Source organism: Astyanax mexicanus, chromosome 4 (genome assembly GCF_023375975.1).
Source record: "Astyanax mexicanus isolate ESR-SI-001 chromosome 4, AstMex3_surface, whole genome shotgun sequence".
In the NCBI taxonomy this organism is placed as follows: domain Eukaryota; kingdom Metazoa; phylum Chordata; class Actinopteri; order Characiformes; family Acestrorhamphidae; genus Astyanax; species Astyanax mexicanus.
Window position 1 is genome coordinate 30240020 of NC_064411.1, and position 144179 is coordinate 30384198.

General features: G+C 39.4%; 4 protein-coding genes across 7 annotated transcripts in view; 1 reads left to right on the forward strand and 3 right to left on the reverse strand.

The window, feature by feature from the left end:
• Window positions 1–2621: 2621 nt before the first annotated feature.
• On the forward strand, window positions 2622–77540 carry yeats2 (YEATS domain containing 2). 2 transcript variants are annotated; one of them, XM_022673143.2, is made up of 30 exons: window positions 2622–2902; window positions 3816–3934; window positions 5268–5365; window positions 7415–7507; window positions 8535–8774; window positions 9098–9210; window positions 11500–11661; window positions 13391–13502; window positions 13919–13963; window positions 19445–19649; window positions 23755–23976; window positions 27749–27843; window positions 34427–34600; window positions 36065–36314; window positions 43747–43908; window positions 45794–45903; window positions 47208–47351; window positions 50407–50616; window positions 50735–51056; window positions 52168–52302; window positions 55907–55984; window positions 56144–56306; window positions 57182–57258; window positions 57414–57511; window positions 61827–62028; window positions 63601–63839; window positions 64870–64944; window positions 65082–65155; window positions 69363–69440; window positions 71052–77540. In XM_022673143.2, the coding sequence occupies exons 2-30, from the start codon at window positions 3835–3837 to the stop codon at window positions 71092–71094; spliced, it is 4119 nt and encodes a 1372-aa protein (XP_022528864.2). In that variant the 5' UTR covers window positions 2622–2902; window positions 3816–3834; the 3' UTR covers window positions 71095–77540. The 2 variants fall into 2 exon arrangements, with proteins under 2 accessions (XP_022528864.2, XP_022528865.2); XM_022673144.2 differs by having other exon boundaries at window positions 2623–2902; window positions 57432–57511.
• Window positions 77541–80465: 2925 nt separating this feature from the next.
• On the reverse strand, window positions 80466–97981 carry map6d1 (MAP6 domain containing 1). Its single transcript, XM_022673145.2, has 3 exons — window positions 97172–97981; window positions 92854–93088; window positions 80466–81378 (listed from the first exon to the last, which is right to left on the reverse strand). The coding sequence occupies exons 1-3, from the start codon at window positions 97681–97683 to the stop codon at window positions 81301–81303; spliced, it is 825 nt and encodes a 274-aa protein (XP_022528866.1). The 5' UTR covers window positions 97684–97981; the 3' UTR covers window positions 80466–81300.
• Window positions 97982–103381: 5400 nt separating this feature from the next.
• acsm3 (acyl-CoA synthetase medium chain family member 3) lies at window positions 103382–132808 on the reverse strand. Of its 3 annotated transcripts, none has more exons than XM_022673146.2 (13): window positions 132419–132808; window positions 130234–130444; window positions 128476–128683; window positions 118152–118295; window positions 116007–116163; window positions 112768–112847; window positions 112460–112583; window positions 110577–110657; window positions 110375–110476; window positions 108151–108278; window positions 106930–107029; window positions 105757–105876; window positions 103382–104850 (listed from the first exon to the last, which is right to left on the reverse strand). In XM_022673146.2, exons 1-13 carry the CDS (start codon window positions 132635–132637, stop codon window positions 104764–104766), a joined length of 1761 nt encoding a protein of 586 aa, XP_022528867.2. In that variant the 5' UTR covers window positions 132638–132808; the 3' UTR covers window positions 103382–104763. The 3 variants fall into 3 exon arrangements, with proteins under 3 accessions (XP_022528867.2, XP_049334484.1, XP_049334485.1); XM_049478527.1 differs by having other exon boundaries at window positions 110375–110497; XM_049478528.1 differs by lacking the exons at window positions 103382–104850; window positions 105757–105876; window positions 106930–107029; window positions 108151–108278 and adding an exon at window positions 108285–108982 and having other exon boundaries at window positions 110375–110497.
• Window positions 132809–134095: 1287 nt separating this feature from the next.
• The window catches only part of ncapd2 (non-SMC condensin I complex, subunit D2), a 29235-nt gene continuing 19151 nt past the window's right edge, over window positions 134096–144179 (reverse strand). The window contains exons 23-32 of the mRNA XM_015602206.3: window positions 141084–141192; window positions 140775–140898; window positions 139285–139440; window positions 138985–139162; window positions 137848–137942; window positions 137679–137759; window positions 137377–137560; window positions 136810–136966; window positions 135634–135741; window positions 134096–134312 (exon numbers count right to left, since the gene is read on the reverse strand). Of these exons, the coding sequence (XP_015457692.3) occupies window positions 134233–134312; window positions 135634–135741; window positions 136810–136966; window positions 137377–137560; window positions 137679–137759; window positions 137848–137942; window positions 138985–139162; window positions 139285–139440; window positions 140775–140898; window positions 141084–141192 (1272 nt within the window). The 3' untranslated portion in view covers window positions 134096–134232. The remainder of the gene's footprint in view (window positions 134313–135633; window positions 135742–136809; window positions 136967–137376; window positions 137561–137678; window positions 137760–137847; window positions 137943–138984; window positions 139163–139284; window positions 139441–140774; window positions 140899–141083; window positions 141193–144179) is intronic.

Consider the following 144179-nt stretch of genomic DNA (forward strand, 5'->3'; position numbering starts at 1 on the left):
TTTATTTTTCACCAATAGAAAACATTCAGCAATTAAAGAAATGAAAAATCAAGAACCTTTTTTTCCCCCAAAACTGTCCTCTAGCTGGTTTCCTACTTTTCCCAGATATTTACTATAAAAACATTTGCTAAAAGAAGACGGGATGTTGTGCAATAGAACCCTAAACCAAGCTTTTTTGGAGATGTGTTCCTGCCATGCAATTCAAAATTAATGTTAATGATTTGATAAAAAGGTAAAATGTCTTACCTTCAATGTCTGATGTGTTATTATTATTATATGTTTTATTGTGAATAAAATATGGGTCTTTGGAATTTGTAAATTACTGCATTCTGCTTTATTTACAATTACTTGTATTTTATTCAGTGTCCCAACTTTTTTTGGGGGGACTTTTTCTATATTCACTATCCATTTGTCAATAGCAACAAATTTATCTCAATTACTGTATACAGTAATACAGCAAAATATGTACAAAGTTAAGTTATTCTAACAATGACTGAACAACAACATTTCAGCTGGGATTATTAAAAAAATGCAAGCAAACTGTTACATCATTTTAGACCCAGTATATAATTTCCAGAGTACAGCTAGGGTGGTGATTAATCCCCCTTCCTGCATTTAACTTTTTTTTTCTTTACAATTTTTTTTACATATAATGCACAATGTTCACTTTTGTTTTTTTAATGGCTTTACTGAAGTATTTTAAAACTGTTGGTGCTAAGACAAAACAGAGAATTTCCCGCAACACTAGGCAATGCAGTTGATTACTCAAATATTTTGTGTAAATGTTGCACCATTAACAAATATACATATTTGCCAACCACATTAAACACGTTTTATTTTGTTCCCTGGTACCAGCGCACTGTGGATCACTCATGTCAAACAAATTACAATGACAACAGAAACACCACATTGAACACATTCAACCACAACTACACCAACTTCCTGCCAATATGTCATCATTCCCAGATTTTCAGTTCTCTTATTCTAAAAACTGAATCAATGTTTGAAGATATATAATGCATACCTGTTTCTCCTTTTAGTTAAAAAAATAAGTTTGCATTATGCAATGCAATGTCTTACATTGTTTTTTTTTTAAAGAAAAATTGCACCACTTTACAGGTCTCAGAATAACTGAATAATTAAGGAAACTGGTGAAAAGAAAAGTTGTGATATACGTATAATACAATAAGTATGCAATACAGACAAAGTATGCAATGGAAAGTAACAGTACATTTTAACTGCATTGTAAAAGTCATTTTTGAGAAAAAAATGTAAAAAGTTATGTAGTGATAGTGATGTAAAGCTAATATTACAGCAGTAATGTTATCAGTGCGGTAGTGATGTTAACACTGTGGTAGTTATGCTGGTTGAGCTGGGGGCCTGCTGCTAATGCCGTGATGCATTAGCCGAGATGCTGGCTGCGACCGGACGCCCTCAGAATTCTTCTAATGAAGTGTGGAGGACATTCATGGATATTTATTTGCATGGGCAATTTGCATATTTGCATATGCCCTCATCACAAGTATTGTAAGCCTGTTAGTTGGGAGCATCGGCTAAAGCTACGGTCACATTACAAGCTACATTGCTCAAATCCAATTTTTTGCTCAGATGGGATTTGGCTATATTGACGGACCACATTCACATATTTAAGCGACCTGTATCGGATCTGTCCCTGAAACACCTCACATGCGCACATTCATACGTGTATAAACGTCTCCTTCTTCACTAACAACAACAAAAAAACTCATATTTGAGAGACAACTCGTAGATTTATAAAGGTGAAATGCACGCGTTTGATAGCAGCTCATATGTGGAGCATCTTTTGCTGGGGTGGAGAAACAGTAAACAGCTGGTCTGAAGTACATGCTCAGGTTGGGGAGGAGAAAAAAGGCCAGGTGTCTTGCTTTTGCTATTTTTGCAGCTAGAATATATCTTGGTGCACAACTGCACCAAAAGATGTGTGAGTACAAGAGAGAAGCATGTAGCGCAGCGTAAAAGCAAAAATACACATAAATTCCAATTTTACCAATTATGGTGCAACATTCATGTCCATGGATCGGATACATATCCGATTTAGGACCACATCTAAAAGTGACTCGAACCTGAATAAAAAAATCGGATTGGCATGTTCGCACAGTCAATAAAAAATCAGATCTGAGCCACATTGAGCAAAAAATCTGATTTGAGTCACTTGAGTGACAAGAGAGAAGCACGTAGCGCATGTGTAAAAGCAAAAAGTAGCGCATGTGTAAAAACAAATTCACAAATTTGACCGTTCACATTCATGTCCGTGGATCAGTTACGTATCCGATTTAGGAGCACATATGAAAGTGATTTTAAAAAAATTTGAATTGGCATGTTCACACAGCCATCAAAAAATCAGATTTGAGCCACATTGAGCAAAAATCTGATTTTAGTCACTTCAGCCTGGTAATGTGAACGTAGCATAAAAGGGCTGTATTTTGGGCTGTACTACAAAAAAAAGTTTCTTATGTTTAATTTAAAGCTCAAACCTCACCAGTCCACACTATGCGTGCTGGTTCACAGTGTAATGAAGCACACTTTTATCCCCATCTTCTGGAAGTTTTCTGAAATCGCAGGGCCTAATTCTGCCCGTGTTCTGTGGAGTTAGCATAGGGGGCTGATATCTGCTGTTAGCCTGGGAAGCACCTACCGTCAATACAACACAAATTACTAACAATAAATACTGTCTCCCGTCTCTCACCGTCTCCTGTGGGGCCAGAGTTTAGAGAAATATAATCTCGGGAGAATTTTACACGCAGTATGAGCTTCCTCTGTGCTTTACTGAGCTGACTGCCAGTCTAACTTTATAACCTAACTAAGCGCTTTAAGCTCTCGGTCCAGCTCCTCTCTCTCTCTCTGTGTCTCTGTGGTCTGACAGGTATGTTCACTCCAGATACTCGCTTTTATTTCAGATTTTACTCCTCTGGCTGCAGGCAGGGCAGTTTTGCATTAGAAACAGACCGTTCTGAAGAAGAAACGGCACGTCTGTTTAATTATTGTGCCGCTAGCGGTTTTGTTTTAATGCGGAATTGCGAGTTGTTTTTGTAGCTTAGCTAGCGGTAGCTAACAGCTTGTGAAGCTAAGCTATAGGCCTCAGGCTTTTACCGAGCTTTCCTGAGTTTGGAGGCCGAAGTCTGCGCGTTGTTTTCGGGGTCCACACTGTTTTAGCTAGCAAGCTAGCATTAGCGTTAGCTAAATCACGTTGCTATCTAACTGACTGGTTAGCTTAGCTAGCTAGCCATGAAACTGTGCAACTTTTTGCAGGATTGGGAGAACGTTTGAGCGCACATAGCGACTTCAAAGCTAGTTTATATATTGGACGCATGTTAGTTGTGTTTATTAGCTTCATAGCTTCATAATTTATGTTCATATAATATGCACAGTTTGCAGGAAAACCGTAGCCGTTAGCGTGGGTCTCACAAGCTAACTAGTTAACGCTAGCTAACCTAACTATTTAACTAGCAGCCTTGGCAACTGTAGTCTGTAGGATAGTTATGTTAATAATAATAATACAAACAATAGTAATAATAGTTTTAATAACCAGCTATAAGTGATGCCTAGTTAGCTAGTTAACAAGAGCTTCCAATTATTATTACTTCTACCATTTAATCTAGGTACATGATATTTATCAACTCCAATATAACTTACATTATTTTGTATGTTGGTTTCATTAAATCCAGCCCAAAATTTCTAATAAAAATGCATTTTTACATTAAAGTGAGGTAATTCAGCTAGCTAACTAAGACATTAACCTGTACACAGTTGTACACATCTTTACACCTGTTTTCTAGTTCTTTTAGATGAGCAGACATGTCTGGAGTTAAAAGGAAAATCGAGGATAAGGACCCTGACTATGAGGACATCACACAAGTGCAGCATAATAAGAGAAGCAAAGTTGTTGAACAAAGTGGTAAGTCCATGTACTGTTATTCTTTTGGTTTGATTTGGTGTTTTATTCTCAGTCCAGTTCTCGGTACTAAAGTCGCTTTCACACCTTCACGTTTTAGTTTGGTCAAACTGGACTAAACTTTATTTCAGTTCACTTTTTACTTTGGTTTGATTTGTTGGGGCAGGTGTAAATACACAGTAATCATACTTGGGCTACGTTCACATTACTAGGCTGAAGTGACTCAAATCGGATTTTTTTGCTCAGTGTGGTTCAGATCAGATTTTTTCATGGCTGTGTAAATGTGCCAAATCCAGTGTTTTCAGTTCAGATTTGAGTCACTTTCATATGTGGTCCTAAATCGGATACATATTCAATCCATGGACATGCAACCTTAATGTGAACTGTCAAAACCATAATTCATCGTCTTTTTGCTTTTACGCATGCTCTATGTGCTTCTCTCTCGTATCCACACATCTCTTGGTGCAGCTGTGCAGCTATAGCTGCAAAAACAGCAAAAGCAAGCCGCCTGCCCTTTTTTGCCTCCGCAACCTGAGAATGTACTTCAGATTAGCTGTTTGCTCTCTACTCCAGCAAATGATGCTTCACATATGAATTTCCCTTTATAAAGCTACGAGTCGTCTCTCAAATATGATTTTATTTGTTGTTGGTGAAGAAGGCGACATTTATACATGTATCGATATGCGCATGTAAAGCGTTTCAGGCACAGATTCGTTCACATTACGCACAGATACTGATCACTTACATTTGTAAATGTGAAGCATCACAATACAAATCTGATCTGAGCAAAAAAACTAATCGTATTTTAGCAATGTGGCTTGTAATGTGAACGTAGCCTTAGTGTGACTGAGCCAACTGCCCCATGATCAGTAAGTCCCTTGCCTACTCTGTAGCAGTTTGTTTGTGGTGAGAACATGACCAGACCTCAGTCTGATACAACTGTATCAATATATAGAGTTTAATGGATCTACAGTAGTTGCTTATCCTGATATGTTGTCCAGATAATTGCTAACTTTGAGAAAATGCCATCTCTGCCATTGCTCCATGCTCCAAGGACCTTCTTTATGTATTTACGTTCTGGCTCCCATCCCAGACAGATCTGAGCAATAAGCAGAGAGAATGTTCTCACATAGTTTGTTCTGACACACTTTTGTGCACTTGTTTTTTTCTTATGCTAAAACAGACCAAACTAAATTAAAGGGAAAGCTTTCCAAGTTTAAAAACTTTAACTGATTTAATACTGAGCAAACCACCTACAGCTGTGAAAATGCCCTAAGCTTATTAGGCTGTAAAATCGTTGTGCACTTTGTAAAGTGTTCTGATATTGTTGTTTCAGCTCGCGATGCCACTGTACAGAAGATCGAAGCCATCATCCGAGACCAGTTTTCACTGGAAATGAAGAACAAAGAGCATGAAATTGAGGTCATCGGTCAGGTATTGCATTGTTTGTCTTTTTTGACATGGTTTCCATCTTGCTATTGCCCAAGTGATAACATTGAAATGAACACAGAACTGAAGAACAGCTAGGAGCTAGTGAGATTTGTACAACACAGCTGATCTTATGTGGCGTTGCCGGCTTGCTTGATGACCTCTCACTCAGAAATAAGACTGGGAACAGCCTAGAAAACATGGGTAGAGGATACTGTAGGCAGGTTGTTATTTTTCCATTATGTAAAAGCAGAAATAAAAAGTATAAATTTGTTTTCAGAAGCTATAACAAAGCAACTTTTCATTTTAAGAATCAGCCACTTGCTGATTTCACCAGTTGATCTTAATCAGTGTGGCATCTGACTTAGAGAGAGAAAGAGGAAAATATGAAGAAACACTGCATGTGTGAAATATAGAAATTATTCTGAATTGTTTAGTAATATAATTTATTTGACTTTAACCTTGAATACACAAAGGCTTTTATTGATATCATTGTCATTATCTCCATTGGTCATTTAAAACTGGATTTTGTGCCACGTGTTATTACTTTCTCGGTTGTATTTATAACAACTGTTAGAAAAGATCACACGGATAGTTAACGTGCATTATAAACAAATGAAAAACAAGGAGATGGTTCCTGCTGTCAGGAACCACCTGTACGCTTCTGCACTGGTACAAATGACCACCTTTACCACCACTTGAATGATAAAATTACAGTGTGTCCATGACACACACAGAAGCTTAACATCTGCACTTGCTACTGTCTACATTGTTGGATAATTCAAGACTAGTGGGTTGGACAAGTTTGAGTTGATACTTTTGTTATTCAGAGTTCTACTGTGAGTAAGTGATGTACAGTTTCCACAGGGTGGAAATATTTATTTAAAACTAGCTATTTAAAATATCCCCTTTAATGTCCCCCTACATTAAGTTGTAAATGGACAAAGTATTGGTACCAATTTCACCTGAAATCAAGGCTTTATAACATTTTATAAAAGCACAATCATTCCAGAGAACACATCTCCACTTCTCCACAGCTCAATGCTGGGGGTCTTTATACCACCATAGCCCATAGCTGGCCTATTTTATTAGCAGCAGTTCCCTTCATGGGGTAGCAAGCTGTGTGTGTGCGTTTGCACATCTGTGTCAGCCGCAGTGGGTATCACTTTAACCATTGCATTTCAAGAATGCATTGTCAGGCCGGACATGTTTGCAAATTGCAATAGCTGAAGAGTTATTTATTCCCAAACATTAAGACCCAATCCCATTTCACCCCTTGGTCCTACCACTACCGCTCTACCCCTCTGTTTTGCATGTGCACGCCTAGAGGTAAGGTGTCCCGATTCTTGTTAGAATATGTTAAATTATGATAACCACTATATTTTCATAATTTAATATGTAGTTTCAATGTTTCATGACCATTTTATTCATAACAAGCATTAAAATCCTTAGTAGTTTGCCCAATTGCGATCTAGATAGATAACGTTCCCCTGCCACCTTAAATGGCACAACAGACAGCAGAGGCAGCAGCATTTCAGCTCCCCATCACAGAGGAATTAAGGAATGGACAATAATAATGAATTACTGCACCACAATGCCATCTTTCTGAAGACACACAATGCCCTAAAGTTAACTAGTTACCCAGCAGCAGTTAGGTTGCTGAACTTTAGTGCTCCACTGCTATAGCTATATCTGTATTGGAAGCATGAAGGGTTGTCCTAATTCTAAGAGGGAGGATTTTACCTCCTTACCACTTTCTTTTGTAACTTTGTTCCAAGGCGAAGGGATGTATGCGAAACAAAGGGTAGGGGTGCAAAAGAGAAATGGAATTGGTCTCACATGTTGCATGTCAAAATCATGATGCTGTTGCCTGCAACTTAAATAGATGTTTTTATCAGTTTGTGATACTGTATGTCATGCACATACCTGTCAAATTTAAAGTATAAATACATTTTTTCAAATACGAGAGTTGCCAGATTGTATCTTTAGAAAATAATCAGGCTGAAATGTGGGTTTGACATCTTATTACAAATCTGACACTTGTTTTCTCCCCAGCGTCTGAATGAGGCACGGAGGATGATGGACAAGCTGAGAGCCTGCATCGTAGCCAGCTACTATTCCAGTGCTGGCGTTCCAAAGGTTTCTGAGGTAAAGCTGATCTCACAGCTGTTTGCTTTGTCTCTGGATAGACTCAGTTCTCAGTTTTGCTGAGCAGAAAGCTTGTTTGCTGTTTATTCAACTCACTCTGTGGAGAAAACATTAAGTATCTTAGTTTGCATCATACTTAGAAAATTACAGTACAGCAGAAATCCTAATCCAGTCTAAAAAGCTGGTGCCAAAGCAGTGCCCCTAGAGTATAGGGGGTTATGGACCCTGCTTAAGGGCATCACTAAAAGGTCCAACACTTACAGCTTATTAGACACAAGTATTGGACCCACAGTCCTGTAAACGGCTCTCTAATCACTAAGCCCTTATTTAAGAGAAGGGGATTGAAGGACCTGTGTTCTAGATGGTTGCCAACACAGCAGTTAATCCAAATTTGGTTTCCACCAAAATTAATCTTTTAGTTGAGTTTTTCTTTTAGCTTGTTTTTTATCTAATAATTTTGTTTTTTTATTTATCTCATTTCATGTTTTACCATTTAGCCCTTTTGTTTTATTTATTTTATTCATTTCATCTATTTATTTGTTTTGTTACTGCCTTTACTTTTGACCTTTACATTTTTATTTCATTTATTTTCTTCCTTTTATTCTTTTTTAAATATTTTTAATTTATTTATTATTTTTATCATTTATTTTAGTTCCATTATTTACATTTTTATAATTGTGGTTATTTTCGTCCTTTATTTTATTTTATTATTATTTGTTTTTGTGCTTAAATTTTATTATTCTACGTATTTATCTCTTTGTTTTATTGCTCTAAATTTTAGCCTGTTTGCATATCCTTTTATTTTGAATTATTTTACTTTTTTATTAAATCTTACATTGTTTGCTTGTTTTTATAATTTAAACTTAATTTTTAATCCCTGTAACTCTATGTAAGCTCGGTTACATTGAAAATGAGGTTTACCCTCAATGTATTCACCAAGTGAAAAAAAAGGTTGATTGATTGATTGAATAAATGTCAGAGTTTTTAGAGAAATTGACATCTGATTTTTTTTTTTTCGACCTCACAGCCATCAAAGAGCGATTCGTCAGTGCTGAATCACCCTGCCATCAAGCGCTTCCTGGAGTCGCCGTCGCGCTCCTCGTCTCCTCTGAACCAGGGCTCAGAGGGAACCTCTCTGAGTCACTCAGAGTCTGAGTCTCTGAGTCAGCACGGAGAGACAGCAGATTCAGCAGAGAGGGACACCCAGAGCTGGAGAGGGGAGGAGTCTGTTCGTCAGGAGCGCAGGCCTGGCCGAAACACAGGCAAGGTATGAGCCTGAGGGGGATGCATGTGATTTTATTTTTTTTTATTTCTGTGAAATTGATCATATTCTGTTCATATATTGTAAGAGATATCCTGCATTTCCTCACATACCTTACACAGGAACAGAATAGTCTCTCTGGAGTGATCATTCTTTTGTTCTGAGAACAGCTTCACCAGCGAAGTACTTTATGTTGCATTGTGTTAGTATTATTTGTGGAAAGAGTTACATCACTGCATTAATAATTGTGTGGCAGCTTATTTATCTCCGTCTAGTTTTTTTGTTTTCTCCTTTCCTAATCTTGTGTGCTCTTTCTTCTCTATCATCAGGACACATTTGGGGTGCCATCATCAGTAGATCAGCACATCACGTATCACACCACAGGAGATGAGGCGTCACGACTCTACGTGAAGAAAACCATTGTTGTGGGCAACGTTTCAAAGTATGCTGTTTTTCTTTTTCTCTTTTTTTCTGGCCCTGACTCCTAAATTCATGTAGCTTAGTTAATATGTGTGAGATAGCTTTGTGCTCTATTAGACTCAAAGATTGTTCAACATCATGGTTTAGAGGATGAATATAAAAAGCTCAAATCTCAGTGGTCAGTTTCAACTGTAAGGAACATAGTGAGAAAATGGAAGAACCACAGACACAGGTTTAGTAAAAAATCTCAGATAAGCAGAGGGGAAGAATGGCATGAACAGACCAGCTCCAAAGATCTACATCATCGTCTTGCTGCAGATGGTGTTACTGTTCATCGTTCAGCTATTCAGTACACTTTGCACAAGGAGAGGCTGTATGGAAGAGTAGTGCAGAAGAAGCCTTTTCTGAGCACACGCCACAAACAGAGTTGATTGAGGTATGCTAAAGCTAAAGCACATTTGGACAAGTCATTCTTAATTTTGGAATAAGGTGCTGTGGACTGATGAAACTAAAATTGAGTAATTTGGAGGGCAGTGTTTTATACATGGCAGAAAAAGAACACAGCATTCCAAAACAAACACTTCATTGCTTCCCAGTAAAATGTGGTGGTGGATCATCATGCTGTGAGGCTGTTTGATCAGTTCAGGAACTGGGAATCTTGTTAAAGTGGAGGGTTGCGTGGATTTCAGTTAATATCAGCTGATTTTTCAAAACAATGTTCAAGAATCAGTGAGAAAGTTGAGGTATATTGGTGTTGGTTTTATTCTCAAATATCACTGTTCATCTGCTGTGTTATATTTAACTGAAATTACCAATCCAAACAACCAATAAGTTGTAAAGGAAAATCATGAAAATTATTAGGGGTGCCCAAACCTTTTATATCACTGTAATTTCTCCTGACCTAGCTTTCTTTGGAATGTGCTGCTTGTCTAAATTGCAGGAATGTATGTATATAAATAATAATACACACAAAATATCTATGAGATGTGTTGTGCCCCGATTCAGTTTACGGATTGATTAATGTGTGCATTATAAAATTAGATTGTACAAGATTTGGTAACATTGTCTGAAAGTACTCGGAATACTAAACTTCTCTTTGCCCACATTTTACCTAAAAGATAAGTGAAATACATGTTTTTTTAATACAGCTGGAAAGTTTGAGGTGTTTGCTCCAGGGCTCAGTGCTTACCCCAGCTTCAAATGCATCAATCTGATTTTCAGATCTGTGTTCTTGTTTTTCTCTCGCTCTCCATTTTCTTTCTAGCTCAGTCTCTGTGGGTTTATTGGGTTTATAAGACATTAAAGAGGCCTGCTCTGACCTGTTTCTTCACAGCGATGTAAATCAGACTGTCTGTTAGAATATGAAATTGGAGCATTTACAACCCTCTGTGCATTCGTTCCAATCCACTAATGATCATAAATCTGCCTGCTTTAACTTTGGATCTCTTTACTCCTCTATCAAACTATGTAATTGATACCAGGTTTGGGTGGCAACTCTGAGCATTTTATGCCACTCATTTAATGACATTATGAAGCAATAACCCAGTTTTATTTTAAAAGTGCATTGAACTTTTATTTAATAATAATATTCAGACATTATAACAGAAATATAACATAATAAATGTCCAAGATATTTTTGGGGTTTTGACTCTAAAGTAGGGGTGTGCGATACCGTATCATATGCAATAATTTTGCCAACAAGTTTTAATATGGTGAATGATATTATATTCTGAAATATGGTGCCATAGCACCCACCCCTAATTATCACATCAGGGAACTACTTTTTTTTGCTGTTTTTAGCAAAAAAAAAAAAAATCACACTGTTTTCATTTCCCATTATATATCTACTAGAGAAAGATTATTCTGTCCAGTATCATTTATTTTACTTTAATCCTGGGTATATGGGGATATCTGGAGTGTGTTATTAGTATCATGACATCATTTTTGTATCATTGACTTCTGTTACAAATCTGATAAAATTCTTGTATTTTTTTATATCTCAGTTAGGCGTATGCAATAGTAAATTGTAATTTTCATTTTGTTGCAGTAGTGTATTCTTATTATTTCCTTAATATTTTTTTTAATTCAGTGTTTTGTCATATCTCCAAGTGTATCGTTATCACAAAAATACCATGAAATGTTGTGATATAATTTTAGGGCCATATCGCCCACTCCTACTTTGTAGAAATAAAAAATAAAAAATAGTGTTTTTTTTTTTTTTTTATCTCTCCTTCTCAATCACTTTATGATCTCTCCACTGTAAAATCATGTCCTCATTGTCATAATCTCTTTTTCTCTCTTTCTTTCTCAGATATATACCTCCTGATAAGCGAGAGGAGAATGATCAGTCCACTCATAAGTGGATGGTGTACGTTCGAGGCTCAAGGAAAGAACCCAGCATTGATCACTTTGTGAAGAAAGTGTGGTTTTTCCTTCACCCCAGTTACAAACCCAATGACCTGGTGGAGGTCAGGTAAGAGTTAACCTGCTATTTAACCCATTCTGTCTTCATGTTAGCAGTAGAGACAGTAGAGCAACAGTCAGGCCAGTCATTTTCTAAACTTATATTTAATGTTCCCATGTTGACAAAATAGATATAGATTTTTAGATATAGATTTTATTTGAATAATCTTACATTTTAAAGCATGTTGCTTACCACTCAGATTTGTAAGGTTAACTGATATCTGTAATGAAGTTATTAGCTCAAATATAGACGCAAACTCAGGTATAAACTGTAGCTGGGGGAGGGGCTGCCCTGCATGTCCCGTCGTTACTTTCGTTCGCCACGTTTTCGCTTCACCACCGCATTTAATGGTGGGATGGCTGCAGTTCTGCATTGGAACCTCCCATCTGTTCCTTCAGCCAGACACTCCACCATGAAGTAATGAGGCAACAAACTACAGCATGGTTCATCAGTTTTGGTCCTGGCGCCCCCCTACCATTCAGATTTGTGGCTTTTTCTTCCCCAACACATCTGAATTAACCAGTCAGTTAATTAACAAGCCCTTTCAGATTTGCAGGGGGGCAGGTTTAAAGCAGGTATGCTTTTAAAATGTGCCGAGTGTCGGCGGGATTGGGGGCTAAGACCAGGACTGAACAACACTGAGCTACAGGGAATTTTAGCTTTAGTGCTCCAGGTTTAGCTTTAGTTTTACTTTTAGCTCTCCAGTAGCTTTAGCTTTAGTTCTCAAAGTTTATCTTTAGCTTTAATCTTAGGTTGCCAGGTTGCTCAGACTTACAGAGAAAGCAGAGCTATGTCAGCGTTGCGATTGGCCAGGAGTATACTGACATAAGCCTGACCTCTTTTAGGAATGCCTGCTCTAGAACTATAATAGTTAAGTACAGCAGAGATTTAATAAACTTTGTGAAGATATTCATTGGACATAGTTTGTACATTTACACATGGGCCCCCTTATGTGATAGCATGACATGTTAAGAAAGAAAACATCAATTCTTATTAATTTGTGTCTTTAAGAGATAAAGATTAGGTTAATGTGAAACATTTTTAAACATAAAACTGTGCAAGTGGGGCTTAAGAAGCAAGATGAAAAATAAAAATTCGTATATTATGTAGGTGTATTACACACAGAGTGTGTAACACCAGCAGATCTCCAAACCATCAGTCTCTCCAAAGCATCACTGATTGGTGAAACTTCACACTAGACCTCAAGCGGTTTGAACTGTGTTTCTCTCCACTCTTCCTCCAGACTCTGATCCCTTCATTTACAAATGAAATGTAAATTTACTGATGATCAGTGATGGTTTGTTTGAAGAGACATGTCATCTGCTGGTGTTGATCCACTGTGTTTTATTATCAAGTCTAAAATCAGTGCAGTTTTGTTTTCCCACAAAATATAACAACACTTCCCTCTGCTACTGACAACTTTTATGGAGATGCAGATTTCATTTTCCAGCAGGACTTGGCACACTGCCCACTCTGCCAAAAGAGTACCAATTGGTCTTATATTATATTCAAATTTTCCGAGACACTGATTTTTTTTTTTTATTGGCTGTAAGCCTAATTATTTGAGATGCACTAGTATAATAACTCACACAATCAATATTCATACATTGTTTAATTCCTTGTGTCTGTGTACTCAACAGAGGAATTTCCTGTATATGTAACAAGTTTCTCTCTCTCTTTCTGTCTGTCTGTCTGTCTGTCTGTGTGTGTGTTTGTGTGTGTGTGTGTGTGTGTTCAGTGAGCCCCCATTTCACCTAACGCGGCGGGGCTGGGGTGAGTTTCCGGTGCGTGTGCAAATCCACTTTAAAGACCAGCGGAACAAACGTATCGACATCATCCATCATCTGAAGGTCAGAGTCCCTACCGCTCCAGCACACTGCACTCACACTCATCTTTTATTCAACACAGCGCTCTCATATTCTCTCTCTCTCTTTGTCTATCTATAACTACTGTGTCTTCATCTCTCTGGTTTATTTGACTCTGTTTGCTGTTGCCTTCAGATGCATCTGTTGAGCTTTAGAAGGGGTTCAGTGTGTTGAGATAGAGGGGAGAAATGGAGAGATTAATGAGAGCACGTCTTCTCTCTGGGTCTTCCCTGCAGAGTCTGAGCTGTATTTGATGTTGAGCAGTGTTTCAGATCGTGTTTCAATCAAAGCAAATGTTGTTTTTGTATTTATTTATTTTTTTTAGCTCTTAGAGAGCTTTATCCATCAGCTGATTTCTTTGTGCTGTTGTGAACATTCTTTATCTCTCTGTTGTTCCACAGCTGGACAGAACGTATACGGGCCTACAGACGCTCGGAGCAGAAACGGTAAGAAAGTCATGGGAAGGAAAAAGTAATTATTAATTTTTATTTAAAATGGTGTGCAGTAATAATAATGTAATTGATATTCATGGTGTTAGGCTCCTCTATGAGTAACTTGCTGTATCCTCAGCATAAGCACTGTGGCATTAACCTCAGAATTGAAAGTAAAGACTGATCTGCACTCCATAGCCTTCTTTGAATTTAAAACATTAAATTCATTACTTTTTAAAACATTACTGCTGATATCTGAATGTCCCAATCCAGTCAGGATGGATTGTGTATCCACTATAATAAACTCAATCTAGTTCTGAGTTTTTGTTTTAACCCAGTGTTTAGAGTGGCATCTGGCATAATGTACACTAAATAGGAGCATCTGCTAATTTCCCTAAATGCAGATGTAAATAGTGTCCTCAATGCACCTGTAAAGGGACATTTTTTTGTCTACCCGGCAGCGATAAGGAGTTATTAAAACGCATGCTATTAAAACCCAAATTTGATCAAATTTACCCAATATATAATAGTTATTTCAGATCAGTAGTTCTCAAACAACAAATATTAGTCCAGAGTGTGTACCACCACCCACCCACACACAGCCTGCACACAATCATGTGACTCGATTGCAGTGTTTTAATGAAGCTGTAGGGTTTTAGTAAATTAAATAAAGCAGTCAAGAATGTATTGTTGTATAAACTGTTAGTAAAAAGAAAGTGATTTACTTCAGTATTAATCCGTTGTATAGTTTGTACAAAGACAAAGTTCAGATTAGATCAGTATTTGCACAAATCCAACATGACTAAAGCACTGCTACTATGAGCAGGAGGTTCGAACCCCAGCTCAGGCAGCTTTGCAATGAAGCTGCTGGCGCTCAGAGGGAGCAAAATTGGCCCTGCCCCTTCCGGGTGGGTACAGTAGATGGCGCTGTCTCCCCACATCACTCCTAGGGTGATGTCCGCAGCACAGGGCGTCTGTGAGCTGATGTATCAGAACAGAGTCGCTGTGCTTTCCTCTGAGCGCACTGGCTACTCGGCAATACTGCATCAGCAGCTGACTTCACATGTATCGGAGGAAGCATGTGTTAGTCTTCAAAGCGTTGAATGTGTTGGGGTATTACTAGTAATTGTGGGGGGGGAGGGGGGGGGGTGTGGTTGGAGTCCTAATGAGTGGGTTGGGTAACTGGCTGTGTAAATTGGGGAGAAAATGGGGAAAAATTAGAAAAAAAAAATATATATATATAAAAATCCAACGTGACAGTACTGCAGCTGTGCACAAAGACTTGCGCGGTTACTCAGTGTATATGGAGGAACTATTGATACATTGGTCTCTGCATGCACTTCACTCTTTTCGTGGCCAATATATGTGACAGTAAACACAATGGGCAATGTTAAAATCAACAAGAATGATTAAAGGTCATGTTCATACACATCCATATATTATTCGCTAAATAATTAGCATCATTATTATAACAGAATGCCTTGAGATGAACTTGCAGTGCTCAGTTCCATGTTTAAAAGTGTTCATGATAATGTACTGGCTGCACATTCTTCTCTCATACTTCAGACAGAGGCAGGTGAGAAGGAAAATCGTTTGGATTTCTCAGCTGTAAGTGTTAGTGGCAGCTGTGGAGCAGCATGGTGTGTAATTAAAGCTGTCAGGTCGTGCTCAAACTGCAGCTAAATGTGTTTTGTCACTCTTTTCATTTTAGCACTTACTGCTAAATACAGCAGAGTTCATTAGAGGAACTGGTGAGGACAAGACAGATTTGCCACAGATGCTTGCTGTTCAAGTTAATGTTCCTGTGACCATGTCTTTGTGTTGATGACATGAAAAAATTGGTGACACGTTCCTTGGATGGTTCTTTGTTGATGCATCATAGCTGCTCAAGTAGTGTCAACTGAATATCCATTAAATGCAACTGATTTCTTAGTTGAATGTATATATTTATTTTTCTATTGAATGTAACCCTATACCTCATTCTAATCCTAAACCCAAACTATAAAATAACAAACAGTAATACCAGTAAGTGGCAGCAAATGTTAAATGGCTGCATAAGTAGAGGAGATTTCCAAACACTGAATAGAGTTTTCTGGCCCACCTGCTCCTTCCCAGATACGAGGCTAACACATGTGCCAGATGGACATACAGTGGCAAGAGACGACTAGTCTTGTAGCTGATCATTGGGGGAAAAAAAAAATATATATATGAATATTTTAATGTCCAAAATACCAGTCTCTACTACCCCTATTGGTCATGGTAAATTACCAATCTTTGGCTAGCAACGTTACTGAAGTGCAGTGATTACCTGTTCAGCAGAAAAACAGCCAGCTCATGCATTTTGATGGCTGCAGCACACTGTTTGCATGCTGCTGTCTATACCTGGCAATCCAGGGGGTGGAAATGGGAAAGGAGTTCTTGCAGTAGGCAGATTCGGAGGACACAAACAACGCAACGTTCAAATAAGAAAATACTGGCTGAAGCTTTGCTGATGAGTGCCCCCCTTTTTTTTTTCTTTACACTGAATTTGCGTTATATACAGTGCATCCCTTGAATAAGTTAAATATATTAATCGCTTTCGGATCAGATCATTGGAACAGTGTAATAAACTAAGCACAAAAAAGCAAACACAAAAATCACAAAAGTACAGCAGTTTCTGAATCAGTTTTTCTGATGTTGCTATTTATAGGTATTTGTTTGCGTAAAATAAACATCGTTGATTTATTCTATAAACTACGGGTGACATTTCTTCCAAATTAAAAAAAAAAATCATTTAGAGCATTTATTTGCAGAAAATGAGAAATGGCTAAAATAGCAAAGAAGATGCAGAGCTTTCAGACCTCAATTAATGCAAAGAAAACAAGTTCATATTCCACAATTTTTAGGAATTCAGAAATCAATATTTGGTAGAATAACCCTGGTTTTTGTTATCACAGTTTTAATGCATTTTGGCATCATGTTCTCCTCCACCAGTTTTACACACTGCTTTTGGATAACTTTATGCCACTCCTGGTGCAAAAATTCAAGCAGTTCAGTTTGGTTGGATGGCTTGTGATCAACCATCTTCCTCTTGATTTTATTCCAGAGGTTTTTAATTTGGTAAAATCAAATAAACTCAGACTAGCACATGCCTCCTCTGACACTTTTCCAGCTGCCATTGATGTAGCATCACTGAGTAGCACCACAGCCCACTCGGAGGAAAGCACAGCAACCCAGCTCCGATACATCAGCTAACAGACGTCTGCGATTACCAACATTATATTGGGAGTGATAAGGGGAGAAAGCGCCATCTAGCCTACCAGTGAGAGCATGGCTAATTGTGCTCTCTCAGACTCTGGCTACTGATGGCAAAGCAGGATGGTCCAGAAATCAAACTGACAATAACTGGTTAATAGTAGCAACACCTTATTCTGCTGGACGAATCAAGAGCCCCTGTTTCTTGGCTTTTTAAGTTGAAAGATTCAATGTGAAGTTCAAAATCATGACCAAAATAGCAATAAAATAAGGATATTACTGCAGGATTGTGGAGAGAGAGATTTGAGTAAATGTGTCGTCCGCTGTAGGATTAGAAGTTTCCAGTCTGTCTGTGTTTTTTTTTTTTTTGAAGTGTTAAACATATGCTCATGTTAGACACTTGCAATATTAAGCATCTGCAGTGCCGGGAAAGCGAGGTGTGTGTTTACAGCTGTGAAATTAGAAATGTGTCAGAATCGTTTCCTTTTCATGTGAAAAACCACAGATTTTCATGGTTGTGTGAATATAGAACAGAAGCGACAGCTTTCCTAAGCTGCTCTTCATCAAGTCCAGCTTTTATAAATACATATTTAAGAAGTTGTTCCGAGTCGTATTTTACCTGCTGTTCTGCCAGAATAGACTTTGACACTACAGGAACATAGATTTTCTTATGCCGATCCATTATGGCACTTGGTAAGAAAGAAATTGGCCAAAAATATATTTGTTAATATATTTATATATGTACGTATGTACATATTAAGAGTTGATCAAGATTCTAACTGATTCAGGCCTACTTTAATGGATCGGGTATTGGCTATTTTAATCCCAGTCCAGTTATGAGTCATTTTATTAAGTATATTGTTTTAAACAGTGTATTTGTATGTTCAGGTGGTGCTCTTAACGCTCTAGTCATTATGGAGCTGATGTTGAACACAGGTAATGTTAGTGTTGTAGTGCAGACTGCTAGAGCCAAGTCAAGATCATAACCGGAAGTTGCTGAGAGTAAGACCAAGACCAGAATATATATATTTTTTATAATATTTAACTACTGCTCTGTTTCTGACATTGTTAATACTATTGTCATTCTAAAACAGATACCTGAATCAGCACTATGTTCTACGGCTGACTTTCAGGACTAACTTGACGCCATTTTTCCCAAATGTCTCATTTTGTGCGTGGTGTTTACATAACTGACAGAGTGCAGCATGAGGGGCTGTAGGCTGCGAAGATGGCTTTGTCTCAAAAACCATGCCTGTTTAAAACCATGCGCCTTGTAGGTCTCTTGCCCTATAGCACTATATGTTATTCATGTCACCAGAGAGTACACTTTGAGGGGCAGTGCAGGGTGTAGGGAGTGATTTGGGATGGTTCTGTTAGCGCCAATAAAAGAAGTGCACTTAGTGAGAAGTGGATGAACTAAACGTGACAGAAAATTGAAGGCTTTGCCACAATTATTAGATTTTTCGCACTATAGGGCGCACTAAAAATCATTTAATTTCCCAAAAATGCGCTTTAAGTATGAATTTTAACTGTTAGGTTATAAGGAAAAGTAAAGCCACGCCGCTGAAATACAGTGTTATAAAGAGTTTCAGTGAAGTTTCTCCAGCACCAAGGCTGGAGCAGTATTAGCATTAGCCGCTAACTGCAGTTAGCTGATAGCGCCCTGGCTTACCAGATAACCCAGGTTTCCTCAGTGTAGTGCTGCCGGGCAGCGGCTAGTGCTGCTGCCAACAGAGCTGTTGAAAATATTGTAAATTTAAGCTTACTGTAAATCAATGGAAGCGCTTTATTCACCCAAAAAAAAAAAGTTTTCAGGATAGAAATCTGTGTAGATTAATGTCCAGCACTCGTTTGACTTGATTTAATAATTTTTTTTTTTTTAAGAATTTTTGAAGTTTTGTTTAGAAGGGAAACATGTCAAAACCCTTGTTTCTTACTATGGTCGCTTAAAATGTCATTTAATCTTAATATTTTCAAACCTTATGTATGAAAATAGACCAGAAAATGGACTTTCTTTGATTGTTCGCCTTATAACACGATACACCTTATAGTCCATTAAATACTGTACATTCGGGCCTGTAGGCCCTGAGCAGAATGTTATACATAAACACAGAAAGACTCGTCTGGCTCAGCCAAACTCTCCCCGAGGCAGAGACAAAACCGAATCCAAACGAGTCCGAGACGAGACAGAGACCAGACTCAAATACTACAACACTAGATAATGGTGACTGTGGTTATTTAATAGCCTCTTCTTTCTCACAGGTGGTGGACGTTGAGCTTCTCAGAAACTCTCTGGGCGACGACTTCATCCCTTTTCCTTCTTCCTCCTCCTCCTCCTCTCCTTCCTCCTCTCACCTGGCAAGTGTTGCTGCCTCTGGCCTGTCACTGGCTGGACACACTGCAGGCCAAAACTCACGGCGTGCTGTTTCACCCTCTCAGCTGTCACCTGACTCCAGCTCTGAGAAAGGTAGGAACTGTACTGATACCTCCTGCACCAAATCTAGTGTAGGTAAAGAGACCAAGCCCCATGAAATGTTTTTAAAGCAACACTAACACTGATTTAGGTACTAAGGTTTGCTAATTCACTCCTGGGCACAGTGATGGGACCATAAGTTCCTATAAGGGGCACCAGATTATACGGCGCACTGGCAATGATTGTCTATTTTCTGGTCTATATTCATACATAAGACGCGCTTGATTATAAGGCGCATTTTAAGTGACAATAGTAAGGAATTCACTAATAGTAACTAATTCAGCAGATCTCGCTGCTAGGGGCGCCTCAGTAAACAAAACTGTAATTCTTAAAGAAAAAAGTCAATCAAGTGCTTTTTGTTAATCTACACATTTCTCTCCTTACATTTCTTGGGTGAGGTAGGCACTTCTGTTTACGAACAATAAGCTTAGATTTTCATTATTGTAATGCGCTTAGCAGCACTAAGCCGCACTTAGTGCTAGTAAATGCCACCTGATCGCGCTAGCACTGAGGTTACAGTCCTATATACTTGTTAATCTACATATTTCTCTCCTTAAAATTGTTTATATGGGTGAGGAAAGCGCCTCAGTTTACTAACAATGAGCTTATATTTTCATTATTGTAACGCGGTTAGCAGCAGAGCTAGCTGCGGTTAGCATCGCTTGGCAGCACTTAGCGCTAGTAAATGCCGCCTCAGGTTACAGTCGATATACTTGCCTCTGAACGGCAAAAGAGCTAGCGCTGTGGTTAGCAGCTGATGCTAATACTGCTCCAGCCTCAGTGCTGGAGAAACTTTACTGAACCTCCTTTGTAACTCTGTACTTCAGCAGAGTGGCTTTACTTCTTCTTCATACATAAAGCCAACTGAATTTCGTTTTTCTTTAAGTGGGCGCAAACTATGTCGGAAAATGCCCACGACATAACCCTGCCACTAGACCCCTCACTGTAGTGTTCAAGCTTTTCGGCCTGTGCTGTTTTTGTGGTGTACGTTGCACATGCACTCGCTCACCTCTGAAGAATAAGTGGAGAAGAATCTCCCGACTTTCACTTTTTTTATTACCTCTGTAGACCAGTGCTTTTTATTGAGCATTTGTCTTTGAAACAAGGGTTTTATAGCGGCTGTCTGAGGAACAGCTGATCTCTGTTATATGCTGCACTAATACGCAATCATCACGCTTACTGAATGTGCTTTTTTTAAGCACAATTCCCATCCCTAATTAGCGTCTTATGTCAGGCCAGTCACTCTTCTGTATTTGAACATTGTCTAGTTGAGCAGTTTTTGTGACTAAAGCTCCCGTCATCCTGCCCCAATAATGAACTCTCGTCAAAGTCACTTAGATCTTTTCATCTTGTCTTCTTAATTCAGAAATCGAGGTCAGCTGGGCCTGCTCAGCATATTTATAGACCGGAGCACGGTGGAATATTAATTGCTTAATTGTGTTATGCAGTACACCTGTCTTGAAGCAGCTGCATTCTTTTGGAAATTTCCACTTCTTTCTTTTGAAATGTATCCTGTTAATTTATTACCCACCTGTTTGTTCATACAGCTGGGTATCCACCAATGTCTTGGTACTACTGATTACCGAAAGGTCTAAAAAAACAATGTGGTCCCTGTAGTGCTGGGCGATATGGGAAAAATCACAATATGAATTTTTTTATATCACGATAACAATATATATCATGATATACCACATTTGAGTATGTTTTCTGTTATTCTTTCGAAAAATATGCCAAATGAAATCATTGCTTACTTTTTTACAGCTTTATTTCAAAGTGACATTAAACCCAACTTTCACAAATAAGAATTACTGCCTTTTAGTGCAGCAATATATATGTATCAAATGAAAACAGATGAGGTAGATGCCGTAGCTAATTTTTTAAAAATTATACAGGTTTTTAAATTGAGTTATCAAAAGTATCCGTCAAATAGCGAAAAGCAGCATCATGTCGCAAAACCACATTATGAAGGTTTTTTGCGAAGATTACTTTATTATCACAAAGTGACCATGGCAGTACGTTTCATCATAGCCTACTTTATATATTTGCATGAATAATTGATGAAATTACTGTAGAAACGGTAGGGAGGATAGAAGGTAAGTAGCACGATAGACACTTTTCTATCGTCCCCACAATATTTATCGTCATATCGCACAGCACTAGGTACCTGTTTTCTGTGCTTTGTATGAAATGTGCATAAATGTGCCAAAAGCGGAGAATGTGCAGCAAGGTTAAAAACACTGAATGCTCTGGCACACACAAGCAGAGAGCGTTCAAAGAAATGCAGATTATTTAAGTAGTCCACACTTAAATGCTTGCTCGTATTTGTGCTGTTTCTCTCTCTCTCGCTCCGTCTCTCATCCACTCACTCTTTCTCACTGACTCACGCAGTCTTCCTCTCTCTCTACTCTGAGATTTTATAATACAGTAAAAATTACCTAGTCTGCCAGACCTAAACCACACTACACTATTATTACAGTCCACTCACAATAATACTAGGAAATTCCAGCATGAAAAAAAATCATGATTTTTTAAATTTATTTTTTAAGTGATTGACACCACTAATATAATTAAATTTTGCCAATCTAATGCTGATATTCCTTATAAAGGACTTTTATTCCTTAAAAAGTGCTCAACCATGCTCATTGTTTGCTCCAAGAAGATCCAAAAGTATGGTAGTAATGATCGTATGAGATGAGATAACTCTATGTCGGCTGTAAATAAATATGTTGTTTGAGAATAATTAATTAAAACCCTGTAAATAGTTTAACACTTAGGAGGTACATAACCTGTAATATTGTAGTGATTGTAAGTGATTGAGGGGGGTGTATAAAAGTATGTACGTGTACACGTATGTATGAGTATATATGTGTATCTGTGGGCAAGTGCAGGTGTGTATGCATGTATAGATAGATAGATAGACAGATAGATAGATATATAGAGAGATTCTAGGAAATTCTAAAATGTATACTATGTATGTGTGGATCTGTGTATATGTGTCTAGATATGTGTACACTAGGAGTGGACGATATGGCCCTAAAATAATATCACAATATTTCGTGGTATTTTCGCGATAACGATACTCTTGGCGATATGACAAAACACTGAATTTAAAAATATATATTTTAAGAATACACTACTGCAACTAAATAAAAAGAATATATATTATTACATACAATATGATATTGCACCCCCGAACTGAAAATTTTTTATCCAATTTTTAACAGAAGTTAATGATTTAGAATGTCTTGATGCTAGTAATGTACTCCATATATCGCCATCAATCCAGGGTTAAAGTATAAATAAATATAAAATAAATGATACTGAAAAGATATAATCTGTCCCTAGTAGATATATAATGGGAAATGGGGTGGGTGATATGGCACGATAATTTAGGGCAAATTATCGTTCAAGATATTTAAAATTTTTGTCAAAATTATCGTGTACGATACAATATGGCACCCCATAGGTACACCTATGCATAGAAGATTGTACTTTTATGGTATATCTTGTCAACAATACTTACTGATGTGAAAAATTTGTAAAGAAATAATTTGTACGATTCCTTTTTAATAAACACATAAAAAAATAGAAAAAAAAGTACTGTGTCCTGATGATGTCACGACTGTATGCGAAATTCATATAGACAGAATAACAAGCCTTAAGATTAGTAGCTGAATGGTTTGCCTGTAATTAAATGTATGAAATATTTTATTTGTGATGATATTAGAGGATTAGAATTTTGTCATTAAATGTTAAACGCTGCATACATTCGTTAACCATTGTAAAACACAAGAACCACTCCAAACCTGTTTAAAAATGAATGAAAGGAATCCTCAAAAACTCCATGTTTCAACATTGCCAATCGCATTTTTTTGCACAGGATTACTAATTAGCGTCTTCTATCAGTAGGAGCAGACTGCTCCGCTCTCCTCGTTACAACTTCTCCCGAAGGCCCGGTGTGAATTATTGATTTGAGTGAACTCGTGAACGTTCACTTGTGTCCTAGGGAGCTAATTATACAGGGCTAATTAATCCCTCTTTTAAAGTCTTCCCTTCTTTTTTTCGTTTTCGTCTTTCCGTTGTCTTCCTCCCGTCCTAGGACTGATTCTGAAGAGCGAGTTGGCGCGGTCGTCATGCTCCGAGCGAGGAGGGTCACAGTCCAAAGGGGTGGAGAGAATCGCCCTTGGCTCCCACAGCAACTCTGCATTTCAGCCAATCACGGCGAGCTGCAAAATCATGCCTCAGCCTCAGGTACCCAGTCCTGCGGAGTCACCTGGTAAATCGTTCCAGCCAATCACCATGAGCTGCAAGATCGTGTCTGGTGAGTTAATATGGTTTGGTTATTCATTTGTTTGTATTTTTGTGGCATTTTGTCCTTTGGCTCTTTCTTTTTTTGGCTGGTTATAAAGTTTATATTGATGTAAGCAATACCACCAACAAAACTAATGGAAGAAAAATAAGAATAAGCATCTAAACATACAAATAATTAGTAAAAAAAAGTACGTTCAGTTATTTTATTTGGACTATTGTTAATTAGTATAAATTACACCACACTTATTTTCGACCTGCACTGTGATCGGCTGAGTGGCATTCTATTAGTGTCATTATCAGCCAGTAATGCACTGTTACCGAAGCTCTCCATGTATTACTCCACCACATACAGGTAACCTAGCAACGATGCAGCGCTTACAAACCAAAGAGCGCAGCTACAAACAGAGCAGCAATGGAAATATTTAAACTATTTTTATAACCAAACAGATCATAGTTTCTCGTCTTTTTTAACTCAATTTTTTTTTTGATAAACAATAAAGTAATTGTGGTATAATCGCAAAAATACACTTGAGGTTTGTGCTAGAACGTGCCTGCGACCTCGTGCCTATGACTGCAGCACAGCAGTGACGTTAAAGCACTCCCTCTCGTGTATAATTGCTTTAGTAGGGATGTAATGATGCACTATGCTCACGAATGGATTCATGATTTGGAACACATTTTGAATACTTTATTTAAACAATGCTAAATGCACCTCATATAAATGCTCAATGTGTGCATATTTGTATAAGTGCTATTTATTATTAAGTGTTATACCCAGGCTCAGCTCCCAAAAGCCAAAAAAACAACAAATCCAAAACAAACCCTTCTCAGAGGCTCCAACAAAAATGATGGATGGCTAACTCTGGCTGTCAAAAAGTGATTGGCATGAAAAAGCAGTTGTTTGATTGGCTTCAGTCTAAAATGATTGACATGTCCTCCATCCATTGCCTACGCCCACTGGTTCTCTAGCCTGCACTAGCATAATTCTGACCTCTGGTGTTCAAGTAACGCAACTGCATGAGATTTCATACAACCAATATTTTTCTGTTATGATGCATCGCTGCATCCCTATTATTAAGTATTTGTTATACATTTCCATTTCAGACTAAATATTACTGTTGTTTTGCTGTTTTTCTCGGGTTTTGAGTGCTCGTTTCTGACTCAGCTCTTGATCGGTCCGGACGCAAGACAGTCACGGGCCCTGCATTGTTTAATATCGTGATATATATTGGCGAAACAATAAAACATTTGCAATGTAAAGTTTTTCTAATATCGTGCAGCCCTACTTTAAATGCAAACCCTGTGTTTGGTGATGTCCATGCGTTCCAGACTTTGGGTAGTCATTGCCTGCAAAGGATTTAACAATTTAAAAGTATTTAAAAATGAACATTTTATTTATGCTGAAGTTCATTTGTCCAATTACTTTTGAGCTGTAATATGGGATATTTGGGATATTTTTGTTCAACTGCTTGAATTAAAGCTGAAAGTTAACGATCTGGGCTTGAAATGAAACAAATGAGATAGAATTGAAGATTGTGTTACTGTTTTAATACTTATGGGCCTTACTGAATGTAAGGGATTACAGCGAGCATTATCCTAGGTAGAAGGTAGAATCACGGTTGTATGTAATAGCTTTTCAAAGGCAGGAGTGTAGCGCTCACCATACTCAATATCCATATTCAAATGATAATTTATCATTTTTATATCATCACTATAAATGAAGACTACAGTTGCTGGCTGACAGATTGCCTGAACAGTTCATCTGTACGACTATCCTGCTTCTCTTAAAGTCTGTCAACTTGGAGAAATTGCAGGGAAGAGAGAAGAGTTGCAGAGTTTGTATGCAGAGTTTTTAAATTCATTCAATTTTATCAAATGGATTATGATGGACAAAGACAGAAAACCCAGTTCATTGTGTTTTCTTAGAGAAAGTAAGGTTAGACTATGGTGATAAAGAGAAGGAGTGAAGATGATACAACAGAAAGACAAAGATAAAAGATATGGATTTCAGAGAGAGAGAATGGAGAGATGAGATTATAGAGATAGAGGAAGTGGTAGCGAGAAAGTGACTCTGAGTCATTTGTCCTTTCATTGACAAGTACAAATTGTAAATGCTACTTTTATTGTGAGCCAGGAAAATACGCACACTATTGTACCTTTTCCCATGACTCAGGAAGATGTGTCATGAGTGCAGGTTGCCATAGCGACCGCATTGCTGAGCAATGAGGCAAATGTGTAGTGAGATATGGCTGGAATCAATGTTCCAGCCCCGAGTGTGTGCGTGTGAGTGTGTGTGTGTGTGTGTGTGTGTGTGTGTGTGTGTTCGTTTTTATTTCTAGTATAAAGTATATAGTCCTACCAAAGTCTTATGATCTTTTGATCCTCATCTTTTTTGTTTTGTACCACACACACACACACACATACACACACGCACACACTCCCACACACCCTCTCAGAGCCCACTGAATCAAGTATACATGAGGGCTTGGTGTGGGGGTGTTTGGAACTCTGGGCTGTATAACTAATGCATGAGCTGTTACAGCCACCCTTTCTCTAAACCCTGTGGGGGACGTCAGCGGGGATCCAGGTGGTCAGATTAAAGATGAAAAGCCCACCACAATGCCTTAAAAAACACCCTTTATACTTTTAATGTGTGCTTTTTATTTAATCAGATGGATGGATATCAGCAGGAACATCAATGAGTCTCTCTTAAGAGTGTGTGTGGTTTGTCATGTGGTGATTTTGAGTGATTCAGTGCCCATGTGCAGAAGGGAAAAAGGAAAAAAGAAACTGGAAGCTGCAGTTATCCTTACAACCTGACTGATAAAATTCATACTCAAGGCAAGGATTATAAAGTTTTGGGAAAATGTAAGTTTTTAAGTGTGCCTTACATTACGAAAAATACAGTACTCAGATTTTATAAATATAATAGTCTGTTTTTTATGAGTGTTGCTCAAGAGTAAAGGTGGGATAGGGGCCTTCCCCAAATGAACATAATGGAATACAAAATCTTTGTACAACCAAACTGTTTGTTGTCTACTGTTGTGTACTGTTTGTAGAGCGTTTCTCCCTCTGTTTGGTTTGGTTTCACACAGACATAAACCTAAATGCACTAAAATTTGCACAAATAAACTGTGAGCACATTGTCTCCTCTGATTGGTCAGAGCTGTCTGGCATAGGAGCAAGAAATTAAACAGTGTTTTAAATAGGATGTGCAGTGCAGATGTACATGTAGTAATTGTAGTCCTGGGGCTGCAAGCAGTGAACGCAGCACACACCCCGTGTGTAAACAGCATGGAGCAGTAGAGACAGTGTTTGTTCATAGCTGTGTTAATTAGCGTTATTTGGCCAATATATCAGATTAAACTGCACCTTGTCAGCAGTTTAGCTTAAATAAAATGAGGAGTATATTTGATAGCTGAGTCAGATCTAAACCACAAGTAAACCGTTCCAAAGTTTGTTTGGGAGCGGACCGAGACCACCTCCACTAGCAGGTCTCGATTCGGTTGTTTTGATCCGCACCCGATTCTGATTACTGTTTTCACACCTGCTCAATCAAATCACACTAAGGTTACAAATGAACCAGAGTCTGTTTTAACTAAACCAAATAGTGCTGGTGTGAAAACGCCCTAACCCTTAGAAGTGAATCAAGCCAACAAGGCTTCAGCCTCGAGCCACGTGATTGGTTTGGACTGGAATGTGTCCAGTTGAGATTTTTTTTTTATATATGAATCGACAGTGGTGGGTTTTATTAATGTGTATTTCCTGTTGTTTCCCTACAGGAAGTCCTTCAGCCAAACAGAGTGCTTCAGCCCAGGGTGCCAGATCCCCTGCTCCCAAAGTCTCCGCTAGCGGCTTCCTCTCATCCGGAGTCAAGGTGAGTGATGCAGAGAAAGAGAAAGAAACAGTTGGAAATCTGGGAGTAACTGGTACATGCAGTTTGATGATGCAGTTTAGTAGCTTGCATATTGTCACTGTTCTATGAAACACACTTATCTCCATTTTTGTAGACTTTTAGTTTACTACATAATTTGAACAGACAAACTGTCCCTTACACTGTGCCAAAATTTCTTGATGAACTGATCAATAGAAACTCTTTAAAATGACCTGAAATAAACTCTTTTTACATTGACTTCCATTAAAAGTTTACAAGGTTTTTTTCTCTATCTTGTAAAGTTGCTGTTTTGGAGATAATTGTGTTTCATTGGACAGCAACGATATGCAGTGTGATGATAAATGCAGTTAAGTAGCTGGTATTTGCAGTTTGATGATAAATGCAGTTGACTAACTGGTATATTCAGTGTGCTGATAAAGAAATGCAGTCAAGTAGCTGGTATATGCAGTGTGATGATAAATGCAGTCGAGTAGCTGGTATATGCAGTGTGATGATAAAGAAATGCAGTTGAGTAGCTGGTATATGCAGTGTGATGATACAGAAATGCAGTTGAGTAGCAGGTATATGCCGTGTGATGATAAAGAAATGTAGTCGAGTAGCTGGTATATGCAGTGTGATGATAAATGCAGTTGAGTAGCTGGTATATGCAGTGTGATGATGAATGCAGTTGAGTAGCTGGTATATGCAATGTGATGATAAATGCAGTTGAGTAGCTGGTATATGCAGTGTGATGATAAAGAAATGCAATTGAGTAGCTGACATATCCAGTGTGAAGATAAAGAAATGTAGTTAAGTAACTGGTATATGCAGTGTGATGATAAAGAAGTGCAGTTGAGTAGCTGGTATATGCGATGTGATGATAAAGAAATGTAGTTGAGTAGCTGGTATATGCAGTTTGCTGATAAAGAAATGCAGTTGAGTAGCTGGTATATGCAGTTTGCTGATAAAGACATGCAGTTGAGTAAATGGTGTATGCAGTGTGATTATAAACAAATGCAGTTGAGGAGCTAGTATATGTAGTGTGTTGATAAAAAATGCAGTTGAGTAGCTGGTATATGCAGTGTAATGGTAAAGAAATGCAGTTGAGTAGCTGGTATATGCAGTGTGATGATAAAGAAATGCAGTTGAGTAGATGGTAGATGCAGTGTGATTATAAAGAAATGCAGTTGAGGAGCTAGTATATGCAGTGTGTTGATAAAAATGCAGTTGAGTAGCTGGTATATGCAGTGTGTTAAAGAAATGCAGTTGAATAGCTGTTGTATGCAGTGTGATGATAAAGAAATGCAGTTGAGTAGCTGGTATATGCAGTTTGATGATAAAGAAATGCAGTTGAGTAGCTGGTAGATGCAGTGTGATGATAAAGAAATGCAGTTGATTAGCTGGAATATGCAGTGTGATGATAAAGAAATGCAGTAGAGTAGCTGGTATATGCAGTGTGATGATAAAGAAATGCAGTTGAATAGCTGGTGTATGCAGTGGAATGATAAAGGAATGCAGTTGAGGAGCTGGTGTATGCAGTGTGATGATTAATGCAGGTGAGTAGCTGGTATATGCAGTGTGCTGATTTAAGAAATGCAGTCGAGTAGCTGGTATATGCAGTGTGATGATTAATGCAGTCCAGTAGCTAAAGTCGAGTTTCCGGCGCTGACGAGAGCGGCAGCCTTCCAGCAGCTCCGTGTAGCGTTTCACCTTAAGTGAACTTTTTTCACTGTTTACTTTCTTTTTTCGTCTCTTACTACGCTGTAGTGTGTGTTAATATGTATCCCATGGATACGGATCGCCAAACTCTGCACATGGGCTGCAGAAACTTTGTTTACTCGAGGGAAGAACTTCTCGCGCTGAGAACAAAGAGCCGCGCCGGCGCGAGGCACCCCATTCCGACGGAGCTTAACACGCCATTGTTGTTTGTGTGTACGTGCCCCCCCGAGCGGACGCGGAGGCTGCGTGTGACGTCATACACGCGACCATCGCTACGCTCCAGACACAACACCCGGATGCTTTTGTCGCTCTCTCTGGTGACTTCAACCACATCACGCTGGACTCCACACTGACTTCTTTTACCCAGTATGTGGACTGTCCCACCAGAAAAAACAGGACAATTGACCTCCTGTATGCTAACATCAGTGATGCGTACACCGCCATCCCACTGCCCCCACTTGGAAAATCTGATCACAACCTGGTTTTCCTGAAGCCTCATTACAAACCCTGTGTGATGAGGCAACCAACCACAACACGCTCCTTCAGGAAGTGGTCTCAGGAGGCAGAGGAGACCCTGAAGGACTGCTTTGCATCCACAGACTGGAGTGTGCTTCAGGACTCTCACGGTGAGGACATTGAGGGGGTAGCAGACTGCACAACTGACTATCTGAACTTTTGTATGGACATTGTGGTTCCTGTAAGAACTGTTCGCTGCTTTGCCAACAACAAGCCCTGGATTACAAGCGACGTAAAGGACCTCTTAAACAAAAAGAAGAGGGCCTTTAAAGACAAGAACCAGGAGGAGTTGAAGAATATTCAGCGTGAACTCAAGTCCTGCTTAAAGGAGGCTAAGGAGACCTACAGGAAGAAGGTTGAGCAGAAGTTACAAGTTAACAAAATGAAGGAAGTTTGGGACGGTATGAGGACAATCACAGGGTGCAAGCCAGAGTGATAGTGCAACAGCTGGTGGTGTGGAGAGAGCGAATGAACTCAATCTCTTCTATAACCGGTTTGATTGCCCTGTTTCATCCTCACCTGCTTCTGTCTGTCCTGCTATCTCAGCAACCTCAGCCTCTGCCCCACTGGACACCTCCCTACCTCTTCTGAGTGCTGCTCAGGTCTCCCTCTCACAGACTATCAGCACATCCAGTCCGCCCCCCCTCACCTCCCCCCTCCACCTCTCTGCAGACCAGGTCACAGGGGCGCTGAGGAGACTCCGCTCAGGGAAATCAGCTGGACCTGACGAGGTGAGCCCGAGACTTCTTAAGGCTTGCGCCTTTGAACTTGGGTTACCCTTGTCGAATATCTTCAACATGAGCCTGCAGTTGGGGAGGGTTCCTACGCTGTGGAAAACGTCATGCCTGTTCCCTGTTCCCAAGAAACCTCGCCCCAGTGAGCTCAATGACTTCAGGCCGGTAGCTTTGACCTCGCACATTATGAAGACCATGGAACGACTGCTTCTCCCACTCCTCAGACCCCAGGTACAGCATGCACTGGACCCTCTCCAGTTTGCATATCGGGAGAAGATTGGTGTTGAGGATGCGGTCATCTACCTCCTCCACCGAACCTACTCTCATCTTGACAAGGGGAGTAGTGCTGTGAGAATCATGTTTTTTGATTTCTCCAGTGCTTTTAACACCATCCAGCCTCCACTTCTCAGAGACAAGCTGGTGAAGATGAATGTGGATCCTCACCTGGTGTCCTGGATCACAGACTACCTCACCTGCAGACCACAGTACGTGAGGCTCACTGACGGCACATCGGAGACTGTGGTCAGTAGCACTGGAGCACCACAGGGGACTGTGCTCTCCCCCTTCCTCTTCACTCTCTACACATCAGACTTCCAGTACAACTCTGAGATGTGCCACCTGCAGAAATTCTCGGATGACACTGCCATCGTTGGGTGTGTGAAGGGTGGTCAGGAGGAGGAGTACAAGAGACAGGTGGATGACTTTGTTGCTTGGTGCCGACTGAACCAACTGCAGTTGAACATATCCAAGACCAAGGAGATGGTGGTGGACTTCCGTAGGTCTGGACCACCCTTGCAGCCAGTCTCCATCGAGGGGGTTGATGTAGAGACAGTAAAGACCTACAAGTACCTTGGTCTGCAGCTGGACAACAAACTGGATTGGTCAACAAATACAGACACCCTGTACAGGAAGGGACAGAGCCGGCTCTATTTCTTGAGCAGACTGCGGTCCTTTAACATCTGTAAGAAGCTTCTGCAGATGTTCTACCAATCAATCGTGGCCAGCATTCTCTTCTACGCTGTGGTGTGCTGGGGAGGCAACATGAAGAGGAGAGATGCATCACGGCTGGACAAGCTGGTCAGGAGGGCCGGGGCAGTGGTTGGAATGGAGCTGGACTCTCTGGTTACAATAGCTGAGAGAAGGACTTTGGATAAACTGCTTTCTATCATGAACAATGATAGTCACCCACTTCACACCACCATCATGAAGCAGAGGAGTGTGTTCAGTGGCAGACTGCTGTCACAGAGCTGCACAACAGACAGACTCAGAAAATCCTTCATTCCGAGAGCCATCAGACTCTTTAACTCCTCCCATCGGGGACGGGATGCTGCTGACAACTGAGTTTAATCCAGGCACACCACTTGGACATTATTCAACAACTTAATTATTTATATTAACACTTCCCCAACCTCGCTTACATTTAAGTATACCTTACTCATGATTGGGTATTCACATTTTCACATTCTCTTTTTAGAACTGTCTTGTAACGTATGCATACGTATATTATATTATATTTCTATGTCACATCAGTCACTTTCGTAATCGATGTCATTGCACTTTACTCTGTTAATTATTTAATTATTTATGACCATAAGCAACATCTACTGCACTGCTCTGTTTACAGATAGATCCTTACCTTGTATAGTTATTTTTTTATTTTTTTTTTATAGCCTTATATATTTTCTATTCTTCTGTGTTTTGATTTGTCTGAGTATGTTTCTTATTGTATTGTGTTGTTGCTGCTGGATGCCTAAATTTCCTTCGGGATAAATAAAGTATCTATCTATCTATCTATCTAGCTGGTATATGCAGTGTGATGATTAATGCAGTCGAGTAGCTGGTATATGCAGTGTGATGATGCTTTCTTTTCCTCTGTCCTTTTGCTGTCCTCTCTAATGCTTTTGCCTCTTCCTTTTTCCTTTTCCTTTTCCTTCCTGTCTTTTTACTCTGTATCACATTTGTCTCTCTACCACATTTTTTTTAATCTGTCCTTTTCTTGCTCTTCTCTCTTAGTGTCTCTCCTCTCTCTGTCTTTCTTTCTTTTCAACTTCTCTGTCACACACACACACACACGTGCACGCTCTATCTGGGTTAGGTTCGGAGGGTGTTGCAGTGTTTTCTGTCCCGCCGGTACCGCAGGCTATTTTCACACACACAGATATTAATAGTTCCCAGCAGGCAGCGCAGTAAGATTCCTCAGCAGCTGTGGGTGAGCGAGTGCGTGAGAGTTCTTTAAATGGGACATCTATCTGTGGCATAATGCTGCTGTCTTCTCTGTTGAGGGCACCACTAGTCCTCTCTCACACTCATCAGCTGGATGTAAAAGTCTGGGCATCCTTGGCCAAATGACACTACTTTTTAAATTGCGAAATAGTAAGCATATACCCTCTGTAACTAATCAAAGTTATTAACGTGATCTGTTGAGTGAACATCTGCTCCAGCGAACATCACCCAGCTTTGCCAAACTTTTACACAAATCAATCCACACTGTTCTCAAACAGAGTTCCCCAACTACCTACCACCACCAGATCAGGAGCATCTATTGCTACCTTTAAGAAACTCCTGAAGACAGAGCTCTTCAAAGAGCAACTACTCTTTTATTACCTCTAACAAACTAACTACTTCTAAGCTCTTTTCCTTCTCCTCCTCTAAACCCTCTATTCTTCTTCTGCCTCATTCAGGCCATGTCTAAAAATGTTTTGCATTGGACTTCTAGGTCCTCTATTGCTAATATACCTTGGCTCGCGATCGCCCACAAACAGAGCTGAAGCCAGGCAGAGACGCTGTCTCGTCAGAAAGGAGCTAACAGTGCTAAGAACAGCATGGCAGTTCATTCCTCTGTTGTTTGTGTAAATAACACATCAGTGTTTTATGCTTTGCCCAGTAATTTAGAGCTTAGAAACAAATGGTTAGAATTGGTCTATGGAACACCACCAGCGACATACAATTGAGATACGTAGGTGTATGTTTAGAATAGTTCTGTTCACACTAGTTAAAAGTAAAAATCCACCCCTGAGCCAACAAAACCCAGGGGTGGATTTTTAAGTTCTGGACCTGGACTACCCACTCCTGTGTGTGCCTATAGGTTTACATAGGATCTCCGGTGGATTTTGTGTTTTACAGAGACTTTAAGACTAGGTCAGGGGCTGAACTGCACTTGGCAGGGCATCACACACACGTTGTAAAGTAACATGTGACATTTTAAAGACTGTTATAAGTGTAAAAACTTGGTCTTAAAATGTATTGTCCGTCTCTTCCGTGCCTCCTGGTGTTAGCCAATCAGAGGCGATATGTTTGCATGTATGAATATTCATGATCAAGAGCCGAAATCCTATTGCTTCTTACCGCCCACTGGATCACCAGAGCACTTTTTCTCACAAAAAAACAGCTCACGTCATTCATTTATACTAGAGACCAAAACTAGACAGTTTAAAATGAATAAAAAAACGAAGGAATGTCACCTTTAAATAATCCAGTATTGGCTGTGCAGTAAAACAGACTTCATATTCTGCAGTAAAATGGTTTGTTTAATCTCTTTATAGTTACAGATGCACCTTAATACTTGAGCTATTTTTATTAACTACATACATTTATGACATGCTATGATCTTTTTGCAGGTCATCATTAAGCAGGAGCCAGGGGAAGTGACGACGCAACCATCACAACATCAACAACAGACAGCATCCATCGGGACGACACAGCAGCATCAATATGTGACTGTGAAGGGCGGTCACATGATTGCTATGTCACCACAAAAGAGTGGGTCAGGAGGTGGAGCCACATCCAGCAAGGTAAGTTAAAAGACATCCATTATAATAATAATACTCATTTTTTATAGTAATGATTGTAATATTAGAATGAACGTTTTTGGGAAAACTGTACAGTTGAAAGGAGACTCGAGTTTCCTGCTGGGCCTCTATCATGAATACAAGATGAGATATAATTGGATATGGAGGTATACATGTTCTATATGGCATCTTGCAGCACATTTTTCCACATATGTGGTAGCTGGGCCTGTAGATCCTGCTCTACACTTAGGTTGCTAAATTTGGCATGCCTAGGAAACTCTTGCCTGCTGAAAAATCCAATTTAAAAGTCCTGCTTTGAGAAGCAGCACATGTGAATGCAGAATATTCCGCTCATCTTTTTAATTGCTTATTTACATTGTAAGAATTGGGAAACAACAAACGGTTATAATACAGTGGCGTAATACAAGATTTGCCCCTTACAGACTTTTGCATTTGACATACTTTTATTTTATTAGGAGAAAAAACTATCCAAACCAGTCTATCCCTGTGTAAAATTCAGGAATCAAGAAATTACTTAAACAGACCGTGTCTGACAACATGAAGCTGAATGATCTCAAAAAGGGACATCTTATGCTACAAACAGATAAGAAAACAAAGTCATTGATCTTCTATCGGTCTGGAAAAGTTTACAAAGTCGTTTCTAAAGCTTTAAGACTCCAGTAAACCACAGTGAGAGTTATTATCCACTAATGGAGAAAACATGGAACACTGGTGAACCTTCCCAGGAGTGACTGGCTGACCGAAATTATTCCAAAAGGGCATGAACAACTCATCTAGGAGGTCTCAAAAGACCCCAGAACAACATTTAAAGAACTGCAGGTCTCACTTAAAGCCTCAGTTAAGGTCAGTGTTAATGATTCAATAATAAGAAAGAGACTGGGCGAACATTGTATCCATGGTAGAGTTGCATGGCAAAAACCACTACTGACCAAAAAGAAAACGGCGCCCTATTTTACATTGACTGATGTGTGCATGCCCCATTACATCAGGCGTAAAACTAACTCAATTTCAGAAAAAGATCATCATACTGAACGTAAAACATAGTGGGAGTGAAGTGCGGTCTGAGCCTGTTTTGCTGCTTCTGGGCCTGGACATTATCATCTAAAAATTGCTGTTTATCTTTGTCTGATTAAAGTTTGTTTGATAATCGGAAAAATATCAGTATGACAAAAAAGCAAAAATAAAAAAAAAATGTCTTTAGGGGGTCAAATACTTTTCACGCCACTGTACACGGCATCAGTGTGTTTTTCCTATTATTTCTGCAAAGCCAGATATGTTAACTCTGAAACGGAGCATCTGGTAGGACCTGAGCAACCATGCTAATGGCACTGATGCAAGAGCTACTGTGAACATGGGGATATCAGAACTGCAATTGCAAATCTTCTTTTTAGTATGCTAACTGCAATTGCACATTTTCACCAAAAACTTGTATGTGTTTGTCTGCAGATGCTGGGGATTCCTGTCAGTCCTGCTCTTCAGTCTGCAGTTAAACAGGTGGCCATAAGCAGCGGCCAGATCCTGGTTGCCAAGTCCAGCCCGGTTGTCTCTAAAGTGATGGGCCAGAAGCAGGTTGTGGCTCAAGGTGTTGCTAAGGCACTTGTTTCGGGAGGCGGAGCTGGTGTTGCAGGAAGTGCAGGACAGCAGGTGCATAATGTTACCAAGGCCTCAGGATCAGGAGTTGGAGGCAAGAGTGGAGGTTAGTGGTCAAAAGCCTTTATTTATTTATTTGGTCCCCCAAAGTCAATTCATTACTGTATTAGTAATACTAGCAACAAATCTGCAGAGACTATAGCTTTAAAAAAAAGTATTCTCGCCTCGACTAAAACACTGCCCTGATTCTTTAACTCTTTAACATTATCTTTATTGCAAACTGAGAAATGAAAATGTATCCAATTAAAATCTTTTGAACATATTGGTGTACAAAAATCAAATCAAGTTTGTTGTCTTAATATAATAATATCATAATAACAGGTGTACAAGGAATGAAAAATATAGGCCCATAGTCTACCTTAGTAGTTAGAAAACAACATATGCAAAGAATAATCTTACAAAATTAAGAAAAGTTGTGTAATATCTTGTTAGTGAGATACTTTATCTGATAAGAAGGTTGTTGAGGAGTCTGATGGCCTGGGGGAAGAAGCTGTCTCTGAACCAGCTGGTCCTAGTCTTTTTTGCTTCTTTATCTCCTGCCACTGAGCAGCTGGGAGAACATTTATGGCCTTTATAATCTTCCTGGACTTTCTCAGACAGCGGCTGATGTGTAAATCCCAAAGGTTTGGAAGCTGTTTGTATATCAGTCAGCCAATATGTACTGCCTCCTTCCTTTACTCACAGTCTGCGCATTACTGGGCTCATCTTTGATCAGGTTTATCAGGCCAGTCAAAGGAAGATGAAGTTCTCTAAAGTTTCTTGCTGTGCTATGATGCTAACCCTCAGGGGCAGTGAATATTACAGCAGCTTCAGAGGCAGAGAGGAAGTCTAGATCTCGATCTGCGTTTGAATTCTTAAAGCTTCACAGAGCAGGAGTGCTGATCTAGGATCTGTTTTTGTCAGTAGGGTTGTGGTAAAAATAAATTTATTCTGGATCAGCACTCCTCCTTTGAGCTGCTTTATGAATACAAAACCAGGTTCAGGTCCCACACAGCAGTGTTTTTTAATTTTTTTATTCTGTTTGGGATATCTGCAGACTAAGAACTTAAGTTAATCATGTCCAAATATTTTTATTTGTATAAACTAATGTAATTTTTCCCTTTTGATACTGTTTTTGATGACGCAAGTCGATACAAATGCTGTAAATCTCAGTACCAGTACTCTATAACTGTGCTTAGCATTTGTTTACCAAATGACTGGATGCCTTTCTGTGTGTAAGTTTCACTTAAGTGACTTGAGTAGCACTGCTGAGGTAATCTTTTGTCTAAAATGGCACTGCTGAGGTAAATGTTTGACTAGAGTTTTGTGTTTTTTATATATATATTTTTTTTTATTTATTTATAGCTTTGCGATTATTTTCTTTTTTTTAAAGCAAGGGAAAAATACATTAAGGCTATGTAATTAATTTATTGGTAAAAATGAAATGATTTAATGAAATCCTGCAAAAAGAATGTTCAGTATTGTGCCTTTGGGCAAATGTTCCTTTTTTTTTTTATCAGCTTCGGTGTTGGTAGAAGTTGTCGGATTACGTTACTTAGGGTCAAACATTTCACACAGAACCTACTAGCAAGAGATTAGGCAGTATCTTATTTTCCTTTATCGCATACTGTCTCAAAATACTACAGAAGTATATGGTATTAGCAGAGACAGTAATAACTGGGAGCATTACAGTGGTGCTTAAAAGTGGTGTTTCACAGATGGGATATGATTCTTATGCTAAAATGCAGTGTTCTCCTTTCTCCAAACATAAAGCTTTTGATTATTTTTACTTAGCAAAAAGTTTAGTTTTGCTCTCATCTGTCCAACAACTTTCTTCCAGTAGCCTTGTGGCATGTCCACGTGATTTTTAACAAACTGCAACAAACATCAATGTTCTTTTTTGTAGAGCAGTGGCTTTCTCCTTGCAACCCTTCCATGCAAATCATTGTTGTTCAGTGTTCTCCTGATAGTACTCATGAAGATTAAAGGAGAACTCTGGTGTAAAATGGACTTTTGTTGTAGTAAAACATGATAAACATAAAACAAGTACTTATCTTAGATGAGTAGCACACCTCTATTCTCCCACAGTGTTTCGAGATCCAGTGATTTTAAAAGTTTGTGCAAACACCCTTCAGACTGAGTGACACGGAGCATTATTTGTCCTGATAAATCACTTTTTCCACCGTTATCCAGCTCAAAGTAGCTTCACACCTCCTTGCTAGAATCCGGATAGCATAGCACAGGGTTCATACGGTCATGAAAAACCTGGAAAAGTAATTGAATTTGAAAATAGCGATTTCCAGGCCTGGATAAGTTTTGGAAAAATATTTTGAGCTAACAAAATATGTCGCCTCAATTCAGTAATTTAGCCCTACACAATGGAGCTCTCAGGATCTGACACATTTTATGAACAAAAATTGTGTCAACATTTTTATCAGATTCATTTTAGGCCTACTATTTTAATTTTAATTATAGTTTTAGTTGATGTTTGGTTTTACTGTCTATGTTTGCACTGATGTTTTAAAAATTGTATGGTCATGAAAATGTGACTTGAAGGCGTGGAAAAGTCATGGAAAAATCATGGAAATTTATTGGTTAAAAAGTGTATGAACCCTGATAGCAGCCGGCAAGCTTATAGGATGTAAACAGAGGTTTTTAATAAGCTTCTTGTGCACTTTTTAAGTTATAAATGCCTGTTAAGGGCTCTCCGGATTTATCGGGGCAAATTATGCCCAGTGTCGCCCATTCTGAAGGATTTTTGGACAAACTGTTAAAATTACTGGATCTCGGAACACTGTGGGAGAACGGAGGTGTGCTATTCATCAGGGGTAAGTACTTTTTTATCATGTTTTACTGTAACAAAAGTCCATTTTACACCAGAGCTCTCCTTTAACATTAGCCAATGTGAGAGAGGGGCCTTCAGTTGCTTTGAAGATACCCTGGAGTCCTTTGAGACCTCGCTGACTATTACACTCCTTGCTCTTGGAGTGATCTTTGTTGGTCGATCACTCCTGGGAAGTGTAAAATTTGTCTTAGATTTCCTCTCAGATTTCTACTCAAATCTTTGGAACCTTTTCCAGCCTGATGAACATCAACAATAGTCTTAACAGACACCACAAGATATGAGTGGACGAAGGGGAGTCTTGTCTGAATACAAAACATTAGTTTTAGTCTGATACTCTGGTGCTAAACTGTGACAGCTACTGTCAGAAAATCACATAGTGTTCCTTTCAATACATAGGAGTTCTTGACTGTGTTAAATTTGAGTAAATGTGAAGTCCTGTGTGTTAGACAGGATGCTGGGCGTTGTCTGAACGCTTCGAAGTCTTTGAACACTTTCTGAGTACAAGACATTAAGCCTCTCTGAGTCAAAGCTGATGATGGAAATTAGTAATAAGGCAGAGAGGCTGTGTGAGCGTGTGTATGACAAGAGGAGATATTAGAGAAAGAAGTGGCTCTAAGTGTAAGAGACGATATGTGAGTGCGCCTTTGTGTGAGTCAGGGATTGAGTGTGTGTGTGTGTGTGTGGTTTCAGGAGAAAGACTTTACCAAGCAGTGTCTTTGTTGTAAAGGAGCACACATTACACAGTTGGGAGGATAAAGGGAATTTGCATAAGACCAAGAACCCAGAAGCCCCTAAAATCTTGCTGTTGTCCCACAACACATACAAACCTAAACCAGATCGGACATGTTTTGCTTGTGTTTGTTCTCCCAAGAAGTATAGCAATAACAAAAAAAAAAAATCAGGTACCATATTTTTTTTCACTATAAGGCGCACCTAAAATACATCAGTGCACCTTTTAATCTGGTGCACCTTACGTATGAATTTTACCAGTCAGGTTGTAGAAGCAAGAAGCAGTAAAGCCTCTCTGCTACAGTGTTTATACAGGAGTTTCAGTTTAGTTCTCCAGCACAGAGACTGGAGTAGTATTAGCATTAGTCGCTAACCTCTATTTCTCCATTCAGAGGTGAGTACCATTGGCCTGTAGCTTGCTGCTAACCCCAGCCAGCTCTTTCGCCGTTCAGAGGAAGTGTAGCCTGCTAGCCCTGCTGGGGCAGCATTAGCATTACCCGCTAAGCGCTAGTTTTTTGCCATCAGAGGGCATAATATCAGACTGTAGCCTGCACCTTTACTGTGTTAAAACACGATACGCTGGATGAACTGCAAGCTGATATCGCTCTGGCTTACCGTAACACTCATGGTTCCTCTGTGTAGCACTGTCGGGCAGCATTACCCGCCAGTGGTTAGCTGCTTATGCTAATGCTAGTAGACAAAACTGTGGAAATCTAAGCTTACTGTAAGTAAACAGAAGTGCTTTACTCACCCAAATAAACAGTTTTCTGGAGAAAAATCTGTGTAGATTAACATCCAGTGCTTGTTTGACTTAAAAAAAGGTTTCTTTTACAAAGTTTTTGTTTTCTTAGCTTAGCTTTACTTAACTTAGTTAGCTACACCCCCCACCCCACCACCACCCAGCAGCAAAAACTGCTGAATTACAAGTTCCTTATAGAGTCTCTTAAAATGCACCTTGTAATCCAGTGCAATTTATTGTGCAAAAAATATGGTAAATACTGGGTCAGGAAACTATTCTGTTTTGCAGGGGGAAATGTAGTACAATTTTACTTTAAGCTGAGTTGAAATAGTGAAATAGTTATTAAACTCATGAGAGCTTTTTGAAAAAAATTAGCTACTGCATCTACCTCATCTGTTTTCATTTGATACATATATATTGCTGCACTAAAAGGCAGTAATTCTTATTTGTGGAAGATTAGTTTAATGTCACTTTGAAATAAATTTGGAAAAAAAGTAAGCAATGATATTATTTTAAATAGTTCCACAAACACTATAAATAAACCTAAAATTCTCAGAATATCAGTATTAATAGAGATATTTCTCAAAAAACTCTCTAAAGTAAGTTCAGGCCAGTGTGGGAGTAAGGAGGGGCAGAGCGGTGCTTCAGCACAATTCAATCAACTGTGCCTAGTGTGAGTACATTCTAAATGTGTGGTACTTCTAAATCTAAAATTTATAAGGTATTCTGGCTTGTTTAATACTTTTTGTTTGCATAATAATTATGTATGTGTAACTGTATAAATATTATATTTACAGTGACATAAAAAAAGAAAAGGAAAAATAAACTGAGAGAAAAGAGGTGTGTCCAAACTGTATAAAGTAATTGATTAGACAGAATATGATTCATAGGGCAGGTAGAGGGTAGGTGAGGGTAGGTTATTTAGAGATAAGGCTGTAATCTGTTATGGGATGTGCAGGGATGGTGAGGAGACAGTCATGGGTTGCAGGTTTATTTGAAGAGTGAGATAAAGCAGCTGGAATGTGTGTGTGTGTGTGTGTTTGTAAGTGTGTTTGTGAGAGAGAGACAGACAGTGAAATAGCCAGTGTTGGCTGCTGCAGTGCTGACTAAAAGCCTGAGCAGTGTGTTGCTCACTAAACCTCCTCGTATCTTTCTGCCTCCTCAGGGTGAAATAGGATTGGGTTTGATTAATTTTGCCGGCACAGTGAGAAAAAGTCAGTGTGTGTGTGTGTGTACATGTCTAAATGAATAACTGTTGGTGTGTGAAATAGCCTCAAATCTCTATCTCTCCACTATGAGTCAGTCAGCAAACCTTTACTTACAGTAAAGAAGGTATTTACAGTATATACAGTGAGTCTGAATTTTCTCTTTACTTTCATCTTCTATTGTTTTGTGTATTTATTATATAGGGCCTAGGGAAAAGTTGTGACTTCTGCATGAACCCTCAGAATGCCACTTTCAGCTGTAATTATGTCTTCAAAGACCACTTGCTCTCCTAACACCTCTAACAAACAAACTATTTCTGACCTCATTCCTTCCCTGCTCCCCCTCTTCCTTTCTTCCTGCTTTCTTCATCTATCCCAATATTACACCCTAGCCTTGTTTAGTCCTTGCTAAATGTTTTATTTAAATTTTTTTTATGTCATCTATTGCTTACAGTGGCATGTAAAAGTATTGGGTAAAATTCTGTAAACTACAGACAACATTTTTCCCAAATTCCAAATAAAAATATTGTCATTTAGAGCATTTGGTACCACGTTAAAATAAGGCTCCTTTAAAAAGCGTTTATTAATAGTTTATAAAGGAGTTTGTTAATGGTTGTTAATTAGGTTGTAATTATTTTAATAACATTAATAAGCACATACAACACATAAATATAAAGAACAATAGTAAAAATGACATTTTTAAAATATATAATAAAATAATATAAAAAGCCAGTTTAGTCATTTAATGTTATTATAGTAAAATGAATACATTTATTAACAAAAATGTTAATTATGACTGATGGAAAAGACAAAGTAAGATAAGCATCTAGTAAGATCTGAGGTTTAACAGTATAAATGAATGTGAAAATCACGATTTGGTACACAACAGGCCACTGTTGCCCTTCCTAATTTTTTTAAAGGCTTTTTAAAGGTTTAGAACCTAATTAATAACCATTAATATACTCCTTTGTAAACTATTTATAACCCCTTATAAAGGAGCCTTATGTTGAAGAGCATTTGTTAACTGAAAATGAGAAATGGCTTAAATAACAAAAAAGATGCAGAGCTTTCAGACCTCAAATAATGCAACAAAAGTAAGTTCATATTCATAAAGTTTTAAGGGTTCAGAAATCAATATTTGGTGGAATAACCCTGTTTTTTAAAACACAGTTTTCATGCATCTTGGCATGTTCTCCTCCACCAGTCTTACACGCTGCTTTTGGATAACTTTATGCCACTCCTGGTGCGAAAACATTTAAGCAGTTCAGTTATTCCAGAGGTTTTCAATTTGGTGAAATCAAAGCAACTCATCTTTTTTGAGTAATCTCTTATTTTCTTCCTAGTGCTGAATAATCTAAGTAAATATAAAAGTCACTTTTAAAATGATGATTGCATTTATTAAGAGAAAAAAAATCCAAACCAATCTAGCCCTTTTTTTGCCCCTCCATAAATTAACTGTGATCACACTCTTTTGGAAAGCTGAGTTCAGTTTCACTACTTAACACAAACAGGCCTGATTACTGCCAGATCTGTAGAATCAAGAAATCACTTAATGAGACATATCTAAATGATCTCAAAAAGCAGCTTAATATGCCTTGATCTGAAGAAATTCATAAATAGACGAGAAAACTAAATCAACATCTGTCCATCTGCCAGGAAAAGGTTATTTAAATATATAAGTCATTTCTTAGGCTTTGGGACTCCAAACCACATTGAGAGCTATTATTTACGAAAAAAGAAAAAAAAAAAAAAACATGGAACACTGGTGAACCTTCCCAGGAGTGACCGGCCGACCGTAATTATTCCAAAAAAAGGGCATGAACAACTCATCCAGGAGGTCACAAAAGAACCCGTTCAATCTGAAGCGTTCAATCTGAAGGTCTCACTTGCTTCAGTGGGTTATTTTAATCTGATGTGTTGTTTAAGATCTTTTATGTTCTGTTCTGGTTTTGTTCTGATGTTTTGATGTTTTTGTTATTAGTGATGGCGACGCTGCAGCTGCCGGTGAACAACTTGGCTAACCTGGCCAACCTGCCTCCAGGCACCAAGCTGTACCTGACCACGAACAGCAAGAACCCCTCCGGCAAGGGCAAACTGCTGCTCATCCCACAGGGAGCCATCCTGAGAGCCTCAAATAGCGCAGGTTAGAACACTGCTGCTTCACACACACTCACACACTCACTTATACAGACACTCACTCGTACACAGCTCAGAGTACAGTCTTTTCCTTTTTTACTTACAGATATCTCTTTCCCTCTCTCTCTCTCTCTGAACTTTTCTACAAGGTGTTGAAGCAGGTTGATGTGAGGTTTATCCTTATGTGACTTTCCTGTTCTACTTACTTTGAATAAAACAAAAATTCTCCCAGAGAGAGAGAGAGAGAGAGAGAGAGGGAGAGAGAGAGCAGTGAAAGAGTCCAACATAAAGCAGCAGCAGCTGCCAGGCTGTTTCGTTGCGCTGTCTGTTCCTGCTTTAATAATGCATGACTGTATTTATACATCTGCAGGGTAATCCTTCTGTATTAGCTTCCAGCGAGTCTTTATTAAAGCTGAGAGCTGTGCTTGTTGACTGTGACTACAGGTGTTAAGTGTCGGAGTTTGATGATAATGAGGATTAGATAGACAAGAATGTTAACTAGAGCTCTACAATCAATTCAATGTTAATTCTAATGTTTGTAGGGTGCAGCTATCGATTATTTTTGTAATTTTGTACTCTACTGAAAAATCGATTCAATTAATCGAATAATCAGATAAAACAATTTTGCTTGGTTAAAGAGCAATTAAAAAGATGCAAAAGAAAACAAGAAATTTCACTTAATAAGGAATGGCAACTTGGTTTCCTTGTAGAGCTGGGCGATTAATCGATTTTATCGATTAATTTGAGTTTTAATTTCCAACACCGGCGCTCCCGTAGTTCAGTGTAAGCTTAGCCCCTACCTCCCTCCCGCGCACACATCCTCGCCCAAGCAGTTCAGATCACCTTTGTCCTTGCGTTAAAGTATAAATAAATATAAAATAAATGATAGTGCACAGATATAACCTGTCTCTAGTAGATATATAATGGGTAATTAAAGCAGTGTGAATTTTTCTTTTGCTGAAAACGACAAAAAAGTGGTACTCTGATGTGATAATTAGGTGTGGGTGATATGGCACGATATTTGCGATATTATCACGAACGATACAATATGGCACACTCCTACTGCACAGTGTCTGAATTTATCTTTTTGTCTCATTGGCCAAATGTACTCCTAGATAAAGAAATCATGCATATAGTTTTTCAGCCAAAGTAACTTCAGCTCAGCTAACTGTAACATGTATTTAGCACGTTTATATTCTGAACTCCACAGCGCTGTGTTTACTGTTTACATAAAGCCTGTATTAAGTTTAGAATTTTCTCCGTTGTAATAAACTAACCACACACATTAGACAGTATTAATAATAATCGGCGCTCCACAGCTCTGTCATTATGTTATTGAGGTACATTAATGTTAATCTCATTAATTTGTTATAAGTTAAATTTACCTGGTCTGCCGGCTGAGATGGTGCAGCATTAAAACATGCTTTTGTGGGAGGCGAGAGCCAAGCTGCACCGAATACATGTCACAGTTCGAACCTAAAATGTTTTTTTTTTTTCTTGTAAATTCACTGTTTTTCCTCCCTGCATCCAAAAAACGCTGTTCAGAAACCTCCGCCTCCTCCTCCTTCTTGGGCGCTGAGCACGTTGTGTCAAAATAAAAGTCGAAAAAATTCCACGTTTTTAAATTAAATAAATGATTACTCAAGGCACAGAAAATTAATCGATCAATTTTTTAACCGAGTAGCTCTATTTACTCGAGTAAATGTTTCACCCCTAAATGACTGTACTGAATTGTTGATACGTTTAGGTTCTTTTTTTTGTTGCACATTTTGTTTGTTTCGCTGGTCCTAATTTCAATTTGATGTATTTTTAAAGAAAATCCTTTTTTTCTTTCTCAATGTCTCTCTCTCTCTCTCTCTCTCTCTCTCTCTCTCTCCTATCTCAATGTGTAGGTCATCAGTCTCAGAGTTCTTCTGGTTCTGCTCAGTCCTCCAGCAGTGGTGGTTCTGGATCCAGCACCAGCCTCTCCTGTACCTCCTACATACTCAAACAGACCCCGCAGGTAACACACACAGCTCTGTACTAAAACATATACAGCTCTCTGAAAAAAAATTTGAGAGAACTTCAGTTCCTGAATCATTTTCAGTGATTTTGCTATATATAGGTATTATGTGTATAAGTAAAATTAACATTGTGTTTTATTCTAGAAAAACTACAGACAACATTTCTCCCAAATTCCAAATAAAAATATTGTCATTTACAGGATTTAATGGCAGAAAATGAGAAATGGCTAAAATAACAAAAATGCAGAGCTTTCAGACCTCAAATTATGCAAAGAAAACAAGTTTTAAAAGTAAAAAAATCAATATTTGGTGGAATAACCCTGGTTTTTAATCACAGTTTTCATGCAACTTGGCATCATGTTCTCCTCCACCAGTCTTACACACTGCTTTTGGAGAACTGGATAAACAAATCAAGCAAAAATCACAATTGTTTAGACTATAATTCTCGAATTTTATGTGTTGGCCTTTGAGAAATAAAAGACAAAAACAGCTCATAAAAAGTTGCCATTTGTTTTCTTGTGAGTCCTGATTGGTGCTTTTTTAGTTATACACTGGTGGGCGGTAAGACGGAAAAGGTTAAGAACCCCCTCAGGTAGAGTTTAAAGGGAGTGGCATACTTTTACACACTTGTGCACTCCCAACTCTCTCCATCTCTCTCTCTCTCTCTCTCTTGCACTCTCATTATATATATCTCTCAATCTCTCTCACTCCCTCTCACTCTTGCACTCTCTCTCTCTCTCTATATATATATATATATATATATATATATATATATATATCTGTCTGTCTCTCTCACCCTCTCACTCTTGCACTCTCTCTATATATATCTCTCTATCTCTCTCTCTCTCCCTCTCTGTCTCGCTTTCTCTCACTTTTGCACTCTCTCTCTCTTTATCTCACTCTTGCTCTCTCTCTCTCTCTCTCTCTCTCTTTATCTCTCTCTCTCTATCTTGCTTTATCTCTCTCTCTCTATCTTGCTTTATCTCTCTCTTTATCTCTCTCTCTCTCACTCTTGCACTCACTCTCTCTATATCTCTCTCTATCTCTCTCTTTCTCTTTATCTCTCTCTTTCTATCTCTCTCTCTCACTCTCACTTTTGCTCTCTCTCTCTCTTTATCTTGCTTTATCTATCTCTCTTTATCTTTCTTTCTCTCTCTCTCTCTTTGTCCTCTGTATGAAATCGTTAGTCCTTGCCTGGAGGTTCTGTAAATGGCAGCCGGACCAATACATCTTACCACTCTTCTAATACACATTATCAATCCGTCTGTGCTCTTCTGACCTCTGTCCCTAATGATCTTTGCAGGGCACGTTTCTGGTTGGCCAGCCAGGGGGCTCCGGGAAACAGGGCGGGGCCGGATCCTCTGGTCATGTTGTGTCAAACCCTGCCTCCGTTACGCAACAGGCGATTCGGGTCACAGCAGGGCAGAAAGCTGCTATACTGGCTCAGGTAAGAGTCGTGAATGAACCACTCAAATCAACAATGATGTACAAGATGGGAAGTATTTAAGGTTGTGTTGTTTTTTTTGTGTGTGCAGAAATCATATATCATTTATATATATAGCAATTTTTTTTTTAACTCTTGTTTATGCGGTGTATAAAACACACAGCATATTTGAGATGCATGTTTGATGCAACAACAGCGGCACCAGCGTTGCCCCACATATTTTGCGTGTTTGGATAGTTTCAGACACTGTTGTCCCTTTGACGACTGCATCTGGGTCATGAGGAAGAGCTTGATAGGGTTATGGGAACCAAAGAAAGAAAAGTTTTTACATTGAAGTAGATTTATGTTGGTATTAAAAATATATATATCTTAAGAATCACGTTTAATTTTTTTTTTTAAGCTGTACATAAAATTTCAGTATAACTTTTTCTAACGTCACAGAGCTGCAGAGAATTTCCTGAGGCTGGCAGCTGGGCTCATCACAGAGAAAGCGTTGTAGCCTTGCTGTAAAAAAGGACAGTTTGTGCTCCTGCACAGACTCCAGCACAAAGGAGCAAAGCTTCATGTGAAGTTTCGGTTTCACCTTAAGCTGCATCACAGGAGCTTTCGAAAATGTTGAGTGTCTGACAGCTGGGCTTATCACTGATTTTTCATTTAAGCTTGTTTTTAAAAGGGCACATTGTTTAACCACACCCAGGTTTTTGGTTTAGTTCTCCAGCAGTATTAGCATTAGCCGCTAACTCTTTCGCCGTCCAGAGGTGAGTGTTATTGGCCTGTAGTCTGCTGTTAACCTCAGCTAGCACTGCTGGAGCAGCATTAGCATTACTCGCTAGCAGCTTGCCGCTAATGCTAATGCTCCAGCTTACCAAGTGTTTTACTCACCCAAATAAACAGTTTTTAGGAGAGAAACCTTGACTTGTTTGACTCTTCTGAAAATGCTTTTTTGTTTTATTTTTTTATTTTTTAAGAATTACAGTTTTGTTTACTTAGCTTAGCTTCACAGGTCTTGCCACCCAGCGGTGAAACCTGCTGATTTAGAAGGAAAACATGGCAACACCCCTATTCCTTACTAGTGTCACAGAAAATGCATCATAGAATCCGGTGCGCCTTATATATTAAAATAGACCAGAAAATAGACGTTCATTGATAGTGCGCCTTATAATCCCAGAGTGCCTTAAATCCGAAAAATATGCTAATTGTAATTTAGTAATTTAGTACATTAATGTTTATTTTTGAAGCCAAATAATCTGATTAAAAAATTTATTAGTCGATTAGTCAACAATTATTTCTACCATCCCCTCCATCTAATTAAAATTCTAAATGTTCTTTTAAAGATGTTTAAATATTGAAAGTTCTAATATTTAGTAAGTAAATATGTAATCTACTGTATTTGAGCATTTTGGAGAGAAGTTAACTGTGTTAGTGAACCCATAAGCCCTCTTCCACTGTGTTTCTGTCCCCAGCAATTGCAGTGTGTGTAATGCAGTACTGTTACAAATGAACAATTAGTCAACACTGAAATTTTAAGTTGACAAATGTTTATACCAGGCATTGTCCTTTATATTGACTAGACACCGCAGGCCTAGTTAGTTATTAGTTTATTAGTTTATTAATTTAATCTCTCTCTCTCTTTCTCTTTATATTGCATACTGTTTACTCACTTTCTCATTTTCCCTGACATTTTCTCTACTTATTGATCGCTCATTCTCTTCCTCCCTGACACTCTCTCCCTCCTACTGTTTGCTTCCTACACTCTTCCACAGAGCTGTGTTTGCTCAGTTTAGCGCATAAAAAAACAGAGGATAGCGGTTAGGATCTTGTAGGATTTTTATATATATTTGTGCATAAACCCTTAAAGCTCATAACGGCCATTTCACTGTAATCCACTAAAACCACTGAGCAAACTCATTGCTTGTTGAAGGAATAGCTCTGAAGACAATCTAAGTCACATATTTTTCCTTTTAGTCTGATACACATCACATTTCAAAAATCCTAAAAGAATTAAAAAACAAAGCACATTTCGCAGCTTGCCTTCATTACACCAGCAAATTCTGAATCCGAATCTAAAGAGGTAATGTGGGTCATGCGGCAAGACAACGACCCTAAGCACACAAGTAGTTTTACTAAAGAAAGGTTGAAGAAGAATAAAGTCATTTGTTTTTGAAAAATCAAGTGAAAGTCCTGATCTTGAACTGTCATATTTTTCGTACTATAAGGCGCACCAGCTTATAAGGCGGATTTTATGCGACACTAGTAAGGAACAGGGGCTTCGCTATGTTTTCCTTCTAATTCAGCAGGTCTTGCTCTACACAGATTTCTCTCCTGAAAACTGTTTATTTTGATGAATAAAGCATTTCTGTATATTTACAGTAAGCTTAGATTTCCAAATTTCTCCAACACTAAGGCTGGAGCATTAGCTGCTAACCACTAGCACTAGCCACAGTTAGCGCGTATAAATGCCGCCCAACAGAGCTACACTGAGAAACTCAGTTTCTCAGAGAGTTTAGGTAAGCCAGGGCATTATTAGCTAGCGGTTCATCCTACATAGCTTGTTTTAACACAGTAAATGTGCCAATATATAATATATAATGTCCAGTATACTCAGCTCTGAACGGCGAAAGAGCTAGTGTTTAGCTCGATTAGCGGGTAATGCTAATGCTGCTCTAACAGTGCTAGCTTGGGTTAGCAGCAGGCTAAAATCCGATTTCTCGCTTCTGCACGGTGAAAAAGCTAGCGCCTAGCGCAGTTAGCGGGTAATGCTAATCTTGCCCCAGTCTCGGTGCTGGAGACCTAAACTGAAACTCGTTTAAAACGCTGTACGTTAACCGAGTGGCTTTATACATAAGGCCATCGTATTATAAGGCGCGCTGGTGATTTTTGGGAAAATTAAAGGATTTTAAGTGCGCCTTACAGTGTGAAAAATACTGTAGTTGAAATATACCTTTGCATCACATAAATATGTAATATTATATCATTTTAAGTTCTAAAGGATTCACAAACTTCCAAAAATCTGTGTACTTAAGATTCAGGGCTCTCTTTACTTTGTGTGTTTTGGCAGGTGGTAGGCGGGTCTCAGGGTTCTCAAGTAAAACTATCAGATGGTTCTGTGAAAACAGTCACAGCGGCCACACACTTGTCAAAAACGGGCACTACCACTCTCAGAATGACCGGGGGGATCATCACAGCCACCAGCACTACTCAGAGTGCACCTGCTGCTGCTTCTGCCTCTGCTGCCGCTGCTGCTGCCTCCTCCTCCTCTTCACAACAGGTGAGACACATTGCATGTTGTAGTTTTGTAGTTCTCAGGCTTCAGTTCTTGTGAACTGCAGCGCTGGATGTTTATTTTTTGGCTGATTATCTAAAACTGCTTCTCTTTCTTTTTTAAGCCTGCAGAGGGAGCCGGTCTGCCCACAACACCGTCAGTTTCAGGGGCGAAAGCCGCAACGCAGCACCCTGTGTTGGTGGCAGCCAATCAGGCTGCAGTAATCAACGCCGCCAAGAGTGCAAGCTCAGCTGCTAACATAGCAAAAAGCTCTGGCAATTTGGTAACAGTCGGCAAAACCGTTAACATGCCGCTCCTTAGTCTGTCGAAAGGCTCGGGGACGGCAGTTGTTGGCGTGCCTAAAAGCGCCAGTCCATCAATGGTCACCACAGCATCACTTGTGGGAGGAGCTACAGTCAGTGGAAAAGCAGCTGCTGCAATATCTGGTAATCTAACGTCTGGTCGTTTCTGCTCATCGTGAGCTTGAATGAATATACAGTATATATTTTCCCCTAGATTAAGGATTTCTGTTTAAAATACCTTAAAAAGACGAACGTTAGCCTATCAGACAGAACATTAACAACCCCTCTTTATTTCTACACTCACTGTCACTACACTATCAGCTCCACTGAGCATAGAGGAGCACGTGTACCGTATTTTTTTGCACTTTAAGGTGCACCTAAATCGTCCCAAAAATCGTCAGTGGGCCTTATGTATGAATTTTACAGGTCAGGTTGTAAGAAGCAGTTAAACTAATCTACTGAAGTATAGTGTTACACAGCAGTTTCAGTTTAGTTCTCCAGCACAGGGGCTGGAGTAGCATTTGCATTAGCTGCTAATCGCTATTTCCCCATTAGCTGCTAACCCCGGCTAGCGCTGCTGGAGCAGCATTAGCATTTGCTAAGTATATATGACTGTAGCCTTTGCCGTGTTAAAACAAGCTACATGGAACGATCCGGTATCTAATATCACCTTGGCTTACCGGAGTACTCAGGATTTCTCAGTGTAGCTCTGTTGGGTGGCATTAGCCGCTTACCACATGTATCAGATACAGCAGTGCTGCTGGAGTTTTTAAACACTGTGCTCACTCACAGTCCTCCACACTATTAGACACTTCTACCGTCGGTGACACTGAGGTGTTTAAAAACTCCAGCAGCACTGCTGTATCTGATCCACTCTCTGTACCATCAGCTTAACACACACCAACACCTCATACACCACCACCATACCAGTACAGTCACTACAGTGCTGAGAATAAATCACCCTCCAACCAAATAATAATAAAAGATGCTCTGTGATGATGTATCTTGTGGGTTCTAACCATTGAAGAACAGGGTGAAAGGAGGATAATAATAAAGTTTATTAAGAAACAAATACAGGACTACAGTCTGCAATGATCAAAATACAAAGTGTCCTATATAAAAAGTGTCCTATATAAAAATGGACAGTGAGTGTAAAAACAGCTCATGAAAGGTCATAGGTGTTTCCAAACTTGATTTCTACTGTATATACAGTTTGTATATTCATTGTACTGTACATGTGTTTGTTCTCCTGTAGGGATGTTGAAGCTGCACTCAGGTCAGTCCAGCTCCCAACAGACGGTACTGACGATTCCAGCCAACCAACTCAAGCAGCTCAGCATCAGTGGATCCTCCTCAGGACTACAGACCATCCTCATGCCCGTGGGGAAAGGTACATTTACCATAGGCTCTTTATACGTCTGTCAGTCTACCTTATAGACTGTATATAGCTGGACAGAGCATCGTCTCTCAAAAATGAAGCCACCACAGGTCGGGCGCCCCCTGCTGTTCGGTTGCAGAAAGCTGTGTAACTCCACCCATCCCCATAGGTTTCAATGACAAAACAGACAACTTTCAATCACGTTTTTTTTCCAATATACTATAATTCTACCTGCAATATTTAAATGCAGCAGCTAGTGTAACCTCTGCTTATATTGTCAATTTTTTATATCCCCACAGAATTCGGTTTTAAAAACGTTATTCAGCTCTATTCAAAAAGGTGTGGTTATTGAAAAACAGCTGGTTATGGGCGGGACCAATAACAGACCGTCAGCTCCGCTCCGCTCTGCAGCCTGTGACCGCGAGGCAGCCCTCAGGGGCGGGGATATTTAAATGAGTAGGCTACTCTCCACAGTCTTTCTCCCTCCTCTGGTCTCTACTGCGCTCTACAGACTCGTGTTTCGGGGTCGCCAACATGGCGGAAGATTTTGGCTTCATTTTCATTGAATGAATGGGAACGGAGACACGACGTCCATCTTTTTTACAGTCTCTGGTCTACCTCATCTCTCTAGCTCTTATCACATTGACTGTGTTTTAGTTCGCTGTAGGTCTGCAGTAGAGAGTATTTCTTACATATGTGGCTTGATTAAATAAATGTATTTCAAATGAAGTGCCTTTAAAAAACTTACTTTAAACGTTTGAATCCTTTTTTAGTACATTTTTCACTCTCTTACTTTTATGCATTCAATCTGCTTCTCCCAATAGTGTTTAATCTTTCTGTTTCACGTGTCTGTCCACCCACCTGTTCATTCAAATATCCATTTATCCGCCCATCCCAGACAGCTGTCTTTGTGATTCTTTTCTACTCTCTTCCATAAATGTATATTTTTGTCTACTTATATATATATATATATCTGTGCATTTATTCCACACACTTACCTGAGCACCCACCTATTTACCTACTTAAAGGAGAACTTGAACTGGATTTGGGTTGGACTACAAACTTTTGTCGAATAGTCCAACTCCTCTTACCCCCAGCATTCTGAAATACAGCACTTTTAACTGATGCTGCCAACAGGCTTACGATGCTAGTGATAGGGGCATAGTGTTGCTCATGCAAAGAAATCACTATTTTTACCTATTAACAAGCTCAAAGTAGCTCCACACTTAATTGATAGAATTTTAAAAAGTGAAATCTTGAAATTAAGACATGATAATTCAACTGAAGAGTCAACTTATTGTGACTTAAGTTCCAGATATGTATTTCGAGAATGATTCATTTCGAGAATGGTGTAAAATTAGTGATTTCTTTGCATGGGTAACGGTATGCCCTTTCACTAGTATTCACTATTAAGTCTGTTGGGAGCATCATCTAAAAGCACCATACTTCGAAATGCTGGGAGTGAATGGAGGGGAGCTGTTTCACACCAGATTACTGCTTTAAACACACACACTCACCAGACCTCTCACCCACCCATACATCTATCTATCCTTCCACATCGTTCTGTAGAATATACCTTCATATTCTCCTATCACTCTTTCCAGAGATTGCTCTGTTCTTACCCACTTCCTCCTACCCCTCAAGAGACCACTGCAGTACAGAATTAAATCTCTCCCAGCAGGAGCTCAGTGCCCCACACATCCTCAGCCTGAGCATTATTCACCCTACTCATCTCAGGCTGGAGCTGATGATCCCACACTCCCTCCTCTGGACACGGCATTGTTCATCCTACACGCTCACCCATAAACATCAAACATCAGCTGAAGCACAGAGCACTTTTACCCAATAACACCTACGTATGCCTCCATCTGCCTGCTCACTGTGGTTTAGTTATTTAGTCATTTTAAAGCTAAATGCCTGCAGTAGAGAGCATTACTTATGTATCTGTTTTGCGTAAATGCAGCGTCCCGTAAAACGTTTTTTTGTATCCATCGATCACTTGCTTTAGCTGCTTGTATATTCGACTAAAATTGCGTTTCAGATTGATTTGATAATTTTTTCCGAGGCAAGTGTGTTTTCCAGCTCGTGGAGTAGATGTGTTTGTGTGTGTGTGTGTGTGTGTGTGTGTGTGTGGGCAGAGCACCTGAACATCATAGTGTTAGATGAGCCGTTTCCTGTAATGGCACTCACTCTGTTGCCATGGCGACGGGGTATAATGGGGTGCAGGAAAAAGACAGAGTAGGGGAGAAGAGGAAGAACGAGGAATGGAAAGGAAAGTAACTGATGTAACAGCGGAATGATGAAACTACTGTGAGCTATTCATTATTCCTTATGATCAATTTTCTCGATCACTATATAGAGTCCTATAATGAAGACTAGGGAAATAAATGATTCCGGACATTACCGTAAAAATTACTCATTACTGCGTGATGGCAGTAAAGGCAGATTCAATGAAAAGCGTTCCAAACATGTTGACATAACTCTACTAAAATCCTGCACTCGGAGAGTCATGCAAGACTGGAAAAAGGAAATGTGTTTATTTGAGTAAAAAACATGTACAGCTCTGGAAAAAAATAAGAGACCACTTGGTGGTATCATGATGAGTTTCTTTGATTTGACCAAATTAAAAACTTCTGGAATATAATCAAAGGAAGATGGATGATCACAAGCCATCAAACCAAGCTAAACTGCTTAAATTTTTGCACCAGGAGTGCAGGCATAAAGTTGTCCAAAAGCAGTGTGCAAGACTGGTGGAGGAGAACATGCCAGGGTGCATGAAAACTGTGATCTAAAACTCCTTAGAGACTTCACATGCAAACTTTCAATCTAGACTCCATGGTGAATTGTGAGTGTTCCTTATGTGCTCAGGTAATGTACACTGCTTTATTGCAGGGTTAGTATTTTCAAAGACCACTAAAAATGATTAAACCTAAAATAGTGGGGAAAAAATAGTGAATAGGGTACAGTTTGGTACAAAGTTAAACTTATTATTATAATAATGGTTAGTTTAAGTTTGTTACCAAGTTACTCCTTCGTTCACCCCTCTGCCCATGCTCCTGACAACCTTTCGAATCATCCATCCATCTAATCCACCCATCCATCAATCTTTCCATCCACCCACAAATCCAACCAACCACAAATCCACCCACCCATCAATCCACCCCAAAGCCCACCAACCCCCCCATTAACCAATCTACCTACCAACCAATCCACCAACCTACGAACCAATCCACCCAACAATCCACCAAACAATCTAACCACCCACCAATCAATCCATCAACCCACCAATCCAACCACCCACCAAACAATCCACCTACCAATCCAACCGCCTACCAACCAATCAACCAACGCACAATCCAACCACCCACCAACCAATACACTAACCCACCAATCCAACCATCAACCAATCCACCCATTAACAAATCCACCAACCTACCAACCCACCAATCCAAACAACCACCAATCCAACCACCCACCAAACAATCCATCAACCTACTAACCTCCTATTTCCTGACTGGAGGTGGAGCTCAGTAGCAAGAAATTGCAGTACTTACATGCTACTGCTCGGAGTGTGACGTGTTTAATAAGCATGTGTGTGTTTTTGTGTGTTATACAGTTGTGCAGTCTGGCTCAAAAGCTGCATCCAGTGCTCAGAGTGGAGCTGCTCCTTCTACCTCTACACCTCTGGCTCAAGGTGACACACACACACACACACACACACACACACACACACACACACAAACACACACACAAATACACAGGTCTGGGTGAAATGAAAGTTATTGTTAATGATATGTAATAGAATCAGTGTTATCAGTGTTATCAGCTTGTGTTTGTGTATATCTAATTATAGTTAAGACTGAGCCTGGAGTGATCAGCTCCTCCTGCTCTACCCCAGTGACCCCCACGTCCACCCCAGTATCCACAGCAACTACACCCCTACCTACAGCCACAGCAACTCCAGCTACTGTTAAAGTGGAGCAAGGCACCGAGACCACAACAGCTGAGCTCATTAAGTAAGAACACACACACACACACACACACACTCTCACGTGGTACTGCTCAGACAAAACTTTAAAAATGAAAATACATTAATGTTTCTGGGATCGCATCACGTTTCTGTACTTGTGGAGCATTTCTGAGATTGCGTCGCGTTTGAGTTTGCATCGCATTTCTGAACTTTTAAAGCATTTTCATCACGTTTAAAGCTTGCATGACTTCTAAGTTTTAATTGTGTTTCTTAGATTGCATTGCATTTCTGTACTTGCAGTGCATATCTGAGTTTGCATCACCTTTGAGTTTGCATCGCGTTTCTGACCTTGCATCACGTTTCGAAACTAAGATTGCATGTCTGGCTTTTATTTACGTTTCTAAGATCACATTTCAGTACTTGCATCACTTTTCTGACTTTGCATCATGTTTCTGAACTTGCATTGCCAATTCACATCGTACATCATTGGACTGGGACAGGTATTGTGTCTCATGATTTTTGTCACGTCCCATGGAAACTTAAAAACGCTGCCCTGACCTGCAGGATAGGTGTCTGGGGTTTCCAGCACTGAATGTAGATCAGAATTCTGCTAGATTTACTTGTCTGTTCACACAGAATTTTTTTTTTCTATAAAAAAAAAATCTGACTTGACCCAACTTTTATATGTTTTTAAAGTTTTACATTTTAGTGTTTTTTTTTTATTTCTTTTTATTCATTTCATGCTGTGGACAGTTCTCTGTTAGATCTCAGCTCATTTTGTTTTTAACTGTGTTTTTGAAAACACGTCTCAGATCTCAGTTCAGGCTTTTCACAAAGAAGCGTGTGGTTCTGAAGGAACGACATCCCCAATCCCCAAACTAAACTAACTCTCTCTCTCTGACTCTGTTCTTCTCCTCTCAGCACTGAGCATATTGAAACCATGCTGCAGCTCCTGACGGCTGCGGTGAAGAAGTTTCCTTTGATCATCCGAGAGAAAAGTGAGAGGAGTTTTTTATTATTTATTTATTTTTAATAAATGCAGTTTAGTCTCTTTTTTATGTGTGAAACTGTACTTCTCTCTGCAGTTGTCAGATTGTGAGTAATGAATCGTGTGTGTATTTTAATATGTGTTTTGTGTGTTTGTGTTCTGCTGGGTTGTGTGTGTTGCCAGCTGAGGATTCCCATCCGTTCTGTGCGACCTCTGTGGAGCAGTATTATTCCTGGAACATTGGAAAACGGAGGGCTGCTGAGGTAGAGAGTTTGTGTGAGGTTGTGTGAGGTTGTGTGAGGGTGTGTGAGGGTGTGTGAGAGTTTGTGTGAGGTTGTGTGAGGTTGTGTGAGGTTGTGTGAGGGTGTGTGAGAGTTTGTGTGAGGTTGTGTGAGGGTGTGTGAGGGTGTGTGAGAGTTTGTGTGAGGTTGTGTGAGGTTGTGTGAGGGTGTGTGAGGGTGTGTGAGAGTTTGTGTGAGGTTGTGTGAGGTTGTGTGAGGGTGTGTGAGGGTGTGTGAGGGTTTGTGTGAGAGTTTGTGTGAGGTTGTGTGAGGTTGTGTGAGGGTGTGTGAGAGTTTGTGTGAGGGTGTGTGAGTTTGTGTGAGGTTGTGTGAGAGTTTGTGTGAGAGTTTGTGTGAGAGTTTGTGTGAGGGTGTGTGAGGGTGTGTGAGTTTGTGTGAGGGTGTGTGAGGTTGTGTGAGGGTGTGAGAGTTTGTGTGAGGTTGTGTGAGGGTGTGAGTGTGTGTGAGGTTGTGTGAGAGTTTGTGTGAGGTTGTGTGAGAGTTTGTGTGAGAGTTTGTGTGAGAGTTTGTGTGAGAGTTTGTGTGAGAGTTTGTGTGAGAGTTTGTGTGAGGTTGTGTGAGGGTGTGTGACAGTTTGTGTGAGAGTTTGTGTGAGAGTTTGTGTGAGAGTTTGTGTGAGAGTTTGTGTGAGGGTGTGTGAGGGTGTGTGAGGGTGTGTGAGGGTGTGTGAGGGTGTGTGAGTTTGTGTGAGGGTGTGTGAGGGTGTGTGAGGGTGTGTGAGGGTGTGTGAGGGTGTGTGAGGGTGTGTGAGGGTGTGTGAGGTTGTGTGAGGTTGTGTGAGGGTGTGAGTGTGTGTGAGGTTGTGTGAGAGTTTGTGTGAGGTTGTGTGAGAGTTTGTGTGAGAGTTTGTGTGAGAGGTTGTGTGAGGGTGTGTGAGAGTTTGTGTGAGAGTTTGTGTGAGAGTTTGTGTGAGAGTTTGTGTGAGGGTGTGTGAGGGTGTGTGAGGTTGTGTGAGAGTTTGTGTGAGAGTTTGTGTGAGGGTGTGTGAGGGTGTGTGAGGGTTTGTGAGGGTGTGTGAGAGTTTGTGTGAGAGTTTGTGTGAGGGTGTGTGAGGGTGTGTGAGGGTGTGTGTGAGGGTGTGTGAGGGTGTGTGAGGGTGTGTGAGGGTGTGTGTGAGGTTGTGTGAGGTTGTGTGAGGTTGTGTGAGAGGGTGTGTGAGGGTGTGTGAGGGTGTGTGTGAGGGTGTGTGTGAGGTTGTGTGAGGTTGTGTGAGGTTTGTGTGAGGGTGTGTGAGGTTGTGTGAGGTTGTGTGTGAGGTTGTGTGAGAGTTTGTGTGAGGTTGTGTGAGAGTTTGTGTGAGGGGGTGTGAGGGTGTGTGAGGGTGTGTGAGGGGGTGTGTGAGGGTGTGTGAGAGTTTGTGTGAGGTTGTGTGAGGGTGTGTGAGAGTTTGTGTGAGGGTGTGAGAGTTTGTGTGAGGGTGTGTGAGAGTTTGTGTGAGGGTGTGTGAGGGTGTGTGAGGGTGTGTGAGGGTGTGTGAGAGTTTGTGTGAGGTTGTGTGAGGGTGTGTGAGAGTTTGTGTGAGGTTGTGTGAGGGTGTGTGAGGGTGTGTGAGGGTGTGTGAGGGTGTGTGTGAGGGTGTGTGAGGGTGTGTGTGAGGGTGTGTGAGAACATGAGGATTGTCAAGCTGAAATGTGGAATTCGTGCTTCATCTTAGCAGATTTCTTCTGTCGCACACACTCTTGTTTCTCACTCTTTCTTTTTCCCATGCTCTCTCACTCTCTTTCATGCTGTCAATCACTCTCTCTCAGGCTATCTATCAATCTTACTCTAGCGCTCTCTCTCGTGTGCTTTCTCTCACATACTCTCACTCTTTCACGCTTGTTCTTTCTCTCTCTCTAAAGCTCTCGCTCTTCCTCTCTCTTGCTATAACTCTTGTGTGAGGGTGTGAGAGTTTGTGTGAGGGTGTGTGAGGTTGTGTGAGGGTGTGAGTGTGTGTGAGGTTGTGTGAGAGTTTGTGTGAGGTTGTGTGAGAGTTTGTGTGAGAGTTTGTGTGAGAGTTTGTGTGAGGTTGTGTGAGGGTGTGTGAGGGTGTGTGAGAGTTTGTGTGAGAGTTTGTGTGAGAATTTGTGTGAGAGTTTGTGTGAGAGTTTGTGTGAGAGTTTGTGTGAGAGTTTGTGTGAGGGTGTGTGAGGTTGTGTGAGAGTTTGTGTGAGAGTTTGTGTGAGAGTTTGTGTGAGAGGTTGTGTGAGGGTGTGTGAGGGTGTGTGAGGGTGTGTGAGGGTGTGTGAGGGTTTGTGAGGGTGTGTGAGAGTTTGTGTGAGAGTTTGTGTGAGGGTGTGAGGGTGTGTGAGAGTTTGTGTGAGGGTGTGTGAGGGTGTGTGAGGGTGTGTGAGGGTGTGTGTGAGGTTGTGTGAGGTTGTGTGAGGTTGTGTGAGGGTGTGTGAGGGTGTGTGTGAGGGTGTGTGTGAGGTTGTGTGAGGGTGTGTGAGGGTGTGTGAGGGTGTGTGAGGGTGTGTGAGGTTGTGTGTGAGGTTGTGTGTGAGGTTGTGTGAGAGTTTGTGTGAGGGGGTGTGAGGGTGTGTGAGGGTGTGTGTGAGGGTGTGTGAGGGTGTGTGAGGGTGTGTGAGGGTGTGTGAGGGTGTGTGAGAGGTTGTGTGAGGGTGTGTGAGGGTGTGTGAGGGTGTGTGAGGGTGTGTGAGGGTGTGTGAGGGTGTGTGTGAGGGTGTGTGAGGGTGTGTGAGGGTGTGTGAGGGTGTGTGAGAGGTTGTGTGAGGGTGTGTGAGGGTGTGTGAGGGTGTGTGAGGGTGTGTGAGGGTGTGTGAGAGTTTGTGTGAGGTTGTGTGAGGGTGTGTGAGAGTTTGTGTGAGGGTGTGTGAGGGTGTGTGAGGGTGTGTGTGAGGGTGTGTGAGGGTGTGTGAGAGTTTGTGTGAGGGTGTGTGAGAACATGAGGATTGTCAAGCTGAAATGTGGAATTCGTGCTTCATCTTAGCAGATTTCTTCTGTCGCACACACTCTTGTTTCTCACTCTTTCTTTTTCCCATGCTCTCTCACTCTCTTTCATGCTGTCAATCACTCTCTCTCAGGCTATCTATCAATCTTACTCTAGCGCTCTCTCTCGTGTGCTTTCTCTCACATACTCTCACTCTTTCACGCTTGTTCTTTCTCTCTCTCTAAAGCTCTCGCTCTTCCTCTCTCTTGCTATAACTCTTGCTTTCTCATACAGTCTTTTATGTTCTTTTTCTCTGTCTCATTCACACTTGGGCATTCTCATGCTCTCTCTCTCTCTCATTTTCTCTCTCTCAAGTTCTTGCTTTTGCTCTGTCATGTTTGCCATCTTTGACTCTCTGCTTTCTCCCTCATCTTCTTCCTCTTTTCCCTATCTGTCTTGCTCATGCTCTCAATCTGGTTCTTTCTCTCTAAAGCTCTTGCTCTTTCTCTCACTTGCTATAACTCTTGCTCTCTCATACTCTCTCTCTCTCTCATCCCCTGTCTCTCGCACTTGGCCTTTCTTTTTCTCTCTTGCTCTCTCTTTCTCTCTCGTACACTGTCTCTGATACACTCTCTTACATATCTTTCTTTCCTTGTCTCTCGCACTTGGGCTTTCTCATGCTCTCTCTCATTTTCTCTCTCTTAAGTTCTTGCTTTTGCTCTCTCATGTTTGCCCTCTCTCTCTCTCTCTCTCTCTCTCTCTCTCTCTCACTCTCATTCCCTCTTTCTCATGTGATTTCTCTATCATTATCTCACACTTTTTCCTATCTCTCTTGCTCATGCTCTCACTTTCACTCTTACACTCTCTCTCGTACACTCTTTCCTGCTCTCTCATATCCCTCTCTCTTGCACTTCTCTCAAGTTCTTGCTTTGGCTCTCTTGTACACTCTCATGCTCTCTCTCTTTCTTGCCCTCTGTCTCATGTGCTTTCTCTTTCGTCCTCTCTCTCTTCCCTATCTCTCTTGCTCAAGCTCTTTTTTTTGTTTCTCTTTCTCTAAAGCTATCTTTTCACTCTTAAGCTTCTTTCAATCTCTTGCTCCATGTCTTGCTTTTCTCCTGTTTCATGCTCTCTCTTTTATTCTTTTACACTTGGCCTTTCTCATGCTCTTTCTCATTTTCTCTCTCAAGCACACAGAAAAAAATGTGTGAAAGCATGAGAAAGGCAGTGTCCCTCTCGCTCTCCCTCGTACTCTCTCTCTGCTCTTGCTCTGGCTCTCAGGTATATTCTTTCCCATCCTGTCTCTCATGCTCTCGCTCTTGTTCTTTTTCTCTCTCATGCTCTCTCTTTCTCACATCATCTTCCGTTTGTGTCTCACTCTCTCTTGTTCTTCTCTTCTTGTGTATGTAGCTCCAGCGGGCCGTAGCGGTGAAGCGTCTGGTTCAGGATGTTTTGGACCGGAACCCCCGGCTGCAGGCCCTCAGCCCCCCCAAAACCAGAGAGGTGGTGCAGTGGTGCCGCCTGCGGGGGTACACCCCCCCTGACCCAGAACCCCAGCGCACAGAGGAGGACTCCTTAGAGGACATACTCACACAGATAGACAGCGAGCCAGGTGTGTGTGTGTGTTAAACCACGGTAACGGTGCACAGTGGATCAGCTCATTCAGTTCATTATATAAGAGAAATGCTGATAATGTTATTGATGATGCAGAACACTCTGCAAGACTGACCATGATTGGATGGTACTGCCAAAACTCGGTGCTCGTCATTGGTTAGATGTGGTTTCGGGATTTATTTTTATTTATTTGATTTATTTATTAATTTTTTCGATGAGAAATGTGCCTGTTTTGCTTAATGGAGTGCGATAATTCTGACCTTTACTAATTGAAAAAGCCGTAGTCGCAATTGTGTGTGAGATTAGCCCGTAGAGTCCTATAAAAATGATTCAATCGCCCTGAAACCCATTTCAGCTGAAATACCTCCATCTCGTTTGCATTGTGAAAATGTCTGTGCGTGTGTCTCCTTCTCAAAACTTTTTGATAAGTTAACTTTCAGTGCTCTGTGTTTGACTACCTAGCCACAAATCTACATTATGCAGATGATACTATGTGATACAGGTTTAAATAGGCATGTTAGTAATTATTATAACTGATGGAGTTGCAGTTGAGCTGAACATCAAATCCTGCAAACAACCATCAAAATGCTGCCGCCCACACTGGCATGTTAAGTGTTTCAGTGAGTGTAAGAAAATATTAATACATATGGAATACATATCACGGACACAAATGGTTTGAAAACGTGGAACCATCTGTGCCTGTGATGCACATCCTAATTTTTTTCTGTTTTAATGCATCGTGTCACCCCTAGTGTCCCATGACTTTTGCCAAGATATGTGTGTGGGGTCTCCTGCATTGAATATAGATGTGATTTCCGCCAGAGTGGCTTGTCTGTTCACACAGACGATTCTAGACAAAGTCAGCTGGTCACCATCACTAGCACCCACTATTAATAAACGTCTATTTTCTGGTCTATTTTCACATATAAGGTGCACTGGATTCTATGGTGCATTATGCAACCTTCTAATTCAGCAGATCTCATTGCTGGGTGGTGAGACCTGTAAAGCTAAGTAAACAAAACTGTAAATCTGAAAAAAAAATATATATAGTCAAACGCTGGATGTTAATCTACACAGATTTGTCTCCTGAAAACTGTTTATTTGGATAAGTAAAGCGCTTCTGTTTACTTACCGTAAGCTTAGATTTCCAGATTTCCTTCATAGCTAGGTGCAGCAGCATTAGCATTAGCAGCTAACCGCTAGCCACATACATAGCTTGTTTTAACACGGTAAAGGCGCAGGCTACAGCTCATAATACTCACATAATACTCTGAACGCCAAAAGCGAGTTTAGTGGCTAATTCTAATACTGCTCCAGCAGTGCTAGCCGAGGATAACAGCAAGTTACAGGCCAATAATACTCACCTCTTAATGGCAAAAGTTAAACTAAACTAAACTGAAACTCCTGTATAACACTGTACTTCGTTGGAGTGGCTTTACTGCTACTTAATAGCTGACTGTTTTTTTATACATAATGTGCACTGGGTTATAAGGTGCACTGATGATTTTTGGGTTATAGTGTCCTATATGAAGAGCTGTGTTTAGTGTTATAACGGGTTTTGTTTTAACAGAGTGTCCCTCAACTGTGACGGACAGTGGAGAACTGTGTCAGCGTCTGGAGCAGCTGCAGAGAATTTTGAAGACGGAACCAGAGGAAGACAGTGATGAACCTCTGGATATTGTCACTGTTAAAGAAGTTAACAGCTCAAGGATAAAGGTCAAACAGGAGCAGGAGGAGCCGGAGCAGGAGCCCAAATTCTTTATGGGATCATGTCCCTCTTCACAGTTCATCAGAGACACGGCCGGGCAGGTGAGGGGCAGTTTGGATGGCAGTTTTACCTTCTGTCCATCTTTTACTCTCTCTTTTGTATTCCAATTGTATTTGACCAAATACTTTTTTTTTTTGCTTTATTTCTTAACTTCTACAAACCATCACTGATTGTAGAAACTTCACACTAGACCTCAAGCAGCTTGGACTGTGTGTCTCTCCACTCTTCCTCCAGACTCTGCTCCCTCGATTTACAAATGAAATGCTTTTAAATGTACTGATGCTCAGTGATGGTTTGGAGAGACATGTCATCTGCTGGTGTTAATCCACTTCATGCTTTCCTCTGCTGACAACTTTTTCTTTGAAAGTGTTGTGTAGGCATGTCTAGGAGTCAGCCTCTGTGAGCCTTTTTTTAATAGGAAATCAGGGAAAGCACTTTTACATGTTCAACCTGCAATTACTTACATATATATCTGCACGCTGAGTATTGCAGCAATCTGGGGTGCCTTATTGTTTTCGTTAGTCAGTATATACGTCTCATTGTTTTATTTATTTTTTTATTTAATGTCCGTATCCGTAAATTTTGGGATTTAGGGTATTTAGAGCCCTCTCTGGTGAGATAGGACAATTGCACCAAGCATGCGGGTGTGATGCGGTCCTCTTAAAGAGCGGGTGAATCCGATTCCAGGTTATGTTCAGTGAGAGAGAGAGAGAGAGAGAGAGAGTGAGAGCGGTCACGGAGCTCTCTCAACCATTTAAATGCCAATTCGGTATTAATCCTGGTATTACCGTGGACTCGTCGCATTCCTTTTTGGCTTTTGAGCTTGCTTCACTCCTTGTTTCTTTGGTTTTACTATGGTTGAATGAGTGAATGAGCCCTTCTGAAGTCTCCATTGCTCCACCAGCCGTAAGTACGTAAAGATGTGTGAGGTGGCCAGAAGAAATCCTGCGAAAAGCAAAAACAAAATAATACAGACTGCCCCTTAAATAAAATTAAAGATAAATAAGATAAATTCTTATTTCTGCATCCACCATTTTTGATCTGTCAGTCTCTGTCGGTTCACTCTTTCAGATTGGTGTGAGTCTGCAGCCTGTAGAAGTGGAGAAGAACGTCTTTGCTGCTGTGGTGGAAGCCATGATTCTCAAGGTCAGTATTTTTTTGGAAGTGCTGCAGAATAATAAACAGCATTTTTTTTCTTCTTCTCTCTTTGAGAAGTGCTGCATTGTGTAGAACCCTCTCCTTTTGTTTAAACTCCTTATTCTCCTTTTTCTCCCTGTCTCCAGGCCACAGAGCAGTTTGCCAGTGAGATCTTGAGAGAGTCGCTTGCCAGCGCCTATGGGAAGTCACCTCAGAACAGGTCTCTGCACACACCTTTCCTTTCCCACCACTGCTTATTCCATTCAGTTAGCATTGAGCTGTCGGGCTCTTACCATCTGTTCATCTCTATCTTTGTGCCATTTGTCCGTTAACTTCAGTGCACTTGTGTATTTATTTATTCATCCGTCCGGTTTGTAGGTCCTTACACATCTGCTTCTATCCGTGTCTATTTCAGGACTTTATATTCATACTTTATAATATATTTAGTCTGTAGCTTTTATCCCAATCTATAGGCTTCTCTACACTCTTTATAGCCTGAGGCTCTTAATTACCTTTTCAGAATGCTTACAGTACAGTATATACAGCAGCACTCACACTCCCGCTGTTTAGCCCAATAGCTGAAGTGACCAAAAGGAGAATAACATTCAGCCCTGATCTGCTGTCAGTGTTTATGGCCACAGCCATGATTTCTTTGTGTCTGTGATCTCTGTACACGGCCTCAGGGAGCAGGCTCGCTGCACATCTCTGTGCTGTTTCTGCTCCCCTGACTCAGCTCATGAAGCTTTGATGAGTACCGGCTCAGTCGAATCAGGCCAGTTTTTAAAGCGCGGAACGTATAAAAGTTCTGCAGTTGAGAACAGCTTCAGTAGGAGATCAGAGATAGATAAGGACTCTGTGTAGCGCACACTGCTGTAGCTCTGAAGTTTGTCCGTAATGCGATGTGAATTTTAAGGAGCCACATGTCCAAAGGGGATACAAATGGAGCAGTAGTTTCAGTGCATAACAATGACTAGTGTTATATTTTAATTAGGAGACACATTTCTTATACTGTGTTCTGTTTATCTTGTGATTCAGAAGCAATACTAGTTGATGACGCATTATATGATATTCTGTACATATTAACACTATGACAATTTGTCCACAGATAGATGTTTGACTGATTTTACAAAAAAAATTTTTTTTTATCCTATTTTCTCCTCAATTTACAAGGCCAATTACTCAACCTCCTCATTAGGACTCCCCCCTATTACTAGGGATGCCCCAACACACCAGGAGGGTGAAGACTAACACATGCCTCCTCCGATACATGTAAAGTCAGACTCCACCTTTTTTTGAACTGCTGTTGATGCAGTATTGCTGAGTAGCATCACAGCGCACTCGGAGGAAAGCACAGCGACTCGGTTCTGATACATCAGCTCACAGACGCTTTGTGCTGCAGACATCACCCTTTAGTGATGAGGGGAAAGAGCGTCATCTACCCACCCAGAGAGAACAAGGCAAATTGTGCTCTCTCAGGGCTCCGGCAGCTGTGGGCAAGCTACATGAACAGGATTCGAACCAGCAATCTCCTGGTCATAGTGGCAGCTCTTTAGACCACTGGACCACTCAGAGCCCATGTTTTACTGATGCAATGATACAAATGGATAGTTTTGCTATTAATTAAGGATGCAACAAATATTGGACAATTTCCAAATTGCCTAATTTTTTTAGAATTACTCATTTATAGAGCCACACTGGTCTCCCTGATGACCAGGGCCATATCTATTCCCCAGTGGCACCTTCCTGCATACCCAGTGCCACCAGTTACGCCTTTGTGAATTAGTGGAGGTAGATAATTACATGTTTTTTTTTTTTTTTTTTTTTTTTTTTTTTACAAACAGGCTTGTTTGCAGCTTCATTTCTGTATTAGGACTGGGAAAGTGAACTGTTCATAGGGTTTGAAAAGTACATTATTTATTTTAAGAAATTGTGTAAAATTCAGTTTTATGTGAAATACAGCTCTGGAAAAAATATGAATCCACAAAAATGATGAGTTTCTTTGATTTCACCAATTTGAAAACATCTGGAATATAATCAAGAGGAAGATGGATGATCACAAACCATCAAACCAAACTGAAATGCTTGAATGGAGTTTTGCACTAGGAGTGGCATAAAGTTGGTGCTGGACGATATGGCCAAAATTTATATCACGATATATTCCTTAAATTTCGGTCGATACGAAATAATTTCGATATCGATATAAATACTTTGAAGGCCTCAGAAAACTGCTAAGAAGCCCTGCAATCCCTGCAGCACTGCGAATTTAAATTATTATATAACTGTGTATTTGCACTTTTTGTATGGCTGGCATCAGATACCCTCATTATATGCACATCTATCTATCTATCTAATGGAAATCTGTACCTACTACTGTCTGAAAATTTTATTTAAGTCTTTGAAACCTCCTTTCACAAAAACTTTAATACTTTAGAAATAAAAGTAGTCAAAATAAATCAATGCTCAATATTATTTGCATATAGCAAAATAATAACATGACATCCCTGTCAAACATAAGCCTATATAACTATTACCAATAAAAATAACTTTAAATTACAACAGAGGCAGAGCTTTTTATTCTTTGTGAACAAATTTAACAGATTAAAACAAGTGTTTCAACTAGGATATAGAATACAATAAGCCTTTATATACATAAAAGCAACAAGATTTTCCCGTCAAATAAACAAACCTACAGGCTTTATCAACTATGAATAACTTAGTTACAACATAAGCTATAGAAGTGCTTCAGTCAGTATAAGAAAAATATTGTATGTAGTGGAGTTGCTTGAAGTGGTGGAACAGATTAGATGTATTAACATTACCGCTGCTGGTCGGCTGCACTCTCCGGCACAATTTGCAGCAAAGCGGCAAGGCAGCGGACCCGCGGCCGAGCGAGCGGACCCGCGGCCGGCCTCGAGGATCCGGGGCCGACCGAACCGAGTCTACCTTAGCCTTAGATCCGCTCGTCCCGGCTCCGTTTGGCTCCAGCGCGAGACATTTTTGCTGCGTAGCGAAGCCTACCCGAGCCTAGCCATTTTAATCTAGCCTTGCCTAGCCTAGCCTGTTTGGCTACGTGCCTGTGTGGTTACGTCATCACGCACTGACGTAGCCCAGCTACGGGGGCTGAATGTGTTGAGCTCTGCGGCGAGCTGACGCCAGTAAAAAACGCCTGTCCATGATTCTGTAAATAATACATATCGATATACCACAAAACTGATATCACCGTTATTGAAACATTTCTTATCGCGATAAATACCGATATCGAATTATTGTCCAGGCCTACATAAAGTTATCCAAAAGCAGTGTGTAAGACTGGTGGAGGAGAACCAAGATGCATGAAAACTGTAGTTAAAAACCAGGGTTATTCCATCAAATATTGATTTCTGAACTCTTAAAACTTTATGAATATGAACTTGTTTTCTTTGCATTGTTTGAGGTCTGAAAGCTCTGCAACTTTTTATTATTTCAGCCTTTTCTCATTTTCTGCAAACAAATGCTCTGAATGACAATATTTTTATTTGGAATTTGGGAGAAATGTTGTTTGTAGTTTATAGAATAAAACAACAATATTCATTTTACTCAAACATAAACCTAGACATAGCACAATCAGATAAACTGATTCAGTAACTGAAGTGATCTCTTAATGTATTCCAGAGCTATAGATCTATAATTAATCAACAAATGAATAAATCCAAGGTTAAAAGTCCAACTGGCCACTATTAGGAACTCAGTTTTCTGCAGATTTTGATTGATTTCGTGCTGTAACTCCCGTTTGTGAGCTGCTGATGAGCTTGATGAGGTGATGTGATGTGAGGGACGTGCAGGGACTGTAAGAGCATGTGGAGCTCTGGAGCTCTGAGACTGTACGCTGATCACAGAGACAGCCTGAGACTGCAGAGCCTGAAGATAACCAGGATCAGCTTCGTCTGGGGGAGGGGTGTGTGCAGAATACTTACTCAGCGTTTCTGTGTGATCTCCTTCACATCACTGTCACACACACACACACACTCGCGCGCACACTCGCACATCTCACCAGTGTCTCTCGCTCATACATATAAAAACACATCCCACTCTCTCATGCATATACAGACTGCAGAGCTTATTGTGCAAACATTGCTCACTTTCTCAATCCCGTTTCTGTCTGGTACACACACACACACACAGTGAGAGCACAGCTATGTCAATATCTCATTTATCACAGATTTGTAAAGGTCTTAAATCATTGCCTTCACCGATTGTGGCAGTTCAGTTTTGCAGCCGACTGATCAATAGCACTGATCATCAATCAGAACCAGAACCGTGTTTAAAAAACGACAAGCAGAGAGAAGGACTGATGTTTTAAAGTCAGTATCTCACTTTTCTGTAAGAAAACCCTTGTTTTTCTTGTACTTTTTTCTCATTTCTTCTTTTCTCTTTTTTTTTTCACCCAGAGCTCCGAGAGAGATCTCAGCCATGAACGTGCACCAAGCTATCAGCTCCATCCCCACCTGCGACTTCCTCACCAACAGGTACTGCTGTGACACTCGCTTTATTGTTATTAAAGTAGCCTAGTTTCAATAATGAAAAAATAATAAAAAATATAATAATAAAAAAACCTTAAGGGACAACTTGAATATATTCTTTCTTTTGGTATAAAGTGAATAGCCCTGGCAAGAACTACTTAACTTAAAAAAAGTGAAGGTCAGTCAATCATTATCCAAAAATGTTATGATGGAACTGGCTCTCATCAGGACCACTCCAGGAAATGAAGAGCAAAGGTTTTCTCTGTTGCACAGAATAAGTTCATCAGAGTTACCAGCCTCAGAAAACACAACTTAACAATTTAACACCAGATGTCCCCGATCCGATCATGTGATCAGAAATCGGGGTTGATCACCCAATTTTAAAAGGATCATAATCGGATGAAAAAGATCCGGATAACTGATGCTTCAAAAATTACGGATTACTGATGCATCAAGTTCACTTTAGACTCTGTTAAAGAGAATGCCAATGCTGCTTTCACACTGGCAACAACAAGTCAAATATATATATATATTTTGAGTCATGAGTGTGTCTTTGGCCGCTCACGCTGTTGTACTGTTTATTAACATTGATTTATGGTCAGTTATCACAGAGGATAATTTTCCTCCAAACTGTCCACACATAATCACTGTGGTAAAGACTCTGAGTCTCATTCTTTGTCACATTTGTGCACAAATACACACACTTTCCTCTTTCCAAGCTGGAATATGCAACACAAAAAGCAATATATGCAGCTAAACGAGCATTATTTTCCTTCAGCACATTACAAAATTAAAATCTCATTTAAAAAGCATGTAACTAAATATAGATATTATAATACAGTATATAATACAGTTAGTAAAAAATAAAAAAAAAGTCTAGTTTAATTCTGGTCAGGCCTTAACCACACTACACTATTACTACAGGCTCCCTCACAAACATGGGAACAGAGCATTTAAAAAAAAATAAAAAATCCTAACCGTAATTATGATTAACCACAGAATTGTTGTCTGTGACATTTTAGTTAATTTAGTTATGAAACAATGTATTTTAAAGGGAAATTATGTATTTGATTATTTAGTACTTATTTTAATTATTTTATTTTATTATTCATGGTCATTTTCGATACCTTCAATATTTCAATAATGAAAAAAAAACATTCAATTAATAAAAAAAAACCTTAAGGGACAACTTGACTGTATTCTTTCTTTTGGTATAAAGTGAGTTGGTATAAAGTGAATAGCCCTGGCAAGAACTACTCAACTTAAAAAAAGTGAAGGTCAGTCAATCACTATCCAAAAATGTTATGATGGAGCTGGCTCTCATCAGGACACTTCAGGAAAGGAAGAGCAAAGGTTTTCTCTGTTGCACAGAATAAGTTCATCAGAGTTACCAGCCTCAGAAAACACAACTTAACAGCTTAACCCCAGATAAGAGTCACCTAAATGCTTCAAAGAGTATTTTGGTTTGTGTGTTCCTTCGTCGTCTGGATGACTTCAGTATTCATTTACACTGTAGGAAAAAATTTACTTTAAAAGCTTTTTCTTTTTGTGACCCTGTTTTATTTTAATCAGAATTTGAATAAAACCCTACTTTGTTCTTTTGTGTGTTTTCTTTAGGTACATGGGAGTCCTGCTGAAGGATCGCAGCCATACAGACTGAGTGCAAAAGAGGATTATTTTGGCAACAAAGCTGCTGCAGGAAACACTACACACAGACGGGACTGGTGTGCTGATTCTAGCTATTCACCATTGCGTAACTGCACAGAGTGTGTACTGAAGCTGACCAATCAGAGACCAGTTTAAACCACAGCATACCAACCAGAGCCCATCTATGCCAACAGCGGTATGAATGGAGATGATGGGCAAACAGAGCCTGGAGTAACACTATGATGTTCTTAACTCAACACCTGACATCAGAATAAGATCTGTAAGCTTTGTGGTGTCAGACATTCAGATTATTGTGTGTGAACCTCTCTGAAACATCTTTTTCTGTGGCCTTAATTTTTTGTCTTTCTACATTATGACATCATAAGGAATTAGGACCTCAGAATATTTGATAATTAAGAAAATTAAGACATCTAAAATCTAATCTAATTACAGTCCAATGCTTTATTATCCATTATTTTTTTTTCCTTTACTTTTGAGGCATTGTAAGGCTTGTTCTCATGCAGCAGGTAAAAAAACAATCGAAATGGCCCAGATCCAATTTTATCACTAAATCTGATGTTAATTTAGGCTAGTCAGACTTTTTAACGGGAGTCAACATTTTGTCTGAACAGTTCACACTCCTAAAATGATGCACATGCACAAAAGTGCAATGCTTCACATTAAGTTTCGCTTTAATTTTTTCCAGTATCACAGAATTCAATATAGAATTAATGAGAAACAGAGAATGTGTTTTAGGTAACCGTAAAAAAACACATTTTTGGTTTCTTTAGAAGTCTTTAGTAATATTTTTATTTTCCTCTGTTGAATTTGGCCATTTTTTCGGAAACACTGAGTTTCGATGTAAGCCTTCTAATTTAACCCTTTCAGACCTGAATTATGTTCCAGTGATAAATTTAAGAATGCTGTTTTCTGTCTGCAATTTACACAAATGAAGACTCTAATACTCCAAAGAGAAAATAAAAATGAACTAAACTAAAATTATTAATTGTCTGTGTTAAACATTTTTATTTTAGATTTTATTTTGACCTTTTTACTTCACAAATCTTCCATAAACAGTAACATTAACATGATAAAAGTGTTCTAAATCACATAAAATTAGTAGTGTTGTTGGCTCTAGTGCTGCCATGCCATAATGTCTAAGTTGCTGTTTTTCTTCTGATGCAGTGGGCGGGGCTAAGCTACAGTCAATTTTACATGGGCTTGTTTAGTGTTCTATTCTGTTGGTCAATAGGCTTTAATTGGTGTTATTTGCAATAAAACGAGAAAAGAAAAAAAATAGATAAAACACATGGACACAGGGTCTGAAAGGGTTAATGGAACAAAGACATCAATCAAAATTTTTTAGATCTCTTACCTCCCTTTTCAACCACTGAAATCCTTACTTACTGCTGTCGTCCATTTTCTCTTCTTCTTCTTTATGCCCTTTTTCTCCCTCTTCTTAACAATAGAAGTCGCATAATTTCTGATCTGGTCGTTCAGACTTAGTCTGAAGTCAGTTTTTTAACATTCTGTGTCTTATATGATGACACAGTTTAGATTTGGCCACTTTTACCTGCTGTTTAAACACAGTTTTTCTATAATAGAAACTAGAACAGTGGTCAAACACACAGGTTATGGATATGTTACTGCTGTCACTGGTCTTAATCTGTATGGTGTTGGGAGAAAAGCCTGGAACATACTAATCCAATAGTCTTCTGTATCTGTGCTCTATGTTTGGAATTTACTAAATTGCTCTGCCTCATTCACTTTAGTGTATTTGGCTTCTTAGTTACTTTACTGAATATTCTAAAGCCATCCACCAGCTATAGTGTCCCACAGATATTGTAATTAATTCAGTACAAATAGATAAAGTTACCAAAAGCTGGTTCTGATCTGGCCTACTTATGTAAGAACTTGCAGATACACCAAACAGATCAGCCATGCCTTTAACACCACCTACTTGTTTATAGACACAATTTTATCAGCTCCATTGTTCATACAGGACATCTTGTCAATTAACATCCAAAATTGTTATGATCGAACTGGCTCTCATCAGGTCTGCCCTAGCAAAGGAAGACTATAAGTAACATCTGTTGCACAGAATAAGTTACCAGCCTCAGAAACCACATGTTAAAGCAGTTAAGAGCCCTCCAAAAAACTGATTACATGATTCCTTATATGTTCCTTTATAGTCTGAATGACTTCTGAATTACTGTATTTTACTGCACTATAAAGCGCACTGGATAATAAGGCGCATTGTCAATAAACGTCTATTTTCTGCTCTATTTTCATACATAAGGCGTACCAGATTATAAGGCGACTTATGTAACACTAGTAAGGAAACAGGGGTGTCACCATGTTTTCCTTCTACTTCAGCAGATCTCACCACTGGGTAGTGGTGGGGGTGGGCAACTAAATAAAGCTAAGATAAAGTAATAAAACTATTATTTAAAAAAAAAGTTCAAACGACTGCTGGATGTTAATCTACACAGATTTCTCTCCTGAAAAGTTTAGTTTATTTGGATGAATAAAGAGCTTCTGTTTATTTACAGTAAGCTGATTATTGCATGTCTCCAGCACTAAGGTTGGAGCATTAGCGGCTTACCACTAGCACTTAGTGCAGGTAGCCAGTAACGCTAATACTGCTACAGCAGTGCTAGCCGGGTTTAGCAGCAGGCCGATAATACTCACCTCTGAACCTTAAAAGAGCTATCACTTAGCACGCTTAGCGGCTAATGCTAACGCTGCTCCAGCAGTGCTACAGGCTGAAAATTCTCACCTCTGAACAGCAGAAGAGCTTTAAAAACTCCAGCAGCACTGCTGTGTCTGATTAATTTACTCATACCAACACAACAAACTGAATAAATGACCCACCACCCAAATAACAGTTCATAATAATACATTATTCAGAGAAATAAAAGAGCTACAATCTCTAATTATTAACTACCTAGTGTCCTGTATGGTAAGTGGAGCTGAAAAAAGGTGAGATTATAGTGAATGTAGAAATACTTACACATACTTAACACAGGTGGTGTTAATGATATGGCTGATTGTTGTACACAAAATATATCCATCAATATCCTTCTTAGTGGGTTGCCTTGAAAAAAAATACCTATTATAGATTTTGCGTCAATATTTGGACTTTTTTTTATACATTTTACCTTGGAGCTTAAAAGTTTTGAAGTGATCAAATGCAAAAACAGTTGCACACATCATACTGGAGGAGCTTTTGTGAGATTTTTGAAGATGATGTTACGTCAGTAACGTTTGTTAAAACGTTTGTTTTGCTGTGAAGAAATCAAAAGATGGCCAGTGTTTAATGTAAACTCTACTACAAGTCTTAATATTCATTTCATTTTATATGTTTATATGTTGCTGTGTTCAGAAAGAAGCTTTTCTCACACTGTAATCTTGGTGCACCTCTGTGCTGCACAGTTCATCGTTTTCCCTGCACTAACACGTCTCAGGCCGGGTTCACGTTACACGATTTTAAGCTCGATTTTCAAACTGTCCACTTTTTTTTTGTTGTTGCAATTTTCAAAAAAAAAAAAAAAAAAAAAACAAGAGCTGAAAGATGCAATGGGTGTGATCGCCAATGCCTTGCAATATATCTGTTCCCTTTTTTAATCAATTTATATATCTATTAATGTGTAAACTAAACTACAACCAAAACAAATTGTAATACAACACATTGTGTTGTGTAGTCAAAAACTGGTCCATATATTAAACCTGCTAGATTGCTAGATCATTTGTCAAGGGCTTTCAAGACATTGACAATTGCTTGGATCGCATTGTTTGGTCTGTCACACCCAGAATTAGAGTCAGCCAGTATGTAGGAATATACGTTCCAGTAAATTTAGCAATTTCAGAAATTAATTAAAATAAACCACACCTCAGATCAACACATCCACGACTAAGTTAGCACACTTTAACACACCAAACAAACTGTAGCTGCTAGTTATACAAGGCTGTGTAGTCATCGAAAAATTGACAGTCTTAAGGAGCTCCTACTTTTTTTGGTCCAGACCAAAAGTTTGACATCTCTGTCATTAGTCCAGAGTCACCGACTGATGCATATATATTAAACCTGCTAGATTGCTGGATTATTTTCTAAGGGCTTGCAAGACATTGGCAATCGCTTGAATCACATTGTTTAGTCTGTCACAACCAGAGTTGGAGTCAGCCATTATGTAGAAATATACGTTATATTAAATTCAACAATTTCAAATTCACACCTCAAATCAGCGCTTTTGCTACTAAGTTAGCTAACTTTTAACACACCAAACAAACTGCAGCTGCTAGTTATAAAAGGCTGAAAAAAGCCACAGTCTTCTTTCACAGGGGATCCTACCTTGTTTGGTCCAAACCAAAATTCTCTGGCATTAGATTCAAAGACTAGTCCAGATATTAAACCTGCTAGATTGCTAGATCATTTGCTTGCAAGACATTAGCAGTCACTTGGATTACATAGTTTAGTTTGTCATACTCAAATTTGGAGTCAGCCAGTATATAGGAATATGTTAGCACACTTCAACTCACCAAACAAACTGTAGCTGATAGTTATACAAAGCTGTGTAGCCATCGAGAGAAGCCACAGTCTAAGGGTGCTCCTACCTTGTCTGGTCTAAACCAAAAATTGGACAACTCTGTCACAAGTTCAGAGTCACTGACTGGTCCATATAATAAACCTGCTAGATTACTAGATCGTTTTAAGGGCTTTTAAGGCATTAGCAGTCGCTTGGATTACATTGTTTAGTCATTCACATGTAGTATTGGAGTCAGCCAGTATGTAGGTGTATACGTTATGTAAACTTAACAATTTCAGAAATTTATTAAAATAAATCTGCACCTCAATTCAACATTCCCGTTAAGTTAGCAAACTTTTGACACACCTGTAGCTGCTAGTTTTACAAGGCTGTGTAGTCATCGAAAGAAGCCACAGTCTTAGGATGCTCAAGCCTTGTTCGGTCCAAACTAAAAATTGGACAACTCTGGCATTAGTCCAGGGTCACCAACTGGTCCATATATTAAACCTGATCGATTGCTAGATTATTTTTCAAGGGCTTGCAAGACCATTGGCAATCGCTTGGATCGAATTGTTTAGTCTGTGTTCTTAAGCTTTTGTTGGCAGTTTGTCTCAGAAAGATGACAACATGAAAATCAGGCAAAAAAAAAATCGGTTGTTGTGAACCTGGCCTCAGTTACCAAGCCATATAATAATAATATATAATCTGAATCAGGTATGTTTTAGCAGAAACGGCTCAAAACCATGCAGTGCTCGGCCTCCTAGCACTATTAGACCCTATTCCCACCTGGAAGTAACATCTAGGACCTAGTTGATCCCATCATAAGTGAGCAGCAGAATGTGTAGATGTGAACTCTGAACCACATTTGGAGGAGGTCAGTGACGTACAGCTCTGGGGAAAAAAAGAGACCACTGAAAAATTAAGAGTTCCTTTGATTTGACCAAAATTAAAAAAAAAAAAACTCTGGAATATTATGAAGTGAAAGATGGATGATCACAAGCCATCAAACCAACAAGCTGAACTGCTTGAATTTCTTTAGCACCAAGAGTGGCATAAAGTTATCCAAAAGCAGTGTGTAAGACTGGTGGAGGAGAACATGATGCCAAGATGCATGAAAACTGTGATTAAAAACCAGGGTTATTCCACCAAATATTGATTTCTGAACTTTTAAAACTTTATAAATCTGAATTTATTTTCTTTGCATTATTGCAGCAGAACTGATGTGAGAAATTCGATCTCAAGCGCTCTCAGGAGATGCAATTAAAATGCCAGTTGTGAACAACTATGCTTTTTGCAATCATCATTTCTGATTGGTTCCCATAGGTCACATGTTAATCCCAGGTGTAAACAGGGTCTAACTCAGTTATAGATATACAATTATGAAGGAAGGAAAGAATCTGGGGTGGTAAAAAATGCTTTGTTGACATAGAATCAATGCTATCACGCTAACAGAGGCTAGCGTCCACTGTTTGTCGTCACTGTATTTGACTGAGCAGTTGTTTTTTTTTTTTTTTTTTTTTAAGTTGTTGATCGGCTTTTGATCATCGTATAAAATCCTGTTGTACGTTGTATTTTAATTGTATGTCGAGTTTTGTTGGCTACTTAGAGTAAGCAACCAGCAACACATTTATTCAGTGTGTGTTAGTGTGTTGGAATGTTTGTAAAGGTGTGTATGTAATTATTTTGAGTGTGTATGTGAGAATTTTTTCGTGTGCAAGGTTAATTTGCTGCTTGGCAGTCAAGTCGAGTTGCGCATGTGTGTGTATGTGTATGTATGTATGAGCAAACGTAACTAAACTGTCATTATGCGTTCAAAACAAAATGTAACGTATTGTAGACTGTTCCTGACTATTGTATTTTTCCTTTGTTTAAAGTGTACCTAAAAATGATGCCTATTCTTGTATTAAAATGGTAGTTTTGCCACTGAAATTTGGAGCTTTGGTCGTTTTGTTCTTTATTTAAGCTTTAACAGTGCTGTGATTAACAAACATTTTTATACTGGACAAAGATAACCTGAGTAAATATAATTTTTTTATTATATTTTTTATTTGTTAAGGGTAAAAATCTATTCGAACCAATCTATACCTGTAAAAAAAAGTATTTACCCCTAAATTTAAACCTAAATTAAACCTAATAACCTTAGCAGCAACAACTGCAGTCAAGCTTTACCGATAACTGGCAATGAGTCTTTCACATCTCTGTGGAAGAATTTTGTTAATTCAGACACATTGGAGAATTTTCCAGCTTAAACTTTCGGCTTAAGATCATCCACAGCATCTCAATCAGACTTTGACTAGGCCACTCCAAAACCTCCATTCCGGACTTGTTTGTGTGATTTGGGTAATTTTCCTGCTGCAGAACCAAAGTACACCTGAGCTTGAGGTCACAAACAGATAGACGAATATTCTCCCTCAGGATTTTCTGATAGAGAGCAAAACTACTGGTTCCATCTATAACAGCAAGTTGTCCAGACCCTGAAGCAGCAAAGCAGCCCCAAACCATCACTACCACTACCACCACCATGTTTTACATTCAGCACGATGTTCTTTTTCTGAAATTAAAGCTCTAGAAAAAAAATGACAAGCTCACTTCAGTTTCTAAATTAGTTTCTCAGATTTTGCTATTTATAGCTATATGTTTGAGTAACATGAACATTGTTGTTTATTCTGTAAACTACGGACAACATTTCTCACACATTCTAAATCAAAATATTGTCATTTAGAGCATTTATTTGCAGAAAATGAGAAATGGCTGAAATAACAAAAAAGATTCTTTCAGACCTCAATGCAAAAAAAATAAGAGTTGATATTCATAAAGTTTTAAGAGTTCAGAAATCAGTATGTTGGAATAACCCTGTTTTTTTAATCACAGTTTCGTGCATCTTGGCATTATGTTCTCCTCCACCAGACTTACACACTACTTTGGATAACGTTATGGCACGCCTGGTTCAAAAATTAAATTAATTGTGATGGCTTGTGATCATCCATCTTCCTCTTGCGTATATTCCAGAGGTTTTCAATTTGGTAAAATCAAAGAAACTCATTATTTTTAAGTGTTCTATAAATTTTTTTTCAGAGCTGTATGTGTTTGTTTTACACCAGATGTAACGGGACAAGTGGGGATAGTGGGTGCCAGAGGGATGGAAAATTTCAGTACATTTCTGAAGCTGAGTGAAAATTTAACATTCTTCCTATTCACAGTGTTATATGTGTACTAGGAATACATCACTGAATGCATTACCACCCACAGTGGACCAGTTGAGTGCAATGGGTGGTAATGATTGTGACTGGCTAGAATTGTCCATGCCAACAAACAAGCAACCCTGGCAGAAATCACACAACAGTTCAAGGCTGGGACATTGCAAAAATCATAGGACACGTTAATAGTTCCTGTCCCTTGACTTTTTGCATGTCAGTGTACAGGAGTTGGACAATAAAACTGAAACACCTGGTTTTAGAACACAATAATTTATAGTGGTGACGGACAGTTCTGGTGGAAACAGGAGAGTTGAAGTGCACATTGAATTCTGTCGTGATTTAATCAGCCGTGGTTTTATGTTTTTTGGATACAATCTGGGTTAACACCCGAACATCCCTTTCAGACAGCTTCCTCTTACAGCGTCCACAGTTAGTCCTGTTGGATGTGGTTCGTCCTTCTTGGTGGTATGCTGACATTACCCTGGATACCGTGGTGATACATCACAAAGACTTGCTGTCTTGGTCACAGATGCGGCAGCAAGACGTGCACCAACAATTTGTCCTCTTTTGAACTCTGGTATGTCACCCATAATGTTGTGTGCATTGCATTATTTAGAGCAGAACTGTGCTCTTACCCTGCTAACTGACCTTTAACCTTCACACTCTGCTCTTACTGGTGCAATGTGCAATTAATGAAGATTGACCACCAGGCTGCTCCAATTTAGCCACGAAACCTCCCACACTAAAATGACAGGTGTTCCAGTTTCATTGTCCAACCCCTGTAAGTTTTGCAGCTATCATTCTGGCAGTGACTGCCTGCTTGCTGCAGTATATATTAAGAGGAGTGCGCCACATGTAACAGTGGTTCTCATTGAATCAGTATTTAAATTGCATAGCAGAGTTATATAACATGCACACACACACACACACAACCACACACACACATTGAGTCTGTGTCTCAATTGTACCATCAAGTACATTGTTATACATTTGTTATGGACATGCAGGATCATGGATTCATAACTATTATTTGAATTATGTATAATCGTTTAGTAACAGTAAGAAAATGTGCAAAGCATTACATATAATTATGTATAAATGTACAGTGGTGAGAAAAAGTATTTGCCCCCCTTCAGATTTCTTTTGTTTTTGCTTTTTTATAATACATGTAATACATTTTAATATCAGACAAGCTTAACCTAAATAATTATAAAAAGCAGTTTTTACAATTTCTGTAAATTGTTTTGATTCAGCCACATTGAAGCGTTTTCCAGCATAAACCGGCTGTTTAAGATATTCATAAAGTTTTAAGAGTTCAGAAATCAATATTTGGTGGAATAACCCTGGTTTTTAATTACAGTGTTCATGCATCTTGGCATGTTCTCCTCCACTAGTCTTGCACACTGCTTTTGGATAACTTTAAGCCTTTACTCCTGGTGCAAAAATTCAAGCAGTTCAGCTTGGTTTGAAGGCTTGTGATTGAAGTGGTTTCTTATTTTTTTCTGTATTTACTCTGATATTAAAGTTTGTTTGATAATCTGAAAAATGTAAGTATAATAAAAAAGAAACAAATAAAAAAATCTGTAAGCAGGCAAATGCTTTTTTTTTTTTACAGCACGGTGTATATTCATTATTTTTATTAAGACACGGTACGACACAAGTTTAAGAACCTATTTCAGATTTATTTCAACATAATACATCCTTTAACTTCATCTCTATTAAGAGCAGATTTACAAAATAAATTATTAACAGCGGCAGAATACTCTGCCTTTCCTAATTCAATAGAAATTTCATAAATAATAAATATCAAGATAAATCTTGATTTAATAAAGGTTTAGCAGGAGCTCGGAAAGAGAAGCAGACAGTGGGGGGTCAGACAGACAGATCTGACTTTTTTTTTTTTTTAAAGGAATGAATCTAAACCTAGACAGATAGAAAACTGAAATCAGAACTGGTTCCAGTTCAGTGGATGCACATACTCTCTCACTCACTCTCATACAAACTCAGCAGCTGTTTTCTCTTTTTTTTCTGTAAAGTGTTTGACACTATGGGATAAAAAGCTTAACTAAACTATAGAGAAACATGCAGATTTTATCAGTTCAGTTCAGTCCACTCCTCTGCAGGATATCCCTTCTTTCTCAGGACCTTTTAAAATATATTAAACATTCCCTGTAACAGACGTCGAGTTTACAAACATTCAATCTCTTGCATAGATTTCACACTGAGCAGAATTAACCCTCCTCACTGCTAAACGCTCTGGACTGAAGGTCGGCTGTTCAGTCCTCCGGTTCTCCGGTCCTCCAGCAGTCTGAATATTCCCTCATGCTGTCAGTTCAGTGGCGTTGTCGGCCGTGGCTCTTCAGTTGTTTCTGTGCTGTAATTTGAAAGACGTTTCCTAGAAACCCGATCTGGAGGAGCGTCGGGTGTCGGGCTGAAGTGAAATCTTGTGTGCGTTTCTGTCCAGCCTGCTGTCTCAGTGCTGGCCGCTCTCACAGGTCATATGTTGAAGATCCGTGATTTGCTCTGGAACACGGCCGACGGATTGGGGGACAGCTTCGTCTTCACCAGCTGCTCCTGCAACACACAATAAACAGACCAGTTACAAGTGTTCTTCCGCTAAAATCTACTTTTTCTACTTTGAAATACTATAGATCTCTCTGAGTTGTATATGATGCTGCACATGAAGCTCTTCCTCAGCTTCCATTGTCTGCAGTAGCTAGTAAAAGAAAATGTTCAGAAAAACGAGTCGTTTAGGAAAAGAGCCCGCCAATTCTACATCAACCTGTGAGTTAACATCGCCACCTACCTCGGCTCGCGACCGCCCACAGACAGAGCTGAAGCCACTCAGCAACACCGTCTCAACAGATAGAAGCTAACAGCGCTAGGAACAGCATGGCAGTTCGTTCCTGTGTTATTTGTGCAAATAACACATCAGTGTTCTATGCTTTGCCCAGTAATTCAGAGCCAAAAAATAAATGGTTAGATTTTGTCTATGGAACACCACCAGTGAAGTACAATTGAGATAGGTAGGAATGTATGTTTCTGTTTATACTAGTTAAAAGTAAAAAATTACTTTCTGGACCTGGACTACCAACCTTTGTCTGTTTACATAGGATATCCCGTGGATTTGGCATTTAACAGAGACTCTAAAAACAGCTTACTTGCTATTCATTCATTCTAGAGACCACAACCAGACATTTTAAAATGATAAATAAAATGATGGAATGAGACCTTTAAGACCTGCTGAGATCTGTTTAAAGGGCTTTTGACATTTGAAATTAAGGAAGCAGGAAATAAACAGGGAGAGGAGAGACAGGAGAAAATTACAGTATTTAAAAACTATAAGGTGCATCAGATTGCAAGGCGCACTATCAGTGAACGTCTATTTTCTGGTCTATTTTAAATGCATAAGTGCACTGGATCATAAGGCTCATTTTCATCAACAATAGTAAGGAACAAGGTTGTTGCCTTGTTTCCCTTCTAATGGGGAAACAGCTATATAAACAAAACTGTAATTCTTAAAAAAAAAACATTGTCTTTCAAAGTCAAACGAGCGCTGGATGTTAATCTACACAGATTTCACTCCTGAAAACTGTTTATTTGGGTGAGTAAAGCGCTTTTGTTTATTTACAGTAAGCTTAGATAGTATTTTTAACAGTGCGGTTAGCAGCTACGCTAGCCCCAGTTAGCAGCTCTCAGTGATACACCACACGACAGTGCGACACTGAGGAATCCTGGGTGTTCTGGTAATCCAGGGCGATATTAACTAGCGTTTTTTCCCTCGTAGCTTTTTTAAACATAGTAAACACTCAGAATACAGTTCAATATACTCACCTGTGAATGGTTAAAGAGCTAGTGCTGTGATTAGCGGCTAATACTAATACTGCTTTAGCCTCAGTGCTGGAAAAACTTCACTGAAACTCTTGTATAAAGCTGAAATTCTTACGTAAGGCGTGCTGACGATTTATGAGAGAATTAAAGGATTTTAAGTGCATTTTAATACAGTATATTAAACTAGTTTGCTAGAATGCTAGCTTCTACAGTTGAAAACAACATACAAAATATAACCATCATACCAGCAGCACAGCACAGCAACCCACAGTAGATCACACGTGAGTGAAATTTACACAGCATTCAGGTAAACAAACAAATGCTAAGGCTAAGTTAGCTCAGCTAATGTTACTCTCCTAATCCTGTACAGCTCAAATATTTTAGCTGAGAAAAATAAAAGGACAGTAAACTGATACTGAACAACTTAATGCACTTTCTTTACAGGAACTAGACATGGACTAGCATTTATTTTGCAGTAATTTATATTTATTCTGAAAGTATATTCCTTTCAGTGTTTTGTAATATCGCCAAGAATATCATTATAACAAAATACCCTGAAATATTGTAATATTATTGTAGGGAATATCGTCCACCCCCAGTGTCCTTAAACATTTGGACATATAGTGTTTGCTATGTTCATATGAGGGGCTACTGCAGCTTCTTTTCTTTTACGGGGTGGGGGATTATGCGCTGTGTGTGTGTGTGTACATGGCTGTTTGTGGGTTGGTGATACAGTGCTGAGTAGAACAGTGCAGCTCAGTTTGCTGCATTGTGGAGAAAAACACTCCCTCCAGACTCTCACTACACACACATTCATCTTACACACACACACACACACACACACACTGTGCTCAAACACACATCCCTCTGCTCACACACTCCTCTCCTGCCTCTCCTCTCCCCTGATCCTGATCATATCACTGCTTTCCAGTGAAAAAAAAAAACGTTTTTATCTCAGTTTTTATCTGTTTTTATTATTTACACTAATAATTCTAAATAAACCGACCAATAGGAATGCTCTAATCATGTGGATTAAACTCTTATTTTACACTGACTTCCATTTAAACACTGTTTTACCGTTATGGAGATGTTTTTCAGGAGACAGAATCAATGTGCATTGTGGGAAAAATGGAGGATGGAGAAAAACTAAGGATGAAATTCTGAGAAACAACAAAAGGAAAGAAAGCAAATGAGATTCATCATCTCTCTCTCACCTCTCTCTCTGTCTCTCTCTCACACACCCTCACTCTCTCCTTACCTCTTTCTCTCACTCCCTATCCCTCATCCCTCTGTTTTCCCAGCTTCTCTCTCTCCCTCTTACTCTGTTTCTCTCTCTTTCTCCTTTCTGCTCTCTCACATACAGTCTTACTCTCCCCCACCCCTCTCTTTTTCTCTGCTTCTCTCACTTTTTTGCTCTCTCTTTCTCTCTTAATCATCAATCTCTCTGTCTCTATCTTTCTGTTTCTCTTTCACTCAATCTCTCTCACTCTTTCTCTTTCACTTAATCTCTAGTTTACAGTTTTTCTCACTCAATTTCTCACTCTTTGTTTTTTCTTCACTCAATCTCTCTCACTCTTTCTGTTTCTCCTTCTCTTTCTCTCTCTCTCACTCAATCTCCCTCACACATGCTCACTCTCTCCTTACCTCTTTTTCTCACTCCCTATCCCTCATCCCTCAGTTTTCCCAGCTTCTCTCTCACTCTCTTGCTCTCTCCCTCTTACTCTCTTTCTCCTTTCTTCTCTCTCACATACACACTCACTCTCACTCTCCCCATACCCCTCTCTTTTTCTCTGCTTCTCTCACTTTTTTGCTGTCTCTCTTTTTCTCTCTCTTAATCATCTATCTCTCTCTGTCTCTGTTTCTCTTTCACTCAATCTTTCACACTCTTTCTCTTTCACTTAATCTCTCACTCTTGGTTTTTTCTTCACTCAATCTCTCACACTCTTTCTGTTTCTCTTTCACTTAATCTTTCTCATTCTGTTTCTCTTTCTCTTTCTCTCTCTCTCTCACACATTGCTCACTCTCTCCTTACCTCTTTTTCTCACTCCCTATCCCTCATCCCTCAGTTTTCCCGGCTTCTCCCACTCTCTCTCTCTCTCTCTCTCTCTCTCTCTCCCTCTTACTCTTTTTCTCCTTTCTTCTCTCTCACATACATGCTCACTCTCACTCTCCCCCACCCCTCTCTTTTTTCTGCTTCTCTCACTTTTTTGCTGTCTCTCTTTCTCTGTCTCTCTGTTTCTCTCTGTCAATCTCTCTTACTCTTTCTCTGTTTCTCTCTCGCTTTATCTCTGTTTTTCTCTCAGTCTCTTGCTCTTACTCTGTTTGTCTGTCTTATTCTCCTTTTCACACTTCCTTTCTCTCACCATCTTCCTTTCCCTCTCTCCTTTTCTGTTTCACCCACTTTTACTCTCTCTCACTCTCTGACTCTCTCTATCTCACCCCCCCCCCCCCCCTCGTGCTCTCTCTCTCTCTAACCTGCATATGTGTGTGTGTGTGTGTGTGTGTTTGTGGGGTTAATGTTCCCAGAGGAAAAGGGCATTATTGCAGAAAATGGGCTGATCAGCTTCAGTCTCAGTCTCAGCTCTTTCAGTGTGTGTATAAAGTGAGAGTGTGAGGGGGGTTTGAGCTGAGAGATAAGCAGCTGTTCAGCCAGTCTGCAGTAAAACTTCTACAGAGGAGCCTGAGCTTCTGAGCTTCTCTGCTACACTACATAAAGCACATCACCAAATCCCACTCCAGACTTTACTCAGCAACTGCTGAATCTTTTAATGGGAGTGGTTTTATACAACACAACAGTGTTCATTTTGACAACAAATTTTGATTTAGTTTTAGTTTTGTGACAAAAATGGCATTTAGTTTTAGTTTTAGTCAACATTTAGTCACCTGAATTGTTTTTTGTTTTAGTCTTGTTTTAGTCGACTAAATATCATAAGAATATAGTCGACTAAAACTACAGTCAATTTATTGGACTAAAATGTAAAGGGTGTAAATGTAAATGCTTTTTTATCAGTTGTGTAATATTATTAATGTTTGAATGTGAAATATATGTATATATATATATATATATATATATATATATATATATATATATATATATATATATATATATATATATATAAGACTGCATGAGTTAAAGTGAGATACTTAATATAATTTTATTTCTAATTTTTCTAATTTTTAATTTACATGGCCAATTACCAAACCCAATTATTAGGACTCCCCCTATCACTAGTAATGCCCCAACACACCAGGAGGGTGAAGACACATGCCTCCTCCTCCGATGTGAAGCCAGTCACCATTTCTTTTCGGGGACAAGAAGCGGCTTGGTTCATGTACATCAGCTCACAGACGCCCTGTGCTGCGGACATCACTGTAGGAGTGATGTGGGGAGAGAGCGCTGTCTACCCTCCCATAGGGAGCAGGGAAAATTTTGCTCCCTCTGAGCGCCGGCAGCTTGATGGCAAAGCTACATGACCGGGTTTTCAAACCTGCGACCTCCTGCTCATAGTGGCAGCGCTTTAGACCACTTTAGCTGGACCACTTGGCACCCCAAAAGAGAGAAACTTGTGAGAAAGTGCTGTAAGGAACTTTACACATATTTTTGGGTTATAGATTCACTTATTTATTGTTTTTTTTTTTTTATTGAGTTCTTTGTAACCTGTTCCTGCTTCAACACAAGCTATGTATTCTCCCACTGTGGGACTAAACACATTATCTGATTTTAATGAGTGAATTCTCTACCAGTAACATTAACTTTACAGAACAGCAGTGGAGTCTTTTAGTACACAGTCGAGTTAAACACACCATCATCAGCATTAAAACGCTGATCTCTGCATGGAGATCTGTGTGACTATACGTTCTTCCCGGCTTTTGTATCTGACCGCAGCCGTGCAACTGGAAAAGATACGGGTACTGAATGGATGACTACCCTGTTTGGCCCACCTGTAGTGAGTGTGTCCCTTCCTTTCACAAAACTAAATACGTTCTGATTGGATGTCGTCCCTGCCAAGCATTTTCGTCTCGTTTTTATTCATTGAGGAAAATGTCGGTTTATTTCGTCATAGTTTTTCTTATTTTATGCTGTTTTTTATGCTGTCTTGTTTTTGTCTTAACAAAAAAGGTTTTGTTAACGAAAACTATGGCGAAGATTATTCTTTAAAGAAATGAACACAGCTACACAATTAATCAGTGACACAGGGTCATAAATGACATGATCTTTCACCAGCGGAAAAAGATCGACGATGGACTTGTCAGCTTATTCAATAAAACACACTTAAGAGCTAAAGATTTTTTTTTTTTTCCGGAGCTCTGGTGTGTTGCTGTGCTAAAAACTATTCACTAATCTATAGGGATATTTAGTTATTAGTGGTGTTAAAAGTCTTTAATCTCTTTCTGCGCTCTGTCTTATTTAAGTATTAGACGAATATTTTCAGGTGAGGTGCTTTTTATTTATTCTGCAATAGTTTCAGCATCAGCATCATTGTCATTTAATCAAAAAAGTGAATGGTGAGCTAACTCACCCACAGCAGGAATATCTGACTCCACTGCCATAAGACAGCTTTAGATCCATGGTATATATATATATATATATATATATATATATATATATATATATATATATATATATATATATATATATATATATAACTAAAGAAGTTCTGTCTGTACCTTACATCCAGTGTCTTGTCTATAGTACCAAAGCATCGCTTTTTTATTAAGAGAACAACTGATTTTCTGAGTCACATCCTTCCAGACCATGACCTCCCAACTGACCGTGTATGATGTGCATAAAGGTAACAGTCTCTGACAGAGCAACAAAACATTTCCTGCCTGCTCCTCCAGACACCACCGTCAGCGCTCTCAAACTGCTGATCCCAGCACTGTCTACCTGGCCTTCCGCAAATACACTGAGAGAGAAAGAGAGAGAGAAGCTGTGTCTGAGAGAGAATATGTATTACATAACTACATGTACTCAAATTATACTAGACCAGGAGCAATTCATTTAGAAATACCTTGAATTTAATTTTTCTTTATCCTTGCTGTCAGATTCAATTTGGATATATAAGGTATTGTTACTATTCTGCACTCAAATCCTTTGTTTTGGCCAAAACCAAACAAAATGAAACATTTGGCTAAAAGCTAAATATCAACTACAGGTTTTCATGAATGTCATAAAATTCCAATTTTTGAATAAAAAACGCTGTGAAAAGCTTTTAATTTGACACATGGTATGGGAAGAGAGATGTGCCTTAAAAAGTTATAAGAGATTTAGAGATTTCTTTTGATTTTGCTTTTTGGTCACTTACCATTTTTAAATGAGGATTTAATTTTTTAAGGGAAAAAAGCAATTCAAGAACTGATGGAAAAAAAGACGTATTTACATCTGTCAGTTTGGAAAAGGTTACACAGTCATTTTCTAGCTATTATTTACCAAGTGAACCTTCCCAGGAATGACCAGCCTACCAAAATAGTACACAAAGGGCATGGACAGCTCATCCAGGAGGTCAAAGAAAATAACATAGAAAAACATATACTGGATATTCAACTGCAGGTTTCACTTGCCTCAGTTAAGGTCAGTGTTAATTATTTAATAATAAGAAAGAGACTGGGTGAAAACGGTCTCCATGGGAGCGTTCTAAGGTAAAACCAACGGCTGAGCAAAAAGAACAAAACAATCCCTCTCACATTTACCAACAAACATCTTGACAATCCCCAAGACTTTGGGTAAATATTTTGTGTACTGATGAGACAAAAGTGGAAGTTTTTCATTCCGTTACATCTGCTGTAAAACTAACACATAATTTTGGAAAAAGAACATCAAACTGAATGTAAAACATGGTGGTGGTAGTGTGATGATCTGGGGCTTTGCTGCTTCAATACCCAGACAACTTGCTGTAATAGATGAAACCAGGAATTCTGCTGTTTACCAGACAATCCTGAAGGAGAATATCCGGCTATCAGTTTGTGACCTCAAGCTGAGGTGTACTTGGGTTCTGCAGCAGGACAATGATCCAAAGAACACAAACAATTGGGGCAAATACTTTATAAAGAAGGCCCAGGTTGGTTTGAATAGATTTTTTTCCTTAATAAATGAAATGATCATTTAAAAACTGCTGAGACCTGCTGAATTATCAGAAGGAAAACATGGAGACACCCTTGTTCCTTACTAGTGTCACATAATGCACCTTATATAATCCAGTGTGCCTGATGTATGGAAATAGATCAGAAAACAGACGTTCATTGAGAGTGCGCCTTAAATTCCGGTGCGCCTAACAGTGCAAAAAATATGGTATTTTGTATTGTATGTGTTCATACACATTTTAATTACAGGTACTTTTATCTTAACAATGCATGTTATAATGCATTGCATGAGCTTTCAAGGAATAGAAAAAGCAACCATCACTTCATAAAGTTTCATTATACCCATCATCTTTAATCATGGAGCATTATAAAGGTCCATTAATTTAGTTACAGTGATGTATTTGATGTATAGTGGAAGTCGTGTACTGTTATACAGCAATTTTAAGCTCACAGGGCAGGATGAATTGACTGACCAGCAAAGCTGAAAATGGCAAAATTAGCTTTAAAAAGTGCACTGCTGTCTATGTCAGTTTGCATGATTTGGTGTAGCACTGAATCAGCTGTCGGAGCTGTTTAGCAGACAGGCAGACAGTCTAGCAGGTGCTTCATACTGATAAAGCTCTGTAACATTTAACCCATTCAAATCTGTATCGAATTTATTCCATTAACTTTTTATTTATTTTATTTGATTGCAGACACTATGAACCCAAAATATCTATATCATCGCTGTCCTATGAAAAACACTTCTCCATTTTTGTCGATTTTTAATTTACTACATAATTTGAATAGATAAACTGTCCCTTACACTGTGCCAAAATTTCTTGAACAGACCAATAGAAACTCTTCAAAATGACCTGAAATAAACTCTTTTCACATTGACTTCTATTGAAAGTTTATACGTTTTTTTTCTCTCACTTGTAAAGCTGCTGTTTTGGAGATAAGTGTTTTTCATTGGACAGTAAAGATATACAATTCACTATTCCAAGTGTTGGTGATGTCAATCCCTTTATTTCTGCTGTAGACTGGAAGTCGTGTGGAAGAGGGTGGAGCCTGGGGTCTGACACATACGCTGATCCAAGAAATCAGAATATACTGCTTACATGACTACTTTAATAATCAAATAACTGCAGAAATCCAGTTACTAAAAGGCGCATTTAATTTTTTTACATTTTTAATAATCTGGTTCGCCTTATGTATGAATTCTACCAGTCAGGTATTAAGGAGCAGTAAAGTCACTCTGCTGATGTACAGCTTTATACAGGTGAGTTTTCAGTGAAGTTTCTCCAGCACTAAGGCTGGGTGCATCGGCATTAGCGTTAGCCGCTAACCACAGCGCTGGCTCTTTCGTTGTTCACCCTGGATTACTGGAACACTCAGGGTTCAGTGTAGCACTATCAGGAGGTATTTACGTCCCACGAGTGCTGCATGAAGTGGCTAATGCTAATGCTGCTGCACCCAGCCTTAGTGCTGGAGAAACTTCACTGAAAACTCATCCTTAGGCAAAATATTGGAAATGGAAGTGCTTTACTCCCCCAAATAAACCGTTTTCAGGAGAGAAATCTGTGTCGATTAACATCCAGCGCTTCTTTAACTTTGAAAGAAAATGTTTTGTTTGCTTAGGTGCTTCCTCAAGCTTTCCCATTAAAAGGGAAACATGGCAACATCCTGCTCATTTTGATGTAGGCGCCTTTACAAGTGTCCCTAAATGAGCCTTATAATCCAGAGTGCCTTATAGTGTATAAAATTTGGATATATAAACAGATTTTTGAGTGCATGTAAAAAGTGTACAGGGGTTGGACAATGAAACTGAAACACCTGGTTTTAGAACACAATAATTTATTGTCCCGACAGACAGTTCTTGGTGGAAACAGGAGAGTTGAGGTGCACATTGAATTTTGCTGTGATTTGGGCAGCCGTGGTTTTATGTTTTTTTGGATACAATCCGGGTTAGCACCCGAACATCCCTTTCAGACAGCTTCCTCTCAACACTGATTCAACAACCACAGGTTAGCTGTGAAGTCACTTGTCCTAAAATACTGTGTGTCCACAGTGACACTGTGAGTTTCTGCGGTTCCTCCTAATCTCCTGTTTGAGCGTGAGCTGCAGACAGCTGCAGTGTGTCTCTCCGCTGGCTCACACACATCACAACACACAGCAGATGGCAGAGAGAGGAGGCTGGGCTGCGAGTGAGTGAACGCTTTAAACCCGGTGGGATGACCAAAAGGATGTCAGCTGTCACGCAGGCTGATGTACCGCTCGTATGAATGACACAATTCACTTCTAAAAAAACGCTTTCGATCGGATGTACAAGATGTTTAATGAATGTTCCAGAATATCGACAGCTTCTTGCCTGTCATAACAGTGTATGATTGATATTTAATCACCTATTTAGTCAACTACAGTGAAATGGAAACGTTTGGGCACCCCTGATCATATCGTTGGCTGTTTGGATTAGCAATTTCAGTTAAATATTTCATATAGCAGACGAACACAGTGATATGAAGTTTACAGGATATACAGAAAGTGTGAAATAATTCTTTAAACAAAATTAGGCAGAAAAATTACATCAATATTTAGTAGATCCTCCTTTTGCAGAAATAACAGCTTTAAAATGATTCCTATAGCTTTAAATGAGAGTCTGGTTGAAGCTTCTGGTTGAAGGTATTTTGGATCATTCTTCTTTATAAAACGTCTCCAGTTCAGTCAGGTTTGATGGTTTATGATCATAAACAGCCCGCTTTAAATCACACCACAGATTTTCAATAATATTCAGGTCTGGGGACTGAGATGATCTGAGATGATCATTCCAGAACGTTGTACTTGTTCCTCTGCATGAATGCTTTAGTAGATTTTGAGCAGTCGTTGTCTTGTTGAAGGATCTCAACTTTAACTTCAACTTTCTCACCGATTCTTGAACATTGTTCTGAAGAATCTGCTGATATTGACTGAAATCCACGCGATTCTTAACTTTAACAAGATTCCCAGTACCTGCACGCATCACACAGCCCCACACCACCAAATTTTACTGTGGGGAGCAGTAAAGTGTTTCTCTTGGAATGCCGTGTTCTTTTTCCGCCATGCATAAATAACTGCCCTCCATATAACTCAATTTTAATTATATCAGTCCACAGAACCTTATTCCAAAATGAAGCTGGCTTGTTCAAATGTTCTTTAGCTTTAGCATACCTCAATCGACTCTGTTTGCTGCAGAACCCAAGTAAGCCTGAGCTTGAGGTCCAAAAAAGATGGCTGGAAATTTTCCTTCAGGATTTTCTGATAGAAAGCTGAATTCATGGTTTCTTCTATTACAGCAAGTTGTCCAGGTCCTAAAGCATCAAAACAGCCCCAGACCATCACACTACCAGCACTATGTTTTATGTTCAGTATGATGTTTTTTTTCTGAAATGCAGTTCAAGGTAAAATATTTGGCCTTTTCACTCACCTGAACATTGAAAGTGTTATCATTGTAGCTTTAACATTATTGTGCTCTGCTGTAACCAGTGTGGTGTTCTGGATCTGTCATCAACTATCAGTGAGTAATCCAGCTCAGACAAAGATGCTAAAATACACTAATTTAATCCCACCAGTCCAAGTCTACTAGTCTGTATATATGTACACCAGTATCTGTTGCTGTAGAGCATGATTAGGGTTAATATATTTGTAAAATATCCACAAACAAACAGAAGAAGAACCCAGAAGGACTACAAGACTGATGCATAGTTGGCAAATTTTCACTTAAACAGATAGCTAAGCACTGAGTTCCAACAGTTTTAAATCATTCCAATCATTCCGCATGCATGGGTCATAAGGCAGTGAGTATTTGAGATAGGTAAAGTGATCCAGACTAGTCATCATTTCTGTGTCACTTAATTAAACAGCGGAAAAGACTACAGCTGCAGTAAAACTGTAGTGTTTGTGTAGCCTGATTGTCTGTCAGACAAGGGTCCTCAACCTGGCAACCTGTGTAGGTTTTGCATCTTGAAGAAGAGGGGGCAGGGTATATACGTTTCTTCAATGTTCCTGACAGCAGAAACTGGACTGTTTGCTGTACAAACTGTTCATTTAAATCATTACTTCTTTTCTCATTCTTTGTTTCCAGTCTTTTAGAATTTGATTCAGCGCAATTCCTCGACTCACCTCAGGTTTGGAGCTGGTTGTCTCGGTCCTCTCCGCTCTCTCCGGCTGGCTGCTGGGCTGTGTGTGCGCTGTGATGTCTGGGACGCTGATGTCTGCATGCCTGTGTGTGTCGGAGCTGAAGGCAGCCTGGTAGCTGGTCTCTGGAGGGGGCTCGTTGGTGGACGTGGCCAGGAAGGTGGGCCTTTTCTGGGCAGGCTTCGGTGGCCGGACTGCTGCCCAGGGCCGGTACTCCTGTCTGCTTGCAGAGAGACAGTAAATATTAGAGACAGAAGGGCCGGTCGGAGCTCTCTGAGTCTTTATAGAGTTTGATGGAGTTTGACAGCAGCAGGAGGAAGATGTTGATGGGAGCTGTAAGTGTCAGAATGATCTAAGCTCCTGCTCTGGAAGGCCCGGGCCTCATCTGCTCCCAGAGAGCCGCTGAACTGGGCAGCTACAGTCTCTTCTCTAATTCACAGGATTTTGTGTGTTGGAGCAAATATTAAACTGGTCCTCTGGGAGCAGATTTGGCCAGGTTTTTCACAGCAGGATAGATCTGAATAACAAGCTTATTAAAAACACAGCATTAGGCCATTTAAAGGCAGACAACTGAGAAATTACGCACATTATTATACAATTTACATCAAAGCAAACAGCAGAAAAAGAAGAAGCGCTCTCAGAGCCAGAGCTTCTAAACTAAAAAAAAACAGCTGGATTTTAATGTATCAGTCCACATTCCACAATAAGATTTTCTGCTTATTATATTATACCACAGTTAGTTCCAACCCTGTAATGTGATTGGCTGAGAGGCGTTTTATGAGTGGCATTATCAGCCGGTAATGCACTGTAACCGAAGCTCTCCATGTATAACTCCGCCACATACACTTAACCTAGCAACAACACAGCGCCTACAAGCCAAACAAAAACCAAATGTGATGTTATTAAACACCACCAGGAGCCGCTGGATCCCATAGGCACAGTGCAGAAATGCCATGTCTCCAATAAACGGCGCAGGCAAAGACGCGGTGCTACAAATAAAAAAAAGCCCAGCGCTAAAAAAAAAAAACGCATTATTACACACATTATCAGCCACCAATATCAGGTTAAGAGTTCTTTTTATCAAAACAAAAGTTAAAGTTTATATATTTTTTTCAGTTAATTTAGGGCTTTTTAAGCTGAATGTAAGGTGGACTCTTGTAATTCCGCAGGTGTTGCCGCTTTAATTCCTAAAAAATAAACATTTTCTTTCAAAGTCAAACGAGCACTGGACTTGTTTTTCTGTTTCCTAAAAACCATTTATTTGGGTGAGTAAAGCGCTTCAGTTCTTTTACAGTACGATTAGATTTCCACAATTGTGACTGAAATGGACAGATACAGAGCTTACAGCGCAACTACAAACAAAGCAGCTATAGAACTAATTTAAGTGTTTATAACCAGACCGATCGCGTTTTCTCATCCTGTATGAATAAACAGTGATAATAGAACTATAGTATAATCGCAATAATACACTCAAGGTTGTTCGCATGTTAAATGGGAGATCTGTTCTTAATAAAAGTTTTTCTTAAATAATAGGTATATGCTTCTTCAGTGTTGCAATGTTATTTAACATTATTCTGAAAAGATTTCGCTTATTAAAACAGCTCGAAACAGTTTAAGGGGTAAGTCAGGATCAGACCAAATGTGCACAGGCTCGGGCCGGTTCGAATTGGATTTTTTTAGGGGCCCGATCTAAGCTCTAAACTCTTCTCACCTACTCTCACCTTTACTGTTTATGGAGTGTAAGATAGCAACAAGAATCGCGATGCATCGTGGACAGGGTGTACGATTGGGCCCCTAATGTTTAACTGGATTTCCAAACTTAAAAAAAAAAAAAAAAAATGAAATTAAAATAAATTATATTTTTTAAAAATGTCTTGTTATACAAAACACAACTGTGTATGTGTTTAGCTGATAAATGCCTTAAATTAGTTAGATATGTGCAGTATAAATGTTTTACATTTTAACATATAAAATAATGAAAATAAAGAATCGAATCTGAAATTATCTGGGAAAAAATTGTATTTTGAATTTTTCTTACTCTGCGATATATATTACAATTATAACTGTTTTCCTCCAGAAGACAATAATATTAATAATGCAATCTGTGTATCAAATGAAATGAGAACTGTGTTTTTTTTTTTTATTTGATCTGATTAAATTTTTGAAATGATACTTCGTTCAGCTCAATCCCTCAAACACCTCTACTGAACACAGTGCTGCTGAGCAGTTGAAAGCAGGTCTCCAGTAGAAGATAAAGAATGGAGCAGTTAGCACTGCAGGGTCTCTGACCGAGTGAAAGGGTCTCAGATCTATAGTGAGGGGTTAATTAAGGCGGTGGTGAACACAGCTGAGAGAGTTTTCAGTCAGTGGAAAGTGCTGTGGATAAGATGGAGTTACTCTGTGGAGAATATGGAGTGTATTTATCTGAGTGTGTGAAGTACAGAGAGAGTGAGGGAGTGTGTAAGCAGATCTCCCCATCTTCCCCACCCCTCCCAATCCTTCCTTCACTGTTTTTATTCGAGGTTAATGAAAAAACAGGGCACCATAGTAAGCTCTTGGCAATATGCGGCTAATGTAGCAGCTCATTACCAGCAACCCAAAACTATGTTAACTGTTCGTTCAAATGTATTGTTTTAGCATCAGAAGTGCTGAGAAACCCCAAATTTACCTCAAAACAACCAATATCATAGTCACCTACAGTCTTAAAAACACAGCAATGCTACATTCTCCACTCAGAGTAGCACAGCTAGCTAACGCTAACTGAGGGCTATTAGCTAACTGTACCAGTACAGGCTGAAAGACTAGCTAAAGACACTGACCAGAACTCAAATTACTGTATATGATGTCATTATACTATAACATTATAATATGTGTATAAGTACACTCAGACAGTAACCAGTGCCACTGACTTTGTATATATTTCTATTATTGACTGTGTAAATCATTAGTCCAGATCAATGTAGGTAGCTTATACCTACATACAGTGACTGTACTGTAGTCTATAAACACATACATACAGTAACTGCACTGTAGTGTATAAACACATACATTAAATGTAGTATATAAAATAATTTACGAAGTCATTGATATGGGTTAGTTACTTAATGTTAGTAGTAGTCTATAAACTCATATATATAGTGACTGTTCTATAGTCTATAAATACATATATACAGTAACTGTACCGTAGTCTATTAACACATATATACAGTAACTGTACTGTAGTCTGTAAACACATACATGAAATGTCTTTCATGTAGTATATAAAATTATATATGCAGTCATTGATGGGGTGAATTACTTTATATTATATAGTACTTTATAAACTCATACACACAGTGACTGTACTGTAGTCTATAAGCTCATACACAATGTAAATATGAGTTTATAGACTACAGTACAGTATACATGCTTGAGTTTATAGACTACAGTACAGGATAAATGCTTAAGTTTATAGACTACTGTACAGTATATATGCTAGAGTTTATAGACCATAGTACAGTATACATGCTTTAGTTTATAGACTACAGTACAGAATACATGCTTGACTTTATAGACTATAGTACAGTATACATGCTTGAGTTTATAGACTACAGTACAGAATACATGCTTGACTTTATAGACTATAGTACAGTATACATGTTTGTTTTTATAGACTATAGTACAGTATACATGTTTGTTTTTATAGACTATAGTACAGTATACTGTAGGTATGAGTTTATAGACTATAGTACAGTATACATGCTTGAGTTTATAGACTACAGTACAGAATACATGCTTTAGTTTATAGACTACAGTACAGAATACATGCTTGACTTTATAGACTATAGTACAGTATACATGCTTGAGTTTATAGACTACAGTACAGAATACATGCTTGACTTTATAGACTATAGTACAGTATACATGTTTGTTTTTATAGACTATAGTACAGTATACTGTAGGTATGAGTTTATAGACTATAGTACAGTATACTGTAGGTATGAGTTTATAGACTATAGTACAGTATACTGTAGGTATGAGCTTATAGTCTATAGTACAGTATACTGTATGTATGAGTTTATAGACTATAGTACAGTATACATGTTTGTGTTTATAGAATATAGTACAGTATACATGTTTGTTTTTATCGACTATAGTACAATATACTGTAGGTTTGAGTTTATAGACTATAGTACAGTATAGACTATAGACTATATAGTTTATAGACTATAGAACAGTAACTGTAGAGTGTGTGTACTATTCAGTGTGTGTGTGTTATCTGTGTTCAGTGTGATGCTGTGCGGGATGCGCGCTCTCTCCGCACCTGTACGAGCTCGTGCCTGTGCCGGTGGACTCCGCGTGCCTGTTCCTGCCCGCGCGCTCCTCTCTGTCGGTGTTAACGGGGCTCTCCGCGGGACCCTTGCTGCCTCCGTTAGTGATCCAGGGGAAGTTGTCTTTCTTGGGGATGGGCCAGGGCTTGTAGTCCTGCTTGTACTGGGTGACGCTGGGGAAAGGCACGCCCGGTGGCTGGTAGTCCTCGCGGGGTCGGTAGCTGGGCTCGGTGCGCGCGCGGCACGGCGGTGGCGGCCGCCTGCCCCCGCTCCCCCCTCCTCCGTCCTGCGGCGCGGGGGAAGCGCGGCGCTCCGGCGTGGCGTAGCCGTCCCGAGGCGCGCGCTCCGCGGGCACGTGCTTGGCCACGGAGCGGATCTCGCGGCTGTCCGACTCGCCGAGCTCCGAGTAGTTCTGGATAGTGAGCGGAACCGACAGGTCCGACTTATCGAACTGGTTCCAGAAGCGCGCGAGGCAGCAGACCCGGCTGATACACGGCCACGCCATCTGCCCGGCAATAAACCACACAGAAAACACAGAGGAGAAAAAACAAGAAAAACAAAGAAAAAAGAGAGAAAAGAAAGAGCGCTACCGAGCCCTATCCATCCCAGCCCAGATAACACAGAGAGAGAGAGAGAGAGAGAGAGAGAGCACTCACTCCGTCGCTCGTACGCGCGCGCGCTCGCGCGTTTCACGTTTCGCTCACGTGGGTCTCAGATTTGTATTTTTTTTTACCTCAGTCTACCAAAAAAAATCTGTAACGAACAAGGCGCTGAGTGTCATTTTTAGTTATGAGTGTAAGGATTGTAATCTTTAGGGAATTTTTGGGGTTTTTGAGCATAATGTTAAGCAATGAATTGAGCATGTTAAGTGTAATGTAATATAATGTTAAAGCGTAATGTTTAGGAGTGATCATAATATTAAGCAATGAATTAAGCTTAATGTGAAGTGTAATATAAAATAGCATAATGGTAGGTATTGAGTATTCTGGTAAGAATTGAAAACGCTAAGTATTAAGCGTAATGGTAAGATTTGAGTGTTATGGTAAGTATTGAAAACGGTAAGAATGGAGGTTAATGGTAAGAATTGAGCGTAATGGTAAGTATTAAGCATAATGGTAAGTGTTGGGCGTAATGGTAAGGATTGAGCGTATTGGTAAGTATTGAGCATAATAGTAAGGATGGAAAACAGTACGTATTGAGCATAATGATAAGTATTGAGCATAATGATAAGTATTGAGCGTAATGGTAAGTATTGCGTCTAACAGTAAGTATAATGGTAAGTATTGAGCATTATGGTAAGAATTGAAAACGCTAAGTATTGAGCGTAATGGTAAGGATTGAGTGTTATGATAAGTATTGAAAACGGTAAGAATGGTAGGTATTGAGCATAATGATAAGTATTGAGCATAATGATAAGTATTGAGCGTAATGGTAAGTATTGCATCTAACAGTAAGTATAATGGTAAGTATTGAGCATTATGGTAAGAATTAAAACGCTAAGTATTGAGCGTAATGGTAAGGATTGAGTGTTATGGTAAGTATTGAAAACGGTATGACTGGAGCGTGATGGTAAGAATTGAGCGTAGCGGTAAGTATTGAGCGTAATGGTAAGAGTTGAGCATAATAGTAAGAGTTGGGCATGATGGTAAGAATTGAGCATGATGGTAAGGATTGATTGCAATGTTCATATCAGTAGCAGAAAATGGTCTTACAATTTCAGTATCAAAATGTATCCTAATTATTTCCTGGACAAATTGTTTATATATTTTTCAAGCAAAATCAGATGTTGTGACAGGTCTAATTCTGATGCTTTGCTGAAGCTGACAGGAAAACTGAGTAGACACAGCAATATTTTTTGCATACAGTGGGTGGCCATTGCTGTGCCTTCCTCAAGCGCTCAACAGTGGCATCCTATCAAACCTTGGCCCCAAACCTACAACCCTGTATAACCTGGTACTTTACCCACTTAGCCACCACTGCACCAGTTTTCACAGGTACTTCTGGAGCACAAAGGGTTAAGAACCTAGCCTAAAGATCAAGCAGTGATAGCAGACCTGGGTATGTGATACTCTTAATGTATATAAACATTCTTTATGTAACAATTCTTGCATAATGCTGCATTAAGTCAGTGGGTATGTTAAAGCCTCCACAGTAAGAGTAGTGAAGGTGTGTGTTTTGTGTAGCTGCCAGTATCATCTCCCGCCACCGCCTCTCCAATCTACAGGTGGTAAAACTGTGGCACTGCCTAAGCTGACTGTGCATTTTAAGTTGGCATGTATCACTACAGTGTAATTGGATGTGACTTCTTTATATTCATCTATAATTATTGTTTATTACAGTCTGTCAAACCAAAGCACATAAATTAGATACACATATTAGCCCTGCTCATTCATTTACTGAGGAAAATGAGCCAATTTTACATATCTGTGAGCGACAAAAGTATATAAACCCTTGTTTTCAGTATCTGGTGCAGCAATAACTGCAGCTTAACATTTGCAGGCAACCACTGTTGATCAGTGCTGCACAATGGCTTTGATGAGTTTTAGCAACTTTCTCCGTACAAAACAGTTTCAACTCTGTTATGTTGGTGGGTTTTCTCCCAAGAACTGTTGCATCAGCTCCTCCCAAAACATTTCGATTGGATTAAGATCAGGACTCAGAATCCAAAACATTCACTTTTATCTACTTGAACCATTATGTGGTGAAACGACTTGTATGCTTAGGGTCATTGTCTTGCTGCATGACCCAACTTTTCTTCAGATTAATTTCAACGGACAGAAGTTCTGTATCTCACCTAGTCACAATTCCACTGTTCTGAGATCAGCCTCCCTGGACTGTTGAGGCAGACTCCGCCTCCCTTAATCATTCCTGGATTTCATTTGCTAAATCATTAGCGCTATATAAACCTAGATTCTCTCTCTCTCTGTTTCTGTATTCAATAAAAATTATCTGCATTTGCATCCAATAACTTGGTCCGAATGTTACACCCTGACAATTTTCTTTAAAATTCTCTGATATAGTTCAGAATGTATTTTTTCATCTATGATGGCAAGCCATCATCGATGGCCCAGGTGGAGCAAAACAGGGCCAAACCATGATACTCCACCACCACGTTTCACAAATGGATACGGTTTTAATGTAAGAACGCAGTGTTTTCCTTTCTCTAAATATAACAGTTTTCATTTAAATCATAAAGATTTATTTTTCGTCTCATCCATCATAGTCTTCTGGCTTGTCCATGTGATCTTTAGGCAGCAATGTTTTTTTGGAGAGCAGCTGATAGCACTTTTTTTTATTAAAATTCTCTGCATTTGCATCCAGTTACTTGGTCCAAATGTTACATCCTGACATTTTTCTTTACAATTATCTGATATAGTTCAGAATTTATTGTTCCATCAATGGTGGAAAGCCATCCTGGATCAGATGCAGCTAAACAGGACCAAACCATGATACTACCACCACCATGTTTCACAGATGGATGCGGTTTTAATGTAAGAACGCAGTGTTTTAAGTATAACTGTTTTCATTTAAACCATAAAGATTTCTTATTCGTCTCATCCATCATAGTCTTCCGGCTTGCCCATGTGATGTTTAGTAGGCAGCAATGTTCTTTTGGAGAGCAGCTGATTACATTTAGTCCTAATTTTACTTTCTAATCTTAAAAGATTGACACAAAGATGTAATATTAGATAATTTTCCTGAATAAGTAAATGAGCAAGTTCAATGTTTCTGTCAAATTTGTTTGATTTGGTTGTCTTTTACTTTTTTACTTTACGCTTTTGGTCAAATTTATGCATAAATATTAAAGAATATTAAGAATTTACACACTTTCAAGCACCACTGTAGTTGTGCAATACGTTGTCACTGTTTTGAGAAAACCCTACATATGAAAAATTCAATTTGGTTTGTTAGTAAAGTAAGATTTCAATTGTTGTTTAGGTTTTATCTCCCTGTTTGCATGAACTTAGTGCACACTATGTACAGATCAATTAGTGTAAATAAAAAAAAAATAACAATGCAATTAAAACAAATCACAGTGAAAATTGTGACAAGGACAATTTGCTGCCGTTAAACACGTTTACTGTTCTCTTCTGGTTTTCCCCAAGGGAGCTCGGCTATCGAGGGCCTGTAGGGTGAAAGGTCAGAGCGCCACGGCCAGCAGCATCTGCCCTCTCTCAGCACACAGCGCGAGTCAGATGAACAGGCGTGACATAACACTCATTAAGGTAAATCAGCCCCCAGAGTTATGCAATATTTACATAACTGTGCCCAGTCCCGGCGTCCCTACAGAACATTGGCAGAGCGGCACTGAGGGCCACTGTCCCGATTCACTGATCTGTTGCTGTATTGTGCTCAACAGGAGGATTAAAGAGCTTTTCAATCCTGAATAACCAGCACAATCTTAATCTGAGATCTGAATACACACGCTATAGGTCACAGGTCAGTGTGTGTGTGTTTGTGTGCATGCATTATCAAATAGGTTAGATTATATACGCTGTCATAAAAAAGTAGTTGCATACCAGACAGGAATGAGTCTTGGTGGGTAGTCATGACAGACTGTCACAAGGTCCCTAGTTTAGTGATCTATTGGTCAATTAAGGATCACGCAGCTGGATTTAGGGCATGTCGGTGAGTCTTTGGTAACATCTTTGTTATGTGTGGCTCGAAATGTGCAAAAGGCATGAACTAATTCTCTTAATTATTTATGGGTGTTTTTTGTGCGTAACGTGAAATAAATACAACAATCAGTGTGCCAGTTGTCATTCCCTTTGAGAGTCAGGTGAGCTCGCGTGTTGAGGGCGTACAGTGCGCTCCTGCATGGCTAAGCTAGGATTAGGCGGCTGACTGTTGACCGTTGTCAGGGTTTTAGTCAGTCAGTAGCGCACCTGTATTTCCCAAAACCAAGATATTTACCTGAACATACCTCACTTCCAGACCTCCACACCCATCAGTGTAGATTTATTTCTAAACTCCGACGCTATTTTAACGGCACGAGTGCAAGGCAAGAAAATAAACTGTTGGTGGCGTGTAAAATAAGAGGGGTGTAGGATAGAGCCAATAGAGTGATTCAGAATGACAGCAGGTCATTTGTAATGTAAAAATCAAATACATTTCATAAAAAAAAAACAAAATATATGTAAATAAACAAAAAAAATATTATTGCATTAAGATAAACCTGAAAGATTTGAAACACTTAATAATTCTGAAAATACAGCTCTGGAAAAAAGAGACAATTAAAAAAATTATGAGTTTCTTTGATTTTACCAAATTAAAAACATCTGGAATATAATCAAGAAGAAGATGGATGATCACAAGCCATCAAACCAAGCTGAACTGCTTGAATTTTTGCACCAGGATTAAAGGCATAAAGTTATCCAAAAGCAGTGTGTAAGACTGGTGGAGGAGAACATGCCAAGATGCATGAAAACTGTGATTAAAAACAGATTATTCAACCAAATATTGATTTCTAAACTCCTAAAACTTTATGAATATGAACTTGTTTTCTTTGCATTATTTGAGGTCTGAAAGCTCTGCATCTTTTTTGTTATTTCAGACATTTCTCATTTTCTGCAAATAAATGCTCTAAATGACAATATATTTATTTGGAATTCAGGAGAAATATTGTCTGTAGTTTATAGAATAAAACAACAATGTTCATTTTACTCAAACATAAACCTATAAATAGCAAAATCAGAAAAAAAAACTGATTCAGAAACTGAAGTGGTCTTTTCATTATTTTTCAGAGCTGTATGTATAAAAAAATACTATAAATTATCATTAGGCAAAGTAAAAACTAACTAACTTGTCTGTCACAAAAATTACATTATCAAATTATCAAATAATATTTGAATATATCCCCAATACAACCTTTGCTGACCTCAATACTGCACATACTGTGTTTACTTAACAAGAAAAGCTCATTAACTGAATTAGTGTGAAGCTTGATTAAAAAGAGTACTTTTATTTTATTATATTCATCTTATATTCCAAGTCTAAATATTAATTTCTCTTTACAAAAATGTTAGTGCATTATTAAGGTATTATTATTATTATCATCAGTGGCATGAAATAATTGAAATATAGTCTTAAATGACAATAACATATTTTACTGTAATCATTTCTGAGATAATATGTCATCCAAATAAACTGTTTTAATGACAGGCCTATTACCAACTGATCCTTGATTATTTACAGACCAGATCCATTTTAAACAAATAATTCTTTAATCAAGTCCTCACACTTAATGACAGCCCTTAATTACACAACAACAGAACCTCATTAAGAAAATATCAGTTTAATGTTTCTATCAGATAAACTAAACAATGTTTTTTTTTTATTGGAGTGATGATATAGTCATATTGTGAACATGTCTCCCTCTACAGGTAAATATCTGACTAACATTTCAGCAAGTGCAGGTGTTTGAAGGTCTCAGATAAGCAGATTCATTTTTTTTTGTCTGTAAAGAAATTTCCAGAATTTCCAATGTTTATATAGTCAGCTAAACCGATTACCTCTGGTGGTTTACTCTGTATCTCAGGAAACTCACTCTGGTAATACATACACACCAGAAATCAGTTTTTAATACAATATTATATTGTAAAAAGGCTTTAACTAGATAGTTAATCATACTCTTACTGATGCTGCTGGTTGCTGGTTACAGACACTCTGTAAGACGTTTTTTACAGTAAGTCTGATATCAGCATTAAATAGCTAATGCTAATCTTGTCAGTCACTGAGTATAGCCCTATCCAGACGGGATTAGTTTCTCTAGTTTCTCAGGGGGACGTCTGTAAAAAAATAATTTCACACTTTTACTCATTTATAAAACTCCTGCATCTGGACTGTAATTGAAAAACAGAAGGACCAGTGAGTTTTTGGCTTTCTCAGTCACATGACATCACATTCAGTAGCTCCTCCATTTCCACTCGCTGTTGTGTTTATGTGGATCTCAGTGGAAACATGTGCCCAAAGTGTAATTTCAGTGCGTAGCAGTGGACAGATAGCTAATTTATTAAGCGTTAAGAAACAAAACGAAAAACAGTAGATAATTCAGCCTGTAATTTTCTCAGAGGACATCTGAGAAAAACACATACATGGTTGTTAAAGGACATGAATCAAATCACACCCTTATAAAAGAGAAAATGACCCCAGGACCCCCCTGAGAAACTAATCCTGTCTGGATAGGGCTTATGACAAATAATCTGATATGGATGGTACCTCAAAATTATATGCAAATAATAATAATGACATTAACAATTAATGTTCATTTGAAGTCAATGTTAAATGATTTGGCACTTTTGGAAAAACTGTTTTTTGGAAAGATCACAGACTCGTCATGTGTTTCTCCTGGTGAAAGATTGTGCCTTCTTTTGATTTCTCCAGAAGTTTTAAGGTCATTGTAGCACCAAAATGCTTTTAAGGAACTGGTCGTCTGGTATTATCAGCTACATTTAAAGCTCTTTTTGAACTGGTTTTACGTGATTTTGAGCATGAAATGTGCAGAAGACACTGTCCCTCGTAATAGGAGCACTGGGAACCACTGGTAGAAGAGATGTTAAAGTGGTATAACTGGGAAAGTGGACAGTTACGACTGCTCCCATTCCTTCTTTCTCAGTTCCACTCTCCGAATTTTACCACTCACTGTTTTAGGCAGCTGATCCACAAACTCTATCTACGAAAAAAGAGAAAGAACATATATCATCACACTCCCCATATACAGGTGCATCTAAAAAAATAGAATATCATTAAAAAAGTTACTTTATTTCAGTGATTCCGTTTAAACTGTGAAACTCACAGTGAGTCACAGACAAAAAATAAAAATAAATATCAGTGACTCAAAAAATTTGAATATTATATAAGACCAATTGGTACTTTTGGCAGTGTGGGCAGTGTGCCAAATCCTGCTGGAAAATGAAATCTGCATCTCCATAAAACTTATCAGCAGAGGGAAGCATGAAGTGCTGTAAGATTTTATGGGAAAACAAAACTGCACTGACTTTAGACTTGATAAGAAAACACAGTGGATCAACACCAGCAGATGACATGTCTCTCCAAACCATCACTGATCATCAGTAAATTTTACATTTCATTTGTAAATCAAGGGAGAAATCAGAGTCTGGAGGAAGAGTGGAGAGACACACAGTCCAAACTGCTTGAGGTCTAGTGTGAATTTTAGTTTCCTCAGTGATCAGTGATGGTTTGGAGAGATACACTGCCTTAAGTACCAATTGGTCTTATATAATATTCAGATTTTCTGAGACTCTGATTTTTGGGTTTTCATTGGCTGTAAGCCACAATCATCAACAACAAAAGGAATAAACGCTTAAAATAATCACTGTGTTTAATACATCTATATTATATATGAATTTCACATTTTGAAATAATTCACATAATACTGAAAAAAAGTTTTCATTCTTTACTCAGTTTTCTACCTCTTCACTATCTAGGTTAGCTGCACAGCCACCTGCCAGGCTCAGCAGGTTTGGAGCTGTAATGCTAACGGCCACAGCAGCTATGCTTTTTATGGGTCCTTGAAAAGCGTGAAGAAAACATGGTGTAGTTAAAGTACTGCAGGTACCTTGCGGGGGTATTTATAGGGAGCTGTAACTTTCTTCACATGTGTCTGCAGTTCTCTGATCAGTCCACTCTGCTCTTTGGATCTGTACTCTGGAGTCAGCACCACAAACGCCTTCACAACCTGAGACACAGAAATAAATATTAATAATAATATATTCTGCATTTTCCAGACTGACTGATGATCAATTACTTTTTCTCATCTGTTTTTGAATTTCTTCAGATCGGGACATAATGTGTTGCTTTTTTCTATTTAAGTGATTTATTGATTCTACAGGTCTGGTAGTAATCAGACCAGGTTGTGGTTAGTAGGGAAACTGAACTCAGCTTTCCAAAAAATGTGATCACAGTTAATTTGTGGGGGGAGGCACTTTGCTAGTTTGGATTGGATAGTTTTTTTCCCTTAGTAAATGAAATCATCATTAAAAAGTGCTTGTTATATTTACTGGGGTTATATTTGTCTGATATTAAAGTTTATTTTAAAGTTACTGAAAAGTCTAAGTATGACAAAGATGTAAAAAAAAAAAAAAAATATATATATATATATATATATATTTTTTTTTTTATACAGAGCTCTAAATAAAAGTAACTTTGATTTTTTCACAAGCCATCAAATCAAGCTGAACTGCTTGAATTTTTGCACCAGGAGTAAAGGCATAAAGTTATCCAAAAGCAGTGTGTAAGACTGGTGGAGGAGAACATGCCAAGATGCATGAAAACTGAGATTAAAAACAGGGTTATTCCACCAAATATTGATTTCTGAACTCTTAAAACTTTACGAATATGAACTTGTTTTCTTTACATTGTTTGAGGTCTGAAAGTTCTGCATCTCTTTTGTTTTTTCAGCCATTTTTCATTTTCTGCAGATAAATGCTCTTAATGACCTTATTATCATCATTAAGACCTGATTTACCAAAGCAAGTGTTAATATGGGGAGATGAGGAGAGCTTTGGAAATATTTTTTTTATCTCTGGGACCACTGTCCACCGGCTGACAGGTGAACGATAGCCAACATTATCCTACTTTACATCCAGCGTCTGTGTTAATAATAATAAAAATTACTAACCAAATGAACCCAATTACTCAGCTGATATCATCCTCAGTGCTTCTGTATGAGAAATCAATAATTACTGCACTCAGGAGCAGAGCTATTCATTTAATCAGATTAGCACATTACCTCTCCTCTGACTGGATCAGGACTGCTAACCACAGCAGACTCAGCCACAGCGTCATGCTCTATCAGAGCGTTCTCCACCTCGAACGGACCGATACGGTACCTGAAATAACGACACATTCAAATACTAGTAGGAGACCAAGTGAGCGGTTTCTATGAATCCTGGAAAATCTGGACAACAAGGAAAACTCAGGACTAGATTAGTGAGATGCAGTTTACTAAAGACTGTATTCCTGCACAGTCATGTGGACAGACACATACACCACCATGTTTTGCAGCATTTGTTATTAATGGATAAGTACTGTAAGACACTGGCAACTTTAGTTTGTTATGTGACTCAACCATGTTACGCCAAATCCCATTTCACCCCTTGCCCTCCCACTTACCCCTATCTCTTCTTTTCGAGTGAAATTCTCCCCCCTATGAACTGGGACAACTCTTTATGCACCCAATACATCATCAGGAGCGCTAAAGTTCAGTAATCTAGCTGATGGTTAACTTGTTAACTTTAAAGCATTGTATGTCTTCAGAAAGGGGACGGGTGGTGCAGAAATGATTTATTATTGTTTATTCCTTAATTCCTCTATGATTAGCTTTTATCTTATTTTATTTTTCCGTTCCACCTTAAATGCTGCAGCCCCTACTACTAATGACCTTTTTCATGACTATTTCAGCCATAAAACATTGAAATTACACATTAAACTATGGTAATATAGTGCTAATCATCACTTTTTAAAGATGTCCTACAACTAAAATCCGATTTTTCTTGTTCTTTGTGAAATACAGTAGGTCTATCTGAGTTGTATATGATGCTGCACATGAAACTCTTCCTCAACCTCTCAACCATTGTCTGCAGTAAATAAGAAAAGAAAATATTCAGAAAAACGAGTTGATCAGTAAAAGCAACCGTGTCTACATGAACCCGTGAATTAGTATTCATGGCCTCGCCCACCTCGGCTCGAGACCACTGACAGGCAGAGCTGAAGCCAGGTTACGACACCGTCTCGTCAGACAGGAGCTAACAGCGTTAGGAACAGCATGGCAATTCGTTCTTGTATTATTTGTGAAAATATTACATCAGTGTTATATGTTGTAAACTGGGGTTTTGGAGATGGAAAGAGAAAGATACAAAAGAATAGAGGGATATCCAGGATTCCAAAAGGTGAGATAATCATGCTAAAAGCCCTGTCCCCCACAGAGGAAAGCCTAAACCTAGTAAATTACCCTGCAGACAGTATGACATCATCAGCTCTTCCAACGAACCACAGGTATCCATCTCGATCCATCACTCCTCGATCACCTGTCAGGTAGAAATCCCCGCAGTAACACTCCGCCGTTTTCTCTGGCTCCCCCTACAGGAAGCACTGGAAATGTAACGACTGGCTGCACTTGTACAGAATAAATTATCATTAAGAAGAAGAAAATAAACAATATATAGTGCTTTAACTAGATGCTGGACCACATGGGTCACCACAACTGTTTATGCCACATTCACACTACAAGACTTTTTGAGTCGTCAGTTATTGTGCTGTTCACACTACATAATTTGTTCTCAAATAATATAAAAAAAAAAAACTCAGAACAAGTAGTTCATTATCATTTTTGAATTACAAGTTTTGATCAAAAAATGGTAAAAAAACATCAGCACTTGTTGACTGGAGAATTTCTGATTTATTAGCAATAGTTCTCCAGTCAACAAGTGCTGATGGTTTTTACCATTTTTGATCAGTGATTTTATTACCAGGCACCTTGTTGTGCAGTGAAGTTGCACCAGATCCATCTGCTTCATGAATTACAATTTTACGCTTTTAGCTCCATTTACCCCCCCATTCATAAAGGGCTCCCTCTAGGGTTTAACAGTCATTTCATGATATAACAGCGGGACCAGAAAGTGGTCAGACTCTCCATAACAGCTCTGGAAAAGCAGAGGTGTGTTTTGGACCCGTGGTTTTCTTTTTCTCCGCAAGTCCAATGTAGCCGCTGCTCCTGACTCCAAGTCGCCAACTGGGACAGATATCTAGCATGCCAAATATGTGCTGGACGTCTGTATCTGTGTCTTTGATAAAATGGACAATAAATATAGAAACAATGAGGTAGTGTTAATGTTATGTCTGACTGGTGTGTATATTTATTACATTTATCACATCAACATTTTGTTATCTAAAATATCAGTCATTTTTTGTTACTTACAACTAAATATATTGTATTGCTCAAATAAAATATAAATTAGTGTGAGCCATTAAATAAGCATCCTAATGCATGAGACCCTAGAATGTAATATAACAGATTTTCTAGTAGTGTACTTGATTTAGTTACAGTGGCTTGCAAAAGTATTCATACTCCTTGAACTTTTTTTTACATTTTGTCACATTACACAAACCTAAATGTATTTTATTGAGATTTTAAAAGATAGACAAACACAAAACACAAAAATAGCACATAGTTATAAAGTGGAACGAAAATTATACATGATTTAAAAAATCATTTAATCAAATAAAAATCTGAAAAGTTTTCAGACCCCTTTAATATGAAAATAAATAAAATAAAATCCAGTGAAATAAATTGCCTTCAGAAGTAATTTAGTTAATTAGCACCGGTCAGAGAAGCAGCCAAGAGGCCCATGGTCACTCTGGAGGAGCTGTAGAAATCCACAGCTCGGTGGGAGAATCTGTCCACAGGACAACTATAAGTCATGCACTCCACAAATCTGGCCTTTATGAAAAAGTGCAAACGAGAACCATTTTAAAAGAGAGACATAAAAAGTGCTGTTTGCAGTTTGTAGCCACAAGCCATGTCGGAAACACAGAAAACATGTGGAAGAAGATGCTGTGGTCAAATGAGACCCAATGTTGACTTTTGGGCCTAAATGCAATTCGCTATGTGGGGAGGAAAAGTAACACTGCTTATCACCCTCAGCACACCATCCCCACTGTGAAACATGGTGGTGGCAGCATCATGCTGTTGGGGTGCTTTTCTTCAGCAGAGACAGGGGGGCTGGTCAGAGTTGATGGGAAGATGGATGGAGTTAAATACAGGGGAATCCTGGAAGAAAACCTGTTGAAGGCTGCAAAAGACTTGAGACTGGGAAGGAGATTCACCTTCCAGCAAGACAATGACCCTAAACATACAGCAAGAGCTACAGTGGAATGGTATAGATCAGAGAATATTCATGTGTACCCGAAAAGACATGCAGCTGTATTTTGCAGTGAAAGGTGACTCCACTAAGTAATGAACACTTTTGAGATTTTTATTTGATTACAATTTTTAAGACCATTTATCATTTTCACTCTACTTCACAATTATGTGCTACTTTGTGTTGGTCTATTACTTAAAATCTCAATAAAATACATTTGAGTTTGTGTTTTTTTTAAGGTGACCAAATGTGAAAAAGTTCAAGGGGTATGAATACTTTTGCAAGCCATTGTAAGACTAAGCAGACAGTAGATACCGTGTACTCTGTGAATAGGGAGAATGGTTTGTGGGGTTTGACTCTGATAGCCAGATTTCCCTCTGTTCCTTGAGGAACAATATTCCCTTCTTCATCCACCACCTGAAACCACAAAAACAACCACTAATTAAATATTCATGTAAACCACAAACCAGCATTCAATCAACAGTCTAAACTGAATTAAAACAACACTTCTCAGTACCTGCACGTCATACGCTGGAGACGCTTTACCGAAGGAGCCGGGTCTGATCTCCATGCCTTTGAAAGTACCAGCAATCAAAACCTGGTAATGAAGCAACATTCCCCAATTACAGATACCTCAATTCTGCTCTTACTTCACATTGTATTAAACAGACATGACAAACTCACAGGACAAGAAATAGCATCAGGTTCCGTGACTTTTGTAATGATCTGCACTCAAATACCACAGTCAAGAGTCACTTGTCTGTTTGCATGAACAATTCTCATACTCTGTACTTAAGTTTTGTTATTTTGGAACCAATACTTTGTACATAATTACTACTTGTTTATAATTAAAATGACATAAATTTCCCCTAAATTGTTACTGAAAGTCACGTTTTTTCACTATTTAATACAACTTAAGTATATTTGTGTGCTGCCCAACTGAACATTAAAATGTTTGATTAAAATATAGATTTAACATCACATTCATTTTGATGAATGCACACATTAGCTGTTAAAGTTATTTTACGGGGGCAGAGTGGTGGCGGGCTAAAGGTCGCAGGTACGAACCCCCATCAAGCTGCCGGGGCTCAGAGGGAGCACAATTGGCTCTGCTCCCTCCGGGTGGGTAGATGGCGCTCTCTCCGCACATCACGCCTACGGTGATGTCTGCAGCACAGGGCATCTGTGAGCTGATGTATCAGAACCGAGCCGCTGCGCTTTCCTCCGAGCGTGCTGGCTGCTCGGCAATGCTGCATCAGCAGCAGCTCGAAAAGAAGCGGTGGCTGACTTCACATGTATCGGAGGAAGCATGTGTTAGTCTTCACCCTCCTGGTGTGTTGGGGCATTACTAGTGATAGGGGGAGTCCTAATGAGTGGGTTGGGTAATTGGCCGTGTAAATTGGGGAGAAAATGGGAAAAACATTTAAATAAAATTATTTTTAAAAAATATATATTTTATTTACACAATTAAAAAAAAACTAAAGTAAACTTTTAAAGTATAGTTTAACAAATAAAAGGTTCTAGGTTTAAATTAGTTTGAGCGAATTGTACTGAATTACTGCAGAAATATAGGCTCCAAGGTATAGGTATAGTTTTATCATAAAAAGCATATTTATATTAGTGGAGTCAATTAAAATACTAGTATATACTTGTAAGTTTGAGAGGAGATAAAGCCTATGTGGCGCGCTGGAATAAAGAAAGCATGATAACTTATAGATAGGAGAAACCTGCTTTATTGTAAACACCAGCTTGGTTATAAGGATCACTGAAGTAGAACTTAAATTGCTGAGTATAAAAATCTCAGGAAAAGTTTGGTACTGCACACATGCTCACAAAGGGGATGATCATATAAATAGCCAGGGAGAAATATTTAACTGCCAGTTTTCAGTAATGTAAGTCGCTACACTGAGAGCGTAGATAACAGTGTGTGTGTTGTGCTGTATCACGGAGACAGCTGGACCGAGCTTCTTTCTTTGATTTATTTCTGTAAATAATGCCAAGAATGTGCTTTGATGCTGCATTAGCTCATGTATAAACTAATAAATAAGCAAGTGGAATACACCGGGGGATGTTTTTTTTTTTTCATTGTGTTGTCTGTGTTGGAGTGCTTCAGTCGTCTAGCCAGAAAAAAAATCTGCGTGAAGGTGCGCTGGATTATAAGGCGCACTAACGATTTTTGGGAAAATTAAATGATTTTAAGTGCACCTCATAGTGCGAAAAATCACATCCATATTCAATGCAGGAGACCCCACACACATATCCCACTGGTCAGTGCAGTGTTCTTTCGCTTCCATGGGACACGGCAAAAGTCATGGGACACACATGTACATATTCCTATTCCTTGACATTTGGCATGTCAGTGTAATTAGCAAATATGGAGGTTTTTACTGCTGTACTCACAGTCTCAGTCTGACCGTATCCCTCATAGATGTCCAAGCCTGTGAGCTCCCGCCATTTACTCATCACCTCAGGGTTAATGGGTTCTCCTGCAGACAGACAGTGCTCCAGAGCCTGGAATTGAAACCTTCAGCACACAGAGCACAGCTCAGTTTCAGCAGCTACTAGTTTGATCTTTATTAATACACTTTAATTCTAATATAAACTCTGATTATTTTAATATACGGAATCTAATCTGTGAACCTAGATTAGAAGGAAATGAATCATCAATACAAATTATTGAATTGAATGACATTTTGCTGGTGCATCACCTGGACGGATCCTCCTGTACTAGCATCCGGTAGGCTGTGGGAGCCGTGCAGAAGGTGCTGATGGGGAAACTGGACAGAGTCTAAAAAAGAATGGCAGTGTGAAAATGCTTTCATAGATTTATTAGTGAACAGCTCTAGTAAAAAAAAAACTGGCACATAAAAGTAGAAAAGTATCTCTTGGAGCGATCCAAGAGATCGCCACTAAGATTGGAAGATTGCTGGTTCGAATCCTAGTCATGCAGCTTGCCATCAGCTACCGGAGTCCCGAGAGAGCACAATTGGCCTTGCTCTCTCTGGGTGGGTACAGTAGATGGCGCCCTTTCCCCTGATCATTTCTAGGGTTATGTCGATCAGCACAAGGCGTCTGTGAGCTGATGTATCGGAACCGAGTCGCTGCGCTTTCCTCCGACCATTAGCGCTGTTGTTCTACTCGGCAATGCTGCATCAGCAGCTGCTCAAAAAGGGGCGGTGGCTGACTTTACTTGTATCAGAGGAGGAATGTGCTAGTCTTCACCCTATTTGTGTTGTGGCATCACCAGTAATGGGGGATATACAGCTGATTAGCAGTTGAATTTGGAGAACAATGGAAAAAAAGTCAGAAGCCTGATTTTCACAACACATTTGTGGAAGTGTACCATGGCAAAAACGAAGGAGATTGAAAGGAAAATGCCACTGCTCTCCAAAAAGAACATTGCTGCCCATCTGCAGTTAACCTAAGCTCACATAGACAAGCCAGAAGCCAGATTATGTGGTTAGATAACATAAAAATAGATATGTTCGGTTTAAAATGAGAAGTGTCAAGTTTGAAGAAAGAAAACACTGCATTCTAGTATAAAAACCTAATGCCATCTGTGAAACGCGGTGGAGGTAGTATTGCTGTTTAGGCATGATTGGATGCATCTGTTCTAAGATGGGTAGTCATTATTGAAGGAACAATAAATTCTTAATTATTCCAGTAAATTCTGAAGGAAAATATCACGGCTGCAGTTATTGCTGCCAGCAGTGTTGGGAAGTAACGGATTACATGTAACGCCGTTACGTAATCAGATTACAAATTATGAGTAACTGTAATCCGTTACAGTTACTGCTTCAGTAAGTGGTAATCAGATTACAGTTACTCTGCTAAAATAAATGGATTACATTGCGGTACTTTCCTATTTTTTGGTCTTCCAATCAAACACTGATAAAACGCAATCACATTCACATAAATCACGACATCAGAATATTCTATGATTCACAACCTCCTGCTCAGAATGTTTTCACTGCAGAAGCGCCCCCTAGCGGGCCCGTTCTGACTATGTAAAGTAGAATGCTTAAAAGCGTCAAACATTCTAAACACACTGACCAACTAACCGACTCACATTCTTTAGTACTACTTTAACTACCTGCATGCAAATTTTCAGCCATCTACGTACATGAAACCAGTCGCCAGAAATCTCCAACTGAAAACAGCCTGTTTTTTCACATTGTTTACATGGGGAACACGCCTCCCCAACAAAATAGCCTTATAAAATATTATTAGTATGTAAAATAACATCATATTACATTATAGAAAATACATTTACTATCACAGCATCCACAATACAGCACTGACCCGCAGATAAAATATCCATAAAGTCCTTTATTCGCCTGCTCACTTCTCCTCACAAACATGCGTTTAGTATCATCGCAGCTGAAACGTAATATTCTCAGGCTCCTAGCAACTACACAATATAATCTTTTCACATAAAGTTGTACGTGAATACAAAGCTAAGGATGTCCTCTTCTAGATTCTGTGTTTTTTATTGGTCCACAAACCACTATTTTTCTTGAGTGATCGTGTTTTGAACCAATAACGTGAGCGCTGGATCAATCCAATCCAATCAAATCAGGTCATAGCCTTTCTCCAGGGTCACAAAAGTGATTGACACCTATTTCAACCAATAGTCCACCCTTAGACGAAAACACTGGTACATAATTTGCCCTGATTGGTCTCCTAATGGCTGGGGGTGGGGCATGCCTAACCGCTGTCACCAAAATCCCTCTGCTGAACAAACAGCCCACAGCGCGGATACGTGTGATTTTGTGTCATTTCATCAAAAAAATATTAATTTTACTCTGAAATAGACTTACATTAATTTATTTTATCACAAACAAACAAAAAATATTACAAACTGTTGTATAGAGACAGATTTACTTGTGTATCTTTGTATCAGATTAGAGGCACTCTGGAGAGATTTTGAACACTTTGGAGACGCCTGGTGGACACCTAATATAACCCTACTGAATCAGGAAATGTAGAGAATGATTGACTATTCATCACCAACATCCATACACACATTGTAAACTCTAAATATAACAGGCGCTTTTTTTTTTTTTTTTTTACATTTTCTTCTGCATTTGATGTTCTCAAATGGAACCTAAATAATGGAAATTAAAGTGTTGAAGTGAATTATTGTTTACTGTTTATGATTACACTGCATTTGACATTTAATAATAAAACATTCAAATTATATTTTGTTTGCATTTGTGAGTTCTTAGAAAAGGAACAGTTTGTAATCGCATTTAATCGTATTCAACCGAATCGTATCGTGACGTAAATTGAGGTATCGTACATTATCGTATCGTTGACTAAAATAATCGTATTGTATCGTATCATAATGAATCTTGTGATTTACACCCCTAGATAATCCTGGCAAAAAATCCACCTGCAGAAAGTGGCAAACCTGCAAATAGATAACTTACAGTTGTTGTTACATTGTTTGGTTTTTAAGGGTTTTAAATGATTTTATCATCAATTTATAGAAGTGTTTCATAAAATTGATGAAATGGTTTCATAAGTATTTTTATAGGGTGATTGAAAAGGCTGTTTTATTTGTTTATCTATTTGTTAACTGGAAAGAAAAATAAAATAATAATATGCAATATGTGGTTGCTACATTTATTCAGGCTTAAAAAAACCGACAATATTGTAAGTAATCCAAAGTAATCAGATTACGTTACTCACTTGAAGTAATGTAACTGATTACGTTACAAATTACATTTTGAGTGATGTAATCAGTAATCTGTAGTGGATTACATTTTAAGAGTAACCTTCCCAACACAGGCTGCCAGATACTGAATGCAAAGTTTCACATATTTTACCACTCGCAAATATGTGATGTTAGATAATTTTCCATTAAATAAATAAGTGAACAAGTCTAATATTTTGGTACGATTTGTTTGATCTATTAGACACTTCCGCATATATACAGTAATACCTTGAGCACTGTGTGTGTACTGAAGCGTGGCATATGGTGAACAAACACACACGCCCCCTGCGTCCAAGGAGCGAAAACACTGCTCCATGCAGACTTAGCCCATCCTGTGTCTGAGGTATTCCAGAACACATCACTGTCAGTCAGGTCTAACCAGTACCTGTACAAAACACACACTTACACAAATAAAATATGCATACAAATATTAAATATCAATAATAAATATAAATAGTATATATAAATTGATACACAGGAGGGATATGGACCCTGAATGGTGTACTGTTGTGTGTTTACCTGCCAGGGGTATCAAGTCTCAGTCTGATACAGGGAATGTGTTGCTGTTACCAATTACTCAAGATAATTGACAGAGAGATGCACAATATGCTGCAGTATACGTTTTTATCTGACAAATACTGTCTATTTCTTCCTGGTCAGGGTCCAGAGCCATCTCAGCATCATTAATGAAGGCAGGAACACCCCTAGACAGGGCGGCATTAAACCCACCACAACCCCAGGACCCTGGAGCTGTACAACAAACACACTGTCTACTGTGCCACCCTTTTCATTTCAATCAATAATGTATATTTTTGTGGCGCCCAGTGGTCCAGCGGTCTAAAGCGCTGCCACTATGAGCGGGAGGTCGCAGGTTCGAACCCCTGCTCATGCAGCTTTGCCATCAAGCTGCCGGCGTTAGAGGGAGCAAAATTGGTCCTGCTCCCTCTGGGTGGGTAGATGGCGCTCTCTCCCCACATCACTCCTAGGGTGATGTCTGCAGCACAGGGCGTCTGTCAGCTGTTGTATCGGAATCGAGCCGCTGTGCTTTCCTCCAAGCACACTGGCTGCTCAGCAATGCTGCATCAGCAGCAGCTCGAAAAGAAGCAGTGGCTGGCTTCACATGTATTGGAGGAAGCATGTGCTAGTCTTCACTCTCCTGGTGTGTTGGGGCATCACTAGTGATAGGGGGAGTCCTAATGAGTGGGTTGGGTAATTGGCCGTGTAAATTGGGGAGAAAATGGGAAAAATTTGAAATAAAATTATAAAAAAAAATAATGTATATTTTTATCATTGTTCATGTGAAAGAACGCAAAACACATGCAGGCATCCATCCAGCAATCCCTGTAAATCACTCTAACCCCTCCCCCTGCCTGATGCTGCAGAGTGTCTGCCCATAGACAGTAGCAGCTAAAGATTTGAGTTTTTCTCATTCTATGATGAAAGGGCAAAATACAACCTACATCAACTTGGGATTTGTAGACTAAAGCGTTAGTGCACCGTATTTTTCACATATTTGTATTTTTTTGTATGAATTTTGACAGTCAGGTTGTAAGAAGCAATAAAGCCACTCCACAAAATTATAAAGGAGTGTCAGTGAAGTTTCTACAGTGCTGAGGCTGAGTGCAGTGGCACTAGCATTAGCCGCTAACCACAGCGCTAGCTCTTTTGCTGTTCAGAGGTTAGTAAATCAGACAGTAGCCTGCGCATTTACTGTGTTAAAATAAGCTACATGGGATGACCCGCTAGCTAATATCACCCAGGCTTATCGTAACACTCAGGGTTCCTCAGTGCACTAGTGCTAACTGGAGCTAGCTAGAGCTCCTAAGAGGAGTTGGCTAGTGCAGCTAACTGCGGCTGGCTACCGCTGCTAACCTGGGTTGGCTAAGCAAGCACTTGCTAACCGTGGCTAGCGCTCACCCTTGGACAAAATACTGGAATTCTAATCTTTCTGTAAATAAACAAAAGCGCTTTTCTCACCCAAATAAACAATTTTTAGAAGAGAAATCTGTGTAGATTAACTCGTTTGGCTTTAAAATAAATAATTTTTTTATTACAGTTTTGTTTACTTCGGCACCAGCAGCAAGACCTGCTGAATTAAAAGGGAAACATGGTGACACCCCTGTTCACTTAAAGTATGCATTTCTTACTGGTGTCACTTAATGCGCCTTATAATCCTGTGTGCATTACGTATGAAAATAGACATTTATTGATATTGTGAGTTACAATGCGAACAATATGGTTCTTATTTTTATTTTCGTCATGGACTGCCCAAGCTGCTGCTTTTCCTCAGGTCTGAAGAACAACTGTTCATCTTTGCTTTTCCTTCAAAATACTGTTTTTTATTCCTGTAAATAAACAAAAGTAAAAACACACCTGCCATTGACCGTGAGCCCCAGGCCATAGCTACAGTGGCTGTGCTGAGTCATTTTAGGAGACCCGGTGGTTCCACTGGTGAAAAAGATGGTCATCGGCTCATCACTCCTGGTGTCCACACAGACATGGTCAGCGGAGGCACTCCTGCACATAAAGAAGTATCTGTAATTGTAGCATATTTTGTTGGGAACTCAACAAACTCAGGAGAGACAAGAGGGACCTTCGTACTCTGCTTTATTGCTGTATCACACAGGCAGCTGTGTCCTTCCACATAGAACTGACTAGAACAACTTCTTTTGCTCTGCCTTACCAAGGCTTACCAAAGAACCTATACTGCCACCCTGTGGTTCCCTCGAACATATCACATACCAAAATTACTAATAAAGAACAGTTCACTACATTCCCCTTCCTCTGAATAAAACTCTCCCGCCCCAGTTACATAACACAGAACATAAGTCAAACAAGACTCAATTGAAAACTAGGCTAGGGACATCTGGGTAGACTACCATCAGTCCCGATGAGTACCTGGGCGCATTCTTACCCTGTGGCTGGGGAACTCATCACTAGTCTAACAAAGTCTTTCAGATATGAAGGGGGGTTCCTGTCCCTCTCTGATCTCCTCACAGGATGATGAGGGCTGTAGGCTGGTACTTGAGAAGCTACAGTCTCTGTACTATTAGTGCTCTGTGCTGTCTCTGCAACATCAGCCTTCTCTTGACCTTCTGCACAAGGAACCTGTGAAGAAGCTACTTCTGGAATGATGCTCTCTGTAAAGTCACCCAGAGAAGAGTAGGAAGCCCTTCTGAATTTCACCTGGTCAATATGCCTCCTCACTACCCGGCCATTTCCTAAGGCTACCTTACAGGATACAGGTCCAGTTCTCTGCTCAACTGCTCCAGGAATCCAAGTAGGTCCTGATCCAAAGTTTCGGGTATACACAGGATCTCCTTCCATGAGGATTCTTCCCTTGGCCCGACGATCATGGCCCAGCTTTTGTTTTAACTGCTGCTGTACCACTTTTCCTTTCAAGTAAGGATGGAGCAAATCCAAAGTGGAGCGCAGTCTCCTTCCTTGCAGTAACTCAGCAGGTGATCTACCTGTGGTTCCTTGAGGTGTTATACGTGTATTGGTGTAACTGAATAGTGCTCTGGACACTCTGGTTTCCATGCTTCCTTCAGTTGTCTTCTTCAGAAGTTCCTTAAATGTTTGCACGGCCCTTTCTGCCAGTCCATTTGAAGAGGCATGGTACGGAGCTGTGGTGACATGGTGAATGCCATTTCTGGTCATGAACTCCGCAAAATCACTACTAGTGAAGCATGTTCCGTTATCTGTTACCAGCATTTCTGGAATGCCATGCTGACTGAAACTTTTCCTCAAGCATTCAATAGTGACAGAGGTAGTGGAGCTATTGAGTGGGTATGCTTCCATCCACTTTGAATGTGCATCAATGAGTATCAAGAACATTTTCCCCAAGAAAGGTCCAGCATAGTCCACATGTACTCTCCTCCATGGCTGTTCTGGCCATTCCCAGGGATGTAGGGGAGCTACTGCTGGACGATGACTGTTTTCTTGGCACACAGAACATCGTTTCACTAAAGCTTCAATGTCTGAGTCTAGCTTTGGCCACCAAATGTAGCTGCGTGCTAAAGCTTTCATTCTAGTTATACCTGGATGTGACTGGTGTAACTGCTTCAGCACTGCTTCTCGACCTGGCAATGGGACTATAACTCTTGCACCCCATAATACGCATCCATCATTTGTAGGGCTGGCCCGAATAGCGTTTTTTGAGCTCCGGATATTCGGCACTGATTCGAAGCGAATATTCGAATATTCGTTTTTAAAAAAAGAGGTTTAAAAAAAAAAAAAAAAGCAAATCACGGCCCCTTTAATCCACTGAAAAATGTTCAATTTGCTCTGACCTACGAGACATATTCACCCCGGAGTTTTTGGTGTTTTTATCCCGGATTTTTGTGTTTTCACCCCATATTTTTTCTGTGTTTTTAGCCCAGATTTCATCGTGTTTTCATCCCGGAATTTCTGCTGCCCCACACGCGGCTTATCCGCTGCGTAAGCAGGCTAGAAGGCTGCTGCTGCACGGTTTCTCCGCTGCGCAAGCCAGCCCAGTAAATTGCTGTTTGTGTTTTCACACTTAGGCTATTTGCTTAAAAAAACAAACAAAAAAAACGTTTGTTCAGGAAGTATTTTATATTCTTAAACATTGTTAATTATATTAGAGGACAGTCATTGTAAACTGTACTTGGTCTTTTTCGGTTAAAGGATTGTGCAGGGCATATTACTGATTTTGTATTTTTGCACTTGGGCTATAAGCTCAATATTAAATATTTCGTTTGTTTAGAAATTATTTTATATTTTTAAACCATGTTAAATTATATTAGAGTAGAGGAAAGTCATTGTTAATGACGTTATTGTACTTGGTCTATTTCGGTTAAAGGATTGTGCAGGGCATAGCCGTATTACTGATTTTGTATTTTTGCACTTGGGCTATAAGCTCAATATTAAATATTTCGTTTGCTTCGAAATTATTTTATATTTTTAAACCATTTTAAATTATATTAGATAAGAGGAAATTCGTTCAGACATCATTTTTGTAGGCCAGGCTTTTGTAACCGATTTAGCCCCTACTGTTGCCACATTACCCCTTACGTTTTATTATATAAATCAGTTTCGAAGAGCCTGCATTTTTTTTTATCATGTATAATAGAGGTCTGCGCGAGACTGATTTTTAAACCCACTCTTCCACGCTCCGCGTTTCTGTCTCGTTACCGCTCCGCAAAAAAATTGCTTCTTTTAATCCCGCGCCCGCCCGCCACATACACATTTCTGCCGCTCCCGCCCCACGTTCCTAATATAAATTAAATAAACTACATTTAATGCTTCAAATTTACTTATATATTTATTAAAACAGCAGCGCCGTTCCTTACCCCAGTCCAAACACCATCGGTGTGTGCGTGTGTGTGTCGGTCCATCCTGCGCGTTGAGAGTTTTCTTTAGGTTTTTTTTTTTTTTTTACAATTATTACAGTTTTCTTAACTATTTATTAATTTGCTCCCGCATCGTCTGAATTAAACTCCCGCTCCAGCCAATAACAGTTCAGTTCTGTCCCGCGCGCAAGATATTCTGACGGGACCCGCGAGAACAGAAGTGGTTAGAGTGAGATGGAACTCTGGAAAGGAGAAAAAAAAACGAATATCCGAATACCAAAATTAAAAACCGAATACCTACTCAACGAACGAATATCCGAATACCCGAATATTCGGGTCCAGCCCTAATCATTTGTACTAAGTTCTTCTTTTCTCTGTACAAATGGTGACAAATCTGAATCAGTTACCTTGCTCGGCCAACCCCTTAGCACATACTCACACACTAAGGCCATCACCTTGTCTCTGTCTGTCCATTTTTGAACCTGTCTGGCCGTAACCAGGGGCGTATCCATTTGATCCAGCAACAACACTCTCTCTTCATCCCTGGAGTGCTCCTCTGTCCCTGGTATCGGCAGTCGACTGAGCGCATCTGCATTGCTGTGATCCTTGCCTGCTTTATATACAATAGTATATTCATAGGCACGCAAAGTTACTGCCCATCTCTGGATCCTTGGTGAGGCCATCTGAGGCACTCCTTTCAAATCATTGAAGGTAAGGAGTGGCTTGTGATCTGTAACTACTGTGAATTTTCTCCCATACAGGTAGCTGTGAAACTTCTTTACTCCAAAGATCACTGCTAAACCTTCTTTGTCCAGCTGGGAGTAATTCTTTTCAGTGGCATTGAGTGTCCTGGAAACGAACCCAATGGGTCTCTCTGTGCAATCCGGCATGCGGTGTGACAGCACAGCTCCAACGCCGTATGGAGAGGCGTCACAAGCCAGCAGTAACTCTTTACTTGCATCATAATGCACTAGTAATGCTGAAGTCTGCAACAAGGACTTGGCATTTTTGAAAGCTGCTTCCTGTTCTTTCCCCCATTTCCATTCTGTGCCTTTCCTCAATAGCTTGTGCAAAGGAGCTAAAATGGTGGAAAGATTGGGTAAGAATCTGTGGTAATAATTCAGCAGTCCTAGAAAAGCCTTCAACTCTGTCAATGTCTTCGGTGTGGGTGCCTCTTCGATAGCTTGAACTTTTTCAGCTACAGGGTGCAGTCCAGTGGCATCTATCCTATGACCTAAGAAAACCACTTCCTTGTCAAAGAAACTGCACTTATTCCTCTTGAGTCTGAGACCACTATCTCCCAGCCTGCGCAGCACTTCTCCCAGGTTACTGAGGTGTTCCTCTTCTGTGGTCCCAGTCACCAAAATGTCATCCAAATACACCACCACTTGTGGAATACCTTGTAGGATGTTTTCCATGGTACGTTGAAATATGGCAGGACTAGAAGACACACCAAAGGGCAAACGGCAGTAGGTATACAACCCTTTGTGGGTGTTGACAGTCACATATTCCTTAGCATCCTCATCCAACACAATTTGCTGGTATGCATGGCTCATATCCAACTTGGAGAATCTTTCCCCACCTGATAGATTCGCAAACAAATCTTCAACCCTTGGTATCAGGTACTGTTCTAGCTTGGACACCCTATTCACAGTGAGTTTATAATCTCCACAAATTCGAACAGCACCCCCTGGTTTGAGGACAGGGACGATTGGCGCTGCCCACTCTGAGAACTTGACTGGCTCTATAATCTTGTCCTCAAGAAGCCTTTGGAGCTCTTTCTCCACCAATGGTTTCATAGCATATGGCACTGGCCTTGGTTTGTAGAACTTGGGTAGAGCTTCCTTATCTACATGTATTTGTGCTTTAGTGCCTCTCAGTTGACCCATCTCTTCTTTGAAGACCTCTGCGTGCTTTTCCAACACTTCCTCCAACGTCCTTTTCCCTGCAGGGCCTATTTTGTTCACTGACTGGATCACTATTTGAAGTTGCTGCAACCAATCTCTGCCCATTAAGTTTGGTCCTGTTCCCCCTACCACCACCAGTGGTAGAGACTTCACCCTATTGTTGTGATGCACTGTTACTTCTGTCTTGCCCAGCACCTCAATCCTTTCTCCGGTATACGTTTTGAGCGCCAGGTTACATGTTTTTAACTCAGGAATGTGTGACTTCTGCCAGAGCTTGGAGTATTGTTCTCTGTTCATTACTGTCACTCCACAGCCCGTATCAACTTGTCACCTCCATACCATTAACGCTGAGTTTCTCAGTGATAGGTGCTACTTTGTATACACCGTGCTCTTCAACACTGTAAATTGTGTGCATCTCACCTTCTTCTCCTGACTCTGTCTCTCTTTCTTCTCTTAGAAGGTGAGCTCTCCTGTCCTTGGGTACTTTGCTGTGCTGAAACTGCCCACGTGAACCTCCAATCCTCTTCTTATTACAGTCCGAGTTTACCCCCTCTTTACTGTGACATGCCCGCTTAATGTGGCCTCTCTTCCCACATTTGTGGCAAATCTGGTTAATGAATCTACACTCCAGAGGTGAATGTGGACCTTTGCATCTATAACACACCAGCGTCTTCTTGTAGTCAGATGTCACACGATGGACTGCTGCTTGGGCTTTGTATGTTTTACCTGAATCCTCCTGGCAGTGACTTTGCAAATCTTTAATATTCCGGTTGGCAGATTCCATAGCTTGAGCCGTCTTCAAAGCTTTCTCGAATGTTAAATCCAGTTCCGCCAACAGTCTCCTCTGGATACGATCGTCATTGATCCCACAAACTAGTCTGTCTCTCAACATTTGTGGTAATGACTCACCATAATTGCAGTCTTGTGCCAGTCTTCGCAATTCAGCAACATAATCAGCAACACTCTCACCCTCTTTGCGCAGTCTTGAGTTGAATCTAAATCTCTGAACAATTTCACTCGGTTTAGGGTTGAAGTGAGTCTTCAACAAAGCAACCAACTCTTCAAAAGTCTTCTCTCCCGGCTTTTGTGGGCTAACCAAGCTTCTCATTAGGCTATATGTAGCTGGACCCACACAGCTAATCAAAACAGCCCTTTTCTTGTCTGCCTCCAGTATCTCATTTGCTTCGAAAAAATATCCAAGCATTTCACAGTACTCTTCCCATGTCTGTGACTGGGAGTCAAATGGTGTTACTGTGCCTACCATGGCCATTTGCCACTGCAACTTGCCCCTTGGTTACTGCCTTGCAAGTCTTTCTTGTCCTTGAAACTTTTCCAGCGTGTTCCAGTTTATCCTCATCGCCAAATATGTAGCATATTTTGTTGGGAACTCAACAAACTCAGGAGAGACAAGAGGGACCTTCGTACTCTGCTTTATTGCTGTATCACACAGGCTGCGGTGTCCTTCCACATAGAACTGACTAGAACAACTTCTTTTGCTCTGCCTTACCAAGGCTTACCAAAGAACCTATACTGCCACCCTGTGGTTCCCTCGAACATATCACATACCAAAATTACTATTAGAGAACAGTTCACTACAGTAATGAACCACATTTTTTTTGAAAGCTCAGAAAGCTGAGTTCAATTGCACTAACCACAACCAGGTCTGACTTCAGCCAGACATGTACAATTAAGAAATCACTTAAATAGAACAACATGAAGCAGCTAAAAGATTTCAAAAAGAAACACATACTAAGGGCATGGGCAACTCATCCAGGAGGTCTCAAAAGAACCTAGAACCCAAAGGCTGATTTGACAACACATTTGTCAACAACATCTTGGAAAATTTCCAGTGGTGTGGTGTGGAAAGTCTGTGTCCCGTTACATCTGGCGTAAAACGAACACATCAATTCAGAAAAAGAACATACTGAATGTAAAACATGGTGGTGGTAGTGTGATGGTCTGGGGCTGCTTTGCTAGTTTAGGACCTGAACAACTTGCTGTAATTGATGGAATTCTTCTCTTTACAAGAAAATCCTAAAGCAGAATGTCATTAGTGTGTGACCCCAAGCTCGGGTGCACTCGGGTGCACAAAGTATTCAATGAGAATATTTCATTCATTCAGATCTAGGATGTGTTATTTGAGTGTTCCCTTTATTTTTTTGAGCAGTGTATATATATATATATATATATATATATATATATATATATATATATATATATATATATATATACACTGCTCAAAAAAATAAAGTATTCAATGAGAATATTTCATTCATTCAGATCTAGGATGTGTTATTTGAGTGTTCCCTTTATTTTTTTGAGCAGTGTATATATATATATATGTTCCCTTTATTTTTTTGAGCAGTGTATATATATATATATATATATATATATATATATATATATATATATATATATATATATATATATATATATATACACTGCTCAAAAAAATAAAGGGAACACTCAAATAACACATCCTAGATCTGAATGAATGAAATATTCTCATTGAATACTTTGTTCTGTACAAAGTTGAATGTGCTGACAACAAAATCACACAAAAATCATCAATGGAAATCAAATTTATTAACCAATGGAGGCCTGGATTTGGAGCCACACACAAAATTAAAGTGAAAAAACACACTACAGGCTGATCCAACTTTAATGTAATGTCCTTAAAACAAGTCAAAATGAGGCTCAGTATTGTGTGTGGCCTACACGTGCCTGTATGACCTCCCTACAACGCCTGGGCATGCTCCTGATGAGGTGGCGGATGGTCTCCTGAGGGATCTCCTCCCAGACCTGGACTAAAGCATCCGCCAACTCCTGGACAGTCTGTGGTGCAACGTGACGTTGGTGGATGGAGGGAGACATGATGTCCCAGATGTGCTCAATCGGATTCAGGTCTGGGGAACGGGCGGGCCAGTCCATAGCTTCAATGCCTTCATCTTGCAGGAACTGCTGACACACTCCAGCCACATGAGGTCTAGCATTGTCCTGCATTAGGAGGAACCCAGGGCCAACCGCACCAGCATATGGTCTCACAAGGGGTCTGAGGATCTCATCTCGGTACCTAATGGCAGTCAGGCTACCTCTGGTGAGCACATGGAGGGCTGTGCGGCCCTCCAAAGAAATGCCACCCCACACCATTACTGACCCACTGCCAAACCGGTCATGCTGAAGGATGTTGCAGGCAGCAGACCGCTCTCCACGGCGTCTCCAGACTCTGTCACGTCTGTCATGTGCTCAGTGTGAACCTGCTTTCATCTGTGAAGAGCACAAGGCGCCAGTGGCGAATTTGCCAATCCTGGTGTTCTCTGGCAAATGCCAAGCGTTCTGCACGGTGTTGGGCTGTGAGCACAACCCCCATCTGTGGACGTCGGGCCCTCATACCATCCTCATGGAGTCGGTTTCTAACCGTTTGTGCAGACACATGCACATTTGTGGCCTGCTGGAGGTCATTTTGCAGGGCTCTGGCAGTGCTCCTCCTGTTCCTTCTTGCACAAAGGCGGAGGTAGCGGTCCTGCTGCTGGGTTGTTGCCCTCCTACGGCCTCCTCCACGTCTCCTGGTGTACTGGCCTGTCCCCTGGTAGCGCCTCCAGCCTCTGGACACTACGCTGACAGACACAGCAAACCTTCTTGCCACAGCTCGCATTGATGTGCCATCCTGGATGAGCTGCACTACCTGAGCCACTTGTGTGGGTTGTAGAGTCCGTCTCATGCTACCACGAGTGTGAAAGCACCACCAACATTCAAAACTGACCAAAACATCAGCCAGACAGCATAGGTTCTGAGAAGTGGTCTGTGGTCCCCACCTGCAGAACCACTCCTTTATTGAGTGTGTCTTGCTAATTGCCAATAATTTCCACCTGTTGTCTATTCCATTTGCACAACAGCAGGTGAAATTGATTGTCAATCAGTGTTGCTTCCTAAGTGGACAGTTTAATTTCACAGAAGTTTGATTTACTTGGAGTTATATTGTGTTATTTGAGTGTTCCCTTTATTTTTTTGAGCAGTGTATATATATATATATATATATATATATATATATATATATATATATACTTATTATCTTTCTCATTAAATTTCATTCCTACAGCTCATCCTGCAGCACCACAGCACTTCTCTGATCATCCCTGATAGAGACGTGGGAATGAGGGTTAAAATCCAGTTCTATCCTGCTCCTCTCATGCTCTTTCATCCCACCCCCGGGGCCAGGCTTTCTCTCAGAAACTGTGTCAGCAGAAGTGTTAGATGAGACACCCTATTATTTTTTCCATTCCCAAATCAATACTGCAGCCTTAGTTAAGCAGATACACAGAGTTGTATCTGAGCTTCTGGTCTATCCCATCACCCATTCCATTAAAGCGCCCACTGGCATAATATGGCATAAATTATGAGAACATCAATCAATTGAAATTCAACACAGGATGGGCTCTTATAAGTATGAGATCATGGAAAACCAAAGTTGGGAAAGTGAGGAAAATAGAAAAAAGATATTTCATGCTTCACCAATTCAGCATTTCAAAAATAAATTGGGTCAATAAAGCTTTTCCCACTTTGTAACATTATGACTCTTTCTCAAACATTTTTTAAAGTTTAGGCACAGAGGATACTCCTCTTTTTCCACCCCCATGCCTTTGTTATTTGTGCAGCATGTGGTTTTGCATTTTCTTGTTGAGAACTGCATGGAAATCTCTGTAAAATATAGATCCAGAACATGTTTCTCTAAACTCTCAGTTAGATTTTAGAAAATGCATATCACTGTATTTTTCAAGATTCAGATGGTTTCAGTGTATATGACGGGGCTTTATTATAGGTTTGTGAGTTACTGTACTGTAATAAGTATATATAATAATAATAAAAAAGGTTTAAATTAAGACTTTGATTAGTATTGGGTTTAATTTGTCCCACAAAAATACATAATATATGAAGATATCAGACTTTATTATCAGACAAATAGCTAAAGAAAGTAAACAATAGATCTTAAAATAGATACGCTAAGAAATTTAACGCTGCTCCCTTAACAAAATTAAATATTTTAATAAATAGTTCCATAAACACTATAAACAAACCTAAAATACTGTATGTTTAAGTATTCAAAGAGATAAGAGATATTCCTCAAAAGTTTTATTGCACAGGTTCGATACAAGTTTAATATCAATTTACAATGTTATACCTTAGGCTACAGTATTAATATATTTAAAAGGGCTGTAGTTACTGCTGGGATAAAAACACTCATACAGTAGAAACAGAAGCCGGAGTTCTGATTTCTCTGCAGGATGGAGCTAGACCAGCGCTTCACTCTCTTCTTTGACGGTTCTGTTCTGCACGGTGCCCCGCAGCACCCTCTAGCGTTGTGGCGGTATGAGAGAAATACATACCGGTTCTAGTTCACCCCGCAGTATACCGAATGAACTGGTTTTGTCTCACTGGAACGTTTATAAAAATAGGCACCTTTAAGTCTGCCCTCACCTTATCAAAGCTGTGAGGTCGCCCCACCCCGGGCGCCCCTTGCTGGACAGTAGAAGTTTAGTGGTTAGTGCAGGACACTGTGGAGATACAGCTTCTAACAGTGGAGCCATGCTCTCGTCCGTGATCACACACTTAGCCTCAGACACCTGCAGACGGTGCAGGACGTCCCTGGCTGTCAGCTGAGATGTTCCAGGGATTAGAACTGTACCTGTTAAAGCAGAGAGAGAGAGAGAGAGAGAGAAAGAAAGAAAGAAAGAAAGAAAGAAAGAGAGAGAGAGAGAGAAAGAGAGAGAGACAGTGTTGATGGGAAAACATGGTTTCTTTCTGGACTTTAAGCAAGTTACTCATTTAAGAGTAATTTTAAATCATTTACTCAGTAATGTTATTGAATTAGCTTTCAGCTGAATTCTAGACGCTTATATTTTATGCATATGTTGCTGTATTTTAAATAATGTTTTTCTAAGATAAAATATTTAAAAAAATGCAATGTATAGTCTTGCTTACAGTACCAAAATATATATCTTAATATATCAACCTGTAACCCCTGTATTATTCCAGTACACAGCCCTACTCTTATGCAGCTTTCTCCTGAGCATGTTCAAGCAATAATGATGAAGAGTGAGGAGTAGCTCTAGGTTTTGATGAAACTACTATTACAGACGGTTTCATCATTTTCAACTCACGATAAATGCAGTTAACTACAATTACTCTGATGAAAGGAAAAAAATTGCCTCAACTGTTATACAACACCATTTATTAATAGCTTGAGCTTGTTTACAATAAATTAATTAGCGTATTTCCCCAAAAATCGTCAGTGCGCCTTATAATCTGGTGCGTCTTATGTATGAATTTTACCAGTCAGGTATTAAGGAGCAGTACTGCCACTCTGCTGAAGTACAGTGTTATAAAGGAGTTTCAGTAAAGTTTCCCACATTGATGTAAAAGGAGTATTTAGCATTAGCCACTAACTGCAGCACTATCGTTCTTTCGCTGTTCAGAGGTGAGTATATTGGACTGTAGTCTGCGTGTTTATCGTGTTAAAACAAGCTATGTGGGATGAACCGCTAGCTTATATCACCCTGTCTTACCAGAACACTCAGGGTTCCTCAGTGTACCACTGACGGGCAACATTTTTGGCGCTAAGTGCTTCTGCTAACCATGGCTAGTACAATTGCAAACTGTGCAAAAATATTGGAAATCTAAGCTTACTGTAAATAAACTGGAAGTGCTTTTCCCACCCAAATAAACAGTTTTCAGAAGAGATATCTTTGTAGATAAACATCCAGCGCTTGTTTTACTTTGAAAGAAAATGTTTTTAAAAACAAATACAGTTTTGTTTACTTAGGCGCCCCCAGTGGCCCTTACTAGTGTCACTCAAAATGCACCTTACGTATGAAAATAGACCATAAAATCAACGTTTATTAAAGTTCACTTTATAATAAAGAGCACCTTATGGTCCATAAAATACGATAATATTCTCTAAAGCACAAGGGGATGATCAGGAGCCTGAGTTCAGGAACTCTGCTACATGAGTTTCTTATCTTGCCATTTTCACCTAATCTCTATGGTACTGTTTTTCTTTCCCCCCTTGTGTTGGGCAAGTTAGAGAATTGTGGGTAGGTTAAGGACCGTGAAGGACACATAAGTTGTTTCCTTATAAATCACTCTGCATGTCAGTGTCCTACTGGGCCAGAGTATGGCTGAGAGATAAGAAGCCTCAATTTTGTGAAATTCCACCCTGTGCAGACATGTGTTTACCTGTTCTGAGGCAAGCGATATTGACCAGCCACCACTCAGGCACTCGAGGAAGCACTAAGAAGACCCGGTCTCCTCTCACCAGACCGCATTCTTCAGTCAGAACATTAGCAAGCTTTCTGGAATGGAATCCCAGCTCCTCAAAGCTCCATCTGATCTCTTCATTGTCATCATTTACCCACCAGAAAGCAGGCTGAGAGGACTTTTTACCTGCCTACAGGTAAACAAAACAATACACAAAAAAAGTTATTTCAAACAGGTGATGTTATTAGGTGACTGTAGTCATGATTTGAGGGGGGACGAAGGTGGACTATTCTAAAAAGGTTTGTACTCGGTATCATGTTTCACTACACCACAAGTCTATGTCACACAGGAGTTCTCCTTTAAATGAGAGTTTTATATGGCATCACATCAATGTCAAAAGTCAAAGGCGCAAAAATACCAGGTGAAATACCAGCGTGTTGTAAAATTGTGAGTGTGTAAATTAACTTCTTGTGAGCACAAATGTGAAACTAGCGAGCAAAATTAAGGAAATTGTGTGCATGCTAAAGAAAATGTTGATCTCAAGCTTTATTTTTCTCCTCTCGGATGCTTTTTGTGTGAAAAAGCTGTGTGAATTACCTGTAGCAGCAGTTTGTGCTCGACTGAGTTTTTTGCACTCAAGTTTTGAAAGGGGTGATTTTGACAGTTTGGGGGCGGGGCCGGGGCCACCTACCTCAGCGAACGCTATTGGCTGATATCTCCAGGGTTCGTGGCGGACTGCCTACCTCCACGAGACGGAGGAGGGCGGGGACAGAAGGGCAGCAGGAGGGTTAGCTAACTGGCTATGCTAACATCCAAACAACCCACCCTCCCGGTGCGCCGGCTCTGTCTGCCCGGGTAAGTTAATTTACACACGCAAAATGTTAAAACTGGTTAATTTTTTTTCACCTGGTATTTTTTCTCCCTCGACTTTTGACATTGATGTGACGCCATAGTTACAATGTTTTGTCACATCTGTTAAGTATCTTACTGAGGTGACATCATGTTAAAAAAAATATACGTGGGACTTATTAAGCCACAACTTATTATGGTGTGGAAACGAGAACCTGTTAGTAAAACAATTTTCTTTAAATCTTAAACAAGCCCTGGATGTTAATCTACACATATTTCTCTCAACAGGCTACAAGCTGATAATACTCACCTCTAAACAGTGAAAGAGCTAGGGCTTAGTGTAGTTATTGGCTAATACTGCTCCAGCAGTGCTAGCTGGGGTTAGTAGCAGGCTACAGGCTGATAAAATTCGCCTATTAATGGCGAAAGAACTAGCGCTTAGTGCAGTTAGTGGCTTATGATGTATACCGTCTCACTCACTTCTTTTTCCCAGAGCAAACGAAAACGCAAGTAGCGCCAATATTTCCTTCGGGATAAATAAAGTATCTATGTATCTATCCATCTATCTATCAATATGGATTAGCTGAGGGTGTAATTAACGGGCCAAAGAGGTAACGCTAATGCTGCTCCAGCAGTGCTAGCCAGGGTAAGCAGCAGGCTACAGGTCAATATACTTGCCACTGAACGGTGAAAGAGCTAGCGCTTAGCGCTGTGATTAGCAGCTAATGCTGCTCCAGTAGTGTTAGCCGGGGTTAGCAGCAGGCTACAGGCCTATGATACTGACCTCTGAAACTTCATTGAAACTCCTGTATAATCCTGTAACTTACTTCAGCAGAGTGGCTTCACTGCTTCTTTAAACCTGACGGCAAAAATTCATTGACAATTTTTGGGAAAATGAAAGCATTTTAAGTGTGCAAAAAATTATTATTTTTTTTACTTAGAATTATACCACATCCCAATTCAAAAGACTTCAAAATATCACCATAATTAATTAAACAATAAAAATAAAAACAAACCAATTAAGTTAGCTCTCTGTTTTTTTTTTTTTTTTTACAAAAGATTATAAATTAGATTGGAGATCTACTTTAATATTCAGTTTCTTAATGGGTATTAATTTACAGAAAAAGCAAGCTTTATTATTCTCTGGCTGCGACTTAAGTATCTCGTTTCCACGGCTTAATAAGTCGTGGCCACGCATTAATACTATTATTTTTACGTGAAGTCACGCTAGGAGCTCTATATCTCACAGGCTGCAGTAGGTAAGAAAGTGTAAAGTTGAGCATTAGCCTGTAGCTCGGTTAAACTCAGTCAGTACCTTTTCTTTCTCCTCCCAGAAGTCCAGAAGATCTCTGGCGAAGTTAAAGAGCGCGGGAACCCGGGGCCGGTAGATCAGGCTCAGGCTGCTGTAGTCAGTGAAGTTTTTGGGGCTGGAAGTTTTGGTTCTGACTGCTGATAGACATGGCGGTGGTCTGCCTGAGTTCAGTACTGAGGATTTAGTGAGTAACCCGCGGGAACCAAACCGAAACACGCGCATTTTAACCCGAAAACAAGTTAAAAACAGCTGGATACAGACGGGCTTAGGTCTCCTGCACGAGCTGCAGTTCTCCTCAGAAACATAAACACTCCTCCATTACAGTTTCAGCTCTAATCCCTCCTTTCTCTCACTTTCTATCGTGTTTTCTGGCGGTGTGTCAGTGAGCTGCTGCTGCTGCTGCTGAACCTCCCACCACCACCTCCTCCCCCCACAGTGAGCAAAGTTCAGTTGCGGTTCAGCACTACTCATCAACTAGTGCATCTAAAAACAATACATTACAATATCATTGAAAAGTTACCTTAATTTCAGTAATTGAGTTCAAAATGTGCAACTCATTATTTCTTTAATTGCTGATATTGTTACAGCCAATATAAAAATTTAAAAATCAGTGTCTCAGACAAAAAATATTATGGCAGCGTGGCAGTGTGCCAAGTCCTGCTGGAAAATGAAATCCACATCTCCATAAAACTTACAAGCAGAGGGAAGCATGAAGTGCTGTAAGGGAAAACAGTGCACTGACTTTGGACTTCATAAAACACAGTGGATCAACACCAGCAGATGACATGTCTCTCCAAACCATCACTGATCATCAGTAAATTTTACATTTTATTTGTTAATCAAGGGAGTCTGGAGGAAGAGTAGAGAGATACACAGTCCAAGCTGCTCCACTCCCAGGCTCATCCAGCGGACGGATTGTTAGACAAAGAATGAAGAACGAAAAGAACATGCAGTCTTCTCTTCCCAGTTGAAACAGAGACTTGGTCCAGTACCGAGCTTCAAGGTATTCTCACAAACCACCAAAAACACAAGCTTTTAACTTTTTGTAGATTCTGTTGTAAATTTCAAGCTTTCTGTATCAGAACTCTAAAGTTTTATCCAGATTTCATATTTTTCCAATATGTAGGAATTCGTACTCCCCACACTTGCTGCTTTTGTAATAATGTTTATTATTATTTTTTAAATAATGCTAAAAAAATGTTAAATCGTATTTTATTGTAATTATAATAGCATCTAAAGATGTTGGGTTAGGTTAATACTGCAGTAGTTTGCAGCAAGTCTGTACCAGCACAGTTTTTATAAAGATAATGGGTTTGTAAGTTACAGTTTCTGTAATTTTTAAGCTCAATTTAAGTAAATACAGAAAAAAGTAAACTAAGTAATATCCAATAACTTGGTCCTTAAAATCTGTTATTAGATTTTTCTCAAAAGTTACTTATTTCCTCAAAACCCTTAAGAGTTTACTGCTTATCTTTGTACCGTTTAAGGTTATTTAAGTGCCTTAACAAAAGGAAGTTTATGGTATAAAAGTGTATTCTTTAGACTCTCTTGCATTTTCTCTCTCCATAAATTTGACTTTACAGGCAAAAATACCCATACCTACAAATGTTAGTCAAACTAACCTTTAGACAGCTGAGGTTTTTAAATTATGGAGACAAATAAAACAACTGGCAACAAGAGTCTGGTAGTAAAAATTTAATAGTAAAATATTTTATTTATAGTTAATAAAACATGACCAAAAGTGTCGGCTCAGAAGGTTTAAAAGCATCTAAGACAAAGATAAAAGCTATTAAAAAAAAGAAAAACAGAATAAAAGATTAGTGGCGAAGGCGAGTGCGTCGGGTTCGTGCAATGGGCGTGGTCACTTTCGGGGTTTCATTGTCTGCCATCACAGCATCTGGAAAGAAAGACGACAATATTAGAGTGTAGAAATAAAAGCAAAGCACAGAGTAAATCAAATAATAAGGCACCACTTTTAATAATAAACAGAAGACTTGTCTGTAAATAAACACAGCAAAATATTTATTGCAATTTTCAACACATAATTGCAAACCTTGAAAAAGTTCTTCTTTTTTAAATGCTGTACTTTTGGAAGAGGGCAGTAATAAGTGTAGTGTGGCTTATTATGGTATTATAATTTCTCAGAATAGATTTGATAGATTGGAAAAAAAAATTCTTCATTTTGAGAAAAATAAATAACGGTGTAGCTTGTGACCTCAGCAGTGTGAAAGTGCGAGAGAGCGTGCCTTCAGCACTGCGCAGTGCGTCGACAGTTTGGAGGAAATTTAATTGGAGGAAATTAGCAAATGCTCTTAGGGTAGCTTGCTGGATTAGCCTCCTTGCTAACCGAAAATGTGATAAAAAGTGCAACATCGTTAGTGGCCGTAAGCACAAACTTTCATCATTCTCAATTCTTTTTTTTTTTTTTTTTTGTACAAATTTTTCCCCATTTTCTCCCCAATTTACACAGCCAATTACCCAATCCACTTATTACGACTCTTACTATCACTAGTGATGGCCCAACACACCAGGAGGATGAGGACTAGCACATGCTTCCTCCGATACATGTGAAGTCAGTTGAAGTTTCTTTTCGAGCTGCTGCTGATGCAGCATTGCCGAGTAGCATCATAGCGTGCTTAGAGGAAAGCGCAGGGACCCGGCTCCGGTACATCAGCTCACAGACGCCCTGTACTGCAGACATCACCGTAGGAGTGATGTGGGGAGAGAGCGCCATCTACCCACCCGAAGGAAGCAGGGCCAATTGTGCTCCCTCTGAGCGCCGGCAGCATTATAGCAAAACCGCATGAGCGGGGGTTCGAACCCGTGACCTCCCGCTCATAGTGGTAGCGATTTAGACCACTCATTCCCATCATTAATAAGGTCTCTGACTGAAGGGCGAAGCTAGACAAGGTGAGGCATGATGGGACAGTTGGGTGAAATTCAAGCGTTCTTATTGGCCAAAAGCACTTAGTTACGTGCAGATCTCAGCAATTCTGAAGAACTCTGACAACCTGGTGACAACTTGCTTGAAACTGGCGAAGTGCGAGATCAAAATGATATGCGCACTGAATCATCGCATGTTCATTACACAAAATATTAACATATTGGCAGACCTGAGGCTAAGAGTTTTAATTACGAATTAGAAGCCATCTAAGACAGGTTATCCAAACAAACACAATCCATTTCCCCAAAAGTGAATAAATAAATAAAATTCTCACCTTCATCCTCCTCCTCATCGCTGCTGAAGTTCATGACCTTTTTGGGGCGAGCACGAGTTCGTTTGGGAGTCACTAGGTCACTTTCATCCATCTTAGACTTCACACGACCTAATATGGAGCAAGAGAGAGAGTGTGTATGAGAGAGAGAGGAAGTTTAATTCCTATATATTGACACGTGTATCACTCACTAGCTAGCATTATGCATTACTAGCCGTTATTAAATGCTTGTTATAAAGAAAACAGTCAGAATACATTGACACAAAGATAATACTTTAGTTTTTATCATTGTGCTTTATAATCCTGTGTGCCTTTTGTATAAATTCTACCAGTCAGGTTGTAAGGAGCAGTAAAGCCACTGTGCTGAAGTACAGCTTTATACAGGAATTTTAGTGAAGTTTCTCCAGCACAGAGACAGGAGCAGTATTAGCATTAGGCGCTAACCACAGCGCTAGCTCTTTCGCCATTCAGAGGTTAGCATATCTTACTGTCTGCGTGTTTGCCGTGTTAAAACGAGCTACATAGGATAAACCGCTAGCTGATGGCACCCTGGCTTACCGGAACACTCAGGGTTCCTCAGTGTAGCGCTGTCAGGAAGCGTTTATAAACGCTGTATAAAAATAGACCTTAAAACAGACATTCACAGACAGTGCGCCTTATAATCCGGTGCTCTTATAGTCCATAAAATTTGGTAACGCCTAGACTTAATAGCTTATGAAGCTGTGTTTGTTCCTTGCACTTTGTGTAGTGTGGTTCTGTTAAAAATAGTTATGGCTGGTTACCAATTGATCTTATAATATAAACATTTTCTGAGATACTAACTTTTGGGTTTTTATTGGCTGTAAGCCATAATCAAAAAGAAATAAAAGCTTAAAATAGAGCACTCTGTGTTTTTATATATATATATATATATATATATATATATAACACGAGTTTCACACTTTTTTACTGAATTAAATAACTTTTCAATTATATTCTTATTTTTCGAGATGCACCTGTAAATAGTGCTGACAGGAAGTAGTAAAATTCACTAAACTACAGTCTGAAATCAAAACTAAGTGGACTAAACATTGTGCAACAGACACAAACCTTAGTTCAGACTCAGACAGTCATTTATCCACGTCTTAAAAAAAGCACAAGAGTCTGAATTAGAAAGAAAACGGTATATTGTCTCATTACCTCGTGTTTTGCGAGTGCTTTTGGGGGGCTGTGGTGTCTGTGAGTTCTGGCTGGGTGCCTGGTCATCCAGCTGCTGCTCGCTCTCCTCGTTCTCAACATTTTCCAGACCTTTAGTGTGCACTGCAGTCATCTTCTTCTCCAACTCCTCCACCTGAGCCTGCACAACAAGGATATGCAATAGGGTTATAACCAAACACCTGGTGGAGGTTTGTTTGTTTGTTTACTTAGGTGCTTCCCCATTAGAAGGAAATCATGGGGACACTCACTGCGACACTTGCTCACTTCGATGCAGGCATTCTTACTAGTGACGTTTAATGCGCCTAATAAGCTAATGCGCCTTATGTATAAAAATACTCTTCGACGTGCGTTTATGGACAGTCTGAAAAATACAGTAACAAAAATATGCAATTGATCAATGTATTATTATTGATATTATTTATTATTATAAATACTTTAAGAAAATGTATCGCAACACATTAAAATAGCCATATTTGCAATTTCTCTGTCCAGCATAATACTTGAAATGTGTTTGTGTGTGTGTGTCTGAAGATTTTGCTTATAAAGTACCTTAAACTGGGGCTTGGCTCTACGGCGGAGTTTGGCCAAGATAGAGAGCAGAGGCTGGTACACCGCATCTTCAGTGAGTTTATCACTGTAACAGTCCCAGCATTCCTGCAGCTTCTTAAAACCCCGTTCACACATGGAGAGCAGAGACAGAGACACGGCCAAGTCTGCCCACTGACGCTCCGTCCTGATAACAGCGTAAAACAGAGGTTATTGCTATGGTGGCTTTTTTTTTTTTTTAAGACAAAAATGAACAGCAAACATGACTGTGGAGACACATGTTAAAGTGAATTTAGTTTTCTCACTTGGCCGTTCTGAAACGCTGACAGAGCTTCTCCACCAAACTCTCCGTCTGCCTTTCTTTAGTGATGTAGGAAAAGAGCTGCCTGTGAGAAAACAGAGATTAGCTTCGATTTAGTTTACAAAAACTTAGAATTTGGTCACAACTGAACAGTCAAATGAACATTTACTCACTTCATAATGGTGTTGAAATCCTCCTCTTTCATGCCCCTCTCAGGATCTGACAATCGGCTGATAATGTCTGGCAGCAGGTTGTAGATTGCATTGTCCTGTTAGAGAAAATATGAAATTATGTAAAAAGTTAACAGGGTTCTTGCACCATTTTAAAAGTCAAATTTAATGCTTAAAACCTTTTTAAGACAATAAATATAATTTAAGCCAACTTGGCTGAAATAACAAAAGATGCAGAGCTTTCAGACCTCAAATAATGCAAAGAAAACAATTTCATATTTATAAAGTTTTAAGAGTTCAGAAATCAATATTTGGTGGAATAACCCTGGTTTTTAATTACGGTTTTCATGCATTTAGGCATGTTCTCCTCCACCAGTCTTACACACTGCTTTTGGATAACTTTATGCCACTCCTGGGGCAAAAATTCAAGCAGTTCAGCTTGGTGTGATGGTTTTGATTTTATTATCCATCTTCCTCTTGATTATATTCCAGAGGTTTTCAATTTGGTTTAAAAAAAAAAAAAAAAAAAAAAAAGCCTCATTTTTTTTTCCAGAGCTGTATGCAAGTTGTTACATTGCATTACATTAACCACCACACTGAACTGCATGTAGGAACCATAAAATAATGAAAGAACACTTAAAAATCCAGTGAAATGCGTTTAGTTGCGCATACGAAAAAAGTAGGAAAATCATCTAACTACTAACACCGCTGCTTGCTGCTGCTATTGCTACTACCACCACCACCACCACCGCCTGGGCCTAGTAATAGGCCCCAGTGGCACTTATCATGCACAAAGGGGGTCTCCAACTGAAACATTTAGAGTCGCAGCTGTAAAATGCAGCCTAAAATGATGTGTTATTTATTATAGTCTTAGTACAACACCAAACTAAAGCTATTAAGTCTTGACTAACACTTCTCTCTGGTTTGACTCGGTCTTTTCTTTCTCCATATCAATAAATATGAAACATGCTCAGTGTGTTTCTACCTCTACTCAAGTTCGTTTGGCCCAAGATCAGTGTCTGATCTAAATCGGCACCAAAAACCCAGATTGATCTATCACTAGTGTCCACATTTTTCATAGTCATAGCGTTTTAAAACATTACTGCAGTACACAGTAGAATGTGTGCGTCATGCACATACCTTTGCAGAGAGCTCGTTGAAGAAATTAAGCGCAAGGCTGGCAATGTGGGGCTCAGAGTCCAATAAGAGTACAGCAACCTCGCTGACCTGACCTTTGACCTTCATAACGTCCTTCAGCACCAGCTGGGTCAGAACCGTGATGGAAGTCAGACGCACTGAAGCGTTTTCATCACACAGTCTGCACAGAAACAGAATTATTTTTTACAGTTATGAAACGACCCTCTCATTTCAGGCCGTCTGTTACATGACCTTATGAGTAGGAGAATAGTAGTAAGAGGGAGGCAAAGACGGTCACAGTACCTGCCATACAGGTTGGGGGTCCATGGCTCCAGAATGTTGGGAAAGCGAACAGTCAGGTCCCCGAGAGCAATGATGGCATTTGCTCTGACAACTGGGAGAGGAGATTTCTCCAACACGGTGAAGAGTAGTCGAATATTGTCCTTACACACTGTCGGACTGTAATAAGAAAAAAGAGCAGGAAGAAAATGGAATTAAAAATCAATTAAAAATATATTAAAATCAAAGCACTGCAAAGGAATGTTTCAAATTGAAATGATGGAGTTGTAGAACTGGGGTCTCCCAGGGGTAAAATTGGATGTGTTTCGCTGGAAAAGGCGAGTACACACTCCTTTACTATAAAATCTCATGCAGTTGAGGAAACAAACAAACAGTCACGTCATAAGAGATCATAACAGCATTCAACTACACAAAGTAATGGGGACAGAAACACAGCGAGAGAGGGGTAATGAAACGGTTCACACTTAATTTGATCTGTCTCTCCAAAAGCGCCCAAACAACAGATTACATATTTACTAGGGATTTCCCTGAGCTGATCATGTGATTGTAGCGCTGGTATATAAAACATTGCAATATTGATTCCAAATGACCCGTTTGCTTTAACATTTTAACATTGACAGCCCTAATAATTAGGCCGGTCACGATAATATTTTTTGCAAACGATATGTTGTCCCAGAAATTATTGCAATAAACGATATTGTTGCCATTTTAAGACTATTAAATGGCACTAATATAATGATAACATATATCATAAAGGAATTACAACCTTTTAAAGACTACAAAATATGCCATTGCGAAGTGCAGAGGCAGGAGAAGCATGGGTCTGGCCCACACCATGATGTGCAGGCCCGGTCTGCCCCAGCTGGCCCACATTGGACCATTGGACCTGCCTTAGCCTTTACTCGAGAGATATGCTGACGGTGAGAGGAAGGCTAGCGACAAGAGTTTAAGTTTGTTTAGGGCATTTTTCATAATAAAAAGGTACGTTTTGATTTCATTCACTTGTGTCTCTGGACGATATCACGATTATTAAAATGATTGAAGTCATGTTCATTTATTGAACGATAAGTCGATAATGTAATTGTGACAGGCCTACTAATAAAAAAAAAAAAATCTTTAGAAAAACCTCAAGGAACAACTTAAATGTGTTCTTTCTTCCTTTTTATTTTTACTGCACTGCCAAAGTAATGGATCAAGACGCGAAATCTCAATCAAATGACAAAGACAAATTTAAAAAAAAAAAAATCAGGACATCCTTAATATATACTCAGTAGTTACCACAACTGTCTATTTCAGGCCATTTAAATCCCACGTTCAGCTCTTTCATTTTTAAGCAATGAAGGGCATGACAGAAATAATCGCTGATTAATCAAAAAATAAAGCATTAAATAAGTCAACTATTAAAATAAAATTAATCATAAGCTGCAGCCCTAGTTGCAACTAATCGCATGTGCTTCTGCTTAAAAGTATAATAAATACAATATATGTTTCACCTGATCATCATGTACTGGGAGAGAGCAAGGCATGCAGCAGTGGTGAGCTGTGTGTGAGTGTATCTTCCAGGAGAGCTGCACACTTTCACCAGCAGAGGCAGAAACACACTGAGCATGTTTCCATCTTTACAGAGACAGAGAAAGAAAAGACCACATCAAACCAAAGACAATCTGTACCTATTAAGGTAAATGAAAAGAGGGTCCAAGCAGAAGTTTTACTTTTAGTCATGTGCACTTTATGTACATTTGTGAACATGTACAGGAATTTTGACTCGTGTATGGACAATTTATTATATGGCCCAGGCTCACCAGCTAACAGCTCTGTTTCACAAATCTTCCTGATAAACTCTGCCTCTGTGTCCTCTGCTGATGCACCAGTCAAACCAAGCTCCTCCTCCACACAGCTGTCATTGGCCTCCTGCAGAAGAACATGCAAATTTAGAAGTTAGTATAGTTTGTAAACACTATATATCCTGTCCTATGAAAAAAGGTATTTCCAAATTATGTTGTAAAATAAAATTGACTAAATGAACACAAAATAAACCTTACAATGTGTGTGACAATCTGTGTGACCGGAAATAAATTCTTTACATTGACTTCCATTGAAACTTAAGAAAGTTGTATCGCTTCCTTGTGAAGCTGCTATTTTGACAATACATGTTTTTCACTGCACAGAGACTATGCAATAAAGTCTTCTGTTCTGGACTGGTGAATGTCAGTTTCTAAGGATTATATTTTGTGTAGTAACTCATAACATGATCAGGATGCATCAGATATTAAGAGTTTATTTACTGGCAGGTTTACTTACTGGCAGATTACATATTTACTAGGGATTTCCCCTATCCAATCACGATCGGAATTGGTTGAAAAGTTTCAATATGTAATTTATCAATATGTAACGTTACATTGTTCATACATCCATACTGTAAACACAACTTTTTTAAGGGCCAATAGAAATTCTCCAAAATGACCAGAAAAACTTTTTACACTGATTCCATTGAAAGTTAAGAAAGTTTTATCTCTTTCCTGTGTTGCTGTTCAGTGCATCAAAGTTAGCTGTGTGGGATATGGCCTTCAAATCTGCCGGACGCCAATCCCCATGTCCCATTTCCACACCGCGGTAAAAAACTAACGCATCACCGCGATATTGCGGTTAACCGCGAGACCCCAAAACACCACCCCCCCCCCAAAAAAAAAAAAAACACCACAAATTTATTGGTAACAAATCTTTATTCTTCAAACCATACAGCCTACACACAACCTCTACATAAACCATAAATACAGCATAACAAGTGAACATATGCTGCCTGTATAATTCGTCATTGTACAGCTAACCTGTCTTTTTCCGAGCAGACTTTTTGAAGGAGGAGCTTGTCCGCCTCCCCCTTCTCCATCCATAGATCTATTTTAGGGCTGGCCCGAATAGCGGTTTTGAGCTCAGGATATTCGGCAGTAATTGGTAGCGAATATTCTAATATTCGTTTAAAAAAAAAAGACGAATTAATCCACAGCAAAATTTTCCACTGACCCCTGGCCCCGAAAAAAATATATTTCTCACCCCTTTCCTCGGGCCGTTCGGGCTCAAGGCTCAAGAAGTCTGTGATAGGCGTCTGGTTTTTTTTTATTCACACTCTTCTTATTTCTCATTAAATATCTACTAGATACAGATATCTGTACAGTATCATTTATTTTACTTCCCTCCTGAATATTTGGAGTGCATTATGTCTCCTTATGTTGTGTAGTTATGTAGTTTTCACCCCAGAATTTCTGCTGCCTCACACCAGGCTTCGGCTGCATCGCAGGGCAGGAGCGCAGCTGCGTTACGGCTATTTCGTTTGAATTGTGCAGTGCAGAGTATTACAGATTTTGTATTTTTGCACTTGGGCTATTAGCTCAATATTAAATATTTCGTTTGTTTATAAATTATTTTATATTCTTAAACCATGTTAAATTATATTCGATTGGAGGAAATTAATTCAGACATCATTTCTTTTTTGTCCCGTTACCGTTCCGCAAAAAAAATCCTTCTTTTAATCCCGCATCAGCCCGCCACATACACAGTTTTGCCGCACCTGCCCCGCGGTCCTAAATAAATTTAATAAATTACATTTAGTGCTTAAAATAAAAAAAAAATATTTATTAAAACCGCGCTGAATAGTGCGGTCACGTTTCTTACCACATTCCAAAAAAAAAAAATCGGCGTGTGTGTGCGCGTGTCGGTCCATTCTCCGCTCCTTTTTTGTGCTTAGGGTTTTTTTGTTGCGTGCATGAGAATCACTGCGTGATTATTACAATTTTCTTAACTATTTATTAATGTGCTCCCACATCCTCTGGATTGATTAAACTCCTGTTCCCGCCAATAACAATTCAGTTCTGTCTGTGCCGCAAGATATCCTGACGGGACCCGCGTCATATAATATGTTGATTAAAATGTCGTGACGTTAAGAAATCGGCTCGCAAGAGACAACCGACCAAAAAAAAGACATTAGTTCCATTTTAAAATAATAGAAACCTGTCCTTTATGTTTGACAATTTTTTTTTCACTTTACGTGTTCTTACTCATCTGAAGTTTATTTATCTGAACTGAGTTTTATATGGTTATATTTGTAGCGGTTCTGAACTCAGTTCCGCGTGCTGTGAAAGAGACAAGGCGCAGCGCATTTTACCTCAGACTTGGTCAGATAACAACATTTCAGTAAAGATGGTGGTTATAGTTTTATATCATTGCTTTGCTGTTTGAACTACACTTCAACCAACCTTACTATTTTTACCAAGACTGAGGCGCAATGCCGCGTGTTCTCCGCGGTGCTCACGCAGAACAGCCAGCAGCCAGACAATGAATTAATATATTTTACTTTCTCAAAATGTGACCACGGAACACCTTACATGGCTCTATGGTTTACCTTGAGGTGGGTGAATTAGTTTGATGTGTTGGCGAGAGGTGCAGACACCACTTTCCGGCAAAACTTGCAGATGATTCTCTTCTGTTCTGAGTCTTTTTCTTCCTTTTTTCTCAACTTACTGAGCCTGCCCTGTAGCTTCCATTTCCGAGCCAATATTAGTGCTGCTAATCTTCACTCTCTTCAGCAGCCTCAATGGAGACGAAGTGAGCAGGAGACTCCAGAGCTGTTCTGGCCTCAATGAGTACCACGCACCGCGTTTTGCTTAACCCATTCGCCGCCGCGCCAGTGCAGCGGCAGCACAGATAAATGACAAAAAATTTTATATTCGATATTATGAATTTTGAGATCGTTTGACACCAATATCTATCGCGATCAAAATATATTTGATATATTGCACAGCCCTATAGTGTAGGACTTACACTTGACATATTAATACTGAATTCACCACAGTTGTGCTTATATGGAGCATTTTACTACCGCTCAAAACGCAGTCAATCAGATT

Coding starts and splice junctions, on each gene's coding strand:
- yeats2 (XM_022673143.2), top strand. CDS start 3,835: ATGTCTGGAGTTAAAAGGAAAATCGAGGATAAGGACCCTGACTATGAG. Junction 23,977..27,748: donor GAGCTGCAAGATCGTGTCTG/GTGAGTTAATAT, acceptor GTTTCCCTACAG/GAAGTCCTTCAGCCAAACAG. Junction 43,909..45,793: donor GAGAGCCTCAAATAGCGCAG/GTTAGAACACTG, acceptor CTCAATGTGTAG/GTCATCAGTCTCAGAGTTCT.
- map6d1 (XM_022673145.2), bottom strand. CDS start 97,683: ATGGCGTGGCCGTGTATCAGCCGGGTCTGCTGCCTCGCGCGCTTCTGG. Junction 93,089..97,171: donor ACAGGCACGAGCTCGTACAG/GTGCGGAGAGAG, acceptor CTCTGCAAGCAG/ACAGGAGTACCGGCCCTGGG. Junction 81,379..92,853: donor CAACCAGCTCCAAACCTGAG/GTGAGTCGAGGA, acceptor TGTGTGTTGCAG/GAGCAGCTGGTGAAGACGAA.
- acsm3 (XM_049478527.1), bottom strand. CDS start 132,637: ATGCGCGTGTTTCGGTTTGGTTCCCGCGGGTTACTCACTAAATCCTCA. Junction 112,584..112,767: donor GTACAGGAGGATCCGTCCAG/GTGATGCACCAG, acceptor TGTGTGCTGAAG/GTTTCAATTCCAGGCTCTGG. Junction 110,658..112,459: donor GATACGGTCAGACTGAGACT/GTGAGTACAGCA, acceptor CTTCATTACCAG/GTTTTGATTGCTGGTACTTT.